Source organism: Periplaneta americana, chromosome 12 (genome assembly GCF_040183065.1).
Source record: "Periplaneta americana isolate PAMFEO1 chromosome 12, P.americana_PAMFEO1_priV1, whole genome shotgun sequence".
Taxonomy (NCBI): Eukaryota; Metazoa; Arthropoda; class Insecta; order Blattodea; family Blattidae; genus Periplaneta; species Periplaneta americana.
The window spans coordinates 147,677,290-147,821,468 of NC_091128.1; the positions used below are offsets into that span (position 1 = coordinate 147,677,290).

Consider the following 144,179-nt stretch of genomic DNA (forward strand, 5'->3'; position numbering starts at 1 on the left):
ATGAACAGGAGGCATGAATCTGCTCAAGATAACGGTAATATATCTTGTTATGTTCTCTTGAAAGATTTTTTTTAATGTGTACTGATCAAATTACTGAAAATATTGGGGATCATCAGTGTGGTTTTAGGCGTAATAGATAAACTATTGACCAGATATTTTGTATTCGACAGATAATGGAGAAAAAATGGGAGTATAGGGGTACAGTACATCAGTTATTCATAGATTTCAAAAAGGCATATGACTCGGTTAAGAGAGAAGTTTTATATGATATTCTTATTGAATTTGGTATTCCCGAGAAACTTGTTCGATTAATTAAAATGTGTCTCAGTGAAACGTACAGCAGAGTTCGTATAGGTCAGTTTCTGTCAGATGCGTTTCCAATTCACTGTGGGCTAAAGCAAGGAGATGCGCTATCACCTTTAATTTTTAACTTTGCTCTAGGAAAGTCCAGGATAACAGAGAGGGTTTGGAATTGAACGGGTTACATCAGCTGCTTGTCTATGCGGATGACGTGAATATGTTAGGAGAAAATCCACAAACGATTAGGGAAAACACGGGAATTTTACTGGAAGCAAGTAAAGAGATAGGTTTGGAAGTAAATCCCGAAAAGACAAAGTATATGATTATGTCTCGTGACCAGAATATTGTACGAAATGGAAATATAAAAATTGGAAATTTATCTTTTGAAGAGGTGGAGAAGTTCAAATATCTTGGAGCAACAGTAACAAATATAAATAATACTCGGAAGGAAATTAAACACAGAATAAATATGGGAAATGCCTGTTATTATTCGGTTGAGAAGCTTTTATCATCTAGTCTGCTGTCAAAAAATTTTTAAGTTAGAATTTATAAAACAGTTATTTTACCGGATGTTCTTTATGGTTGTGAAACTTGGACTCTCACTTTGAGAGAGGAAAATAGGTTAAGGGTGTTTGAGAATAAGGTGCTTAGGAAAATATTTGGGGCTAAGAGGGATGAAGTTACAGGAAAATGGAGAAAGTTACACAAAACAGAACTGCACGCATTGTAGTCTTCACCTGACATAAATAGGAACATTAAATCCAGACGTTTGAGATGAGCAGGGCATGTAGCACGTATGGGCGAATCCAGAAATGCATATAGAGTGTTAGTTGGGAGGCCGGAGGGAAAAAGATCTTTAGGGAGGCCGAGACGTAGATGGGAAGATAATATTAAAATGGATTTGAGGGAGGTGGGATATGATGATAGAGAATGGATTAATCTTGATCAGGATAGGAACCAATGGCGGGCTTATGTGAGGGCGGCAATGAACCTCCGGGTTTCTTAAAAGCCAGTAAGTAAGTAAGTAAGTACTGATCAATTATTTGTTATTTTAGGAGAGAGTGATGGATATGTGCTACCAACATTACACACTTATGGCTACGAAGATACAGAAAGTATGGCGAGGATATTATATTCGATCTAGAGTCTTCAGCTACAGGGAATACAATTACTGGTTGAAAGAAGTTGTCAGGAGGAATGATATTGTTATAAGCGACATGAAAGTAATTTATTATTTTATTAATATGCTGATAATGTAATTGTATTGTTAGTTACTTTCCAAAATAGACGTTCAGACAGTTTCACAATCTGCAAGATCAACCCTGTTATATAGTTTTGCTGTTGTTTTGTCGAATGCTATAGTAACAAATATCACATAGTGATACAAATTAGCAATTGATCTAAATGAGGGAGAAAGCAATGGTGAATTGCTCAGAAGAGATAGGCTGTAGACTGGATTTTTTCCGTTGCTGGTAATAAAAAGAAAATCACGACGTTTAGAAGATTGACAGATAAGCAAGCAAATTTAGCCCATTATAAAGAACACAACGAATATGAACCTTTTCTTACACAAATTTTTGTCCACCTTTAAATGAAGATAGAGGCTGTCTTCGGAACTCTGTGATTTTCTTTTTCATTGCCAACAATGGAAGAAGTCCAATCTACATCTCTTCTAAATTAATAATTGTCTGTAAGGTTTTTCTCATGGTTGTCAACTTTTACGTTAACATTTTCTAAGTGATAGTCTATTTTTTTTCTTCCAATGATGCGTACTTGAATCTGTGCCAGTCATCCAACATTCCCCATATAGGATTGACGCGCCGAAACTGTAGTTCTTTTTGCTTGTGGTTAAACATTGTTCTCGGCGCACCAGATGCACCATTGAAGGTGAACTACAGACTGTAGTGATGGGATGTGATTTGAAAACCTGTGATTTTGTCGCTGTGATGGATTTGTCACTGGTTTCGACTGTGACTATAGTTCCAAAATCACAGTTCCGAGAAATCGCCATCTCAGACCGATACGTGATTCATAGATATGGAGACTGATTATAAAAAATGTCTATTGTTAGAGTTTTTATTTTTTTTTCTCGAAATCAGTTATTGCCCTCACCATCATTAATAATTATTGAAGAGTGTGATCCCAAAACGCATTAAGTCCATTTTTATGAAAGGTTTGGGCTAGTTTTTGTATCCACCTGTATACCGACTGAACTAGTTTTCAAGTGACATGCACAATAACACAACCATTTAGACACGAATTGGCATTGTTTTGGAAGAAAATATGCTTAAAATATAATGATAGAGGGCTCAAATATAATTATATATATTGTATATATATAGTGTGTGTGTCTGTGTAAATCATAAAAATAGCCAAATAAACTGAGCGAGTTTTGGGATCACATTTTTCGTTCTTAAAAGGAATTTAAAAATGTTACATTTGTTCGGATCAAATTTCTGCATATTTAAGGGACAAAACTAAAATCCTTTCAATCAATCAATTATTATTATTATTATTATTATTATTATTATTATTATTATTATTATTATTATTATTATTATTATTCGCTGCTCTCTTAAATTGACTGAGCATATTAAAATTAATCACTGGATTTCCGAAAACATGCTATGAAATGTTTCATGTAAAACAATTTTTATCTTGGAAAGGAAGCAAATACGGACAAAATTGTATGAAATATTTTTGTTTAAAATATCTCAATGAATAACCCTATGAAATTATAATGACATTGCTTACAGTTCAGCCTTTATAGTAAATTATCCGTATTTAGAGCTACTTCATAATACGAAAACTATGATTAGGTATTGTAGTCAAAGTGTAGTATTGCATACCTTCCAGCTGGTATTTCAAATTAAATAATTATCTTTAATGCGAAAATGAGGCTTCACACTTATATTTTAATAAAATATTTCAGTACTAGACTTCACTTTGTAGATTTTCATAGTACACATTATTTGTCTAGCCCACAGACATGGAGGTAATTCGTTTCACTTAAAGTAAATAGTAATTTTAATAAACATATATATGACTATTTTGTTAGCAATTTAGAAACTAATTTAGACTATATTAACAATGATAATGTAATTAAAATTGATCTTTGAAAATATATGATGCCCTGCATTTAATATTCTACTCAATTTCAGGCATTTAATGCGCGACAAAAAGCAATAGAGATGGAGAGACTTGAAAAGATGGCAGAAGAAAAAGCGACATATATTTTATTCAAGAATCATCACCTTACCGGAACATATGCGATTCGAGGAATTTACAGTTTCCTAACATCTAAGTAAGGATATTATAACATAACCTTTTATTTTAGTTTATTTAATGCTTCATGAAAATATGCGAAAATCTCGTATGTACGCTAAACGCACAGGCTGAAAGACAGACATAATTACTTTACGTTTATGAACATGATAATAATTGAGATACATTTGACGTATTTGTACAGACACAATTCTATAGGTCTACCGGTATTTATCTTTTGTGCAAAACGTTGCAACCAATAGACTACGCCTGACATCTATGTACAGAGGCCATTATTCGCCCCAGTTATCCATACTCATTCTGAAAATTGTTTTTTAATACACGTTTCAAACTCAGTTTGAAAATTGTACCTAATGGTACAATAAAATATAGTACATAATTTTTAATATAAATTTTCTTCTCTCCTTCGACCTCCTTTCCCTTCTGAGCGTCAAGAACGGAATCCTCCAGACTCGTTCTGTCCTCGTAACTTCTTGATCCTTCCATCTTCTTCTGAGATTTTTTACATTTCCTTTTTGTCATTTTGGTTTGTTCTGGAGCAACCTTAGTTAGGGTACCGGTATTTTACAGGTAGGTAAAGACGAGTAAATTGATACTGTTTCTTATGACTGAGCACGAGTAAATTGACACTGTTTCTTATGATTGAGCACGAGTAAATTGACACTGTTTCTTATGACTGAGCACGAGTAAATTGACACTGTTCTTATGACTGAGCACGAGTAAATTGACACTATTTCTTATGATTGAGCACGAGTAAATTGACAATGTTTCTTATGACTGAGCACGAGTAAATTGACACTGTTTCTTATGATTGACCACGAGTAAATTGACACTGTTTCTTATGACTGAGCACGAGTAAATTGACACTGTTTCTTATGATTGAGCACGAGTAAATTGACACTGTTTCTTATGACTGAGCACGAGTAAATTGACACTGTTTCTTATGACTGAGCACGAGTAAATTGACACTGTTTCTTATGATTGAGCACGAGTAAATTGACACTGTTTCGTATGACTGAGCACGAGTAAATTGACACTGTTTCTTATGATTGAGCACGAGTAAATTGACACTATTTCTTATGAATGAGCACGAGTAAATTGACACTGTTTCTTATGACTGAGCACGAATAAATTGACACTGTTTCTTATGATTGAGCACGAGTAAATTGACACTGTTCCTTATGACTGAGCACGAGTAAATTGACACTGTTTCTTATGATTGAGCACGAGTAAATTGACACTGTTTCTCATGATTGAGCACGAGTAAATTGACATTATTTCTTATGATTGAGCATGAGTAAATTGACACTGTTTCTCATGATTGAGCACGTGTAAATTGATATTGTTTCTCATGATTGAGCACGAGTAAATTGACACTGTTTCTTATGATTGAGCACGAGTAAATTGACATTATTTCTTATGATTGAGCATGAGTAAATTGACACTGCTTCTTATGATTGAGCACGAGTAAATTGACACTGTTTCTTATGATTGAGCACGAGTAAATTGACATTATTTCTTATGATTGAGCACAAGTAAATTGACACTGTTTCTTATGATTGAGCACGAGTAAATTGACATTATTTCTTATGATTGAGCACGAGTAAATTGACACTGTTTTTTTATTATTGAGCACGAGTAAATTGACATTATTTCTTATGATTGAGCATGAGTAAATTGACACTGTTTCTCATGATTGAGCACGAGTAAATTGATATTGTTTCTCATCATTGAGCACGAGTAAATTGACACTGTTTCATATGATTGAGCACGAGTAAATTGACATTATTTCTTATGATTGAGCATGAGTAAATTGACACTGCTTCTTATGATTGAGCACGAGTAAATTGACACTGTTTCTTATGATTGAGCACGAGTAAATTGACATTATTTCTTATGATTGAGCACGAGTAAATTGACATTATTTCTTATGATTGAGCACGAGTAAATTGACACTGTTTCTTATGATTGAGCACGAGTAAATTGACATTATTTCTTATGATTGAGCACGAGTAAATTGACACTGTTTTTTATTATTGAGCACGAGTAAATTGACATTATTTCTTATGATTGAGCACGAGTAAATTGATATTATTTCTTATGATTGAGCACGAGTAAATTGACACTATTTCTTATGATTGAACACGAGTAAATTGACACTATTTCTTATGATTGAGCACTAGTAAATTGACACTGTTTCTTATGATTGACACGAGTAAATTGACACTATTTCTTATGATTGAGCACGAGTAAATTGACACTATTTCTTATGAATGAGCACGAGTAAATTGACACTATTTTTTATGATTGAGCACGAGTAAATTGACACTATTTCTTATGATTGAACACGAGTAAATTGACACTATTTCTTATGATTGAGCACGAGTAAATTGACACTATTTCTTATGATTGAGCACGAGTAAATTGACACTATTTCTTATGATTGAGCACGAGTAAATTGACACTATTTCTTATGATTGAGCACGAGTAAATTGACACTATTTCTTATGATTGAGTACGAGTAAATTGACACTATTTCTTATGATTGAGCACGAGTAAATTGACACTATTTCTTATGATTGAGCACGAGTAAATTGACACTGTTTCTTATGATTGAGCACGAGTAAATTGACACTGTTTCTTATGACTGAGCACGTGTAAATTGATATTGTTTCTTATGATTGAGCACGAGTAAATTGACACTGTTTCTTATGATTGAGCACGAGTAAATTGACATTATTTCTTATGATTGAGCATGAGTAAATTGACACTGTTTCTTATGATTGAGCACGAGTAAATTGACACTGTTTCTTATGATTGAGCACGAGTAAATTGACATTATTTCTTATGATTGAGCACGAGTAAATTGACATTATTTCTTATGACTGAGCACGAGTAAATTGACACTGTTTCTTATGATTGAGCACGAGTAAATTGACATTATTTCTTATGATTGAGCACGAGTAAATTGACACTGTTTCTTATGATTGAGCACGAGTAAATTGACATTATTTCTTATGATTGAGCACGAGTAAATTGACATTATTTCTTATGATTGAGCACGAGTATATTGACACTATTTCTTATGATTGAGCACGAGTAAATTGACACTATTTCTTATGATTGAGCACTAATAAATTGACACTGTTTGTTATGATTGACACGAGTAAATTGACACTATTTCTTATGATTGAGCACGAGTAAATTGACACTATTTCTTATGACTGAATACGAGTAAATTGACACTATTTCTTATGATTGAACACGAGTAAATTGACACTATTTCTTATGATTGAGCACGAGTAAATTTACACTATTTCTTATGACTGGGTACGAGTAAATTGACACTATTTCTTATGATTGAGTACGAGTAAATTGACACTATTTCTTATGATTGAGTACGAGTAAATTGACACTAATTCTTATGATTGAGCACGAGTAAATTGACACTATTTCTTATGATTGAGCACGAGTAAATTGACACTATTTCTTATGATTGAGCACGAGTAAATTGACACTATTTCTTATGATTGAGCACGAGTAAATTGACACTATGTCTTATGATTAAGCACGAGTAAATTGACACTATTTCTTATGATTGAGCACGAGTAAATTGACGGGATGATTTCTTCTGTATAAAAACATACTATCATTAATTTATTTTCAAGAATGTTAATCTCCTTAACTAATTCTCATTAAATATGCTTATAATTTTCAGAGAATTGTCACCGCTCAAACAATATCTGCCATCATTCAATTTTAAGGACTATATGAATTGGCGCCGTAAATTTCTTGAAAATCAAAAGAAAAATATCCTGGAAAATTCCATTCGAAAAGTAATATCATATTAATTAAGGTAAGTAAGTATCCAGTATTGAATACCTAAATGTTCGTATTTCGAGCAATGGTATGTAATCAAATAAATAATGACACGATTATCTTAATGCACAACGAATAATATGACATTTGAGGATAAAAGTACTTAAAATAGATTCAAAGAGAGAATAGGCCTAATAGGTAGGAGTTTCGTCACATTTGTCTTCATATCAGTAACAGAAACAAGTTAGTCGGAATAAAGCAGAAGCTGTGAGTAGAGTATAGTGAAAAAGATAGTATAAAAATAATATATCAGTTAAGAAGTAGGAAAATACACAGGTGAGTCAGTAAGTTACAAATTGAAGTGCCGACTTACAATTTTACTGAGCCAGAGGAAGATCGGTTTTTTGCGTCAACGTTTTAAGGGAATGTTAGTGGACAAGTTGCTGCACAAAATCGGTCCTTCTATCGCTCAGTATAATTATAATGAATTCTCAGAAAGAACTATCACAATATTACTCGTATCACAATAGTAGCAACCTTTACCCTATAGCCGTATTTCTGATAGACCCCGTATAATTTGTTGATGACTCTCGGCGCAGAATGGAAGAAAATAATGTGACTTCTGTTAGGCTTTCATTCCATAAATAAAAATAGCAGATAATTATAAAAAAAAAAAAAACAAATAATATTTTCTCAGTATTTTAAAGTTGTGTTTAATTTTAATATGTAGAATAAATTGATGTATGAAACCTTTTTACCGTTATTTTGAGACCTAATACGTAATGTTGTTGTTGTTGTTTTCTAATGCCAGGCATTTGACAATAAAGTCATTTGACCTCTTGCACTCCAATATGTTTCAAAGATATTATCATGACTAGCCACTGAAGCACAGATTTTGAGGGTTAAATGGCAAGTTGTAGCCGATTTAAGTGAACACCATATTTTAACGTTTTGGTGGCTACTTCATTCACACACAACCTCCAGAATGTCTGGAGGACCACACCTGCTGTTGGTCGACGGGTCCATTGGACCTAGCTGGGAGATCTTGTTGATCACCAGCTTTCCCTCCTTAAGCCACTGGAGGACGATTTTAGTGCCATAGCAGGTCAGCATTAGGAACAGAAAAGTAGAAAGAGGAGGAAGGAAAGGGAAATGAACCCCTAGGCCTCGAATGCTCTAATGCCGTTGGGGTTGAAGAAAGTAAGAGTTCAGTCAGAGGACTGGATAGGAAAGGGTAAAGAGGGAATTAGGTATTGGATAGAGGAAAATTATACCAAATTCAGTCATTAACTCATCAAGCTGACCAGTTCTAATGGATGAGTAGCCCCACCCTTTAGTTCAGCTTGTAAAATTATGCTTACTAACAGCTGCACCACGGGAAGGTAGGGATGGGACATTGGGTATTTGTCCAGGTTGGTTCCTTAAAGCCTTCAATGGGAAGGATTAATGGCTCTCCCCCCTGTATCCGACAGATACCCTTTTGCAGCCTTTTGCTCATAATACGTAATATAGAGTTATTTTTTCACATAAAAATCTCCTTCCACTTTATACGAAATTATTGCGACAATCTTACAACTATTAGCGATGGAACGCAAAATATAATATTTTTATCACTATTCTTTTCGAAATTAATACGAAATTCTGTGGTCCTAACCGTGATCATCAATCCCTAGTTGCAAACATGTAAAATATAATTAATAGGTAAATTTTCGTCATTTTTTGTAATTTTTACATTTTTTTTTGTCTTTATTTCCAGTTCTTCATTGATTAATTTGTCTTTCTGTTATAATTTAATCTTGAATTTTTATCCTGTTACAATTTTCAGCGTGAGTTTATCAGAAAGCAGTAATAGTGCCAAACTGCATACTACTTCAGCTGCTCTTCATTAGGCCACTGTAGGTTTATGCAACAATAGGCCTACGGTGCTTCCAATAGGTACATACAGAAGAGTGAAACATAGCTACAGATGACTGAAGTATTACAAGCTACTACTACGTCACATGTGCTCATATATAGATGTTAACAAGTACAACAAATGTGAGATCGATATGAAAATAAATTGAATGATAAAATACTATACATTTTTAATACTTTACGTAATTGTATGTTGTTGGTATTCTAATTATTTTACCGTCATTTTGTGGATTAATTTTTTTACGCTTTCTGAGTGTCAAAATTCGGGCCCTGATTATGATCAGAGTTCACCAGACTGTACTTAATTGCAAATGATGGAAAAGGAGCATGCGTGCAAGTACGCGTGATTAGCATTGGCCATCTCTCAGACAAAAATTTGCTTTATGTACACTGTTTTGGATAAGAAGCTCATGCCATTTTACGAAAAAGGTTAACAGACTTGATGTATCTACAAGATCAGTGCCCAAAAGCGATTGCAGAAAGAATATTTCAATTACGTACTTTCATTTTTAGTTCCGGTATTGAGTGGTGCAATTTGATGATTCATACACTGTCATTTCAGGCTAGTTCTCACACAGTAGCCTACCTACTGTATATGAGTAGCCTATGTCAATTGATTGGCTTTTATTTCCTTGCGTGATGCCATATTATCGCCGCGGCATCATACAATAACGTGCGGTGTGCTTTTAAAACATAATTTTGCCGACCGATTGTTGCTCTGTAGGTTTCAGTCTAAGCGTCACGTTGTCACGTCTACTTCCTCGATAAGAATAAGCCCTATAGTCCCGTTGCAGATCGGCTACATTTAAATGTGTACGTCTTGTGATTCGCTGATGAAGATGTAAAACATTTCCTAAGGCTGAATAAATACTTAATATATAATCGCCCCCATTTTGGCTCTTTCGTTGGCGTTCGCAGAAAGCATACGAGGACGTTATTTTCCGCTCAATTATTTACTGAATTACAGTGCGTTTGATTTATTATCATAGGAGCTACGACATGATAATGTTTAACGGTGTGGCAAATAGATTCATCATCTGGTAGCTCGGTAACGAAAGAACAAAAATGGCGAACGATACTACCTACCTAGACTTTATAGAGCCTTGACTTCCTAAGACGTAAGCAAAGAGGAGGAGTCACGACGGGAATAACAGCGTCGCGACTACAGTTTGCTATATTGTTAAATTACTATTATTGTTATTATGATTATAATTATTATTATTTCATATACGAGTACGTTGACATTCTTAACTCTTAATAATAACTCTTTAATAATAATAATTTTAATCACATACCTTAATGTTCGTCCTCAGCACAACCTCGGTTTTAGTCCACGTGGATTAGACAAGTAGGTGTCATTTAATAATGGAAACAGCTTATTGGTTGCAATATTGAAATTGAGGCGAATGATTGGAGCGGCGACATAAGGAATTGAAAATAATAATACAATTAAATTTCAAAGACCTGCCGAATGTTATGCACGAGGCCGCTCGAAGACCTGCCGAATGTTAACCATGAGAGCGCGGCGATAATACCAGAATATTCATATGTTGTTGCAAACTCCAAAAAATCCCATGGTTACTGGCTCCTTAGGATATTTTTATTGATTATTTAACTATTCCCGTCCATTTTACCAAATCCGCATTTCCGAATGTTCAGTTTTCCGAAAAATCGTTCTCCTGAGAGCACGTTTCCGGATGTAAGCTCCCGAATTTCATTTCGTTATCACTTTCCCGAATATGCCTAAAAAAATTCCAGAAAAAGGCAATGACATTCGTTGACAATGTAATTTTTTTTTAAATTCAGCATGACTGATATATCTGTTATTATATCAGCTCGAGGTGGAAAGAAACTTCTGTTCGGTGATTATGTTTATTTGAAGAGTAGGAATGGTGCAGTAGATACATTCAGTGGGATTTAAATCTAATAGGCTAAAGAAACGTTCCAAACAAAATTGTGCACAGCTATAACGTCTGGAGCAACGAGTTTGAAGAGTAATCTCTCTTTTAACTCGTTGGTCTGGACCCCCTATAACAGTTGTCGGCAAATCGTGCGGCTTGCGGCAATTACGTCATATCTCTGTAGTAGCAGTCTTTATGTATTACGGGTTGCATTGCCTGTGCCGCAATCTTATACGACGTACTGCCGACCCCTGCCTTATAATGTGATAGTGTTGGAAGGGCCTTCTGAATCTCTCATAAACACGCGCCTAATGTAAAGAAAATCCGGGCGGAGTTTGTGACACTGAGATCCAAATGTTTCTGGTACTAGCATTTACGCCCATTTATTCCCTACATTTGATCATTTCGATGTTACGTCTTGACTACTCGAGGTTTGGTCACAATTTCACTATATAAAATCGGAATACATCATTACTTATCATACTCGCCACTTCCACAGATTGAAATAGCCTATCTTGCAATCAGTGACGTCGCCAGGATCAGAGCAAGGGGGGTGCGGATGGGGTGCGAGATTTAAAAATGGGGTGTGAGCTGTAAAAATGTGGTACATAAAAAATCCAAAATGTTCTTTCATGCACTTGCGCGCATACTATACATCTGTTTATTATTATTATTATTATTATTATTATTATTATTATTATTATTATTATTATTGCTCATCACATCCATTACGATACACTATGGGACGTAGTTTTTTTTTTTCTTTTCACATCCAAGAAACTGTTTGTTTGTTTTTGTTCTTCAAAATAATTTATGCCTAGTATTTTGTTAATAAATTGCCCTTTGGAGTGCGGAAAGGGGTGCTCCGATTTTTTATGGGGTGCTTGCGCACCCTTTCGCACCCTCCTAGCGACGTCCCTGCTTGCAATACATTTCTACTCATCACTTCATTTCTACATTACTTTCAGTACAATTCGAGAAATTGTCCTTCGGGAAAATATAAATGAAACATATCGGGAAAATGTCAGGTGAGAATTCCGACTCAGGATCTGATTTCAGGAAAACTACTTTCCGGGAAACTGGATATTCGGGAATGCGGATTCGGGAGAACATTGTTTAATGACACTGTATCAACTGCATTGTTATCTAGCATCAGTGGAATCGGTGATAGCGAGATGAGTCCAAGAATTCGCCATGGAATAACCTGACATTCGCCTCATAGTTGGGGAAAACCTCAGGAAAAGCCGTAATAGGAATCTCAGCCCAAGCGCGATTCGAATCCATATTCGACTACATTCTCTCGAAGCTTAGTCTTAATCCACAGGATGCTAATCATATTTTTCCCATACACCTAATATCCAAGAAAAGATGGTACAGTGTAGTGCATGGCTGGAGGTAAGCCTCAGGGAAACCAGCTGCGAACAAGTGGATAGAAACGATAAACAACGCAGAGGTTCAGCGACGTGCTATTCACAATGAGTGCAAGACGTGCTTCGCCTACATGTGTACATAAATACTACATTTAATTTTCTGTTTACAACAAATATAAATGTAGCTTATACACTGCCCGCCACTGATCGATTCTTATGTCCACGATGAACACAATTATGGAAGTACAAGGAGACTGCTATCTGAAGATCGCTCAACGTATAAATCCCCCAGGCCTGGTGTAATGGATCTTTGATTATAGTCATTATTTCTGTTCACTGTTTTTTGCTACGCAATAGATCTACAATGAAATTTCATTATCTTCTGAAATGCCATTAAAGTTGCGTTTTACCCACTGTTATCAGTGCATAAAGTGAGTCTTTGAAACACTAGTGTATAAAAAAAGTAAGTAATCACTTTACACACTGCTATTCATTTTACGCACTGCCAAAGGAAATGCAATATTCATTGTACAAATTTCATTCAATAAGAAATTAATGGATTACCTCGATCTTTCAAGACGCAAATATTAGACGTAACAGAAATAAGTAACAAATTTAACATTAATATTTACATTTTAGCCCGAATAATTCTGAAACTACAAACATACTAGCACTGAAGCTGGGAAAGTTACGAGAACGTGAATTCATTGCGATGTCGAAACAGAAATTCAATTGGAATAAATTTTTAAATGTACGTTATTAACTTTATTCGATGAAAAAATAACCCTTTTACGAGTATAATAATAATAATAATAATAATAATAATAATAATAATAATAATAATAATAATAATAATAATAATAATAATAATAATTTTAAGAGACAAAATGCATCACAATTCCTGGCAAAAAGAAGTCTTAATTATTGATACGTAAAGAACAACAATAGGGACTGTCATGTACAGAAATTGCAAACTGAATTTAAGCAAATAAACAGCTGCAATACCGACCAAGAGTTGAAAAGATATTTTCCAAATAATTTTATTGCTTTCTCATGCTTCTTTTGGGCTTGTTGTCTTCAATAATGATAGATGTCTTATTACTGATACTTAAACCAATGTAACAGGGAATGTAATATATAGAAATTACTAATTGAATTTAAGCAAATGCACAGCTGCAATAATGACCAAAGTGTTGGAAAAATATTTTCCAAAACTACACTAAACTTTATTAATTTCCCATGTTTCTTCTGTTCTTGCTGTTTTGAATGATCATAGGTGACTTCATACTGATATTTAAACAACTGAAATAGGGACTGTAATAAATAGAAATTGCTAACTGTAATAAAGTTAAAACACAGCTGCAATACCGACCAAAGTGTTGGAAAAATATTTTTCAAATCCACACTGAAATTTATTATTTTCCCATGCTTCTTATTGTCTGGTTGTCTTCATTAATGATAGGTGACATCGTACTGATACTTAAAAGAACTGTAATGTATAGAAATTGCTAACTGAATGTGAGGAAATACACAGCTACAATACCGACCAAAGTGTTGGAAAAATATTTTTCAAATCTACACTAAAAAGTATTACTTTCCCATCCTACTTGTGGTCATGCAGTCTTCAATAATGATAGCTGATTTAATATTGATACTTAAAGAAGTGCAATAGGTGCTGTAATATATAGAAATTGCTAAAAGAATTTAAGCTCCACAACTGCAATACCGACCGAAGTGTTGGAAAAATATTTTTAAACTTACACTATAAGTTATTACTTTCCCATGCTCCTTGTGTCTTATTGTCTTCAATAATAATAGGTGACTGCATACTGATACCTAAACAACTGCAATAGGGACTATAACATACAGAACTGCTAAATGAAATTAAGCAAATACACACCTGCAATACCAACAAAAGTGATGAAAAATATTTTTCAAATCTACACAAAAGTTTATTACATTTCCATGGTTCTTGTTGTCTTAATGTGTTCAATAATGCTAGGTTACTTCATCCTGATAAATAAGGAACTGCAATGGGGAGAGTAATGTATAGGAATTGCTACTGTAATAGAATTGTAACAGGTGCACAGCTGCAATACCGACCAAAGTGTTGGCGAAACATTTTTTAAATTTACGCTAAAATTTATTACTCACCCATGCTTCTTGTGGTCTTGTTGTCTTAATTAAAGGTAGATGACTCATACTGGCACAGAAATAACTAAAATAGGGACTGTAATGTATAGAAATTGCTAACTGAAATTAAGGCAATACAAGCTGTATTACCGACCAAAGTGTTGGAAAAATATTTTTCAAATTTACACTGTAATGTATTATTTTCCCATGCTTCTTGTGGTCTTGTTATCTTAATTAAAGGTAGATGACTTCATACTGGTACAGAAACAACTGAAATAGGGACTGTAATGTATAGAAATTGCTAACTGAAATTAAGGCAATACAAGCTGTATTACCGACCAAAGTGTTGGAAAAATATTTTTCAAATTTACACTGTAATTTATTATTTTCCCATGCTTCTTGTGGTCTTGTTGTCTTCATTAATGATAGATGACTTCATACTGATACTTAAACAACTGCAACAGGAACTGTAATGTGTAGAAATTGCTAACTGAAATTAAGGCAATACAAGCTGTAACATCGTCCAAAGGGTTGGAAAAATATTTTTCAAATTTACACTGTAATGTATTATTTTCCCATGCTTCTTGTGGTCTTGTTGTCTTAATTAAAGGTAGATGACTTCATACTGGTACAGAAACAACTGAAATAGGGACTGTAATGTATAGAAATTGCTAACTGAAATTGAGGCAATACAAGCTGTATTACCGACCGAAGTGTTGGAAAAATATTTTTCAAATTTACACTGTAATGTATTATTTTCCCATGCTTCTTGTGGTCTTGTTGTCTTAATTAAAGGTAGATGACTTCATACTGGTACAGAAACAACTGAAATAGGGACTGTAATGTATAGAAATTGCTAACTGAAATTAAGCCAATACAAGCTGTATTACCGACCAAAGTGTTGGAAAAATATTTTTCAAATTTACACTGTAATGTATTATTTTCCCATGCTTCTTGTGGTCTTGTTGTCTTCATTAATGATAGATGACTTCATACTGGTACTTAAACAACTGCAACAGGAACTGTAATGTGTAGAAATTGCTAACTGAAATTAAGGCAATACAAGCTGTAACATCGTCCAAAGGGTTGGAAAAATATTTTTCAAATTTACACTGTAATGTATTATTTTCCCATGCTTCTTGTGGTCTTGTTGTCTTAATTAAAGGTAGATGACTTCATACTGGTACAGAAACAACTGAAATAGGGACTGTAATGTATAGAAATTGCTAACTGAAATTGAGGCAATACAAGCTGTATTACCGACCGAAGTGTTGGAAAAATATTTTTCAAATTTACACTGTAATGTATTATTTTCCCATGCTTCTTGTGGTCTTGTTGTCTTAATTAAAGGTAGATGACTTCATACTGGTACAGAAACAACTGAAATAGGGACTGTAATGTATAGAAATTGCTAACTGAAATTAAGGCAATACAAGCTGTATTACCGACCAAAGTGTTGGAAAAATATTTTTCAAATTTACACTGTAATTTATTATTTTCCCATGCTTCTTGTGGTCTTGTTGTCTTCATTAATGATAGATGACTTCATACTGGTACTTAAACAACTGCAACAGGAACTGTAATGTGTAGAAATTGCTAACTGAAATTAAGGCAATACAAGCTGTAACATCGTCCAAAGAGTTGGAAAAATATTTTTCAAATTTACACTGTAATGTATTATTTTCCTATGCTTCTTGTGGTCTTGTTGTCTTAATTAAAGGTAGATGACTTCATACTGGTATAGAAACAACTGAAATAGGGACTGTAATGTATAGAAATTGCTAACTGAAATTGAGGCAATACAAGCTGTATTACCGACCGAAGTGTTGGAAAAATATTTTTCAAATTTACACTGTAATTTATTATTTTCCCATGCTTCTTGTGGTCTTGTTGTCTTCATGGTAGATGACTTCATACTGGCACAGAAACAACTGAAATAGGGACTGTAATGTATAGAAATTGATAACTGAAATTAAGGCAATACAAGCTGTATTACCGACCAAAGTGTTGGAAAAATATTTTTCAAATTTACACTGTAATGTATTATTTTCCCATGCTTCTTGTGGTCTTGTTGTCTTAATTAAAGGTAGATGACTTCATACTGGTACAGAAACAACTGAAATAGGGACTGTAATGTATAGAAATTGCTAACTGAAATTAAGGCAATACAAGCTGTATTACCGACCAAAGTGTTGGAAAAATATTTTTAAAATTTACACTGTAATGTATTATTTTCCCATGCTTCTTGTGGTCTTGTTGTCTTCATGGTAGATGACTTCATACTGGCACAGAAACAACTGAAATAGGGACTGTAATGTATAGAAATTGCTAACTGAAATTAAGGCAATACAAGCTGTATTACCGACCAAAGTGTTGGAAAAATATTTTTCAAATTTACACTGTAATTTATTATTTCCCCGTGCTTCTTGTGGTCTTGTTGTCTTCATTAAAGATAGATGACTTCATACTGGCACAGAAACAACTGAAATAGGGACTGTAATGTATAGAATTTGCTGACTGAAATTATGGCAATGCAAGCTATAATACCGACCGAAGTGTTGGAAAAATATTTTTCAAATTTACACTGTAAATTATTATTTTCTCATGCTTCTTGTGGTCTTGTTGTCTTCATTAAAAATAGATGACTTCATACTGGTACAGAAACAACTGAAATAGGGACTGTAATGTATGGAATTTGCTGACTGAAATTAAGGCAATACAAGCTGTAATACCGACCAAAGTATTGGAAAAATATTTTTCAAATTTACACTGTAAATTATTATTTTCTCATGCTTCTTGTGGTCTTGTTGTCTTCATTAAAGATAGATGACTTCATACTGGTACAGAAACAACTGAAATAGGGACTGTAATATATAGAATTTTCTGACTGAAATTAAGACAATACAAGCTGTAATACCGACCAAAGTGTTGGAAAAATATTTTTCAAATCTACACTGAAATTTATTATTTCTCCATGCTTTTTGTGGTCTTGTTGTCTTCAAAAATGTTGGGTGATTTCATACCGATACTTAAACAGTAGCAATAGAGACTGTAATGTATGGAAATTGCTGATTGAATTTAAGCATATTCACAGCTCCAATACCGACCAAAGTGTTGGAAAAATATTTTTTTAATTTTACACTAAAATTTATTAGTATCCCAAGCTTCTAGTGGTCTTGAGGTCTTCAATAATGATAGGTTACTTCATATTGATACTTAAACAACTGCAATAAGGACTGTAATGTATAGAAATTTCTTAATGAATTTATGCAAATACACAGCTGCAAGACTGGCCAAAGTTTTGGAAATATATTTTTCAAATTTGCACTAAAATTGATTACATTCCCATGTTCCTTGTGGTTTTGTTACCTTCAATAATGATAGATGACTTCAAAGTGATACTTAAACAACTGCTATAGGTATAGAAATTGCTAATTGAATTTAAGTAAATGCACAGGTGCAATACCGACCAAAATGTTGGGAAATTACTTGTAAAATTTAGAATGACAATTGTTACTTTCCCATATTATTGTGGTCTTGTTGTCTTCAATAATCATAAGCGACTTCGTACTGAGACCTAAACAACTGGAATAGAGACTGTCATGTATGGAAACTGGTAACTGAAATTAAGCAAATACACAGCTGCAATACTGACCAAAGTGTTGGAAAAATATTTTTCAAATTTGCAATAAAATGTTTTACTTACCCATGCTTCTTGTGATCTTGTTGTCTTCAATAATGGTAGGTGACTTCATACTGATATTTATACAACTACAATGAGGACTGTAATGTATAGAAATTGCTAATTGAATTTAAGCAAATACACGGCTGCATAGCTAACTTCATACTGATAGCTGAACAACTGCAATAGGGACTTTGATGTCTAGAAATTGTTAACTGGATATAGGCAAATACACAGCTGCAATACCAACCAAAGTGTTGGAAAATTATTTTTAAAATTTACATGAAAATTTAATACTTTCCCATTCTTCTTGTGGTCTTGTTGTCTTCAATAATGATAGGTGACTTTATACTGATACCTACAGAACTGCAATGGGGACTGTCATGTCCAGAAATTGGTAACTGAGATTAAGCAAATACACAGCTGTAATATCGAGCAAAGTGTTGGAAAATATTTTTTATTTATTTACAATAAAATTTGTTACTTTCCCGTGCTTCTTGCAGTCTTGTTGTCTGCAATAATGATAGGTGACTTCATACTGATACTTAAACAACTGCAATGGGGACTGTAACGTATAGAAATTGCTAATTGAATTTAACCAGATACACAGCTGCAATGGCGACCAAAGTGTTGGAAAATTATTTTTAAATTTACACTATAAGTTATTAGTTTCCCATGCTGCTTGTTGTCTTCACTAATGATAGATGGCCTCATACTCACACTTAAACAACACTACAATAAGGTCTTTAATGTATGAAAACTGCTAACCATAATCAATCAAATACGCAGCTGCAATACCGACCAAACTGTTGGAAAATTTTTTTCAAATCTACACTAAAATTTATTACTTTTCCATGGTTCTTGTTGTCTTGATGTTTTCAATAATGCTTGGTTACTTCATAGTGATAAATAAGGAACTGCAATGGGGACAGTAATGTATAGGAATTGCTGAATTTAAGCAAATACACAGCTGCATTACCGACCAAAGTATTGGAGAAATATTTTTCAAATTTACGCTAAAATTTATTACTCTCCCATGTTTCTTGTGGTCTTGTTGTGTTGAATAATGATAGGTGACCTCATACTCACACTTAAACAACTGCAATAGGAGCCGTTATATGTAGAAATTTCTAATTGAATTTAAGCAAGTATACAGCTGCAATACCGACCTAAATCTTGGAAAAATATTTTTCAAATTTACACTAAAATTTATTACTTTCCCATGCTTCTTGTGTTCCAGTTGTCTTCAATAATGCTCGGTGACTTCGTACTGATATGTAAACAGCTGCAATAGGGACTGTAATATATAGGAATTGCTAACTGAATTTAAGCCAATACACAGCTGCAATACCGACCAAAGTGTTGGAGAAATATTACCATTATACTTATTACTTTCCCATGCTTCTTGTAGTCTTCTTGTCTTCAATAAGATAGGTGACTTCATACTGATACCTATACAACTGCAATAGGGACTACAATTTCCAAAAATTTCTAACTGAAATTAAGGAAATACACAGCTGCAATACTGACCAAAGTGTTAGAAAAATATTTAAAATATTTACACTGAAATTTATTACTTTCCCATGCTTCTTGTGGTCTTTCTGGCTTCAATAATGATAGGTGACTTCATAATGATACTTAAACAACTGCAATAGGGACTGTAATATATAGCCTAGAAATTGGTAATTGAATTGAAGCAGATACACAGCTGCAATGGCGACTAAAGTGTTGGAAAAATATTTTTCAAATTTACACTAGAATTTACTACTTTTCCATGCTTCTTGTGTTCTTATTTTCTTCGATAATGATGAGTGCCTTTATAGTGATACTTGAACAACTGTATTGGGGACTGTAATTTATAGAAATTGCTAGCTGAAATTACGCAAATACACAGCAGCAATACCGACCAAAGTATTGGAAAAATATTTTTCAATTTACAATGAAATTCATTACTTTCCCATGCTTCTTGTAGTGTTGTAGTCTTCAATACCGGTACTAAAAATTACTACAGTCCCCTGAATCTTAAGGTCTTGTTGTGATTAATAATATTTGACGACTTGATACTGACACTTAGACAACTGCAATAGGGACTGTGTTCTTGCATAGGAATTGTTAACTTCATTCCAGGACTTAAACAAAACCTGTACTGCTTTTGTTTTGTGCTTTTACATAATAATGGGCATTATAGTAAGTAAAACCTATACCACTGTAATACAGGCTGAGCTGTAGGGTATTTCTTTTCAAATTTATGCAAAGATTTATTACTTCTCATGATTCTTGTGGTCTTGTTTTTTTTTTAATAAGAGATGGCGACTTCATATGGATAATCCGTCACTGATTTGACCTTATGAAAACTCGCCTTTTCACTGTGAATCAGTAAGGAAATGCACGGAAATGAGATGCATGTTCTTTCCCTCCATGCCGCCTACCTTTTCTACCTCGTTTGAGCGACTCCAACTGCCAGCACTTTCACAGCAACTTTCGGCCCTTATTTTCGGTGTGAAACTGAAGTCGGCACTCAATTTTTTTTTTCGTATTCAATATATTGTATGGCTACAAATGATGTACCGGTAAATACATTATTAGTCTCTACGAGATGTATTTTAATTAGATGCCGTGTGGGGAGATATTGATGAATGGAGCACCACTCTTTCTAGAACTGACCTGAGATAAGATAAAGTTGTTGTGAGTTAGAGTCTTATGACATTATTTTAAAAGTTGATCGAATGTTTCACGTTGGGTAGTTACTGTAATGTAATTAGTAGTGTGTCATTATGTCGTTTTCTGTGAGCAAGAGTGGCGTTACACTGGCTGTTGCCTGCGTGTAGAATTGACATTAGATACTCCACATTCCTACCAGAGCTCATCTCGTGAGCTTCCCACCAATGTTGCCAACACATAAATTGTATCCTGTCAGTTTGATACCTGGAAATCCGTCAGAATTAAAAACAAATAAATAAAATAAGACCCACTCAATATATCTACATACAAATAAAAGCAAAAATTCCTTACCAATCTTGATTGAAATAATAATGATAATAATAATAATAATAATAATAATAATAATAATAATAATAATAATAATAATAATAATAATAATAATAATAATAATAATAATAATAATACATTCACATCATCTGCCTCTAGTTCTACAGTTGATGTGTTTTGTTGGTCTACGCTCCCCCGAAAATTAAATAATTAAAAATGGCAGCATATAAAAAGTCAAAAGACGATATAAATCGTAATTCCCGCCAAAAAATACGTCACCCATCAAAGCCAATCTTTTCTTTTCCCGTTCGCTAGACGGAATTTTCGTTAAATTGGCGACACTGCTCTCCACTACAAGGTTTACCCTGAGAGGCTAAAAACACCCTAGATCAGGGTCCCCAAATCAGCAGTTTTCCTCGCTAGATTTGGCGTTTTTCTGTGTTACTTTACCTGATAAAATTTATGAATTTTATATGGCTGATATAGATTTTTAAAGGGTATTCTTAGCACTTACAGCGGCAAAATAATTTCGTTTTACATGACAATATAGCGATTTCTGCACTCTGTCATAGCGAGTTTTTAAAAATCTAGTTGGCGACACTGCTCAAGACTGTTTCAAACGTGTTACATCCATAAGCAAAGACAGAAAATTTAATTAATTTTTTGAAACCTAGTTTTCCTGTGGTTTGTATTGAGAAATTATCATCTAGGTATCGCACACTATTCGTTATTCAAGGCTGATTTGTATGCAGAACATCTGGAAGCAGCTGTGGTCTAAGAACGCCTAGGTAAGGCATTTTTTCCATCCACCTATTCGACAAGAAATCTCAAGAATGTCAGTGTAACAGGTAATATTTTTAATACCTTAAGTTCAAATGGTCAGTCGCTATGTAATAAACTTAATGAACTGTAGGTAATTCTTCATGACAGAAACTAGGATTCCGTATAACATTGATTAACTGATATCGTTCCATAATGTTTGACAGGCGACGTAAATATATCCGGCAGAGAAGAGAAGTATAATTGCTATTCAATCAATGACAATTTCCTTCTCTCTCTCGGCAATGTTTACCTCGCCTGCCAGACATTTTGGAATGAAGTATAGTGGAATTGGATGGTTAAGTGCCCTTCCATTTATTGTTGAAGAATTAGTGTTCGTGGTGGTGTTGCCATATTTATCAAGAAGTGTGTGAGTCTTCAAACTATAATATTGATCTCTTTTGCCTAGAACAACATACTGAGGCCACTACTAGTAGCTTTGTATCATACTTCCAAAGATAAAAATATGTTTTTAATTCAATTTGAACGGCTGCTTATTGACTTAAGTCTCTTATTTACTTACAAATGGCTTTTAAGGAACCCGCAGGTTCATTGGCGCCCTCACATAAGCCCGCCATCGGTCCGTATCCTGTGCAAGATTAATCCAGTCACTATCATCATATCCCACTTCCCTCACATCCATTTTAATATTATTCTCCCATCTACGTCTTGGCATCCCCAAAGGTCTTTTTCCCTCCGGTCTCCCAACTAACACTCTGTATGCATTTCTGGATTCGCCCATACGTACTACATGCCCTGCCTATCTCAAACATATGGATTTAATGTTCCTAATTATGTTAGGTGAAGAAAACGGTGCATGCAATTCTGCATTGTGTAACTTTCTCCATTCTCCTGTAACTTCATTCCTCTTAGCCCCAAATATTTTCCTAATTACCTTATTCTCAAACACTCTTAATCTCTCAAAGTCAAAGTCCAAGTTTCACAGCCATACAGAACAACTGGTATTTGAACTGTTGTATAAATTCTAATTTTCATATTTTTTGACAGCAGACTAGATGATAAAAGCTTCTCAACCGAATAATAACAGGCATTTCCCATATTTATTCTGCGTTTAGACTTAAGTCTCTATAATTTAAAATAGTATTATTCTCTTTGGTGATTTTAAACTGAATGTGAACGTAAATTCTGGTTTTACTACTGATTTTTTAAATGTATTTCTTTCTGTAAATTGTTTTTATCTAAACAAAAGTCCCACTTGGGAACTACATATTTTACTGAAGAAAACAATTCGAATTCTTACATCTTCTAGTTATAACACTCATTGTAAGCCGTTATTTATTGCTGAAGGCATAATTACAGTTAAAAATCCATATCTCATTGTTTGTTAAAAACTACAAACAACTTACCGGTAAACTATTTTAAATGCAAGTCCAGTAGACACTATTATTCTGCAATAATTAGGCCTAGTCATCATCATCTTGTTGTGTTGTTTGTTAAAAACTACAAACAACGTACCGGTAAACCATTTTAAATGCAAGTCCAGTAGACACTGTTATTCTACAATAACTAGGCCTAATGATCATCATCTTGTTGTGGCGTATATTTACTCCATGGCGCTACAACCCATGAAGAGTCTTGGCCTCCTTAACTTTGGTCCAAGCTGGTCTGTCTCCAGTCTTTCTTCTCGAACATCGTATCCCCAGTTCTCTAAAATCATTCTCCACATCATCAAGCTATCTTGTACGAGGTCGCCCCATCAGTCTTCTCCCTCCTGGATTCCCAGTAAATATTTTCCTCACACGTCCGTTCTTTGCACATGTCCTAGCTATTGTAGTCTTCTTGCTTTAATTACTGATACTAATCCCAGTTTATGGTACAGTACTTCTAACTCCTGGTTTGTTCTTGCTCTCCAAATACCTTGGTCGTTAACAGCTCTGTATCCTTCTCAATATTTTCCTCTCCCACACACTTAAAACTTTTACATCCTCCTTCATCCAAGTTTCCGACCCGTACAAGTCAACTGGTCGTATCATTGTTTCATAAATTATTATTTTGGATTTTCTTGATAGCAATGACTATTTCAGTAGATGAAGCAGCGAGAAATAACATCTGTTACCAGCAGTGACTCTGTGTTTGATCTCCATGTGCGTATCATTCTTCTCTGTTACTACGGATCCCAAATACAGGGTCTCCGATATAAACTAAGACCGAACGCATGGTGTTTGTACTCTGTGCTACAGCAGTTGCCTCAGCCAAACTTACATCGTGTGCGGCCGCCCTGCTTTAAGTGTGTATACAATCTTATATGAAATCTTTCCTTATAAAAAATGCTGGAAGTGTCGTCTTTCCTGGGTTATGCAGGCATTGTATCTGGTAACCACATTCTGGCTGACGCGAGTGAGTTCTGCCACTGTAATGTTTCTGATTTTATTCGTAATTTTTTCTTTCAGTTCCTCCAATGTGTGAGGATTTGTTCGATACACGTTTTGTTTCCATTTACCCCACAAGTAAAAATCACACACTATAAGCTAGGCATGATTTACTTGGGTTACGGTACATTCACTACTGACCTCGGAGACATACTGCTCTGACTGCTGGTACGTGCGCTAATGGCCGCTGTGTTATGTGTCTCTGTCCTTCAGGTCAAGCGCCTCTGTCCGCCAGTATATGCGCCACTTACCATGTGCTTATGAGCCACTGACAATGTGACTATGGGCTAGGCATGATTTACTTGAGTTACGGTACATTCACTACTGACCTCGGAGACGTGCTGCTGTGACTGCTGGTACATGCACCAATGGCCACTGTGATATGTGTCTCTGCCCTTCGGGTCAAGCACCTCTGTCCGCCAGTGTATGCGCCACTTACCATGCGCTTATGAGCCACTGACAATGCGACTATGGGCGAGGCATGATTTACTTGGGTTACACTACATTTACTACTGACCTCTTACTGCTGGTACGTGCGCCAATGGCTGCTGTGTCGTGCGCCTTTCCTTCGGTATTGCGCCAATGTCCGTTGTGATATGCGCTTCTCCTTAAGAGTCAAGCACCTCTGACCGCCGGTGTATGCGCCACTTACTACACGGTTATGAGCCACTGACTGCAGGTACATACGCCGCTGTCTGCTGACATAGGCAACTGCCCGTCAGTGTATGTCCCACTGACCAGACGGTATGAGCCAATTATTTGTGGCAGAAATGCCTTTGACTTTCGGAGACATGCTCCTCTGTCCGCAGGGTCCTTACTCCATATCGCAGACAAGGGCCTTGAGTCAGAGTCGTGCAGATTGGTCCAAGCCCATGGGCTTGCGCACCGCTGACCACAACGGGCTAAGCAGTGTTGCATGGAACTAGCCCGTGCCATCACCCTGCACCACCGCACGGGTCGCGGCGGACTGCTTGTGGAACGGTTTAGTGCGGTGAACTTGTTTGTATCAAAGCATGAGCCCAAGCTTCCGCTTCTATCAGTTACTTATGAATTGAGTTGGTGCGGGTTTGTGCTTGTGTGTACGGTTCGATCAACGATCAGCTACTTTTTCAAACATTTGATTTCTATTTTTCAAGATGAGTCCAAATAATAATGCATCACAAAGAAAATACAGTCTCTGTGAGGCTGCTATTACACTATCAAAGTTCTTTGACAAAGAATACTTACTTACTTACTTACAAATGGCTTTTAAGGAACCCGAAGGTTCATTGCCGCCCTCACATAAGCCCGCCATCGGTCCCTATCCTGTGCAAGATTAATCCAGTCCCTATCATCATACCCCACCTCCCTCAAATCCATTTTAATATTCTCCCATCTACGTCTCGTCCTCCCTAAAGGTTTTTTCCCTCCGGTCTCCCAACTAACACTATATGCATTTCTGGATTCGCCCATACATGCTACATGCCCTGCCCATCTCAAACGTCTGGATTTCTAATTAATTAATTATGTTAGGTGAAGAATACAATGCATGCAGTTCTGTGTTTTGTAACTTTCTCCATTCTCCTGTAACTTCATCCCGCTTAGCCCCAAATATTTTCCTAAGCACCTTATTCTCAAACACCCTTAACCTATGTTCCTCTCTCAGAGTGAGAGTCCAAGTTTCACAACCATACAGAAGAACCGGTAATATAACTATTTTATAAATTCTAACTTTCAGATTTTTGGACAGCAGACTGGATGATAAGAGCTTCTCAACCGAATAATAACATGCATTTTCCATATTTATTCTGCGTTCAATTTCCTTCCGAGTGTCATTTATATTTGTTACTGTTGCTCCAAGATATTTTCCACCTCTTCAAAGGATAAATCTCCAATTTTTTATTTCCATTTCGTACAATATTCTGGTCACGAGACATAATCATATACTTTGTCTTTTCGGGATTTACTTCCAAACCGATCGCTTTACTTGCTTCAAGTAAAATTTCCGTGTTTTCCCTAATCGTTTGTGTATTTTCTCCTAACATATTCACGTCATCTGCATAGACAAGAAGCTGATGTAACCCGTTCAATTCCAAACCCTGCCTGTTATCTATCATAATATTCTTTGACAAAGAATATTATGATAAAATATTACTTCAAAGATGTTTGATAAAAGATAGGATTTGGGGTATATTACACTACATAAAATCTTTTCTAAAGATTTGTTGATACTAATATTTACGAGTTAAGTTTACGATTTGTTTATACTGTTATTTACGCGTTAAGTTTATAACACCATGAATAAATATCTGGTCAGGGGTTAAACCATGGACTGCTAGACGTGATAAGAGAGGTATACATCAAAACTTATTGAAAGAGCTACAATGAGAGGACTTGAAAAGTAATACAAATTATTATAAAATATTATTTACTTACAAACGGCTTTTAACGAACCCGCAGGTTCATTGCCGCCCTACATAACCCTGCCATCGGTACCTATCCTGTGCAAGATTGATCCAGTGTCTATCATCATATCCCACTTTCCTCAAATCCATTTTAATATTATCCTCCCATCTACGTCTCGGCCTCCCCAAAGACCTTTTTTCCTCTGGCTTCCCAACTAACACTCTATATGCATTTCTGGATTTGCCCATATAATATTAATATTATATTATGAAAATTATTTATTTACATTTCATTTGCTTCATACTCCGATGTCAGAATTTTTGTGGTAGCAACAGTCCAGTTATATTTGCGTGCCGCCATATTTGTTTCACGGTATAGAAATATTTTATCAAAGATAAGCTGCACTCACATTTAATAAAAGATCTTTTATCAAAGGAACTTTTATAAAAGAAAACCCATTACACTGTCATATATTGTATAATATATATTTTATAAAAAGATCTTTGCCAAAAAATTTTGATAGTGTAATAGCAGCCCGGAAAAAAATTTATCACAGACACCGGCTGTTAAAATATACATTCTAAAATACAATCTCTTTAGAGAAAAAGTAGTGAAGGAGAAAATCGCTGCTAGAAAGTTAAAAAATACAGAGTCGGATGAAAATTTAAAAAAGTAACATAGGGACAGTTTTTAAATCTGTGTTCGACAGCAGTGGAAAATATTTTAATTTTGTACTGTGTCCGGTGTGCTCATACCACACATCAAGCGAAAGCACAACTACCGCGCAAGCAGGAAAACAGTAGAATGCAATCAACTGGTGGGATGACGTCACTGCAGTGCTGAGGAGTGCGGTGGGCTAAGCTGGGTTGCGAAGCCCACTGCAATGGGCTAGGAAGCGGCCACGCCAAGCAGTGTTGGTCTTGGGTGGTCTGGGCTGCTTATGCATTAGGACTGACCGTGCTGAGCAGAGGGCCAGTCTGCACGACTCTGCTTTGAGTCACTGTCAGCAGTGTGTTTGGGCCACTCATGATGTGGTTAAGAGCCACTGATCCTGTCTTCCCTGTCCTTGAGAGATGTCGAGGTTAGGCACTGCTGACCATCCGGACATGCACCACTGACCACTGTCCCCCGGTACGTACGGCACTGACCTCGCGGCAGTAATCCACTTATCCCTGGACAAGACATGACACATTTTCACTATGCCCTCGCTGTGTGACAGTGGTGGGTTGGTGACAAGTAGAAAGCCTTTCACTTCTCTGCAATTCTCTCGTTTTTGTTGCTGTATTTTTTTGGAATCATAAGCGGATTTTTACTAGTTACAGCTAGAAAGTAAAGGTCCAGTTGTGTATCTCCATGAAAATACAGGTACTGAAACGTAGGAGTTGCAGAGCCGTTGCGTGTGAGGGAAAAGTAGGTTTTACATGACGAATCAAAAACTTTTGTCTCTAGTTGTCACGTGCAAAGACACGGTTAATTTTTAGGTGATGTTGCTGAGCTGACTGGAATTTTGAGGGTGAAGAGGGGGGGGGGCAGCAGGAAGAGGACTGGGCCACAAGCAACATCTCTACAATTGCTGTATTTTTGTGCGGGAGAACGCTTTGTAGTCAGCTATTAACGTGAAAGAAGTTTTGGATTCGTTCATGTAGAACAGGCATGTCAGAAATCAGACTCTGAATGTGCAGTTATGTGTGCGGATCGCCAGTCTGTGCGGACTGCATCAATCAAGGGTTGCTCTTACCAGTTCTTAGCTGGAGGGGTGTACAATAATCTATTCTGCGCTTCTAGGGTTGGATTAAATAGGCATTTGGACTTGATAAACGCACTTAGCAGAAGGAAAAAAACACGGTTGTTATCAGTGTCTATATTTGACAATTGCAATACAAAAAAACTTCAGGCTTACTCAGTTATACTTGACAAAGTGGTTTGTAAAGCATAATTTATGAAAATAATTTTTATATAGTATTTGAAGGAAAAGAATTTTGCAGTAATTTCGAAACAACAAAAAACGAACACAGTATTTCATTTTACGTAGTAGGTACTAATTATTTTATGCTCGACCATGCCGAAATGTAGTAATTATACACCTGGTAGCAGTCCTTTAATGCATGTCATTAAAGTACACCTATTCATTAAAGTTCAGGTTTTCGATTATTCTCGGATATGCAATCGAAATACGAGGGAAACGTCAAGGAGGCTGGAAATCCAATACTGTCGCAGAAGGTTATGTTCTGTTTCTATAATAATAATTAGCGTTAATTGTAAATAATATTCAAATAAATTCAATTTGTCATCTAGTTTTTCAATTCTAAATCAACTTCCAGGTTATACATTCTCTGCATTACATCAAGGTCAATGACATTATTGTTCCTCGGAAAAAGTCAATACTTTCACGTCTGCGCACATCTCACAATTTCGAGCTATGAACAAGGTCACTTCCGATCTTCTGTCAGATACAAATAAAATGGATATTTTTTAATAATTTCAAATTAGAAATATGGTCGAGCATAAAAAGTCGTATGAAACTTGCCTATAATGGTAATTAAGACGCTTGCGCTCGTTTCATAAACAAACATACTTGCGTCTTAATTACTGTCATTATAGGCTCGTTGCATAATGTACTATTAAATAATATACCCTATTCTTTCATTGTTCGTCAAGCATTATTATGTATTGGGACCATTGGTACAAAAATGTTAAAGAAAATATACTCCCAATTAATTACATGCAGTAGGACATTGTGAAGTTTTTACACTGAAATAATTTCCTTGCTGTATGTCAATATAAATTAACATTAATACTGTATTAATAAATGATATAAATTAAGCTTAGAATTCAAATTCACATATAGTTTATTTAGAAAACGTTGAGAGCAAGTATCGACAAGTTGGAAGCGTTACTGAAAGAAATTAAAAGCGTAGTTCAGAAGCTGTGAAGCGATGATATTCTATTTATGTCAGGTTTAAAGATTTATTAATGTAAGTATATTAGCGTAATATAGCTAGTGACGTGAGACGGAAAATTTGCCATTATATATTTTTCCAGAAAATTTTTCCCCCTTGCAAATAGTTGCTTACAACCTCAAGAGCCTTAATGTATTCCTCACAGTGATCTCATCACTTACCAGCTTATGAAATTAAAATTTTAAGTCTTCTAATCTTTGATGGCTGTGTTAGTACAGACTCTAAAACAATGTCAAGTTCGTTTTGCCGTGAGAGTACTGATTAACTTTAGGCCTACTAATCTGATCTAAACTGTCACAATACTATTACCTCGACATGGGCTGATCAAAACCTTTCATTTTAAAATGATTATTGTTGGCTGAGGAAAACATTATAACAATTGAAGAGTCCACTGCAAGAATGGTGGATGTCATTTGGAATATATTTTGCAGAAGAAGCAATTAAAAGTTTGAAATGCTTAGCGCTCAAAGCTTAACTGTGATTTTCCGATCATTACTGGACAATGACTATCAGTGTTAATGCCATATAACTCTGTATGTACATTCTATATGTCTTAAGCTATGCATTGACAGTCTTGGTTCATTTTCGACAAGAAAGTGACATCCATCATTCTTGCAGTGGACTCTTCAATTATGTTATATGATTCATAATTTCCCTTCTTCGTTATCTGTGAACTCCTCACTTTACTTATCATAACTCATTCACAGACAGCCAAATCAGTACCCGTACTGAAACTGAGTTACTGAAAGAAAAGCTGATATTTTGCTGTTGCAGGTCTGTATAGCCCTGTCGCGTTCCCCTCCAAGGCGATTCACTCCCTCCAGGTAGGGGAATAGAAAGTGCACATCGCACAGAGACTGCTGCACAATGCGCAGGGTTTTGACATGCCTGATGTAGAATCTGTTTGTTCTGAAACACACGCAACATCCTTCCTGCGGTCTTGTGCCGCCATTTTCATGGGGGCATATGTGGATTGGGTAATGTTATGGATTACGTAGCTCAATATTGGCAACTTGTGGCCAGTGATGTAGGGGATTAAATTACATTAAATTTTTAAGGGTATGGCTAAGATTGGGTAAGATTAGTTTTTGTGTATGCCAAGTAAAGGGGAACCAAGCTGTGAAGGAATGGTCAGTAGATAAGGTGAGCTATGTAATCCATATAATTTCCTGATTTTTACCTTCGTTTGATTCTGTTTTTATAGGTAAGTTCCTTTACTTTTCGTTTTGAGTAGTAGGCTATTACTACATGTAATATGTGATATACATATATGTGACTGTGTATGTTGTATTGTACAGTGAAATTTCTTGTGTGCAGAATGAATATTTCAAGGACGTAAAAGATTTTTTTGTTTTTGGCTATAACTGGAGTGCAGTGTTTTATTATAACAATTTTGGACGACCTCTGCACATTTCATCATTTTTAGCTGTAGAGTAAATTTTTGTTTCTGAAATTGTTGTGTTTATCCAGGCCCAGAATGTCGTTTGAGGCAGTTGTAGGATTAGTTAGGGTCAGTTTGTGGATTTGAAGTTGAGATTATGGTTAAAAGGTATGTTATATTATGAGTGTTATCATTGGAAAATGAAATTTACTCGTAAACGTAGGGTCTAGGTTACAGTGAAAGACGGCGATAAAGCAGCAGCAGCATTATTATTATTATTTCATAGGTTACCGAAGATTTAAAGGACTTTTGTCATGTTTCAGGACATTTTGGGGCAGTTTGAGAGCAGCAGCAGCAGCGTTTCATAGGTCACTGAATATTTAAAGGACTTTTGTCATGTTTCAGGACATTTTGGGGCAGTTTGAGAGCAGCAGCAGCAGCGTTTCATAGGTTACCGAAGATTTAAAGGACTTTTGTCATGTTTCAGGACATTTTGGGGCAGTTTGAGAGCAGCAGCAGCAGCGTTTCATAGGTCACTGAATATTTAAAGGACTTTTGTCATGTTTCAGGACATTTTGGGGCAGTTTGAGAGCAGCAGCAGCAGCGTTTCATAGGTTACCGAAGATTTAAAGGACTTTTGTCATGTTTCAGGACATTTTGGGGCAGTTTGAGAGTAGGTGTTTGATTCTGTGGAGTGACACAGAAGATGAGAAGATGGTAGTGAAGCTGCAATGTGAGAGGAGATGGGATGCAACTGTGGAGCAAATTGCAGTGACGATGCATGCATAAACTGGTAAATATGGATTACAAACTAATGTCGTTATTTAAACAAAGTAAATTTGGAGTAAGAAGGTGTGCATGTTCTATTATCAGTGCATATCTTGCTGTTTCACAGGTTGCGAAAAATGTAAGGCACTTGTAAAGAAATGTGATTGTCATGTGTTGTATTTTGGGGCAGTTGCAGACTGGAGACAGCTCTGGGACAGGAGATGAGAGACAACTGTGGATGAAATACAGTCACGAAGCATGAATAAATTGGTCTTCCTCTTAGTCTTCAGATACGATCAGTATGTTGTTGTTGTTGTTTAGTCAACTGTCCGAATACAGGTCTGAACCTACAAGTGATACCAATAAGGTATCACTTATGAAGCAACTAGGCTAGGAGATAATGCGATAGGGTGACCAAATCCTTTCCCTTCTATTACATACATCGCCAGTTAGCTACATAACGATCGATATAAGTATCTTAATATTATCTATCATTTGATATTTTCTGCCCAGAAGTTTTCTCCTGTACACCATTCCTTCCAGTGCATCCTTCAGTAGGCATTCTGCAGTTTCTTCTTAGTGACCCAGCCAATTTCTTTTCCTCTTCCTGATCAGTTTCTAACCCACTCTTTGTAGCACAGCTTCATTTCTTATTCTGCCTGTCAGTGGCGGCTCCTGCATATTTCTCAAGCGGAGGAAAGAAGTTAACAGCGCAAAATGACACCTTCTTGAGAGAAACATGCTACAAATTAGCCTACATGCATACATGTAACACCAGGTAGTGTTAGGGTTGGCCTTCTCTTTCGTATAGCAATAATCTGTTCTTGTAAACTGAGTTTCCTAAATTGTCCAAATATATTTTCACTTCCATTCATTGGTGGATAATTGCACAAATTAACAATTACAAGGAAATTCACAAACTCGCAGCATTTTTAGCGCACACTACAACATCACACGTGTTGTTAGAGACTAGCTACTAACATATAACCAGAACCGTTTTACGGAAGTGGGAATGAGAAATAATCTGTTAGGAAAGCGAGAACACTGCACCCACTCACATGGTCTGTGTTGTCACATGTACATTTTACAAGTTCAGTATCACATGCTTTTGAAGAATGTCAGTTCTTGTAGTCATATTACCATTATTGCTCAAAGCCGCAGGTGGCCGATTATTTTGTTGTGTTAAAAATATTGTAGTTTGGAGTACTTTCAATTTCAAATATATTTGTACAAAACTGACAACTTGGCTGTTGTGCTATCTAGTAGATAATGAATGGAAGTGAATTTCAGGGGCCAAAAAGATCTGCGATACTAACATAGAACTACTTCCTCTTTGTTTTATATAAATCTAACTTCAACTTTCAGATATCCTCAAAAGTTTCAAACCATGAGTAGTAGCTTATATAAAATGCAATGAATAATATATTTTGATTTATGATTTAAAAAAAGTTTATATGGTGTGTTTCATAGCTTTGCGTTAAAACTGTTTTTATTGTGCCTCCTCCTAGATGTGTTATAGTCTGGTTGAATGCAGCATGGTTAGATGGCAGCAGGAGCGAGTTTGTTGCAAGACCAGTTGGTTTCTATTTCCCGCCCATGCACTGATTCAGAGGAGGATCTCCTCCCTTACTGTTCATTCACTTGCTTTAAAACTCTACTTCTTTTTCTGGCCGCTAGTGCGTTGTTGTCTATGTGTGTGAACTGCAGTAAAGGAGGAAAGGATTTGCTTTCCTCCACACAAACAATCTCGCATCTTTCTCACAGTTTTCTAGCGGCACATGAGCGCGTGTCGTTTAAAACTCGATTAACCGAGGTTTTCTTATAGCTGTGAAGTTAAAAATTATCGAATTTTCCTCGAATTTCAAGGCATATATTTCATTTGGTATTTACTTTCAAAAGAAGAAAAATGTGAGGAGGACGTTCCTCCCTTCCCTCCCCCGAGAAACCGCCACTGCTGCCTGTCCATTTGACAAGCTTCATTCTTCTCCATATACACATTTCAAATGCTTCTAGTAATTTTTTTTTTAATTCTTCGTAATGTCCATGTTTCTGCCCCCATACAATGCGACACTCCACACAAAACGCTTCAATAATGTCTTAGTTATATTTACAGAAGTACGCACTTACGCAGATGATGCTGCTCCTTTTTTTTTTTTTTTTTTTTTCACAAGCTTCCTTTGACTTGTTGGCAGCAGATCATGTTATTAATAATAATAATAATAATTTATTTATTTAATCTGGCAGAGCTAAGGCCAGTAGGCCTTCTCTTCCGCCCAGCCAGACTCTAATTCTAATTAAATACATTTGCTTACATAGTTATTACATTAATATCTAGATCATAAAACAACATGAAAATAAATAATGAAAATTGGATAACTAATGTTAGTGTGACAATAATAAACATTGGTAAGAAATAGTACAGTATTACAGTACACTCCAAGCATTTAAAGCTGTCCACTTGTTCTACTGCCTCATTTCGAATTCGTACGTTTGCCTTCTTTATTTTTCTTTAGATAATAAATATAGAAAATATGAAAATGATTATGGCTTGTAAATTCTATCATGTACCCTACTAATTGAAATGACAGATTTACTGAATGAGTGCATGCTAAGTTTCATGCTCGTTATACTGTCAAATGAAACCCCATCAAAATATTTTTAAAATTATTATAAAATGGTTCGATACTATTTCAGGTTCCACCATAAGGACAACATTTCCTGAAAGATCAGATGTCTTCTGCTGATACTTCTCTCTCCTGCACATCGGATAACTCTACTTCGACAAGCTTCAACGTCCAGTCTGACGTGGTTGGGACGCAGAGGATTTCAACAATAGTAAGATTGCACATTTTATTTCCTTTATTTTCATAAACCACTACAGGCAAGGTGGTTGTAGTTTCGTTGTAGTTATGTTATGTTTTTTTATTTAACGACACTTGCAACTGCAGAGGTTATATCAGCGTCGCTGGATGTGCCGGAATTTTATTCCGCAGGAGTTCTTTTACATGCCAGTAAATCTACTGACATGAGCCTGTCGCATTTAAGCACACTTAAATGCCATCGACCTGACCCGGGATTGAACCCGCAACCTTGGGCATAGAAGACCACCGCTATACCAACTCGCCAACCAGTTGTAGTGCTTTAGTATGTAAGCGTCAAGCTGTGTGGCCTGATTAGAGATGTCAGGATGTAGTGCATTGTTATGCTTTTCTTCCCCATTCTCGTCGTTGGTCAGGATTGTTAGGGCTCAGGATTTCAGGATGTTAGATATAAGACCCTAGGAATGTGCTGAATTGCATCGGCAACCATGTGGTTCAGCTAGAAGCAAAGTTAAAGCAAGGGTAGAAGGAGGTCATGGATTAATTTTTCCAACTTTTAATAATTTTCGGTAAATATTTCTGAAAACATCTTTTCTAGGCCCTTTTTTAAACTTACCAATTTCGACGTATTCTGTTAAAAGTGATGGATACATTAATTTCTGGCTCAAATGACCGTAGAAAAGAGTAAGCACTCATGCCACTCTTGCTGTAAGCACCTTCTCGAAAAAAAATAATTTAGTAAAAATTGTGTGGTATCCACTGCTGCATGCTAAAAATGTGTTCTTAGAACTTTATTTCTATGTTTTTAGACTTTTCGTGAAGATGATAAGATTAAGAGTGGCATAAGTTCTACTTTAAATACGGCCAGTTGTGCTAAAAATAAACATTTCCTTGAAAATACGTCGGATTTTATAAAAAAAATAACAGTGACATAAGGAATAACAAAAGCCTGAACAAACCCAACCTAACATATCATTGATCCTCGACCAAGGGGGCTCTATAATAATAGGAGAGAGGGTCTCATAAACTGGATTAAGTGTAATCTGTCAAGAAGCTTCTCGCGGAGTGCCACATGCATAAAAAATGGCGGGAATTTCAAACGACTTCTCTGCATCTTGTTATATTCATATTTACACCAATGTTTGAAATGTAACCATCTCTATTACAAATGTTTACTTTTTTCTCCCTTTCTTGTCAAAAACCCTTGAGCCAATACCATCAGCGTTTTCAGAACGTGATATCCCAGAAAGTAGAGGTAGGAAATTGGCTGTAAAATTTGAAATGATTTAGACATGACCAACCAATTCTGTTGTTCTAAATGCTTCAGATTTATTTAGTAAGAATATTTTATTTTGTGCATAAACCTAAAAGATCTCTATTGCAATTAATTGTTTGCTGATTTGTAATGATGCACATGGCTAGGAAAATCTACCATTATATCAAATTAGTTTTTATGTGTTAGCATTGCTATGTATTATAAATGAACTCACCTCTCACTATCTCTCGATAGTTTGAAGAAACATTGCATTTAATATGTGCAACCATTGCAATGTGACAGACATAAACAAGAATTGTATAACTAAAATTCAAAATGTCTTCCTTAAAATGTATTATCAGGACTAACAACTTAAACCAAGAACACAGATGTTGATTTCACATTCCCAGGAGTCTAAATTTAGTGGCAGAATGTAGGTAAGAAATGATGTTAGCACTCTCAGTGGAGGCTGCTTAGAGTTAAAAGCAATTAATAGGAAGAAGATTGCATTGAACCCCTCTCTCCTATATAACTCTCGTCTCGACCATACGAAAACTCGCTTACTTAATTTTCTAGACATGGTAAGGTTATATCATCGCTGTTTCATTTAATCATGAAATAACGCAACACAAATCAATGTCAGTCCCTTGGTACTATGTAGCGAGATCGAAGTTTCAAACATTATCTGAAATTACGTTTAATTTTACAGTGGCGGATACAACACGCTAGAAGAAGAAGATAGCAGCGGGTCAATATAAACTCTGCTAAATAAACATGTCGATGCACAGTCTACAAAATTCTACGACCAAAGTCGAACATCCTCTCCAAGTTCCAAAAACATCCGAAAAATTTCCTGCCACAGCCTCTACAGATAGTCTATTCCATGGATAAAAAAAAAATTACACCATTGACATCAGTTCGAATACAGCACCTTCAATCGAAATTATTTACGTACATTAACGTAAAAATGATATATTGCGACACTTTCTCTTCAGTAATTAACGATTAATTTAAATTGTGTTCCGATCATTTGCGCCAAATTAAATGTACATCTTGGATTCAGCCCTCTCAAAATAATCTAAATACACACTGTCAGCTCTGAATGAAAAAAGGTATTTTTCCAAATAGTTACCTAACGAACAGATTTCGGAAGACAATGCTAATGTCCATTCCAATGGGAATGCACAACAAACCTTTTAGGCTGGAGTGCAGGAGGTCTTTAAAGCTCTTTAAAAACCCCTTGTAACCTAATTAACCTAAACAGTTAGCCTAATTTTGTTCAGAGAGAAGGATTTGATTATATCATCAGCCCTCCAGTGAGTGTGACGACAAGTATTCTTAATACAGAGCAGTTACTTTTTAAGTCGTTAATTAAGTTAAAAAAAAAAACTACTAAATCTTGAATTTGGGATTCGTTTGATGCCAAAATGTCATATTGACAGAATTATATTTTTTGAAAATATAAATGTTATTGTATGATATATAAAGTGTTCCTAAGAATTTGTAATAGGATGTTTTGTATTTGAAAGATTTTTAAATTTTAATTCTACTAATAGTTTGTAGGTAGACTGTGGAAGGGAACCTCTCTCTCCAAATAACACACATTTGACGACCCACTGATTAATAGGTATGTTGTATTTAGAAGAGAGGAAAGGTAGGCATGGTTCATATATTTTTCGTTTTTCTTTTTTGGCCTCGTCCTCTTGTGAGGGGTTTCTCTGAAAGAGAATGTTTGAATATAATACCATGGCCTTATCCTTAATCCTATCGATGGCTACGATGTCCGTGCAGCTGTTGGAATCTGTGGCCGAAATGCAATGAATCTCTTCATGAACCTCTCAACCAAGGTGTTTTAGGGGCCGCAACACTTGTCCTCACTGTATGGTGTCTACCATAGTTACTTCTCTAAGTCGATAATGTTGCCAAACAGGCAACATATTTGCAACCAAGCCCTCTTCAAGTGATATCTCTATCCAGTGCGTTGGCTTCAGTAAAGTCTCATTTTGTAAACCTATGGATCAACAATTAGCTCTCTTCTGGCAAAGGAAAAATTTTACAGTCTGTACAAAAGAAACCAAATGACCTGGAAATGTACAAAAACTTGTCCAGACATGTTCAAACATTTTTAACAAGAGCCAGAACAGGTCAAATTGTCAAACAATTGTACAGTTGGAACCACCGATTCTGGCGAATGACCTTGCTGACAGTGCCAGTTGATGAGCTACTTGTTGTCCTTCATGAATGAGTTGGCGATAACATTTTCTCTGCTAGTATCATTGTTATGGAAGATACAAATGGACCACAGTATAGTCCGACTGGATAATTTGTAGTGTGACGCAAGCAACTTTCGTTTGCAATGATTTTACAGTACGTCTCCCAGTACGTGTAATATTTGTTTAGTTTTTGGAATGTTGGCGGAATAGATGTTTAAAGCCTTGGTATTTTTATTCTCGACAATCAGCTTCTGTTCGGGGTTCCTATTTTGATGCTATCGTGGGCGAAGTAAGTCAAGGGGGAATACAACACCGCATCCCGTTCCTCGATATGGCCATTATTTCCGGAGATTAGAAATGTTTTAGGCAGGGACAGAAATAAGTCTACAAAAAATTGCAACGGATTTGCTCCATTTTATTGGTGGTTATTCGTAAACATACGGGGATGCTACAGTGCAAAAGGGCGAGTCTCTGAGCGCCTTCGTTCTCCTTGTGTAGAGAAAAGTCTGTTTTAGAAAGTCAAAAGTCTGTTTTGGAAAGTCAAAATGACCATTTTTTTTAAACTTTGCTGGTTTCTACCGTGCATATGCCTGGGGGTAGGGGATTGTCCTTTGCACTACAGATAGAGTTTGAAGAGGTCTATTCACCGCACTTATCAGCTTTGTGCTCACTGCACATACGGCGGAGTTATGGTGGCGAGAATGTTGGCGGAATAGAGGTTTAAAGATATTTTTATCTCGAAAATCAGCTTGTGTTCGGGATTCCCATTTTGATGCTATCGTGTCCCAAGTAAGTGAAGGGTGAATACAACACTGTATTCTGTTCCTCGATATGGCCAATATTTCCGGAGATTGGAAACTGAAATATTTTAGGTAGGGAAGAAAAAAGTCTACAAAAAAGTGCAACGGATTTGCTCGATTTTATTTGTGAATATTAGTGTTATACCCCAGGGCTTAAGAACGTCCTATAGCATGATTTCCTGTGGGTTGTTAAATTTGAAACAGTCCAGGAACAGTGTCAGCGGAATACATGACCTTAAGCAGACACCCAGTGCAATCCCAGCTTGTGAAGTAGATAGATGCTTAGCCAGCGTTATAGAGTTATGTGACGCGTGTGGTAAATCACTGCCTATGAATCACTACTGGACTAATCGCATTGGTCCAGTGGAATAAAGCATGCATTTTAATTGATTAAATTAAATCACACATTGTTCGAACTCTTTTCTTACGCGTAGTCTCATTAAAGCGACTTATCACTATATTGCACTGAATCGAATTAATTGTAACATGTTTGATTAAGACGACATCTATAAGCACGTATAATCGAAAGGGGTTTGAAGCCCATCTGATCTGGTGGATAGCGTGGGTGGTATCCTGGTTGGGAAACCAATAAGAGAACATGAAAATGATGAGAAGAAGATTGGTGGCAGACAGTGATACAGTCAGTGATAGAGTCTTAGGAAGAAGTAAGTTGAAGGTGGGATCGTAATGGCGTCAGCTCTGACAAGAGATATACCATGTAAGTAACTCGCTATGTATATATTTTGCATATATTTAATAAATAAAGTATAGTTCCATCCACAACTAATTCAGTCTAAAACCTAAGTTAAGTAACCATGTAGTTTTCCTATAATATCCTGAGAGCACCAGCTCTTTCAGTAAAATCGTTTGTTTTCCAATATAAGTGTAATGGTGGTGTCAGAAATCCTGATAAGTGTGAGCAGGAGTCGAACGCAGTAGTCATCTGTTCAGCAAGTCATCCGACCTAAGTTGTCGCGCACAACAAAATGGTGTTCAGAAACGGGATACGACGTGAACTGCTCATAGACGCTTTCTTGATTCAGTATGTAGCTGTCTATCAGGATACAAGGGAAATTACTAAATAATGTCTATTGATTTCAGACTGATAATAATGTGTCTAGTAGTTAAGTTATTTTATTTGAATTAGAATTTACAAATGCGGTAAGGATCCCGTAGTATGTCCAATAAATGCAGGCCCGGAAATAGGGGGATTGCTAGGTCTAGATTTTGTAAGAAATATAAATTGTATCCTCGATGTAGGAATCCGAAGGTTGAAGACAAAGGAAGGCTGGGTTATAAATTTGACAAAGGAATCCACATGTCGCGAAAAGGTAGGCGTAATTGACGTTGGGACGGCCGCCCAAAATAGGTCAATGACTCGAGTGCAGCAGACGCAGAATTTGAGTCCGTCGCATCAAGTAGGACACAGTGAGAGGGAAAAGTCAAAATGTCTTAGGACAGACCTAAATCCTGAGACATGGTTGTTCAAAATAGCAAGGAAGCTATTATACCGCCAAGATGCGAAGTAGTGCTGTTAGGACAAGTCAATGGAAATACCACCAGGGAACGGGTAGGTTTTAAGAGAAATGCAAAGACGTTTCAAGACAAAATTCCGATTATTCTCTTGCCGGCGAATTTGGAAATAAATGATGTATATGTTGCTAGAATCCTTAATGAAATCGAGCCAAGTAAGAATCAGTTAGTCCCTGTGAAAATCATAAATTGTACTGGAGAAGAAATATGGGTACAAAAGAGACGAATATTAGGAGAAATTGAGTACCCATGTAGTGATGCCTCATCACGAAAACAGACGAAAACTCCCCATCATAATACTACAAGTGCAGTAAGTGAAGGTTCAAAGAGTATTGTAGAATCTATCAGCTTAGATCATTTTAGCGAAACAGATCAAGTCATATTATGGATATATTAATTTGTCCTACAGAATTTATCTGCAATATTGACACTTAATATTTTAGGAGAAAAATTCGCTCCAGTGCTGGAGATCAAACCGGGGTCCTTGGCTCTACATATCAAGCACTCTGACCACTGAGCTACACCGAATTCAATCCACAGCACTGCACCAAACTCTCCTCCTCCGATGTTTCCCTTTGTGGCCTGACTCCAAGTTAGGCATATATATGTTGACGTGTATCCAATATCAACAGCCATTATACTAGGAGCGCACTCAGCTGAGTGACTTGTTGGCCGGAAATCCGCAGTTATTATGCACTGCTAGCTGAGTTTGCAAATTACTACACATTAAGAAATTACAGACAAGTCCGTATCATCCTATGGCAAATGGACTAGTTGAACGTAATCATTAAACGTTCATGGCAATGATGTCTCACTTTGTGCGTAAAGACCAAAGAGATTGGGATAAGTGAATAGCTATAGTACAAATGGCGTACAGAAGTACACCCCACTCAGTGACTGGCTACTCCCCATTCTTTCTCTTGTATGGCAAGGAAATGCCTCTGTCATTTCCAGTCGATGTCAGTCCGAAATTTCCAAGAGAAAATATAGAATCCGATCCTGTAGTTGGCCTAGCCAGGAAGCTGGAGACGGCCTACAAAGTGGTTAGAGATCGATTAAAGCAGAGTAAGACAACATAAGCGAGACAGTACAACAAGAGGCGAAATGTGAAACTTGAAACATTTGAGTTAGGAGACAAAGTATTCATACACAGCACAATGTTGAAAAAGGGGGTAACAAAGAAACTAGCTAAACCATGACAGGTCCAGTTGAGATAGTAGAAAGACTAAATGAAGTAAATTACCGCATTCGATACAGAGAAGGTAGAACACAAGTAGTCTACATAAATAGGTTAAAGTTGTGCCCCGGTAGAGACGATGGTCAGGATGACGACATTCACCCTACCGAAAATAATACGAAAGTATGTACACGCACTATTGGGAGAATGATGAAGGACCCCTGGGAATGGAATCGAACAGAGAACCCCAAGGTGAAGGGATAATCAGTTAAACGTCAGGATTGGCGACAGAAAAAGCGTGGGCATCGGAAGATGAGATACTACTAAGCGAATTAAGAGATAGAGTAGAAAGAGATGAAGACTTTGAGTCCGAGGATGAAACCTCTCTTGGGTCGTGGAAAGCAAGATCACATGAACCTCCCCAGGCACACAGTTGTGCTGAACCAGACCACGAGTTCGACCCTCTTCATAATTCGGTTAATGCTCCCAGTGAGAATAAGCCAACCAACTTCACCTCGCTGAGGATTGAGAATTAGAATTATTTACTAACCTATTTGATTACAGATTGTCTAATTGTTATTGCAAGAAAGTGATATAACAAAATATGGGGACGAAATTTACATTCTCTTCCCCACATGTAACAATATTTTCAACTACTGAACCACACTGTCTAGCCAGAGGAAACTGAGGAAGCCTGTGTCATCGGATTGGACCGACCTTTGACGTGATATCGTCCATTCCAGGAAAAACTCTAAGTATATTGAATAATATTAAGTAGAGCATGAAGCTCGCCTGGAAATGCCAAAGCTCAAAATGGCACTTGTAAAATTTACTTTTACTTTTGTAACTGAAAATAACTGTATCATAAATAATTCTGTTGATCCGAGTTAACTGCTATGTAATATGTATATAGATTTCGAAACATTTTGAACAATGAAATAAGGTATGTTTCTAAGCTTAGGATAAATTTAACACAAGGATATAATAGCATTTAATATAGTCTTGAAGGTTATTCTGCCTAATATCCTTACAGTATGTGTAAATATTCAAATTCAAACGCATCTGAAGTGATGATTTAAAGAAAGCATATTTGATGTGAAAATTGAAGTTAGACATGTCATATTTGAATCTCGTAAGTTTCTAAAAAATTATCTTAATTTAATCATTGTAATACTGGAACTTACTGTATGTATGTGTTCTAGGCTTTGAGAATGCAAGATGTACTGCCAGTGGAGTAACATGAAACACTACGTAAGCAGTGGGAGCCACGAAGGACAGGTGACATCATTCACCAGCTGGAACGTTATCAGCATTCAGTATGGAACTCAACCGCATGTGTCAGGAGAAGGAGAGTGCTGTATGTACGAAAAGGCGTCCAACACAGAAGACAGAGTTAAGACTTTACTGCTTTCAGGATAAACATTTAGCTTAAGAATGGAGTGAATTACATTGGAAAATGTGTGTGTGAGTTATGCATGAGGAGAAAAGAATGTATATTGGAGCCCCGACAAAAACAAAAGAGAATGAGTGAGAGAGAGAAATATTGGGTTATCTTAATAATATCCTATATTGTGAAATTTTATTGTAACGAAGAGAAAAGACTATCCAAAATCTATTATTGTACGTAGAGTTGATAAGTGTTATAGCTGACGCCATGCAATGAACCAAACTGAACTAACACAAAATTATAGGAAATCCAAAACCAATTACAATGCATGAACCAAGTTTTAAAATCATTATTAGTGATTCCACTCTGATTTATAATTCAGCGACCACCAAATTCATAGTATACATGGTGTGCATTTGAAAGCCAATGGCGAGGGAATAAATGCCCCGTAAGTCTACCTGAGCAGAAAGAGTCCCTGACATGAGATTAACTCTGTAAACTCTCACTGTTGCTTGTGTGTATGATTGTATTCCAGAATCTAATCCACCATCACTAGACCAGATAACAAGTTCAATGAAAAAGCACATGCCATTGAGGCATCGTCTTTTTGAAAAGAAGGGAGCCTTGTTATGCCCCAGGGCTTCAGAATGCCTTGTAGCATGATTTCCTGTGGGGTGTTAAATTTGAAACAGTCCAGGAACAGTGTCAGTGGAATACATGACCTTAAGCAGACACCCAATACAATCCCAGCTTGTGAAGTAGATAGATGCTTAGCCAGCATTATAGAGTTATGTGGCGCATGCGATAAATCACTGCCTATGATAAAAGTATTCTTACGCCACGAATCACTGCTGGAATAATCGCATTGGTCCATTGAAATAAAGCATGCATTTTAATTAAATTAAATCACGCATTGTCCGAAATCTTTTCTTATGGGTAGTCTCAGTAAAACAACTTATCGCTGTATTGCACTGAATCGAATTAATTGTAACAGCTGTTTAAGACGACATCTTTAAGCACGTCTAATCAAAAGGAGTTTAAAGCCCATCTCACCTGGTGGATAGCATGGGTGGTATCCCGGCCGGGAACCGGATAAGAGAATATAAAAAGTGATGGTGAGAAGATTGGTGGCAGACATTGATACAGTCAGTGATAATCAGAATCTAAGGAAGAAATAAATCGAAGAAAGGATCGTAATGGCGTCAGCTCCGATACGAGATATACCATGCAAGTAACTCACTATGTATATATTTTGTATATATTTAATAAATAAAGTATAGTTCCATTCACAACTAATTCAGTCTAGAACCTGAGTTCAGTAACCATGTAGTTTTCCTATAATATCCTGAGCCCCAGCTCTTTCAGTAGAATCCTTTCTTTTCCATTATAAGTGTAATGGTGGTGTCAGATATCCTGGTAAGTGTGAGCAGGAGTCGAATGCAGTAGTCATCTGTTCAGCAAGTCATCCGACCTAAGTTGTCATGCACAACAGTAGTAAACAGTGCACAAGGGTGAGTCTCTGAGCTCCTTCGTTCAGAAAAGTCTGTTTTGGAAAGTGAAAATGACCACTTTTGAAATTTTGCCGGCCTCTACCGTTGATATGCCTTGGGCCAGAGGGTTGTCCTTTACACTACAGATAGAATTCGACGAGCTCTATTCACCGCACTTAACAGTTTTGTTGTCACTCAACATACGGCGGAGTTATGGTGGCGAGAATGTTGGTGGAATAGAGGTTGGTATTTTTTCTCGAAAATCAGCTTGTGTTCGGGATTCCCAATTTGATACTATCGTGTCCGAAGTAACTCAAGGGGGAATATCACACCACATCCCATTCCTCGATATGGCCATTATTTCTGCAGATTAGAGACAAATATTTTAGGTAGGGAAAAAAAAAGTCTACAAAAAAAAGTGCAAGAGATTTGCTCGATTTTATTAGTGATTATTAGTAAACATGCGGGGATGCTACAGTGAAAAGGGCGGGTCTCTGAGCCCCTTCTTTCTCCTTGTGTAGAGAAAAGTCTGTTTTGGGAAGTCAAAATTACCATTTTTTGAAACTTTGCCAGTCTCTACTCCTTTACACTACAGATTGAATTCGAGGCGTTCTATTCGCCGCAGTTATCAGCTTTGTTCTCACTGCACATATGGGAATGTTGGTGGAATAGCCTTGGTATTTTTTTCTCGAATATCAGCTTGTGTTCGGGATTCTCATTTTGATGCTACCAAGTGCGAAGTATGTCAAGGGGGAATACAACACTGCATCCTGTTCCTCGATATGGCCATTATTTCCGGAGATTAGAGACCGAAACATTTTAGGTAGGCAAATAATAAGTGTAGAAAGAAGTGCAACGGATTTGCTCGATTTTATTGGCGGTTAATAGTAAATATGCGGGGATGCTACAGTTAAAAGGGCAGGTGTCTGAGCCCCTTCGTTCTCTTTGACCATTTTTTGAAACTTTGCCGGCCTCAACTGTCCATATGCCTGGGGGCAGAGGATTCCCATTTACACTACAGATAGAGTTCGAGGCGTCCTGTTCGCTGCACTTATCAGCTTTGTTCTCACTGCACAGACAGCAGAGTTATGAATTTTAGTATAATCGTAAAATAAAATTAAAATGGAAAAATAGAATTGAGGATAATGTTAAGAGATGAAATTAACATTTTAAATGGAGTCAAAATTAAAAAAATTGTATTAGAATGGAAATTGAAGTATAAAATGAAATTAAAATAAAAAAATGTAATTGAAATTAGAGTTAAATTAAAGTACTGAATTAAAATTGTAATTATAAAATGAAATTGAAATAGAAATTGAAATTAAAAGTAAAGTTAAAATTATAATATAAAAATGGAACAAAAGTGAAAACCTACAGTATATGAAATTTAAATTTGTAATAAAAGGGAATAAAATAAAGTTGAAATTAAAATAAAAGATTGGGATCAGAATCAAAATTAAGCAGTATAATTGAAGTTTATGAATTAGTTTATTCTCAAGAACTTCAGACGCCTGAAGCTTTGAAAGAAGGTTTAATAGACAAAATTTACATTAGAATTTATAAACTGATTAATATTGTGAAACAGGTTACCCAAGGCCACATTTTAAGAACAGATTTAAAATCACAATTGAAATAAAAAAATGGAATTAAATTAAAAAAAAAAAAGATAGTTAAAATTGAAATAAAAAATAGAATTGAAATTGAAATGAAAATTGAAAAACTGAATGTGAATTAAAATTAAAAAAAAAAATGAAAGAAATTTTAAGATATTATAAAATGATATAAAATTAAAATAATAGTAGAAAAATGAAATTAAAATAAAAAATAGTACAAACATTAAATTAAAACATAAAATTGAAATTAAAATTGACAAACAAAATTTAAATTGAGAATTAATATAAAAATTGAAGTTGAATAATGGAATTGGAATTATAAATTAAAATAAAAAAAATGAAATTAAGGATTAAAATGAGAATAAAAATTGTAATTAGAATAGAAATTAAAATTTAAGAATTTAAATTAAAAATAAATGGAGTTAAAATTAATATTATAAAGATAAATTAAATTTACAATTAAAAATTAAGAAAATAAGTGTGAATTTAAAATTAAAAAATGAAATTAGATTTAAAAAAAAATTAAGTGAAATTGAAAAAAAAAATGAAATTAAAATTAACAAATAAAATTAAGGATAAGAATTAAATTGAAACTAAAAGTATAAATCAAAATTAAAACAAAAAATTAAAATAATAAAATGAAAGTAAATTTAAAATGGAAATTAAAAATTAAAAATACAATTAAGAAATAAAATTAAATAATATATAAATGAAATAAAAGAAATAAATAAAATTAATTTGAAGTAGTTAATTAATTTGAAGTAGTATATCGACATGATAGCCATTCAAATCTTGGATTTAAAATATCAACATCCTAATCAATTGAAATGAAGAAAAACGAAAATGTAAATTAATGTTAAAAAATACATAAAACAATTAAAAATAATTATATTCTGCGACAAGATGTGATAGCTATGAAAATGATAAAAATATATTGAAAATAAATAATATACATGGAATATTATAAAGATGAATAGAGATGGTGATTGATGATGTTCAATGAAGATTTTAAAATGGTTGATGCAATTGTCTGAAGAGTCTTTTCAGGAACCTTTAATTTTCTGAGGATCTCCAGTGTAAATTTGGGAATTGTTCCTCGCGCACCAAACTTAAGTCCAATGACATTCCAATCTTGAATATTATACTTGTGACTGAGATCATCAGAGCATGGAAGGTAAATAGCACGCTTTTCTTCATATAGGTCCTACTTGCTTTGGTTGATCTTCATTAATTTCAAACTTTATTGTTGGGTCAAGAATGAGACCAGTTTTTTTATTTCGGTCAAATTGGTATGATGTCAGCATGCCTTGTAGATTCGTGTGCAGTAAAAAAATTAAAGAAAAAAATAAATTTGAACAAGAAATTAAACTAAAGATTGGACTGCATGCTTAAAAAATCACCTCAGATAAGACTTTGCACTGCAATTTCTTTTCCTCTTTCTTGCTTTTGTTTTATATTCATAACAAATTATTGTTTTTGTAAATGATATACTTTGTCTTCTAGGTAATCCCTGTTTAGGGAAAGTGTTTGATAATAATAATAATAATAATAATAATAATAATAATAATAATAATAATAATAATAATAATAAATGTAATTGAATTGAATAAATTAATTAAATTTAATTAATCGATTAATTAAATTAAAATAAATAAAATATATATGAAATAAATAAATAAAATGGAATGACGTAAATGAATTCATTATAATAAAATAAAGCAATAAAATAAATGAGTTAAATTAAATTTATTAATTAAGTTTTATTAAATGAATAAGTGAATTATATTAAATTCAATTATTAAATGGGATAAATGAATAAAATGCAATAAATGAATTAAATTAATTTAATAATTAATTAAATAACATAACATTATTAGCTAACATTGTTTAAATAAATGAATGAATAAAAAAATAAATAACTAAAATGAAGTAAATTAATTTAATTGGATTAAATTAAATAAAGTGATTTAATTACATTGAATTACATAAATGAATAAAATTAAATTGAATAAATAAATACTGTTAAGACGAAGATTGACATAAGTAACTATCATCATCATCATCATCATCATCATCATCATCATCATCATCATCATCATCATAAAGATCATAATCACAGTGGAGGCTAGAATGTTTTCTGCATTATGTTTAGTGAGATCTAAAATATTCCTTCCAGATTGGTTGGGTGTATAAAGCTGATGATTCCATAGAAAAACAGAAGATACATTAGAAGAAGCTAGAAGCAGTGAGGAGAGGCGTCTCATGGTGGAAACCTGGGGATACAGAAACACACATTAGTTCATGTATGTATCTGATGGTAAAAGGTTAGTTTTCTGTGTAGATACAGTACTTGCGCAATTTATACTTTTGAATTATGTATTTTGCTATTATACAGATGGTTAATTTCAAGCACTAAGTCACTGGTACTTGTCTGATTTCGGCTTAATTGTATGAAATTTTCAATTTAGAAACCTCATACTTGTAGTGTAGAAGGCTAGTAAACGAATAAGATTTTGAATTGACATGTGAATTAAGACACAGTATTTATTACTTTATTTAATTTAATATAATATAATTCAATATAATGAACTTGTGGGAGCACCATAATTATTTTCGTTAAATTGACATTGATTAGATTTGTATGCAAGTTATGGATTTTATTGGTTCGAGTATTCATTCTTAACAAACATCTGTGCTTTACAAAATATGTAGCTAGTACACTAAATGCATGTAGCTGTTGTAGGGAGAGTCAAAAAGTAACTTTAATAACTGTTTCATTGTTAGAATATGTACAACAAGGCTACAAACACTTGCTCACTTTTGAACATAGTAGGCTATAACAGGAAGACTTGCATTGAACGTAGTGAGGACTATGTTAAAATGTGATGAAGTGTTTGTAGTCTTATGTACATATTCAATTAATAAAACAAATATTAAGGTTACTTTTTGACTCTCCGTTGTATATATTTATTATTATTATTATTATTATTATTATTATTATTATTATCATTTTACATAAAGTCTTTAGCCCCTGAAATAGTGTAATAGACCTTTGAGTTAAAAAAAAATATTTATCATAAAAATGTTTGCTAATGAGCCAATTACAATCAATGTGGCAGTAATTTTCTTTAGTGCTTTGGTATAATAACTAATTTTACGCTAATAGTTATACAACAGTTATAAAGACTAATGTGTATCTTAATCCTTTGCAAATGCATACCAAGATTTATTACATTCCATTGGTTGTTTGGTGTTGTAGTGTTGAATACTGACACTTGGCAAGCTGCAGTGATGGTCACAGAGAGTGGAAAGAGAGCACAGAGAAAACAGAGTGAGCACAAAGAAGGAGAGTGAGCACAGTGAGTACAGAAAGAGAAGAGAGAGGACAAAAAGAGCACACATAAGATAGAACACACAGAGGACAGAGAGAGCACAGTGAGGACAGGGAGAGAATAGAGAGGACAGTTGGAGAAGAGGGACGACAGAAAGGGAAGATAGAGGACAGGGTGGAAATAGAACAGAGAGGCCAAAGTGAGTACAGAGAGACTACAAAGGACGTAAATAGAATACAGGGAATGCAGATAGAGTTCACAAGGGCAACCAGAGTACAGAAATGACACAGAGAACAGAGAGAAAGTAGATAGGACAAAGAGACAAAAGAGAGGGCAGCTACAGCACAGAGAGAAGGTAGAGAGGATAGAGAGATCACGGAGAGGGCAGAGAGAAAGTAGAGAGGAAAAAGAGACAAAAGAGAGGGCAGATAGAGCAAAGAGAGATAAAGTAGAGAGGATAGAGAGAGTAGAGAGAGGGCAGAGAGAAAGAAAGAGCATAGAGAGAAAGTAGTGAGTATTGAGAGACAACGGAGAGGACAGAAAGAGCACAGAGAGGAGAGGGATAGCAGAGAGGGGACAGAGAAAGTAGAAGGAAAGCAGAGAGGGTGACAGGGTGAGCACAGAAGGAAAAGGGAGAGCTCAGACGAAGCAAAGAGAGGACAGGGAGAGCACAGTGGGTACAGAGAGAAGACAGGAAGAGCACAGACGGATCATTGAGAGAAGAGAGGGGACAGGGAGACAACAGAGAGGACAGGAAGAGCACAGAGGGATCAGGGAGAGAAGAGAGGGGGCAGGGAGACAACAGAGAGGACAGGAAGAGCACAGAGGGATAAGGGAGAGAGGAGAGGGGACAGGGAGACAACAGAGAGGACAGAAAGAGCACAGAGGGATAAGGGAGAGAAGAGAGGGGGCAGGGAGACAACAGAGAGGACAGAAAGAGCACAGAGGGATAAGGGAGAGAAGAGAGGGGACAGGGAGACAACAGAGAGGACAGGAAGAGCACAGAGGGATCAGGAAGAGAAGCGAGGGGACAGGGAGACAGAGAGGACAGGAAGAGCACAGCGGAATCAGAGAGAGAACAGAGGGGACAGAGCGACAACAGAGAGGACAGGAAGAGGACTGAGAGATCAGGGAGAGAAGAGAGGGGAGAGGGAGACAACAGAGAGGACAGGAAGAGCACAGAGGGTTCAGGGAGACAAGAGAGGGGACAGGGAGACAAAAGAGAGGACAGGATGAGCACAGAGGGATCAGGGAGAGAAGAGAAAGGACAGGCAGACAACAGAGAGGAGTGGGAGAGCACAGAGGGATCAGGGAGAGAAGAGATGGGAAAGGGAGACAACAGAGAGGACAGCAAGAGCACAGAGGGATCATCCAGAGAAGAGAGCGGACAGGGAGACAACAGAGAGGACAGGAAGAGCACAGAGGGATCATTGAGAGAACAGAGGGGACAGGAAGACAACAGAGGGTATAGGGAGACAACAGAGAGGACAGGAAGAGAACAGAGGGATCGTTGAGAGAATAGAGGGGACAGGGAGACAACATAGAGGACAGGAGGAGCAGAGAGGAATCAGGGAGACAACAGAGAGGACTGTAAGAGCACAGTGGGATCAGGGAGAGAAGAGAAAGGACAGGGACAGGAAGAGCACAGAGGGATCATTGAGAGAAGAGAGGGGACAGGAAGACAACAGAGAAAACAGGAAGAGCACAGAGGGATCAGGGAGAGAAGTGAGGGGACGGGGAGACAATAGGCAGGACAGGAAGAGCACAGAGGGATCAGGGAGAGAAGAGAAGATCAGGGAGACAACAGAGAGGATAGGAAGATCACAGAGGGATCAGGGAGAGAAGAAAGGGGACAGAGAGAGCACAGAGCGATCAGGGATACAAGAGAGAGGATAGGGAGACAACAGAGGGGACAGGAAGAGCACATAGGGATCATTGAGAGAAGCGAGGGACATGGAGACAACAGAGAGAATAGGGAGACAACAGAGAGGACAGGAAGAGCACAGAGGGATCATTGAGAGAGGAGAGGGGACGGGGAGACAAGAGAGAGGACAGGAACAGCACAGAGGGTTCAGGAAGAGAAGTGAGGGGACAGGGAGACAACAGAGAGGACAGAGGGATCATGGAGACAAGACAGGGGACAGGGAGACAACAGAGAGGATAACGAGACAACATAGAGGTCAGGAAGACCACTGAGGGATCAGGGAGAGAAGAGAGGATAGGCAGACAACACAAAGAACAGGAAGAGCACACACAGAGGGATCAGGGAGAGAAGAGAGGGACAGGGAGATAACAGAGAGGACGGGATGAGCACAGAGGGATGAGAGAGAGAAGAGAGAGAACAGGGAGACAACAGAGGGAATAGGCAGACAACACAGAGGAGAGGAACAGCGGAGAGGGATCAGGGAGAGAAGAGAGGGGACAGGGAGACAACAGAGAGGACAGGAAGAGCACAGAGGGATCAGGGAGAGAAGTGAGAGGCCAGGGAGACAACAGAGAGGACAGGAAGAGCACAGAGGGATATGGGAGGGACGATATTGGACAGGGAGATGACAGAGAGAACAGAAAGAGCACAGAGGGATCATTGAGAGAAGCGAGGGATAGAGAGACAACAGACAGGACAGGACAGGACAGGACGAGCACAGAGGGATCATTGAGAGAAGAGAGGGGACGGGGAGAAAACAGAGAGGATAGGGAGACAACATAGTGGACAGGAACAGCGCAGAGGGGACAGGGAGACAACGGAGAGGATAGGGAGACAACAAAGAGGACAGGAAGAGAACAGGGCGATCAGGGAGAGAAGAGAGGGAACAGGGAGACAACGGAGAGGACACGAAGAGCAGAGAGGGATCAGAGAGAGAAGAGAGGGGCCAGGGAGACAACAGACAGTATAGGCACATAACACAGAGGACAGGAAGAGCACAGAGGGAATCACGGAGAGAAAAGAGGGGACAGTGAGACAACAGATAGGATAGGAAGAGCACAGGGGGATCAGGGAGAGAAGAGTAATGACAGGCAGACAACAGAGGGGACAGGAAGAGCACAGAGGGATCATTGAGAGATGATAGGGGAGAGGGAGACAACAGAGAGGACAGGAGGAGCACAGAGGGATCAGGGAGAGAAGAGAGGGAACAGGGAGACAACAGAGAGGACAGGAAGGGCACAGAGGGATAAGGGAGGGAAGAGATGGGACAGGGAGACAACTGAGAGAACAGGAAGAGCACAGAGGAATCATTGAGAGAAGCGAGGGGATAGGGAGACAACAGACAGAACAGGAAGGGCACAGAGGGATCATTGAGAGAAGAAAGGGGACAGGGAGGCAACAGAGAGGATAGCGAGAGCACAGAGGGATCATGGAGAGAAGAGTGGAGACAAGGAGACAACAGAGAGGATAGGGAGTCAACAGAGAGGACAGAAAGAGAACAGAGGGATCATTGAGAGATGAGAGGTGACAGGGAGACAACAGAGACGACAGGACCAGCACAGTGGGATCAGGGAGAGACGAGAGGGGACAGGGAGACTAGAGAGAGAACAGAGAGTTCAGGGAGAGAATAGAGGGAACAGGGAGGACAGGAAGAGCACACAGGGATCAGGGAGAGAAGAGAGCGGACAGAGAGACATCAGAGAGGATAGGGAGGCAACAGAGAGGACAGCAAGAGACCAGAGGGATCATTGAGAGATGAGAGGGGGCAATGAGACAACAGAGAGGATAGCGAGACAACAGAGAGGACAGGAACAGCACAGTGGGATCAGGGAGAGAAGAGAGGGGACAGGGAGACAAGAGAGAGAACAGAGAGAGTACAAAGGGATCAGGGAGTGAAGAGAGGGGACAGGGAGAGAACAGAGAGGACAAGAAGACCACAGAGGGATCATTGAGAGAAGAGAGGGGACAGGAAGAGCACAGAGGGATCAGGGAGAGAAGAGAGTGTACAGGGAGACAACAGATGGGATAGAGAGACAACAGAGAGGACAGGAAGAGCCTTGAGGGATCAGGGAGAGATAAGGGGGGACAGGGAGACAACACAGAGGATAGGGAGACAACAGAGAGGACGGAAAGGGCACAGAGGGATCAGGGAGAGAAGATAGAGGACAGGGAGACAACAGAGAGGGAACAGGGAGACAACAGAGTGTACAGAAAGAGCACAGAGGGATCAGGGAGAAACGAGTGAGGACAGGCAGACAACAGAGAGGAAGGAAGAGAACAGAGAGGTCAGGAAGCGCACAGAGGGATCAGGGAGGGAAGAAAGGGAACAGGGAGAGCAGAGCTGGATCAGGGATGGAAGAGAGTGGACAGGGAGGCAACAGAGAGGACAGGAAGAGTACATAGGGTTCTGGGAGAGAAGAGAGGTTATAGGGAGACAACTGAGAGGATAGGCGGACAACACAGAGAACAGGAGGAGCACATACAGAGGGATCAGGGAGAGAAGAGTGGGACAGAGAGACAACAGAGGACAGGAAGAGCAGAGAGGGATCTGTGAGAGAAGAAAGGGGACAGGGAGACAACAGAGGACAGGACGAGCACAGAGAGAGTCAGGGACAGAAGAGAGGGGACAGGGAGACAATTGTGAGGAATGGATGAGCACAGTGGGATCAGGGAGAGAAAAGTAAGGACAGGCAGACAACAGAGAGGACAGGAAGAGCACAGAGGGATCATTGAGAGAAGAGAGGGGACAGGGTGACAACAGAGAGGACAGGAAGAGCACAAAGAGAGTCAGGGACAGCGAGACAATAGTAAGGACAGGCAGACAACAGAGAGGACAGGAAGAGCACAGCGGGATCGTTGAGAGAAGAGAGGGGACAGGGTGACAACAGAGAGGACAGGAAGAGCACAGAGGGGTCAGGGAGAGAAGAAAGGGGACAGAGAGAGCACAGAGGGATCAGGGAGAGAAGTGAGAGGCCAGGGAGACAACAGAGAGGACAGGAAGAGCACAGAGGGATATGGGAGGGAAGATATTGGACAGGGAGATGACAGAGAGAACAGAAAGAGCACAGAGGGATCATTGAGAGAAGCGAGGGATAGAGAGAGAACGGACAGGACAGGACAGGACAGGACAGGACGAGCACAGAGTTATCATTGAGAGAAGAGAGGGTACGGGGAGAAAACAGAGAGGATAGGGAGACAACATAGTGGACAGGAACAGCGCAGAGGGGTCAGGGAGACAACAAAGAGGACAGGAAGAGAACAGAGGGATCAGGGAGAGAAGAGAGGGAACAGGGAGACAACGGAGAGGACACGAAGAGCAGAGAGGGATCAGAGAGAGAAGAGAGGGGCCAGTGAGACAACAGACAGTATAGGCACATAACACAGAGGACAGGAAGAGCACAGAGAGAATCACGGAGAGAAAAGAGGGGACAGTGAGACAACAGATAGGATAGGAAGAGCACAGGGGGATCAGGGAGAGAAGAGTAATGACAGGCAGACAACAGAAGGGACAGGAAGAGCACAGTGGGATCATTGAGAGATGCTAGGGGAGAGGGAGACAACAGAGAGGACAGGAGGAGCACAGAGGGATCAGGGAGAGAAGAGAGTGAACAGGGAGACAACAGAGAGGACAGGAAGGGCACAGGGGGATCATTGAGAGAAGGGAAGGGACAGGGAGAGAACAGAGAGGACAGGAGGAGCACAGAGGAGTCATTGAGAGAAGAAAGGGGACAGGGAGGCAACAGAGAGGATAGCGAGAGCACAGAGGGATCATGGAGAGAAGAGTGGGGACAAGGAGACAACAGAGAGGATAGGGAGTCAACAGAGAGGACAGAAAGAGAACAGAGGGATCATTGAGAGATGAGAGGTGACAGGGAGACAACGGAGACGACAGGACCAGCACAGTGGGATCAGGGAGGGAAGAGAGGGGACAGGGAGACTAGAGAGAGAACAGAGAGTTCAGGGAGAGAATAGAGGTAACAGGGAGGACAGGAAGAACACACAGGGATCTGGGAGAGAAGAGAGCGAACAGAGAGACATCAGAGAGGATAGGGAGGCAACAGAGAGGACAGCAAGAGACCAGAGGGAGCATTGAGAGATGAGAGGGGGCAATGAGACAACAGAGAGGATAGCGAGACAACGGAGAGGACAGGAACAGCACAGTGGGATCAGGGAGAGAAGAGAGGGAACAGGGAGACAAGAGAGAGAACAGAGAGAGTACAAAGGGATCATTGAGAGAAGAGAGGGGACAGGAAGAGCACAGAGGGATCAGGGAGAGAAGAGAGTGTACAGGGAGACAACAGATGGGATAGGGAGACAACAGAGAGGACAGGAAGAGCCTTGAGGGATCAGGGAAAGATAAGGGGGGAAAGGGAGACAACACAGAGGATAGGGAGACAACAGAGAGGACGGAAAGGGCACAGAGGGATCAGGGAGAGAAGATAGAGGACAGGGAGTCAACAGAGTGTACAGAAAGAGCACAGAGGGGTCAGGGAGAAAAGAGAGAGGACAGGCAGACAACAGAGAGCACAGGAAGAGAACAGAGAGGTCAGGAAGCGCACAGAGGGATCAGGGAGGGAAGAAAGGGAACAGGGAGAGCAGAGCTGGATCAGGGATGGAAGAGAGTGGACAGGGAGGCAACAGAGAGGACAGGAAGAGTACAGAGGGTTCTGGGATAGAAGAGAGGTTATAGGGAGACAACTGAGAGGATAGGCAGACAACACAGAGAACAGGAGGAGCACATACAGAGGGATCAGGGAGAGAAGAGTGGGACAGGGAGACAACAGAGGACAGGAAGAGCAGAGAGGGATCTGAGGGAGAAGAGAGGGGACAGGGAGACAACAGAGAGTGTAGGCAGACAACACAGAGGACAGGACGAGCACAGAGAGAGTCAGGGACAGAAGAGAGGGGACAGGGAGACAATAGTGAGGAATGGATGAGCACAGAGGGATCAGGGAGTGAAAAGTAAGGACAGGCAGACAACAGAGAGGACAGGAAGAGCACAGAGGGATCATTGAGAGAAGAGAGGGGACAGGGTGACAACAGAGAGGACAGGAAGTGCACAGAGGTGTCAGGGAGAGAAAAGAGGGGACAGGGAGACAACAAAGAGGAGAAGAAGGGCACAGAGGGATAAGGGAGACAAGAGATGGGTGTGGGAAACAACAGAGAGAACAGGAAGAGCACAGTGGGATCATTGAGAGAAGCGAGGGGACAGGGAGACAACAGGCAAAACAGGAAGAGCACAGGGGGATCATTGAGAGAAGAGATGGGACAGGGAGACAACAGAGAGGATAGGGAGACAACAGAGATGACAGGAACAGCACAGTGGTATAGGGGGGATAACAGAGGTTCAGGTAGAGAACAGAGAGGACAGGAAGAGCAAAGAGGAATCATTGAGAGAAGAAAGGTGACGGGGAGGCAACAGAGAGGATATGGGCAGCACAGTGGGATCAGGGAGAGAAGAGAGGGTACAGGGAGACTACAGAGAGGAGTGGAAGACCACACAGGGTCAGGGAGAGAAGACAGCGGACAGAGAGACAACAGAGATGATAGGGAGAAAACAGAGAGGACAGGAAGAGAACAGAGGGATCATTGAGAGATGAGAGGGGACAGGGACACAACAGATGGATAGCGAGACAACAGAGAGGACAGGAACAGCACAGTGGGATCAGGGAGTGAAGAGAGGTGACAGGGAAACAAGAAAGAGGATAGGGAGTGCAGAGAGGGATCAGGGAGAGAAGAGAGGGGACAGGGAGAAAACAGATTGGACAGGAAGAGCACAGAGGGATCAGGGACAGAAGAGATGGTACAGGGAGACAAAAGTGAGGCTTAGGAGACAACAGAGAGGAGAGGAAGAGCACTGAGGGATCAGGGAGAGAAAAGAGGGGACAGGGAGACAACACAGAGGATAGGGAAAGAACAGAGGGGACAGGAAGAGCACACAAGTGTCAGGGAGAGAAGAGAGGAGACACGGAGGCAGCAGAGAGGGCAAGAAGAGCTCAGAGGGATCAGGGAGTGAAGAGAGGTGACAGAGAGGGAACAGAGAGGATAGGAAGAGCACAGAGGAATTACTGATAGAAGAGAGGGGACTGGAAGATAACAAGGGGGATAGGGAGACAACAGAGAGGACAGGAAGGGCACAGAGGGATCAGGGAGAGAAGAGAGATGACAGAGAACAACAGGTAGTACAGAGAGAGCACAGAGAGATCAGGGAGAGAAGAGAAATGAAAGGCAAGTAACAGAGTGGGCAGGAGAAGCACAGGGGGATCAGGGAGAGAAGAGATGGGACAGGGAGACAACAGAGAGGACAGGACGACCACAGAGGTCGCAGGGTGAGAAGAGAGGGAACAGGGAGACAACAGAGAGGACAGGAAGAGCACAGAGGGATCATTGGGAGAAGAGAGGGGACAGGGAGTCGAGAGAGAGGATTGGGATACAACAGAGAGGACAGGAAGAACACAGAGGTAACAGGGGAAGAAGAGAGGGGAGAGGGAGATAACGGAGAGGACAGGAAGAGCACAGAGGGATCCGGGAGCGAAGAGACGGGACAGGAAGACAACAGATAGGATAGGGAGACAACAGATAGGACAGAAAGATTACAGAGGGATCAGGGAGATAACACAGAGAATAGGGAGACTGCAGTGATGACAGGAAGGGCAAACAGGGATCAGGGAGAGAATAGAGGGGAGAGGGAGACTACAGTTAGGATAGGGAGACAACAGAGAAGACAGGAAGAGCACAGAGGGATCAGGGAGAAAACAGAGGGGACAGGAAGAACACAGAGGGATCAGGGAGACAAGAGAGGGGACAGGGAGACAACATAGAGGACAGGAAGAGCACAGAGTGATCAAGGAGAGTAGAGAGGGGACATGGAGACAACAGAGAGTATAGGAAGAGCACAGAGGAATAATTGTGAGAAGAGAGGGGACAGGGAGACAACAGAGAGGATATGGTGACAAAAGTGAGGACAGGAAGAGCACATAGGTATCAGGGAGAGAAGAGATGCGACAGGAAGACAACAGAGAGGATAGAGAGACAACAGAGAGGCAGGAAGAACACAGATAGATCAGGGAGAGAAGGGAGGGGACATGGAGACAACAGAGAGGACAGGAAGACCACAGAGGGTTCCGGGTGAGAAGACAGGGAACATGGAGGCAACAGAGAGGATAGGGAGACAACAGAAAGGACAGGAAAGGCACAGAGGCATCAGGAAAAGAAGAGAAGGGAGAGGGAGATAACACAGGGAATAGGGAGACAACAGAGAGTACAGGAAGTGCGCAGTGGCATCAGGGAGAGAATAGAGGGGACAGGGAGACAACACAGAGAATAATGAGACAACAGAGAGGACAGTAATAGCAGAGTGGTATCAGGAAGAGAAGAGAGGGGACAGGAAGAGCACAGAGGGTTCAGGGAGAGAAGAGATAGGACAGGCAGGCAACAGAGAAGACAGGAAGAGCACAGAGGGATCAAGGAGAGAAGAGATGGGACAGGAAAGCAACAGAGAGGAGAGGAAGAGCACAAAGGGATCAGGGAGAGAAGAGATTGGACAAGGAGACAACAGAGAAGATAGGAAGAGCTCAGTGGAATCAATGAGAGAAGAGAGGGGACATGGAGGCAGCAGAGAGGATAGGCACCAATAAAATGGTCACGAAGAGCACAGAGTGATCAGAGGAAAAGGGATGGGACAGGAAGACCACAGAGAGGATAGGGAAACAACAGAGAAGACAGGAAGAGCACAGAGGGATCAGGGAGAGAGGAGAGGTGACAGGGACACAACAGAGAGGACGGGAAGAGCACACAGGAATCAGGGAGAGAAGAGAGGGGACAGGGAGACAACAGAGATGATAGGGAGACAACAGAGAGGATAGAGAGACAACAGAGAGAGCAGAGAGGGGACAGGGAGACAACAGAGAGGGCTGTAAGAGCACAGAGTGATGATTGAGAGAAGACATGGGCCAGGGAGACAACACTTAGGACAGGAAGAGCAGAGAGTCATCAGGGAGAGAAAAGAGGGGACTGGGAGACATCAGAGAGTACAGGAAGAGCACAGAGGAATCAGGAGAGATGAGAAAGGACAGGGAGACAACAGAGAGGATATGAACAGCACAGAGGTATCAGTGAGAGAAGAGAGGGGACAGGCTGACAACAGAGAGGACAGGAAGAGCACAGAGGGATCAGAGATAGAAGAGAGGGGACAGAGAGACAATAGGGACGACAGGAAGAACACAGGGGTATCAGGGAGACAACTGAGAGGACAGGAAGAGCACAGAGGGATAGGGGCGAGAAGAGAGGGGACAGGGAAACAACACATAGGTTAGGGAGACAACTCAGAAGACAGGAAGAGAAGAGAGGGTTTAGGGAGAGAAGAGAGGGGACAGGGAGACAACAGAGAGGACAGGAAGAGCACAGAGGGTTTTTTGGAAGAAGAGGAGGGACAGGGAGACAACAGAGAGGATAGGGAGACAACAGAGAGGACAGGAACAGCACATGGGGATCAGAGAGAGAAGAGTGAGGACAGGGAGACAACAGAGAGGATAAAGAGACAACACAGAGGACGGGAACAGCAGTTAGGTATCGGGGAGAGAAAAGATGGGACAGGAGACATCGGAGAGTACAGGAAGAGTACAGAGGTATCAAGAGAGATGAGAAAGGTCAGGGAGACAACAGAGAGGACAGGAAGAGCACAGAGGTATCAGGGAGAGAAAAGAGGGGACAGGGAGACAACAGAGAGGACAGGAAGACCACATAGGGTCAGGGAGAGAAGAAAGGGGGCAGGGAGAGCACAGAGGGATCAGAGATAGATGAGAGGGGACAGGGAGATAACAGAGAGGACAGGAAGAGCACATAGAGATCTAGGAGAGAAGAGAGGTGACAGGGAGGCAACAGAGAGGACAGGAAGAGCACGGAGGGATCAGTGAGAAAACAGAGGGGACAGGGTGACAACAGAGAGGTTATTCAGACAACACAGAGGACAGGAAGAGCGGAAAGGGTTCAGGGAGAGAAGAGATGGGACAGGGAGACAACAGAGAGGACAGGAAGAGCACAGGAGGATGAACGAGAGAAGAGGAGGGGACAGGGAGACATCAGAGACCATAGAGATACAACACAGACGACAGGAAGAGAAGAGAGGGATTAGGGAGAGAAGAGAGGGAATAGGGAGACATCAGAGAGAAGAGGAAGAGCACAGAGGGATTAGGATAGATGAGAAACGACAGCGAGACAACAGAGAGGAGAGGAAGTGCACAGTGGGATCATTGAGAGAAGATAGGGGATTGGAGACAACAAAGAGGACAGGAAGAGCACAGAGGGATCAGGGAGGAAAGAGATGGACAGGGAGATAGCAGAGAGGACAGGAAGACCACTGTGGGATCAGGGAGAGAAGAAAGGCGACATTGAGAGCACAGAGGGATCAGGGATAGAAGAGAGGGGACAGGGAGATAACGGAGAGGACAGGAAGAGCACATAGGGATTTGGGTGAGAAGAGAGGGGAGAGGGAGACAACAGAAGGGACAGGATGAGCACAGAGGGATCGGGGAGAGAAGAGAGGGGACAGGCAGACAACAGAGAGGACAGGAACAGCACACAGGCATCATAGAGAGAAGAGAGGGGACAGGGAGACAACAGATAGGATATTGAGACAACACAGGACAGGAAGAGAAGAGAGGGATTAGGGAGAGAAGAGAGAGGATAGGGAGACAACAGAGAGGACAGGATGAGCACAGAGGGATTTTTGAGAGAAAAGGAGAGACAGGCAGACCACAGAGAGGATAGGGAGACAACAGAGAGGACAGGAACAGCACATGGGGATCAGGGAGAGAAGAGATGCAACAGGGGGACAACAGAGAGGATAGAAAGTCAACACAGAGGACAGGAATAGCAGAGAGGTATCAGGGAGAGAAAAGAGTGGCAGGGAGACATCAGAGACTGCAGGAAGAGCACAGAGGGATCAGGAGAGATGGGAAAGGACAGGGAGACAACAGAGAGGACAAGAAGAGAACAGAGGTATCAGGGAGAGATGAGAGGCGACAGGGGGACAACAGAGAGGACAGGAAGAGCACAGAGTGATCAGGGAGAGAAGAGAGAGGACAGGGAGACATTAGGGACGACAGGAAGAGCGCAGAGGGATCAGAGATAGAAGAGAGGGGACAGGGAGATAACAGAGAGGACAGGAAGACCACATAGGGATCTGGGAGAGAAGAGAGAGGACAGGGAGACAATAGAGATGATAGGCAGACAACTCAGACAATAGGAAGAGCACAGAGGAATCAGGGTGAGAAGAGATGCCACAGGAAGATAACAGATAGGATAGGGAGACAACAGAGAGGACAGGAAAAGCACAGATAGATCAGGGAGAGAAGAGAGGAGACACGGAGACAACACAGAGGATAGGGAGACAACAGAGAGGACAGGAAGAGCACAAAGGTGTCAGGGAGAGAAGAGAGGGTACATGGAGACAACAGAGATAATAGGGAGACAACAGAGAGGACAAGAAAAGAAGAGCGGGGAGAGGTAGATACCACAGAGTGTAGGGAGACAACAGAGAGGACAGGAAGAGCACAGAGGGATCAGGGAGAGAAGAGGGGGGCAGGGAGACAACAGAGAGGATAGGAAGAGCACAGAGGAATCATTGAGTGAAGAGAGGGAACAGGGAGACAAGAGAAAGGACAGGGAGAGCAGAGAGGAATCAGGGAGAGAATAGGGGGGACAGGAAGGTCACAGAGCGATAAGGGAGAGATGAGCTGGGACAGGCAGACAACAGAGAGGACAGTAGGACCACAAAGGGATCAGGGAGAGAAGAGATGGAGCATGGAGACAACAGAGAGGACAGGAAGTGCACAGAGGGATCAGGGATTGAAGAGAGGGGACAGGGAGACAACAGAGAGGACAGGAAGAGCACAGAGGGATCAAGGATAGAAGAGAGGGGACAGGGAGATAACAGAGAGGGCAGGAAGAGCAGAGAGTGTTCATTGAGAGAAGACAGGTGACAGGGAGACAACAGAGAGGATAGGGATACAAGAGAGAGGACAGGAAAAGCACACAGAAGTCAGGGAGAGAAGAGAGGGGACAGGGAGATAACAGAGAGGGCAGGAAGAGCACAGAGTGATCTTTGAGAGATGACAGGGGACAGGGAGACAACAGAGATGGCATGAAGAGCACAGAGGGATCAGGGAGAGAAGAGAGGGTACAGGGAGACAACCGAGAGGGCAGGAAGAGCACAGAGTGATCATTGAGAGAAGATGGGGGACAGTGAGACAACGGAGAGTATAGGGATACAACATATTGGTCAGGAACAGCACACAGCGATCAGGGAGAAAAGAGAGGTTATGGGGAGATAACACAGAGGATAGGGAGAAAACAGAGAGGTCAGGAAGAGCACAGAGGTATCAGGGTGAGAGTAAATGGGACAGGGAGACAACAGAGAGGATAGAGAGACAACACAGAGGACAAGAAGAGCATAAAGGAATCAAGGAGAGAAGAGTGGTGACAAGGAGACAACAGAGAGGACAGGAAGAGCACAGAGGGATCAAGGAGAGAAGAGAGGGTACAGGCAGACAATAGGGAGGACAGGAAGAGCACAGAGGGATCAGGGACAGAAGATATGGACAGGGAGACAACTGATGGGACAGGAAGAGCACAGATGGATCAGGGAGAGATGAAGGGGGTCAGGGAGAGCACAGTGGGATCAGGGTTAGACGAGGGGGGACAGGGAGATAACAGACAGGATGGCAAGAGCACATAGGGATCTGGGAGAGGAGAGAGGGGAGAGGGAGACAAAAGAGATGATAGGCGGACAACTCAGATAACACGAAGAGCACAGAGGGATCAGGGAGAGAATATAGGGACATTGGACAACAGAGAGGAAAGGAAGAGCACGGAGGGATCAGGGAGAGAAGAGAGCGGACAGAGAGACAACAGAGAGGATAGAAAGGGAACGGAGAGGACAGGAAGAGGACAGAGGTATCATTGAGATAAGAGGGGACAGGGAGACAATAGAGAGAATTGCGAGACAAAAGGGAGGAAAGGAACAGCACAGAGGGATCAGGGAGAGAGGAGAGGGGACAGGGAGACAATAGAGAGGATAGGGAGACAACAGAGTGGACAGGAAGGTCACTGAGGGATCAGGGAGAGAAGAGAGGGGACAGGGAGACACCACAGAGAATAGGTAGACAACTTAGAGGACAGGAAGGCCACAGAGGTTTCAGGGAGAGAAGAGAGTTGGCTTTGAGACATCAGAGTGGATAGGGAGACAAGAGAGGGTACAGGAAGAGCAGAGAGGGATCAGGGAGAGAAGAGATGGGACAAGGAGACAACAGATAGGACAGGAAGAGCACTGAGGGTTCATGGAGACAAGAGAGGGAACACGGTGACAACAGAGAGGAGAGGAAGATCACATAGGTATCATTGAGAGAAGAGAGGGTTCAGGGAGACAACAGAGAGGATAGGGATACAACAGAGAGTTCAGGAAGAGCTCAGAGGTATCAGGGAGAGAAGAGAGGGGACAGGGAGACAACAGAGAGGACAGGAAGAGCACAAAGGAATCCTGGAGAGAAGAGAGGGGACAGGGAGACAACAGAGAGAAGAGGGAGACAACAGAGAGAAGAGGGAGACCACAGAGGGATCAGGGAGAGAAGAGAGGGGACAGGGAGATAACACGGAGGATAGGGAGACAACAGAGAGGACAGGAAGGGCACAGAGGGATCAGGGAGAGAATAGAGGGGACAGGGACACATCAGAGAGGATAGGGAGACAACAGAGAGGACAGGAAGAGCACAGCGGGATCAGGGAGAGAAGAGAGGGGACAGGGAGGCAACAGAGGGGACAGGTTGAGCACAGAGGGATCAGGGAGAGAAGAGAGGGAACAGGGAGACAACAGAGAGGACAGGAAGAGCACAGAGGGATCAGGGAGAGAAGAGAGGGGACAGGGATAGAACAGAGAGGATAGGAAGAGCAGAGAGGGATCAGGGAGAGAAGAAAGTGGACAGGGAGAGCACATAGGGATGAGGGATAGGAGAGAGGGGTCAGGGAGATAACAGAGAGGACAGGAAGAGCCCAAAGGGATCTGGGAGAGAAGAGAGGGGACAGGGAGACAAAATATATGATAGGTAGACAACTCAGAGAACAGGAAGAGCACAGATGGATCAGGGAGAGAAGAGAGGGGACAGGGTGACAACAGAGAGGACAGGAAGAGCACTGATGGGTTCAGGGAGAGAAGAGAGGTGAAAGGAGGAGCACATAGGGATCAGGGAGAGAAGAGAGGGGACAGAGAGACAATAGAGAGGAAAGGATGAGCACGAGCACAGTGGGATCAGGGAGAGAAAAGTAAGGACAGGCAGACAACAGAGAGGACAGGAAGAGCACAGAGGGATCATTGAGAGAAGAGAGGGGACAGGGAGACAACAGAGAGGACAGGAAGAGCACAGAGAGGTCAGGGAGAGAAGAAAGGGGACAGGGACACAACAAAGAGGAGAAGAAGGGCACAGAGGGATAAGGGAGCAAGAGATGGGTCAGGGAGACAACAGAGAGAACAGGGAAACAACAGAGATGACAGGGAGACAACAGAGAGGTCAGGAAGAGCACAGAGGTATGATTGAGAGAAGGGAGTGGACAGGGAGAGCACAGAGGGATCAGGGAGAGAAGAGAGGGGACAGGAAGGCAACAGAGAGAATAGGAAGAGCACAGCAGTATCGGGGAGAGAAGAGAGGGGACAGGAAGACAACAGAAGGGATAGGGAGACAATTGAGAGAACAGGAACTGCACAGAGGGGTCAGAGAGAGACCACAGTGGAGGCAGGGAGAGAAGGGACGACAGAGAGTGCATGCAGAAGACAGGGAGATCACATAGGAGACAGATAGAGCACAGAGTGCACAGAGAGAGCACATAGGAGACTAGGAGAGGAGAGAGGGGACAGAGAGAGAACCGAGGGTACAGGGAGAATAAGAAGGGACATGGAGATAACAGAGAGGACAAAAGATCACAGAGGGAGCAGAAGGAGAACATATGGGACAGGGAGACTATTTGAGAATAAGGTGGAAAATGTTTGGGTCTTAGAGGGATTAAGTTACAGGAGAATGGAGAAAGTTACAGAATGCAGAACTGGATACATTTTATTCTTCTCCTGACATAATTAGGAACATTAAATGGAAACATTTGCGATGAGCAGGGCATGTAACAAGTATGGGCGAATGCAGAAATGCATATAGAATGTTATTTGGAAGGCCAGAGGGAATAAGACCTTTGGGAAGTCCGAGACGTAGTTGGGAGGATAATATTAAAATGGATTTGAGGGAGGCAGGACATGATGGTAGAGACTGGATTAATGTTGGTGATAGGGACCAATGGTGGGTTTATGTGAGGGCGGCAATGAACTCGTGGTTCCTTACAAGCCATAAGTGTAAAAGGATTGTAATTGGGAGTTAAATTCTCTCCAAATTTCTGGAAGGTATTTCGAAAATTGTACTTTGAGATTTTACAAATGTCATTTAATGATTTACAAACAGGCAGGTGAAATAGCACCATTTTTTTAATGGAATGACAATATTATTATTATAACGAGCAGAGCTGCAAGATATTGCGTAAATGACGGTAGAATTCGGAAATAATAAGCATTTATTTAGGTAGAGAATATGGCGCTAAAAATTACACGATCTTAACGTCCAGGTCTCCTGAGGGTAACCCTGACTCTGATCATTCAGTGTTTATCATGAAATACTGAGTGTTCAGTTCAAAATGTGTCATGGCTCGCTGTACTCCGTGATGTGGCTAGCTGATGAGCCTAGAGAATTCAATCTTCCTGCACTTCCGCAGAGGTGTATAACCTAAGAGGCAGAGAAGTTGCCTAGCAAGTACGGCGTTCATTCTAAAGAGTACGTACCGATACGTACGGTATAACGCCGGTAGTGGCAGGAATGTGAACTATTTGGAAATATGTACTGTCGGGATATGGGGAGAGGGTTAAGACGATTACTTACGTATTTGTTGACATTAACTTCGATGGTCAACATGGACACGGAGCATTTGATTTGTGTTGTGGAATGTTACCGTACGCAACCGATGATAACAAATACCCTGCGTACGACTTGCCGGCGCAAAACACAGTTCGAAAGAGGTTATGGTAGCACACAGACCGTACAGATCGCACAGACCGCCATCTGTTGCTACGACGTTCAAGTTATACCGTACACGTTCTCAAGTTCAGATTGAAGAACGCCTTAAATAATAGGCAACTTCTCTAACATATAAGCTGAAACTCGCTTCAAATCGGTGACCCAACAGTGATGTCATAACACACTTTGAAATGAACTCCCAGTAGTATGTATAGCTTTACTAAAATTTAATGTACCACTTCGTTTGTGTTAGTGTACCTGAAGGATATTCTATAGTCTTGGTTGAATATCACTGGTATATAGCATTCCATTAGAAGCATCTGACTAAACAACGATGTGAAATGAAGAGCATCTTGAGACATAAACCTAAACTGTTGATGATGTTAGTCCTGTTTTATGCTGATGTGTGACATCACTGTCGCTGATGTGAGAAGGTAATTGTGAAGTTTTGGGGACAGTGTTTGTATTGAAAAGAAACATCACCTTCTACACATTGGAAACGTTTTGTTTGCACTACAGTGCCAGCGCAGTTCAAATCCAGAGCTGTGCACCAAAGCAGCGTGGCGGGAGAAGGACTGGTGTTGGTCTGTGAGGCACAGTGTGATTTACCACTGCACGTGGCATGATCGGCGTCTCACCGATTCCTCAATCACAGCCACATGCAGATCATGGAGAGACAGACAGACAGACAGACAGACAGACAGACAGACAGACAGACATCGCACAGGGTCAGAGCAGAACAGCACCTTGAGTCGTTAACACGTAGGGACACTGGACCCTACCGCTGTTCAGCATCCAATGACTTCAGGCAGGACGTGATGATCGTGTACCTCACAGCGAAGGGTGAGTTTCATGCATGATTTACCATTGTCGAAAATAACTGCTGTCCTTGATGTTGCTCTATCGTTTTTATGAGATGAGTGGAAGGAAGTAGTTCCACTAACAGCTGCATTGTTTGAGTTTTAAAGTTTAATAATTGTTAAGTAAATGTTGTTGTTGTTGTTTTCTAATGCCAGGCGTTTGACAATAAAGTCATTTGACCTCTTGCACTCCAATATTTTTCAAAGATATTATCATGACCAGTCAATGAAGCACAGATTTTGAGGTGTTCCGAATCCATTTCTTGGTTTGAGTTGCACAATGGGCAGTTAGGGGACTGATATATTCCAATTCTATGCAGGTGTTTAGCCATGGCCTGTTGCCAATCTAAATGCAGCTACAGACGATTTTCGTGGTAAATCGGGAATTAACTGTGGATTTTGTATGTATGTATGTATGTATTTATTCACACTGCAATGGGTATATACTCTGTGGCAGTGGTAACTAATTACACTCAATAATGACAATAATAAACTTGTTAATTAAAAATACACTTAATAATAATACCAATAATTAATACAAATAATTAATATTAACAATAATTTATAATAATAATGATGATGATGATGATGATGATGATGATGATGATGATGATGATGATGATGATGATGATGATGATGATGATGATGATGATATCCTGCAGAGAGTTCCATTTTTTCCCTTGGGATTGTGTTATCAAATTTTGTTTGTTGAAGTCTAAGTATGTAGATTTAATAAATCTCTTCACAGAGTAATACGTAGATTTAGTAACAGGTCTGTAAGTAGCAGTGCTGCCCTTCTTTGCTAAAGCATCCGCATTCTCATAAATGTAATAAATAAATAAAAATTGAAACCCTCTACATTGTAATGGCGTATTTCCTGCGACAGAAATATATCAGTGTCTGAAATAATAATTATCTTTATAAATGATATTTGTGTTATTATTATGTGCAAAAGAACTAATGACTTTGAAACTTACTGCATGAGTATGTGGTTTAAAACAAATAAACTGTTGTTCAATATACACTGGCAGTCAGAAGTTTTCGGAATTATTAAAAATTAATTTAAATTGAAATAGGGAGAAAACGAATTGGAAAGAAATGTAAAATGCTCCTGGTGATTATAGAGACGAACCCTGTTGTAATTGAAAGCTTTCAATGTTGTAAGGTATCATCTCTTCTCGAGTGTAGTTCGTGTCAGTGCATGTCAGTGGTTGAAAGCTAACCTTTCAAGAATGAACTACAGGCATCCATAGGACGTCCAAATAGCTACAATTCTAACTCATATTATTGACAGATTGTGTACTATGTTGGAATGGTAAATGTTGCAGAAATGTTACAAATTAATGTATACAGTATTTTGCTTTATAAAATGACACAATTTATATTTTTCTCTTGGAAACGAAAATTTTAAAATGACTTTCTCATATAATCAAATTTGAGTCAATAGGTTTCGTTTCTTACATTTTCTTGTAGCTTGGTATTTTTGACGGTACTCTTAGACTAGACACTAAAGTAAAAAGAAAAAAAGAAAATCCACTTTGTACGATGGTTGAAACTTACCAGAGCAGACAGACACAGTAGTCATGGACCTAGGTGAACTTAAAGAGCAGAGGGTGTGACCATAGTTATGAGAAGCAAGAAGAACTTGCAGTTTAATGTAAGTCATAAGAAGAATATCTCTATCACTGAAGTGAAGTGATTATCAATATAAATAACGCTGTATTGCCAAGTGTACTTTTTTTTTAGTATATACTGACAGATCCTTGATCTCCAGAGAACAAGGTGCCGGTGCAGGTGTTAGCGTGCTGTCTCTTCTCATTTTATAGATCTCTTGGGTATGGAACAACAGGTTTTGATGGAGAAATCATTGCAATAAGTGAAAGTCTCAGGAATCTTCTATGCCACATCAATAAATTTAAAAATGCAGTTATATTGTCAGACTCCAAAGCAGCTATTCTATCAATAGTCTCTAAACACACACTTTCATCTCAAACAGCAGAAATAACTAAAATGCTCTCTCAATTAATATCACTCAATAAAAGAATTGTATTCCAATGGATACCATCCCATTGTGGAATCCTGGGAAATGAGAATGCGGATGCTTTAGCAAAGAAGGACAGCACTGCTACTTACAGATCTGTTACTAAATCTATGTTTTACTCTGTGGAAAGATTTATTAAATCTACATACTTAAACTTCAACAAACAAAATTTGATAACACAATCTGAAGGGAAGAAATGGAACTCTCTGCATCAAAATCCACAGTTAATTCCCGATTTACCACGAAAATCATCTGTAGCTGCATTTAGATTGGCAACAGGCCATGATTGTTTGGCCAAACACCTGCATAGAATTGGAATATATCAGTCTCCTAACTGCCCATTGTGCAACTCAAACCAAGAAATGGATTCGGAACACCTCAAAATCTGTGCTTCAGTGGCTGGCCATGATAATATCTTTGAAAAATATTGGAGTGCAAGAGGTCAAATGAATTTATTGTCAAACGCCTGGCATTAGAAAACAACAACAACGACAACTTTGTTTTTAGAAACAGATCTCATAATTTTTTACATTTCTACTTTTGGCTAATAGCTAGTATACAAATATACTAAATTTTCTTCGTTCTTCCCTCCCCCCCTTTTTTTTTTCAAGTAAAAATTTTTTCGATTGAGTCTATATAAATGGCAATTTCAGGCATTGTTACGTTGAGAGTAATGAAGTAAGAATTCGTAAATTCATCTTATTGTGTATGTATATGAGTTCAGTAAAGGGTAGGTTACTGCAGTTAATAGATAAATACAAAATGCTATTGAATGGGTAATAGGGAACAGAAGGTTCCCAAGTCAGTTTTTTCTACCTGATTATAAACATGTGAGAATTGTTGGAAAAGGAAATATGTAGATATATTTTGTCTTGTAAAGCATTAATTATTCTGCAATTTGAAAAGTGCAAAAGGGGCCAGTTATTCCTTCCACTTCCTGTACACTCCGGACTGCTGGGGCTTCATTGCTCCTAGTGTCTTTGGACTGCTGGTACTCTATTGTTCCTGTTGTCCTTTCATTACGTACAGGGTTAGAAGGACATGCTTCCAATATCTGTATTTCACGAGGAGTGAGTGTTCTACAGAAGATGCAGTAAAAATAACAGCTTTTTAGCATGAAATTTGTGGGAGCATATAGAATTTGAATGTGAGTAAATGCAGAAAAATAAAAGTGTGGAAATATGACTTTAAAATGTCGATTTTCTGTGACGAAAACCTATTTGTGATTGTGAAATATAAGTGAAACATGAGTTGTGAGAGCGATTATGTTGATAAAATGTGGTCAATGTATAAATGAAAGATGTCTGTTTATTTTTCGACCCTCACAAGTATTAACATTGTAACTCACTTTCTTCCATTTTTTAGGAGAACCAAATGAAGTTTTAAAATGATCATATAAATCAGTGTATACAGATAGTAACAATAAGATTTTACATACAATTGGGAAGATTTAGAGCTACAATGATAGTACTGGAAGACAAATACACAATTTAAGACCATATTAACTAGCATAACTCAAAACCATAAAAAATAGAGTTACAATGTTAGTATTTGGGAGGTTCGATTTGTTTCCAAAAAAGGGAAATTGTTTTTATAATGGACATAATTTCACCCATCTGTTCCTTAAAGGGGAGGATGTGGGCAATATTATATAAAAAATAGCATCTTAAAAGTTTAGTTCACCTAGAAGTTGTGTTTAGTATTTAAATGGCAAAAGACACAAATAAGGCTTTGTACATACATATGTGGTAGAGTTGAATGTTATTTTACCGAAATGTTAAATTTTCTAAAATCATATTGTGATTACAGTGATGCACACAAGTTAATGTAACCGAGATATATCAATTTATGCTAGGACATTTTAATAGCGTAGAAGTAATTTTGTATTTGTCACTAATATAGTTGGTTATTTTACGATGCTTTATCAACAGCTTAGGTTATTTAGCGTCTGAATGAGATGAAGGTGATAATGCCAGTGAAATGAATCCGGGGTCCAACACGGAAAGTTACCCAGCATTTGCTCATATTGGGTTGAGGGAAAACTCCGGAAAAAAACCTCAACCATGTAACTTGCCCCGATCGGGAATTGAACCCAGGCCACCTGGTTTTGCGACTCTCACTGACCGTTACTCCACAGGTGTTGAGTCATTAGTATATTTTGTCATATATTTTGCCGACTATTTTCCCGTTATTTTATTGTCTAGTTTCTTTTCCATTTTCTCTCTATCTCTCGTGTATTTTTTTCATCGATTTTGTGTGATATGTCCCAGAGTATTTTGCCTCTTTTGTGTTCTGGTTTCCCGTCTATTTTGTCCTCTATTTTGCAGTATATTGTTTTGCATTTTGTGTCTATTTGTCCTCTATTTGCTCTTTATATTGAATTATATTTTCCTTTGTTATCTCCTCTATTTTCCATTTATTTCTGCTGTAATACCTCCTTCGTGTCCCCTCTATTTTCTCTTGTATTATGTGCTCTATTTTCCAGTGTCTCCTTTATTATCGCCTCCAGTTTCCCCATCTATTTCCTCCTCTATTTATGCTCTTTCCCCAGTATTTTGTCCTCTGTTTTCCCTGTAATTTTCAATTGTTTTGTCTGTAATTTCTAATTGTTCCTCTCTATTTACTCCTGTATTTTCGCACGTATTTTCTCTTCTATTTTCTCCTTTATTTTCTAATGTTTTTATGTCTATTTTTTCTTCATTTTCTTCTCTATTTTTGCACCTATTTTCCACTCTGTTTTCTTCTCTATTTTGTTTTGTAATATCGTGTGTATTCTCTGCTTTACTTTGTTACCTCTTTTACCTGTAGTTTCCTTTCTTTTTCACCTCTATTTTCTGTCTATTAACCCTTTAGTTTCTTCTGTATTTACTCGTTTATTTTCTTCTCCATTTTGTCCTCTATTTTACCCTGTATATTCTCCTCTATTACTGCATCTTTTCTCTCCATTATCGCTCTGTTTTCTGCTTTATTATCCGGTCTATTTTATGCTCAAATTTGAATTTACTTTGTATTCTTCTTCTATTTTTCCTCTATTTTGTCAACTATTATTATCTTCGCTCTTATCTCTCGCTAGAGGAAATAGATGGAAAATAGATGACAAGGTACAGAGGAAAACAGAGGGTGTAATAGAGGAGAAAATGGAGAGGAAATTAGAGGGTAAATAGAGGCATAAATAGAAAGAAAATAAAGGCAAAATATACTGGAACATAGAGGATGTAGAGGGAAAATACAGAGAGAACGTAGAGGAGCAAATGAAGAGAAAATAGAGAGAAAGTATAAAGGAGAAATAGAGAGGAGATTAGAGAAAAGAATTGAAAAATAGAGGGAATAATAGAGGAGAGAAGTGAATAGGTATAATAGAGGGAAAATAGGGGGATAGTAAAGGAGAAAGTGGAGGGGATAATATAAGAAAAGTTGATAAAATAATTAGGTGACAAATAGGGAGAAACGTAGAGGAGAAAATAGAGGGGAAAATGGAGTAGAAAAAGAGAGTGTAGAGAGAATATAAAGGGGATAATAGAGGAGAAAATACAGGGGATAATAGAGTGAATAAAACAGAGGAGGAAATACAAGGGAAATTAGAGGGAGTAATAGAGTAGAAAATAGAGGATGAAATAAAGGAGAATATAGAGATGGAAAAGAGAGGAGAAAATAGTTGGATATTAAGAGAAAAAAAATGGAACATAGAGGGGAAAATACAAGGAACTATAGAGGAGAAAATGGATAGGAAAATAGAAGGGATAATGGGAGGAATATAAAAATATACATGAGAAAATAGAGGGTATAGTAGAGGGAATATGCAGGAGAAAATAGAAGGGAATATAGAAGAGGAAATGGAAAGGAAATTATAGAGGGATAATAGAGGAGGAAAAAAGAAGAAAATTGAGGATAATATAGAGGGGAATAGACAGAAGAAAATAGATCCAAATAGAGAGAAAAGAGAGGAACAGTAGACGAGAAAAGACAGGGGGAAAAGGTAGGAGGAAAATATATGGGATAATAGAAGTAGAGAGAGAGAGAGAGAGAGAGAGAGAGAGAGAGAGAGAGAAAGTAGGGAAAAATAGAGGAGAAAATGGCGGGATAACAGATGAGGAAATAAAGTAGAAAATAGATTGGATAATAAAGGAGAATGTAGATGGGCAAATTGAGAGAACAGAGAGGACACGCAGAGGAGAGAATAGATGGGGACAAATAGATCGATATAGAGAGAAAATGTATGAGTGAGAAAATAGAGGGATAATACAGTAGATGGAAAAGAGAGAAGGAAATGGAGGGAAAATAAAGGAGGAAGTGAAGTAGATAATAGAGGGAAAGTAGAGGTAGAGGATAAAATTGGGAGAAAACTGAGGAAAAAAATATATAGGGGGTAAATAGAATGGAAAAGAGTTAAGAGGGGAGATATAGAGGACAAAGTAGAGGGATAATAGAGGACAATTTAGAGAGGATAATGAAGAGGAAAACAGGGGAGAAAATAGAGAGGATAATAGAGCAGGTAATAGAGGAGAAAATAGGGGGATAATGAAGTATAAAGTAGAGGGAATTGTATTGGAGGAGAAAATAGGAGGGATATACAGAAGAAACAACGGAGGAGAATATAGAGGTATAATAGAGTAGAAAATAGAGAGTGTAATAGAGTTGAATATGTAGGGAAAATAGAGGAGAAAATGGAGAGGATAATAGAATTGAAAATAAAGGCGAAAATACATGGAAAGTAGAGGCCATAATAGAATAGAAAATAGAGGGAATAATTAATACCGAGAATGTGTTTTTTTTTTTATTTTAAATTTTATTAGTTTTATATTGTGCGCCATGGAATGAAATATGGACTCTTGATGGTTCGTTTGTTCGCGAGACGGCGTCTCGAAGAGTCCGAGATGAAGGTTAGCCAATGTTGCCAATTGAGCTATTTTGTTAAATATTATTGAAAATTGTTTTTTTTTTTTTTTTGCCAACAACTTGTTTTCTCTTTTATATTGCTGAAATAGAAATTTAGAAACTTTTGACGCGAGAAAATAATGGTTTCTATATTGATAATAAGGAATGAGACGAATTTTGAAGTACTGTTTAGGAATTTTTGGTGTTACGTGGGTTGGCAATACTGAAATGCAGTACATTGAGTGCAACATGAAAATGGCGGATTTTTATGAGGTGCGTAAATTTATTTTGCTGTGTTTTTTTGAATACAAAATGGATATAAGTATGCCAGGTAAGAATATTTGGGAAAATTTTGGAATGTGAGAGTTATAAATCAGTTAGAGATACTTGAGAAACCGTTGAATAAAGTTGAGCGAATGAATGTAGATGCGTAGTAGCTGTAGGCATACATAGGTAGCCTAATTTGTATCGAGGTTTCTGGAGCAATGGGTTGTATTGTAATATAGATGAATGTATCGTAATTTCGCGACGATAACGTATATGGATATCTCCAGAACATGGATTGCACCCTTCCCCTCTATCCCCACCGCACCTACCTTGCAACTATCTACTTTCCTTGCAGGCCAACATCTCCTTGACTTGATTGATGCAAAGTCATGAGTTATATTATCAAAATTGAAAGACTTGGCAAGATCGCTCTCCAGACTAAGGAGGGCAAGGTTACTCCGTCTTTCTTGATACATTGTTAATCTGAATATATTTTTATTTCCTTCATTTTGTTTGATTTACGAAAAGGCACTTTTCAGTGCCAATAATTTATTTTGTGTGCACAAGGTTGGAATTTTGAAGTAAGAGGGAAAGGGTGCAATTCATGTTCTGGAGTTTATCCCAATGATGTGTTAATACGTGCTAGTGAAACAAATTTACATACGCGAGTTTCTAACTCTTGAGTCGTGGCAAGTAACATGCAACTGTGGAAAACTAAAAAGTGGCAGACAAATTGTGTCATTGAATGTGTTGTTGGAAAAAGTACCCACAATCTGCCTAATAACCTTGTAAGTGACGGAACAAGAGCCTTTCCAGTATTATTTTGAAAATTCATGAATGAAGAAAGTGTTCCCAGAGACTGGCTAGTGTGGAGTGAAACAAATCAGTCACTATACTATTTTCCCTGATTTGGTTCACTCGACACCAGCCAGTCTCTGGGAACACATTCTCCATTCTTGAGTTTTGAAAATACTGTTATACTGTTTTTGGAAAGGCTCTTGTTTTCGAACAACACATTGAATGACACAGTTTGTCTGCTGCTTTTTAGTTTTCCAACGTCGCTCAATATCATACCAACTTGGAACAAAGTTGTACTCCCTTTCTTAATATCTTGCAATTTTTCTGTCTCTCCTTGCACTTCTGAGCTGCTGACTTATGCTTCTACTTGTCCATTGTCCAGTGGTAAGACTAATGAACAGAATTTACTAGAAAAACGAAAAGAAAAAGACGAAAGTTTCGTCACGAAATATACTGTATAGGCTCTCCTGAAAAGGAAACGTGATCCTGCTGCTTGGATTTGGGAGAGTCTTCTAGCATATTGTGGTGGGCCGGCAGGGATTGGTAGTTAAGAGGACAAGCCAATTGAACGTGTTCGGTACAAGTGACGGGAACATATTTCAGGCAAATCCCAGAGCCCTCAAGTGTTGTGTCGATGATTGTTAATGTGGAAAGCCAATATTCTTTTATGTAAAAGTTAAACATTTACATAATGAACTGGTGATTTGTATTAATTGTACTATTGTTGGTTAATATGTCTGATTCATGTAACAAATGTTCTTACAAAATTTTATAGTACCGGTATGTATCTGTGAATAATTATTCGTGATAATGAAATGTAATGAGACTCACTTAATCTGACGGGCCCTTGCAGCTCATGGGCCCATATGCACTCGCCCCCTTTGCCCCCCCCCTCTCCCCTCTCGGCGGCCCCGTGATCATGTTGAGTGTTTCCATGAAACGAAACAGGCAACATGGAATCCACAGACCTTTGGAGATAGACGAGACTTTTGTATCTGGTCGAAAATATGGCCAAGACCGAGTTGTAACACAAAATGAATGGGTGTTGAACCGAGGATCAACCGCCTGCAACTTAGTTAAGGTTGAATGATGCGATGCTGACACTTTGTGGAACCTAACACTGGTGCACACACACTGAAACTATTGAGTCAATGTGGTGGAAATTTGAACATAATATGAAGAAGTGATATGGACTCGGTTGTGTCACTGGCCCACGTTGTACCATCTGCAAGAATTCATGTGGCGGAAAACATTTGTAGATGGAACTTTGTTTATTTATTTTGGAATTGAGTATAGGGTTTGTGCCCTTGTCAAAATGGAAATATTGTAAGCCACCGGCGTGGCTCATTCGGTTAAGGTGCCTGCTTGCTTGCTTGCTTGCTTGCTTGCTTGGTGGTCTGAAGTTGCGCTCAGGGGCGGGTTCGATCCCCGCTTTGGTTGATTACCTGGTTGGATTTTTTCCGAGGTTTTCGCGAACCGTAAGGTGAATGCCAGGTAATCTGTGACATCCTTGGCCTCATGTCACCAAATACCATATCGCTATCACCAATGTCATTGACGCTAAATAATGCAGTAGTTGATACAGAATCGTTAAATAACCAACATAAAAAAAGAAAATATTGTAATATCAGCATTACTAGTTGGAATAGTTGTAACAAGATGGAGCGGGGATATTCCAGTATTACGAGTATTGACAGTTGTGACAAGTTGGGGGGGGGGGAGATATTCCGAAACAGTACCAATATAGAATGTAGATTGCACTTAAGATTGAGGTGATGATATGTTACAATTTGTTTAGAGATTGTACATGGACTTGTGGAGGATGATTGCTTCTGCTTTTTGCGAGACCAATGAGGACTGTATGAAAATTTGAAAAACTTTGACAGGAAGGTTGTATGTTTAAGTTAGGATTATAAACTATTGGAATGAAATAGATGTATATAAATGATTATGTCTAGGCATATATTTAGAATTGGTTATGAAGAAAATGAGTATGGACAGTTTTGCTCGGTTTTGTTTCCACTTTTCTAGATTATGGAATTTGTTATGAAGGAAATGAGTGTGAGGAGTTTTGCTTTCGACTTTGGTAGATGATTACTATGTAATAATTTAGGAATAGGTACGAAATAATTGCGGTAGCTAAACATAGATTACAGATTACAATGTATTAAAAATTGCAATGACAATATTAAAGAAATAAAGATTAAAGCATTGCGGATTAATATTCTTGAAGATATAATGTATTTAGTAGTAGTAGTAAATGCAGTTTCTATATCTTGGCGTTTCATAGGTTACCGAAGATTTAAAGGACATTCGTAATGTTTCAGGACATTTTGGGGCAGTTTGAGAGTAGGTGTTTGATTCTGTGGAGTGACACAGAAGATGAGAAGATGGTAGTGAAGCTGCACTGTGAGAGGAGATGGGATGCAACTGTGGAGCAAATTGCAGTGACGATACATGCATAAACTGGTAAATATGGATTACAAACTAATGTCGATATTTAAACAGGGTAAATTTGGAGTAAGAAGGTGTGAATGTTCTATTATCAGTGCATATCTTGCTGTTTTATAGGTTGCGAAAAATCTAAGGCACTTTTAAAGAAATGTGATTGTCATGTGTTGTATTTTGGGGCAGTTGCGGACTGGAGACAGCTCTGGGACAGGAGATGAGAGACAACTGTGGATGAAATGCAGTCACGAAACATGAATAAACTGGTAAATATGAATTTGTAACTGGTGTCGATGTTTAGACACAGTAAATTAGCAGTAATAATAATAATATAGTGACAGAAAATAGTTGAAAAATAAAATTGTGTGGATTTAGGTTTCTGAAGATGTGCATGTGTTGTTATCAGTACATATGTTGCTGTTTCATAGGCTGCGGAAAATGTAAGGCACTTGTAAAGAAATGTGATTGTCATGTGTTGTATTGCAGGGCAGTTGCGGACTGGAGACAGCTCTGGGACAGGAGATGAGAGGCAACTGTGGATGAAATGCAGTCACGAAACATAAATAAACTGGTAAATATGAATTTGTAACTGGTGTCGATATTTAGACACAGTAAATTAGCAGTAATAATAATATAGTCACAGAAAATAGTTGAAAATTGAAATTGTGTGGATTTAGGTTTCTGAAGATGTGCATGTTCTGTTATCTAGATAGATAGATAGATAGGTAGGTAGGTAGGTAGGTAGGTAGGTAGGTAGATAGGTAGATAGATAGATGGGTGGGTGGGTGGATGGATGGATGGGTGGATGGATGGATGGACGGACGGACGGACGGACAGACAGACAGACAGACAGATAGATACTTTATTGCTTGGACATAAATACATTATGCATTATCAACGTCAATATAAATAAAATCATACAAAATTGTTTGCCAAGTTAAAATATTCGTTAATGCTATACAAACTGTGTTCATATAATTTTTATGCTCGACCATGCTGAAATGTACTAATTATACATCTGGTAGCAGTCCTTTAATGCATGTCATTAAAGTACAGGTCTTCAGCCAATGATAACTCAGCTTACATGTGTTCAGCCAATGACAAGTCAGCTTTGTACCGTTATAAAACCGCAAGTATCGATTATTGTCAGATATGCAATCAAAAGAGAATTAGCGAAAAGTCACGGAGGCTGGAAATCCAATACTGTTGCAGAAGGTTATGTTCTGTTACTATAATAATTAGCGTTAATTGTAAATAATATTCAAATGAATTCAATTTGTCATCTCGTTTTTCAATGTCGAATTCAATAATCAAGGTTATAATATTATCAAGTTTAACGGGACTACATCAAGGTCAATGACATTGTTCCTCGGAAAAAATCAATACTTTCGCGTCTGCGCACATCTTACAATTCACGGCCTAGAACAAGGTCACTTCCGATCTTGTCAGATACAAATAAAATGTATACATCTGAATACCGGTAATTTCAAGTTAGAAATATGGTCGAGCATAAAAAGTCGTATGAAACTCGTCTATAATGGTAATTAAGAAGCTCGTATGAAAATTATGAAACTTGCTTGCGCTCGTTTCATAAATATCCATACTCGATTCTTAATTACTATCATTATAGGCTCGTTGCCTAATGTACTATCTTTTAATTAACGATTTGAATGAATCGTAATTTAAATTTTTAGTTGAGTTAGGTAAGCTATTGTAAAACTTAAGAGAAACTTAAGAGACATATAATAAAAACTGTTTTGTGTAGTCTTGTATCTGCATAAATCAAGTCTTATCGTTACAACTTCTCATATGGTGTTCGTGAAAATGCAAGTTCAAAGGGAAATTATCAATATTCACTTCGGTATATAACAAACACTGCAATACATATAGCGATGGAAGAGTGAGAATTTTACAGGACTGAAATAATGGTTTACAATGTTCTTTTGGTCCAACACCATAGTTTGCGGAAAATGTAAGCCTCTTGTAAAGAGATATGATTGTTATGTGTCCTGTTGCAGGGTATTTTGGGGATGGTTGTGGTCTGGAGGTGGCTCTGGGATGGGAGACAGCTGTGGATCAAATAGCAGTGAGGAAATATGCATAAACTGGTAAACATGGATTAAGTTACTAGCTAGTGTCGATATTGAAACAAAGTAAGTTAGCAGTAGTGATAATAATACAGGCACAGACAGTGGATGTAGGTTTCTGAGGATTTGTATGTTGTATTAACAGTGTAGTTTGCATATCTTGCTGTTTCATAGGTTGAGGAAAATGTAAGGCACTTGTAAAGAAATGTGATGGTGATGTGTCGTGTTGCAGGGTATTTTGGGGCAGTTGTGAACTGGAGGTGGCTCTGGGACAGGAGATGGGAGACAGCTGTGGTTGAGATACCAGTCGGAAAATGTGCATAAACTGGTAAATATGAATTACTAATTAGTGTCTATATTGAAATATAGTGAATTAGCAGTAGTAACGACACGGCTTGCCTCTTTTTATGAATTCTTTTGTTGTTAATAGTAATTATTAGCACTAAATAATTTAGTTACTTTTAATTAATAATGTTACCCTGCCGTCAAACGTACGATAGGGTCGATGGTCTCATGGGTGAGGTGTGGTACAAATGAAACACTCAGCATAAATGATAAACTAACTGTTTACATTTATTAGTTAACACTTCCGGTGATAAGAAAATAAACAAAATGGATGCAGGGGGAATAAAGTCAACTATAACTCTACTAATCCTTTGGGACTGGCTTGCCAATTACTCGTCACTCAACTGTCATTCCCCATTACACACAATAGTGGCACAATCTGTAATAACAGATTATAAGTATAAGTTAATTTGTCGACAATACTATACTTCTTGAATGCTGCAGGAAGTACCAATATGAAGGTAAACACAACTACTATAAAATATACAATTGATGAAATGCCAGCGGATACTTAAAACCAAAGTGAATTATACAATCCCCGATATGAGAGCAAATATATTTATATTACTTAAAAGAAACATACAATTACTGATGATGAAAAACCTGTTACGATCATAGGCAGACCAGCCTCGAAACCAAACAACAATGGTCTCTCTCCAACTCTCATGCCACCATCATCATCATCATCATCACACAACTCAAACACTCCACAGCCCGGACACACTTCCACACGTAGTTAGGGACTATCCCAGATCGAGTCCCGACTACTGCAGATACTTCATCACAGATCACCGCCAAACAAAAACCCCAGCTCTCAATGGTTGTCCCACAACCATTCTCTCCGAGCGTCGACCCAAGACACTCCGCATCCACCGTTCACCATGCTTCACTGGCGAACTGACGCTAATTAATAATTAATAAGAACAGAGCCAATGAAATTCAAAAGCCCATACCACGTGATAACTTACATTCGCTCCTTATATGTGAGAAGTATCAGACCATGAATGGCGGAAAGAAAAACAAAGCCATCTATGAAAAGGAAGAATGAAAGAATGAGACCTAAAATGGCGGATAGGATGCCATGTATGAGAAGTAAGGGTAAGTAACAACAGAAAAATGACATGAATAAGGAAGAAAAAAGGAAAAGAAAGAAAGAAAGAAAGAAAAACAGGGTGCCGAAACTAAAACGGCACAGTAATAATACAAAGACAGAATATGATTAAGAATAAAATTTTGTGTATTTAGATTTGTGAAGATTTGCATGTTGTATTAACAGTGCAGTTTGCATATCTTGCTGTTGATATGTAGTGGAAAATGTAAGCACTTGTAAAGAAATGTGATTGTCATGTGTCTTGTTGCAGGGTATTTTGGGGCAGTTGCGGACTGGAAAAGGCTCTGGGACAGGAGGTGGGAGACAGGTGTGGATGAAATACCAGTCAGGAAACATGCATAAACTGGTAAATATGAATTACTAAGTAGTATTAAAGTGTCGTAGAACTTGTATTTGGATTATTGTTTTGCAGATTATAGACTCTGTGTACAGCGTGAAAGGGATACGACTACATTAATTTGGAGAATAGAATGTCATTTTGGTATTTGAATAGGCGTAATGGGTGTGTAAAGTTTAAATGCCATGTATGGTAAAACTATTGAGTATTAAGGCAAGATAGGAATACAAAGGAGCCGAAAAATTATTGCTTTGTCATTTGTTGGAAAGATACTTGATTAGTGTAGAAATGTACAAAATAAACTTATTAAAAACGCATTTACAGTGTTATGAAAGTTTGAGGGATATTTTGCATTGCTGCACTTTAGGATTGTTTGGCAAGTGTATGCTGAAAGTGGTTAAATGGCACTTTCAGCATACACTTGCCAAACAATCATCTCAAACAGCAGAAATAACTAAAATGCTCTCTCAATTAATATCACTCAATAAAAGAATTGTATTCCAATGGATACCATCCCATTGTGGAATCCTGGGAAACGAGAATGCGGATGCTTTAGCAAAGAAGGACAGCAGTGCTACTTACAGACCTGTTACTAAATCTACGTATTACTCTGTGAAAAGATTTATTAAATCTACATACTTAGACTTCAACAAACAGAATTTGATAACACAATCTCAAGGGAAAAAATGGAACTCTCTGCATCAAAATCCACAGTTAATTCCCGATTTACCACGAAAATCGTCTGTAGCTGCATTTAGATTGGCAACAGGCCATGATTGTTTGGCCAAACACCTGCATAGAATTGGAATATATCAGTCCCCTAACTGCCCATTGTGCAACTGAAACCAAGAAATGGATTCGGAATGCCTCAAAATCTGTGCTTCAGTGGCTGGCCATGATAATATCTTTGAAAAATATTGGAGTGCAAGAAGTCAAATGACTTTATTGTCAAATGCCTGGCATTAGAAAACGACAACGACGTGTATGCTGAAAGTATGGTTATGTTGATAAATAAGTATTCCCTTGTGTCAGTTACACATGTCATAGCTGTGGATCGGATTTAAGAAATGTTGATTTAAAATCGTAAAAGAAAAGTTGACAGCTGACTAGTGCTGCTTACGATTAGGTTTTTCTCTGGAGCGGTTGTTTGTGCGCTTTCAATCGGAGACCTCCGGTTACCTCCAATTGATGCTACGCAGGTTGTATATGTGCTGCGGCGCAGACATACATTTTCCTTTAATCGGATCAGGTAGTGATTGGAGTCTGCTGACGTCCCGCGTATCTTTTAAAACAAGTGTGCAATTTTTTTGTTGTTTATTTTCTCTTTTTTATCTCTCTCTGTGGAAAGGTGTATTAGTTTTATGTCATTGATCAAATTAACTGAAAACGCAGAAGTAAAGCTTTTCATTAGCTAATGTAAACATTTATAATTTTCCTGGAAACACTCGTTTATTGACAAACAGTTTTTGTCAATTATTATTCTAATCGGTTTAGTTTAACGTAAAATATATTAAGGGAGTTTCAGAATGGAACAAAAGAAACATGTGGTATCAATGGGTTAAAGTTTACTGTCCAAAGTAATTTATTAAGATTCTTCACCAGGTAGGATTGTGATCATTGTGTTAAAGGGTGTCAGTATTTGAACTGCCTCTTCTAAAACGCGTCACTCTTCCTCTGTAATACAAAATATAAGCGGATATCAACTTAAGGATAATTGTAATTATATTATTACTACACGTTTCCTTAGTTTCAGAATGAAACTCAGTATTTTAATCTAATAACTCCAGTTGCCTTTGAAATATTCCATATAAGTTACGTATGATTTTTATTGCCTCGAAAGTAACGTTTTATAGAAATTTCAAGACTTTTTATCTAGACTGTGGACCTTTGGAATAACAGCACTAAACCAGCTTTAAAAAATCGTATCAAATGTTTTGCGTAATTTTAAAACTACGAAAACGATGATGTCACTAATTAACCGTCAATGTGTATCTGAATGGTAATAATTTATTTTTGACAGCAAGTACGAGTACCACAACCGTGGCTCTTAATGTTAGCCTAAACACTTACATACCTACATTTTAAAATTTAGACCTGCTCAGAGAATCTATCTAACCTGGTCCATGCCATAGAGATTTCCAAATACGGACCTGTTAGCATCCTAGGAGCGTTTGGCTTTTCTGGCAACACAATCACCAACTCATATTTCCTTTCAAGTAAGCGGCTCATCACTAAAGTTTGGAGTTTCATCTCGTAACAATCGATCTAAGAAATTATTCTGCTTTTCAGTTTTTCATTTGCAATGTTACTCTGTCTACACACAAAACCACGAAATTATTTGTTAGAACTTTTATATATAAATCAAAGTAAACATGTTTTTTAAAAGAGCTGAAGTGTGTTTTGAACAGTTAAATTTACTTACTTACTTTCTTTCTTCAAGTTCGCGATTGTGCGATCGCTTCAAATGGTCCAACAAATTCCAAGTCCCACCACCCTTAGAGTAAATTCGCCCACAAAGTTCACAGGGTGCGACTTTATTATTATCTTCAACTAAATTAAAGAATTTCCATGCGACGGATATACGATTTGGTGCCATTTTATTCCACTCACAACTATCCTCAGTCCGTACGCGCCGGTCATCCTTGAGCTCCACGTTCTCCAACTTTGCTCTGAACCACCGCATCCCTCCGTATGTTCCCTGTTCTACCTACGATAGTGCCGGAGATCACCGGTGGATAGCTTTATTCGTAATCTCCGACTCCTCCGCGGTAGTAGTCACTCCGATGAGCAGCACTGCAGCTGACTAGTCATGGATACTGTTGATTTTAGAATTTGGCTGCTGACTTGAATATGTTTAGTTAATGTGGAACAGTGTTATGGTACAGTTGAAATGCATGTGCCTGCATACAATTGTAAAGGAGGACTGTTTTGAAGTTTACTTATGCCTATTGGTATTGTGGAAATTGTTTCCACCTGAGTACAGTCCTGTTAGGTGAAATAACAATAAGGAATGGTGTGGTCATATAGGTAGAAAATTGATTTTAATCTCATTGTACTGCTGTTTAGTGAAATAACTCTTTTGATACATTATTGCCTTGTGAACATATATATTTTTGTAATGATGTTGAATTCTTGTGCCGCTGGTTAGAGTTGGGCAGACTGCCTCTTATTATCGGCGATTCTTGGTTGTGCTATCTCCTCAGTCTTGCTCAGTGCGCACGTACGTAACGTGGCCAAATGACTCATTGATAGAGAACACGAGATTTTTCTTAGTTCCGATATTACCGATACTACTCACTCTTGACAGTATCGGAAGACTAGACAATGCCGCTCGAGCTGTGCAGTTGTATAGGAAGCATTGGCTTATACATTTTCCGGTTGTTTAAATATATATACTTGGCATAAACGTAATACGGCGAACGCCAGTAGGGGAAGTTATCCCCACCTGCGCCGCTTGGCACCTCGCTTGCATGCTCTTTCTCTCTCTCTCTCTCTCTCTCTCTCTCTCTCTCTCTCTCTCTCTACTGTCTCTCTCTCTACTATCTGTCCCGCTTCGATGGATCACTGCCTCGTCTCGCACATATTTCATAACACGTACTAACAAAATCGCACGTATTTCATAACACGTACTAACAAAATTGGGGCATTAGACAACAGCACAACACAACAACACAGCCCACGACATGTACTAACACAACACAACACAATACAATACAATGTAATGTGTTTTTTTTTTTTATTAAACAACACTCACCTGTTAACTTTGCATTGCCCCACTGTCCAATGCACACCATCAGTAGCATCGCTTTTCGGTGCTAACTTCATATTTTTCCCACAGGTTGGACACTCGTAATGACTAGAAATAGTCAATGCTCCTCACAGTATCTTACCGTATTCGCCTTCAAATCCTCCCTGAACAATTTGAGGAAGAAGTACGGCTCATCACTACACATGGTTACATCTGTACACGAAGCTGGACACGGACACAATGAAGCTCCACCAGCGTGCATTAACACTTATGCCACCCTCGCAGTCAACCCCTACCGAGCTACATTCACAAGCCCGCCACTTTCTACCCTCGGTCATTGTCCCCTGTGCCATTCTTCTGCATTACGTTATGGCAGTTCCCTTAAACATAAATAGATTCATTTTCCCTTCTACCCCCAACTCGCCTCGGTAGCCGAGAGGTCTAAAGTGTGCATTTAGCGTTTAGTTACGAACTTACTCGGATCGAATCTTACCCACTGCGAAGTCATAAGGAAAAAAAAAAGCGAGAGACATGAAGCAAGGAACAGAGAAGGAGAGGCTGGAGAGAGAGAGAGAGAGAAAGAGGCAGACAGGATGAAGTTCCTCTTTTGGTTCATAGATGTCGCATTTATTCTTTTTGTTCCACTTTCCTACACTAGATGTCACCCCACCCTAAACCCCTATTCCCACTCTTTCCCGCTAGAGTGTGTGGTGAGCTTGTAGGGGAAAAGTGGAAAGGGGTCGTGGGCGGAGCGTAGCGTTCGCCGTATTACGTTTTTCCCATATACTTAATCAATCGCACTGTAATTTCTTGAATTGATAGCTCAATGTCTAAGGGAAGTGTAGAAAAAAATATAACTGAAAATCTTTTTTGGAAAGTGAGAAAAAAAAAAATATCAACTCTGATGGAGATTGATCTGTTCAGAATAGATATTTATACCTTCAAGTTTGGTAAGCCACAAACGTTTTTGTTTTTCACGTTAGAGGGGGGGGGGGGGGGGTCAAAGCGAGGGAAATGTTGAGAAAGAATGGAAATTACTTTTAAAAGTGATGGGCACTCAAAATGTTTACTGATCTTCGAATAACACTGAGTAAACCAAAGGAGCTGTTGGTGAAAAACTCATGACTCAAACGTTATTGTATGACGGTATTAAATGGTATTTTAATATACAGTAGAACCTCTATTATCCATGGTAATGAAGGGGATGGACTGAACGGTTGATCGAAAAAATCGGGTAATCCGTACCATGAAAGATTCTGTTATTTCCTGCATGGTTTTTGTATTTAACTCGCTAGGTAGTGGATCAGAAGTTCACTAATTTAAGTCTGGTTGTCAACAACGGGTTTTTAAGGAGCAAGGAAGCCCTTTGTAATACGATGAAAGAGTAATGGAATGGAGAAAAATTCTCTCCGGCGCCGGGATTTGAACCCGGGTTTTCAGCTCTACGTGCTGATGCTTTATCCACTAAGCCACACCAGATACAACCCCGATGTCGGACAGAATTGTCTCTGATTGAGTTCCAACTCTTGGGTTGTAATGATTGTCTCAGGAAAGATAAAGATAGGAATAGGAATAGTCTAAAGGAGATCTCATGTTGTAGATTTACATAATTTTTTTATACTTTATCCTTGTCTTTTTATTAAATCGCGCAGTTATAGCTCCAATCTCGTATTCTGATGCGAGATGAGCCACAGTTTCTCTTTCTCAAACCATTGAAATTATTTTAATTTTTTTCGATACTTAGCACAACATGTTTTCTGTTAACATCCGTGGAAGACTTTTATATAAAAGTTATATTATAGAAAGGCACTTTGAACAGTAGACAATGTTTCGTAACGATAAAGGCTTGTAATAACACTCTCTAGCAAAAACATATGTAGAATGTACTTGCACAAAAGAGTACTTAATATAAATTATTTATTTCTGGGAAAAAAAAAAAAAAAAAAAAAGAGCGAGAAATAGACAGTCGGATAATCCGTCAATCGGTTAATAGAGTGGCGGATAATCAGGGTTCTACTGTAGGTAGTTGAAAATGAGGCTATATATTGCAAGGTGGTTAATACTTTACAGTAATTAGGCTATCTTTTATAGCGACTAAATAGAAAAATAGTTCATAAGACAATGATATGTAACATGAAAAAATAACAAACTGGTTCACAATCTACACTTTCTATTGGTCTGCAAGTTATAAATTATTGTTACAGAAGAATCTTTATTGTATTGTAGGCATGTTGCAATATAAAATTATGTAGGCTTATATGGTTTACAATGATTATCCTATATCTTATAGGAATGAGAATAACAAATTAAGAATTAATAATGTTTCTAATACGTTGTACCTAATGATACTTAGAAAACAATCACGATAATGAATGGTTAGCGCCCGTGACAGTGAAATGATTGGTCCCAGTTTGAATTGTGGTTGGGACAAGTTAAGCTGGTCCATAATAAACTGGGAACGGAAATGACCATAAAGGAAATATTGTTAAAAGAAATGCATTTAAATGTGAGCATTCACAATTAACTAAAGGCTGGTTCACAATAAACCGGAAACGAGAATCGGAACGAAAATGGTAAAATTGTTAAAATGTATACATTTAAATGTGAGCATTCACAATTAACGAAAAGCTTGCCGGAGCCCGAGATTGGGAACAGAGAGTTGGCCAAGTTTCAACTTTGGCATTCACGTTTCCATTCAAAGCCTACTAAATTCATTCTATTACCATCTAAAAGCTATTTTGTCGTCATATATTTTGTAGTAAGGAGACCGTGACATAACCTATGCATTATTTTGTTCTGTGCTGTGCATCATGGAACAAGTTTTATTTTATGAGATTCAAGCTGCATCTTTGAACACTAATCGGAAGCAAATGATATTTTATTACTGTATTGGTTGTATTACACATTACATATTCACGCTTCAATTGAATAACTACTGTTGTGTTCATTTTTGTTCTATTATAAATGTTTCTTCTCTAATTATTTTACGTTATGGTAGACTTAAAATAGGTTGTGATAATAAAGATGCATGGGCATATTTATAGGACCGTACCTAATGAAATGTTTCAGTTGAAATTTCGAAGTTGGTTAACCTGTGGTTATGTTGGCTGCCTTGTACTCATGAGAGAATGCCATTGGTCAATTATACACAAATAACATCAGAATGCGTAATATCGACTTTACATATCATTATTGACATACATATCAATATGCATAGTCGTCTACGTTCTCGGTTTATTGTGAATCAAAAATTTTCATATTCACGTCCTCTGCTTCTCGTTTTCATTCTGGTTCTCGTTTCCTGTTTATTGTGAATCAGCCTTTAGACGTTCCTGTTCCCGGGCTCTGGCAAGCTTCTCGTTGATTGTGAGTGCTCACATTTAAATACATTTATTTTAACATTATTTCTCATTGTCGTTTCCGTTCCTGGTTTGTTGTGAACAAGCCTTTATCTGGCTGAGGTTTCTCGCCTCAACCCATTGAGAGCAAATGCTGGGTAAGTTTCGATGCTGGATCCTGGACTCATTTTGCTGGCATTATCATTATCTCATTCAGATGCTAGATAAGTATAGCAGTTGGTAAAGCGTTGTAAAGTAACTAATTAAATAATAATAATTTTTTATCCTGTGTTATTATGAAAAAGCAAATATAAATGACATTCGGGAGGAAATGAAATGCAGAATAAATATGAGAAATGCCTGTTATTATTTGGTTGAGAAGCATTTGTCATCCAGCCTGCTATCAAAAAAAGGTGAAAGCATTTATAAAACTGTTATATTATTGGTTGTTCTGTATGGTTGTGAAATTTGGACTGTGACTTTGAGAGGGGAACAGAGGTTAAGGGTGTAGGAAGATATTTGGGGCCAAGAGGAATGAAGTTGCACAATGTAGAACTGCACGCATTGTATTCCTCATCTGACATAATTAGGAATATTAAATCCAGAGGTTTGAGATGGGCAGAGTATCTAGCACATATGCATATAGAGTGTTAGTTAGATGGCCGGAGGAAAAAGACGTTTGGAGAGGGAGAGACATAGATGGGAAGAAAATACAGTATAAAAATGGATATGATGGTAGAGATTAGATTAATCTTGCTCAGGATAGGGACCGATGGCAGGCTTATGTGAGAGCGGCAATGAACCTGCGGGTTCCTTAAAAGGCATTTGTAAGTAATTATGATGAGTTTGTGAAAGGATCTACTCTATTTCGCAATTCTGTTGTTCCTCGTGCAAAAGTGTTGCCATTTTGCATTCAGTATTTTATGAGTTGGGAATCAAAAATATCTTTTATCAGAGCCTTTGGTCCTTTACAATAATATAAATTAGTATTAATTATTTTATTTCGTCCTTACATAGCGCAATAATTACCCATGCTGATGAAGATGGTGTTGCATAACAATGAAACATTCAGATGTGAACGAGCAATATAATAATACAGTTGTGTGATATCCATTCCTATAGTGGTATATAAAACACTATTGAATGATTAAATATGGAATGTGAATGAAATGCTGATAGCGAGAAAGAATATTATAGCTCCAACCATAACTTGTTATTGTTTTAGATGAGCTTAGAATTAGGTAACGATTGAAAGTGCTGCATGATTTTGCTTCTCCAGAAGGCAATAAATAGTTGATTTAATGTGCGTACCACACTGCTGTGCCTTCTTAAATTCCTTTATGAATATTAATATTTCAGAAAGAGTCACGAATTGCAGTGATGATCAGTGTACGCATTTCATAATGATAACAGTTGGCTGTTTGATAACAGGCCGAGTCCTGGTATTCCTTGTTCCTGAGACTGTGCCATTCTCGAGAAAATGATTCTTGTAACTGGCGTTGTCGGCCAGGTAGTATCACCTATGACAATGATTGGAACTAAAGAGGCTGTACTGATGGTAGTGATAAAATTAAATAATCGAGGAAATATGTTGTTGTTGTTTTCTAATGCCAGGCGTTTGACAATAAAGTCATTTGACCTCTTGCACTCCAGTATTTTTTAAAGATATCAGTTAAATGGCAAGTTGTAGCCGATTTAAGTGAACACCATATTTTAACGTTTTGGTGGCTACTTCATTCACACACAACCCCCAGAATGTCTGGAGGACCACACCTGCTGTTGGTCGACGGGTCCACTGGACCTAGCTGGGAGATATTGTTGATCACCAGCTTTCTCTCCTTAAGCCACTGGAGGACGATTTTAGTGCCATAGCAGGTCAGCACTAGGAACAGAAAAGTAGAAAGAGGAGGAAGGAAAGGGAAATGAACCCCTAGGCCTCGAATGCTCTAATGCCGTCGGGTCGAAGAAAGTAAGAGTTCAGTCAGAGGACTGGATAGGAAAGGGTAAAGAGGGAATTAGGTATTGAATAGAGGAAAATTATACCAAATTCGGTCATTAACTCGTCAAGCAGACCAGTGCTAGTTGATGAGTAGCCCCTCCCTTTAGTTCAGCTTGTAAAATTATGCTTACTAACAGCTGCACCAGGGGAAGGTAGGGATGGGACATTGGGTATTTGTCCAGGTTGGTTCCTTAAAGCCTTCAATGGGAAGGATTAATGGCTCTCCCCCATCTATCCGACAGATAGCCTTTTGCAGCCAAATTGAGGAAATATTGTATTTTGCATCTTTACTGAAATGTGGGAAATGCAAGTGTCATGAAGTCTTTGTTGGGACAATTGTGTGAAAACAGGGAATGTCCTGATGTCTGTTTAGACTAAGTTAATAGTACAAGTAATGACGAAATAGAAAAAGGAATTGTAAAGTAAGATATGACATTTTGGATAACACTGAGCTGACATTGTGAATTTCTCTTCCAGGTGTTTTGTCTGCTGGCCAGGGGATGACCACAGGTTTTCCTGAGACCGATGAACAAGATTGTTAAGAAGTGAAGTATTTCAAGAGGACATCAGAAGGAGTGAATGATTGGAAGAAAACATCAGGAGTGGAGGATTTGAAGAGGACATCAGAAGGAGTGAATGATTGGAAGAGAAGATCAGGAGTGAAGGATTTGAAGAGGACATCAGAAGGAGTGAAGGATTTGGAGAGGTATGTCATCAGCTTAAAGTTGGAAAGAATTATAATGCACAGTACATTAGAACAGATTATATACAGGGTGAACCGTAAGTAATGTAAATAATTGTGGTGAATGATTCCTTGTGTAAAGAGCAAGAAAAAAAAGTCAGATAGCATTTTGCTATATTTTGAGTAGTTTTCAAGAGAAACGTGCATTTTAAGATAATTGAATTATGACAAGTTGGTACGCGGTGCACTAGAACACATTGAGTTGTGTTACTTTGAACAAATCCCTCTATCCGAGTTGTTGAAGGTCACTGCCATCGTGGCATATAAAGTCGTAAGAACAAATACAGATGATATACAGTAAAATTTTTGTGTTAGAGTGTGTTAGATAGTGGAGAACGAACAGTGCTTTTTTCAAGTGAAACAAAATGTTGAACAATTAAAAATAAACTCTACAACCTTACTTTAATGGATAAGATGATGTAGAGATGGCAAACAATAATGTTGCGTATTTGACATTATGAAAACAAAATTTTAAAGCTTTTAGGAAAAAATTAAAATACAAAAAATAAAGGAAACAAAATTGAAATAATAATAATAATAATAATAATAATATTATTATGAAACAAGTGTATAATAAATGAGTTTTATTTGCTTGTTTTTGTTCGACAGTGTTCTAAAAGAATATTAATAAAGAAATAACATCTCATTTGCAAGATACAGTAGAATTCCTTGTATTTGGCACCTGTGGGACAAAGGCAGTGCGGGATAACTGATTTTGCGAGATAATGTGAAATTAGGTTAATGGGTTACATATGTAAAGACATAATGTACTGCACAAACATTTTTGTCCATGTTGAAATTTAGTAATTTTAATATAGATATTTAAAAAGAAAGTTTAGAAATTTGTGCAGTGTTTATTTTTAATACTGAATACGGTAAAGTACATTCATGAGTTTATAATTATGTTTTCTTCACTCATGACAGTTTAAAATAGCGGCCTTGTGATGTAAAGAGCAGTGTAGCCAATGTTGCAGTTATGAAGATGAAGTAGCGCTTGATGATTTTTACTATAATGTTTGCTTTGTATTTAGACTTGTCCAACACCCTTTTGAAATGGATGAAGTGGTAAATTTAAAGATATCTCTGTGCATTGGGCATTGTTTGCAAGGCCGAAGTGACAGTTTTCAGATAGCTTCATGATCTACTTGAGGGATATAATGGGGTTTTCTATCTATATTTTGATGTGTGAACAATGTAGAAAGTAAAGAATGTGGGGCATGTGTGATCCACGAAAAGCACTTACATATTTGTCCGAGTTTTCCCTTTTGCACGAATGACTTTGTGTTTTGGCCTGGGCAAAAGTGTCATTGTTTTGGTATTGCTGGTTATTTGGGTGCTGGATACAAGGGATTTTACTGTATGTAGTTTATTGTCTATGAGAGAAATTAAATATTACAGCATTGGCAAATCTTTTTTATAATGATAACTTTATGAATTAATGGTGATATTTTATGGCACTATATTAAGCACGATTTTCACAAATGATAAAGACCGATGTAGACAGAATTTTATTTTCAAACTGATTACATGTTCCGTGAAGACAGCGTATAATGTAATTAGGTAGTGATATAAAAAAAATTCCTTTCATTGTACTACGAGTGTTATCTTGAGCGAGTTAGAAATAGTTACCTCTGATTTTAATTTTGAAAGTAGTATTTGGTAAATTGACATGGAAGAAATGAAATTTTCCGAGTCATATTTCAAAGTAATTGTGTTACGTTTCTCGAAAAGGAAACAGAATGGAGCAAAATTGTATTAAAGTTTTTTTTTTTTTTTGTTTGTTTATACAAGTGGAAAAATAGTCTCTTGAAATTAATGATATTACTTATGGTTTATCCTGTAGATGTAAGAGCACCTATAGTCGACAGGACACGTATAGTTGACACCAATTTTTGAAATGAATGTCTGTTTACTCTAAGGTTGACAGCTATGTCAAGTTGAGGTTCTCAACTTAATATTACATTTTATAACTAGTTTAAACATGCTTGCCACAGAGTGCATGAATATCCATATTTTTTTTATTCATCTGTAACTGTCAGAAGGTATAGTTGACGACAGGAGCTGTCAACCTTAAATACCCAATGTTTCAGCTTTAGGAGACAATATTGAAGAAGATGAACCATTTTTTTAGACAAAGGGATTCAACAATCTTCCCAGGAATCAACAGGTAAAGGACGGAGATACATGTAGTCTGATTTGATGGAAAAATTGAAAACTTGCCAGATGATTCTCTGAAAGAAAGTAAAAATCCTACAGCTAGAATAGAAAATAGCAATAGATATGAATATATTAGAGCTACAACGTGAAACAGAACCACATATGCCCATAACACCACAGCTAGTTGAACTATTAGAAACTCCTTCACTGTCAGAAGAGAAAGGTTTAGCACCTTCACCGTTCAAAAAGACTTTATTTTGACCTTGCCCCAAAATAGAAAGAGAGAAAGAATTGCTGCTGTAATTACCTTACCATAAGCATTAGAATATCTTAATAAAAGGAGATAATAAGAAGAAGAATGGAAGAGAGCAAGAGAAGAAAACAAAGTAGTAAGGGAAGAAAGAGAGAGAAATGTCAGAATCAGCATGTTAGGTGTAGATGCACAGTAGGGAGAAAGATAGTGGGTAGGGAATATAGGAGAAAATGCTTGTGATGCATGTTAAGAAAAACATGCTGATGAGGCATATTATTAAAATAAATGACAGGAATCTGAGATTAATAAAACATTGTATGGAAATTGTCGTGGTGAAGAATGTTAGGATTCCAGCGTATTTGCAAACGAGGGCCTCTGAGTCACTGGTTAGCAGGTGGTTGAGCCACTTATCTGTTGACTAGACTTGACGAATGTCGTGGTTAAAGGCCAATGACAGCATGGACGTGTGCCTGTCCTTTGGGAAGTGTGCACTTATTATTACAACTGTGGACAAAGGATGTACACTTTGCAGTACTTCCTGACTAGACTTGACGAACATTGTCGTTAAGTATCAATGACAGCACCGGACATGTGCCTGTCCTCTATCCTCTGGTACATGTGCCACTGACCTCGACACTCATCCCTGTACTATTATAGCTGTGGACAAATGATGTAAACTTACCAGTACTTTGTGACTTGACTTGGCCCGGACATGTGTGTCTGTCCGTTCCCTGGTAGATGTGCCATTGGTGGTCCTGGTGAAACATGTTAGGGAAAAGAGAAATACATCGAGATTTACTTACCTCTGTATTGTTGAAGTAAAAATAATGGGTTTGAAAAGTGTTAATGCAAGTAAAACAGAATTTGAAGTACATGCATATATTTGAATAAAATAATTGGGTATGTGACGACTCCAGAGCAGAATATAAGGGGGGAACAGATAAGATATCTTTAGAAAAAGCATCTGAATGTCAAGGAGAAATAATTGGATGTTTGTATTTGTATTAAATTAAAGTTGTTGTAAAGTAATAATAGTAAAACAATAAAAGCTTAATTAAGTTATATAAGGTGTTTTATTGTGTATTGCATTTACATCATTTTTTGAGGGTATAAAAATATGTGTCAACTACAGGTGCGTGTCAAGAGATTATTGTAAAATGCATTTTTGAATATAAATATATTAACAAATATGTAGATTAAAGTAGGGATTTGGAGGTGTCAGTTTTTTAAATTGTTTCTTACAGTAAAGTACAGTTGGAGGATTGAAAGAAAAAAAAACAGTACATGTTTCCTTAACATGTCGACTATTGGTGCTCTTACCGTATAGGTTTAATAGGAAAGACAAAGTAGATACATATTGAGATATGTGGATTTTCTACTTACTATATGCCAGTTGATTGCGGTGAGATTTAACACCATGAGTATCCATCATGGTTTTATTGCTATTGTACTATTTGTTTCTAATACTCTTTGTACATTCCTTTCATTACTCGCTATTTATGCAATGATGTTAATATTTGGTGTTTCTAAATGCCATCTACAGTAGTGTCTACCTCTTTCTATTGTTTAATTATTGATTGTATCCTACTTTTTTTCCATGGCCCTGTTTACTCCATAAGCATGCATCATTTACAACTTGATGTAAAATTTGTAGTTATCACTATTGATTACTTTGTAGGTGCCTTTTATTTTCCCTGTCACTCTTGACTGCATGCTGCTTTATCTATCGGAAGTATTTGACCTATTACGTAATATTTATGATTTACTACTTGAAGTTGTACAATTTTCACATTTTCTTCCACTTTGTGATCTTTCTTCCACTTTTACTTATATTTATCAGTATTCTTTGGTATAGTGTTGCTATATAATATTAGTCCTGATATATATTTATAGTAGTCTTGTGCCCATTTCTGACACCATAATTTATTGTTAAGCTCTATCATATCTGACACCAGTAATTTGTTGTGGCGCTTGCCGCGACAAAGGCAAGGGCGGATGGCTTATCTTAGAGATAATTGTGAGTTATAATCTGTATCAAGATAACACAAACTAATCAGACACTGTGTTATACTTTATAAACTGTTCTTTCTTATGGATAGGAGGGATTCCTACTATGAATGTGATCTCAGGTTTTCGAAATAATTACAAGTGTAGAAATTCACTATTACTAAGTTTATTAATAAAAATATCAATTTACTACAAATGAAATATTGAGTATTGAATGATTTGGAAAGTATGAAAAATTCTGTTTATTCTGAAGTACCAAGATAACTAGTTAAATGAAAAGTTTAAAGAATGATCTGATGATTTTACTTACAATAAATAGTAGGGCGAACCCTAATGCTGGTCCCAGTTGATCCCATTTTCGATGCCATATTCGTGAGTTTCTTCCTGGACGTTGGGAGTGCTACTCCATGACTGCTGTCTTGACCAATAACTAATGACTGCGTTTTCGATGTTTCATGTCCTTTTATAAACTTGAACCGTATCCTTTGTGATGTAACAGAGTGACGCTATTTTACCCGCGAATCTTCTAAAAAAAACTGTATTGCATTCACTAAACACCACGCTTCTGATTCTTAACCATCCTTTCAAATCGGAGTTTGCGGTTGTTACTTAGAACAATATGGATTCAAGGAACTTTCACGACTGAATCTGTTTTTAACTTGACCAATGGAAATTCAGAATTTTGGAATCATCGCCAATTAAAATGTCTCGCGAGAGGCGCTGTATCTTCGCTATAAGTCAGCTGTTGCTAAGTTGAGTTCGCGATAAAGATGCAAAATGCAAGCGAACGCATTTCTGCATGTTCAAGGACTGGACTGTGCTGAGTTGCTGACGTTAACTAAACTGTGCTCTGTAATCTGTCGAAACAGGAAGTGAGCTCTTTCGCATGTAAAGCATGTATGCATAATACGATTTCATTACTTTAAATTAAAGTGAAAATATATTGCTTATCATAATCCCTGAGCACAACAGTAGCATTTAATTTTCTATTGCTGTTATGCCTTGTGTAAGTACATTGGCTCGCCTTGTTCTTTTGTATCGTGTACATCTTTTTGGTCAATTAACTCTTGACTCTCTCCTGGTAGTGATCTTCCTTGTATCTGTGTTACTTATTTGATGCATATTTGAATCCCTCGTTCCTATTGTGCCTCTCTCTTGTGTGTTGGCTATCCTCTGTTTGCCCCAGGTGATTTGTAGCTTTGTTCTGAAAAAATTTTTTGGTCAAAATGAGTGTAGAACTGATTCTGAAAGTAGAGTCAAACTTGGTGACTTATTCTGTATGATATACTAATTGGCTGGTTGGAGCATAATGGTATGTCACAGGTTTTCCTTCTTTGTAAAAAATATTGGAAATTGAAATTGCTGCTGTTTTTAATATAGCAACTTTGCGAATATTGTTTGTATTTGGGAAATTTGTAATAGTTTTTGTGTTGTTTGGTGATAATACAATGGGAGTAGGAGTAGGAAACTTGTATCAGAGCTGGTTTCCAAGAGATTTTTTCGTGAACGTATATCAGCTGGCATAGTGTAGTGGAAAATGAAATGGTTTGTGAAACACATGAAATGAATTGTATTGTGTACATGAGATATGTGAGGAGTTATTTTGTTTAGTGTGCAATCTTGGTGTGTCTTTGTGATTGTAAATGATTATTAGCAGTGTGATTTATTGGCATTAATGAACGATATGTAAGAAATGTGTTGGAAATGTCTTAGTGAAAGTTGGAAAATTTAGTGAAAAATATAGTGGAATTTTTGCTTAATTGATAATTACGATATTTTGAATGAAGCACGGGTTTTGTAGAGAATTAAAGTTAAATGACCATTTCAACATATTTCATTGTTGAGCATAACACAGTACAGTCTGATGTTTAAGTCGCTCCACAGTAGTGGAATATGTGAGCACCCACTAGATGTGAGGAATGTAGTGGTAACCCTTTTTATATGTAGGTGTGTTAACATTCAGTGGAATGAACCCTTCAGTAATGAGTAGAAAAGTCTTGATATTGGGACAGTGGTGGAGTGGTGGGAATGAATGAATGAATGAATGAATTAATGTATATCGAGGAAACTGTAAAGAGAGAGAAAAGCAAATATGGTATGAATAAATAATGAGAAGCAAGCAAATAATAATAATAATAATAATAATAATAATAGTAATAATAATAAATGAAGTTACTCATTTAAATAAGATGCTAAAAATGTTGTACGTTCTGCTGAAAGCATACATCGACACATTTTATTTTATTATGAAACACATTGATTGAAATTTCTTTTGTGACTGAATTTGTATAATTTCTTAGTGTCAATTTTAGGTCAATTGTTTTAGGGTTGTCTTGATATACTGTCGACTTTGCAACACACACTAAAAGAAATAATTGGGTGGAGTTCAATGAGGGGATTTTGGAGACCATAGTTGTTGAAAAATTATCGTCTCTGCGAAAGTGTCTTAAGAAATTTATTGATGCATGAGATGTGTGAGCTGTAGCATTAACCTGTTGTTTAATTGTCGAATAAAAGGGAACGATATTGGAACAGTAAACTTGAGAATTGATGGTGTTGTTAAAAAATTGGGCGAATAGTTATTGATGGGAATATGCCACACATCTATTTTCTCTGGATGCAGTTTGGTCGAAATTGTGGTATTTTGGGAATTAATGTAACCCGACAGGTGAAACCAGGCTTCATCCATAAAAAAATGTCCTATCCAACAATTGAACATCATTGTGTGGAACTTTTTCTCGTGGTCGACAGGTTTTAATTCTTGCACCATTGTGACTTTGTAAGGACACAAATGAAGTTGTTGTTTTCTCAATGATTTTGTTGGACTGAAAAGCTTCCTATAAGAGATATATAAAAGCAGGGGGCCTGCCACTCCTCGCAGCATCTTGTACAGAACTGGTGACACAAAACTTATTTATGAAATTGTAGATAGGATCCTGATATGGTAATTTGGAATTTGGAAACTGCTTTAAAAATTGTTGTTCAACTTTTGCTGTGTATTGCCTTCTTACACTCTGCTTTTTGGGTGCTTGACTGCTATTCTACCTGCTGTACTGTGGAGGGACTAAAAGATCACACTGTATGTGTGGTGTGTAACAATGATGTATGCATAATTTTGGGGAATAATGCAAGCAGAGAATGATAATTTGTCTTTTCTGCTGATGTAGAAGGCAATGTAGTCTCCTCGTTTGTGTAAAATGAGATTGAATTATGAGTTTATTTACTTAATGGTGGGAAGAAATAAATGTTAGTGTGAATAATTATTTGTTAATTTGGGTGAGGATGCGAAGTATGCTCGAAATTACTTGTGTTGTAGGAAATATTAACTGAAATGAAAGTATTTTCATGAATTAAGTGATTGTAAAGAAATGACACTGCTAATGATTATTTTTCATATTGTTGTATTACATTGTATTTGAGTTGATACTTTACTGTATATACTCACATTATAGACGCGAGTGGATAATGTATGGATTACATTTTGAGTTGGTACACATTGTATTATTGGATGTACTTGTCATGTGAAGTTTATTTATTTATTAAATTTTTTTTATTGTTGCAAGGAAAAATAATAATTACATAAATTGATAAAGATTGAACAATAGTATTGTAATACTTGTATGTGAATATTCTTGAAAATTGAAAATAGCTTACCAATTTCACATTGAAATATAACTGGGTCACATCCGAAAAAGTGATAAGTGTAATTGCACTTATAATGAAAAAGAAGCAAAAAAAAAAAACAGTTTCTTTATAATGAAACCTGGTAAGTGTAAATATACAAGTTGAATGGCAGATTGCAAAGTGAAGTGAGTTACAGTTGGAGAAGTTGCAGAATATTACTGGAATGTGTGATGTGGAAATGAGCTGTGATTATTGAATGGGATATGTTTTTTGATGCAAAGATTATGGGGAAAAGTGCGTCTATAATGTGAGTAAATGTGATAATTTGTTATTGTGTTAAGCTAGATACACACACAACAATGAATTGTAACACTTAGGTACATACAATTATATGTAATGTGCGCTTAATGTCTGTATGGCATATGTATTTTTGTTGGTCATTTCTCATGATTGACATTGATGGAGATAGGAGTTTTAGGTATAGTTGGTTGTTCTTGTCGGATGTACATCTTCTTGGGTTGTCATGTTCATTCTAGAAATGTAGTAGATAAAAGTGTCACAACATGGGTTGTTAGGTATTGTTGTCTGCTGCTGCTGCTGGTTTTTGTGATTAATTCGTTGTTGTGAGTAGGTTTCTGTTGTGATTGGAGTTCAAATCTTGTGTTTGGTGCCCCCCCCCCCTTTTTGGGATGAATTTGTTTTCTTCAATAGCTTTTGTCGAGTTTCCTTTTTCAATGAATGTCTTATCCGTTGTGATTGGGGTGTATATATTGTCTTTCTTTCCCAACTTTTTGAGATTAATTTGTTTTGTTCAGTTTTCTGACATTGGCCTTTGTAGAGTCAAGGTGTATGTCTAGTGTATTTGTGTCTGTACTTTGTTAGATGAATTGGTTTTAGTCAGTTTTGTCGGTGGGTTTATATTTTTCAATGGACATTGTTTGAGTTGTGATCTGGGCATATATCTAGTGTATTTGTTAGATGAATTGGTTTTAGTCAGTTTTGTCGGTGGGTTTATATTTTTCAATGGACATTGTTTGAGTTGTGTTCTGGGCATATATCTAGTGTATTTGTTAGATGAATTGGTTTTAGTCATTTTTGTTGGTGGGTTTATATTTTTCAATGGACATTGTTTGAGTTGTGTTCTGGGCTTATATCTAGTGTATTTGTTAGATGAATTGGTTTTAGTCAGTTTTGTCGGTGGGTTTATATTTTTCAATGGACATTGTTTGAGTTGTGTTCTGAGCATATATCAAGTGTATTTGTTAGATGAATTGGTTTTAGTCAGTTTTGTCGGTGGGTTTATATTTTTCAATGGACATTGTTTGAGTTGTGATCTGGGTGTATATCTAATGTATTTGTTAGATGAATTGGTTTTAGTCAGTTTTGTCGGTGGGTTAATATTTTTCAATGGACATTGTTTGAGTTGTGTTCTGGGCGTATATCAAGTGTATTTGTTAGATGAATTGGTTTTAGTCAGTTTTGTTGGTGGGTTTATATTTTTCAATGGACATTGTTTGAGTTGTGATCTGGGTGTATATCTAATGTATTTGTTAGATGAATTGGTTTTAGTCAGTTTTGTCGGTGGGTTAATATTTTTCAATGGACATTGTTTGAGTTGTGTTCTGGGCGTATATCAAGTGTATTTGTTAGATGAATTGGTTTTAGTCAGTTTTGTTGGTGGGTTTATATTTTTCAATGGACATTGTTTGAGTTGTGATCAGGGTGTATATCAAGTGTATTTGTTAGATGAATTGGTTTTAGTCAGTTTTGTTGGTGGGTTTATATTTTTCAATGGACATTGTTTGAGTTGTGATCAGGGTGTATATCAAGTGTATTTGTTAGATGAATTGGTTTTAGTCAGTTTTGTCGGTGGGTTTATATTTTTGAATGGACATTGTTTGAGTTGTGATCTGGGTGTATATCTAGTGTATTTGTTAGATGAATTGGTTTTAGTAAGTTTTGTCGGTGGGTTTATATTTTTCAATGGACATTGTTTGAGTTGTGATCTGGGTGTATATCTAGTGTATTTGTTAGATGAATTGGTTTTAGTCAGTTTTGTCGGTGGGTTTATATTTTTCAATGGACATTGTTTGAGTTGTGATCTGGGTGTATATCAAGTGTATTTGTTAGATGAATTGGTTTTAGTCAGTTTTGTTGGTGGGTTTATATTTTTCAATGGACATTGTTTGAGTTGTGATCAGGGTGTATATCAAGTGTATTTGTTAGATGAATTGGTTTTAGTCAGTTTTGTTGGTGGGTTTATATTTTTCAATGGACATTATTTGAGTTGTGATCTGGGTGTATATCTAGTGTATTTGTTAGATGAATTGGTTTTAGTCAGTTTTGTCGGTGGGTTTATATTTTTCAATGGACATTGTTTGAGTTGTGATCTGGGTGTATATCAAGTGTATTTGTTAGATGAATTGGTTTTAGTCAGTTTTGTCGGTGGGTTTATATTTTTCAATGGACATTGTTTGAGTTGTGATCAGGGTGTATATCAAGTGTATTTGTTAGATGAATTGGTTTTAGTCAGTTTTGTCGGTGGGTTTATATTTTTGAATGGACATTGTTTGAGTTGTGATCTGGGTGTATATCTAGTGTATTTGTTAGATGAATTGGTTTTAGTAAGTTTTGTCGGTGGGTTTATATTTTTCAATGGACATTGTTTGAGTTGTGATCTGGGTGTATATCTAGTGTATTTGTTAGATGAATTGGTTTTAGTCAGTTTTGTCGGTGGGTTTATATTTTTCAATGGACATTGTTTGAGTTGTGATCTGGGTGTATATCAAGTGTATTTGTTAGATGAATTGGTTTTAGTCAGTTTTGTTGGTGGGTTTATATTTTTCAATGGACATTGTTTGAGTTGTGATCAGGGTGTATATCAAGTGTATTTGTTAGATGAATTGGTTTTAGTCAGTTTTGTTGGTGGGTTTATATTTTTCAATGGACATTATTTGAGTTGTGATCTGGGTGTATATCTAGTGTATTTGTTAGATGAATTGGTTTTAGTCAGTTTTGTCGGTGGGTTTATATTTTTCAATGGACATTGTTTGAGTTGTGATCTGGGTGTATATCAAGTGTATTTGTTAGATGAATTGGTTTTAGTCAGTTTTGTCGGTGGGTTTATATTTTTCAATGGACATTGTTTGAGTTGTGATCAGGGTGTATATCTAGAGTGAGGACTCAACATTGTATTACCCCTATTATAAAGAAACAAAATGAATGGCAATTCTTTATAGTAGTCTGCCACTTGTTTTCTTGTCCTTTACATCACCTGTGGAGAAGAGATTGTGTTCCCATCTGAAAATTGTTTGTTTTGGACGAGGATCGTGTTAAAATGGTGCGGAAAGTGAGTGTGCAACTCTATCCTCTTTGATTTCTTGCATGGACTCAACAACTTGCAGTAACACAATGCTGAATGGTGTAATTAGATGTATCAGCCATTGTTTAGTTCATATGATGTGAAACAGAAAGAAAGTAACTGAAATTTACGTATGGGGTAATGGGACTTTGTGGCCTCACTGTAGTATATTTGTGTTAGATTAATTTGTTTTAGTTGGTTTTCCGTTTGTTTTTGTCGGTGAGTTTATATTTTTTAATCAATGTTGTGTCAGTTGTGATCAGAGTATTTGAGTGCCTGCATGGTTAGATTAATCAGTTTTCCTCAGTTGTCTGTCGGCTTTGTTTGGATGGGTTGATATTTTAGAATGAAATGTTTTTTAGATGTGGTCAGGGTGAATAGTTTAGTGTATTTCTGCTCCTACATTTGAAAATAAATTCGTTGTACTCAGTCTTCTGTTTGCCATGGGTTTATACCTTTCAATCGATGTTGTTTCTGTCGTGGTCAGTGTGTATTTCTGAATCAACGTCTTTTGTGTTGTGATTGAGATGTATATCTTGTGTATTTCAGACTATTTTTTTTTATTTTTAATTTTTAAGATTACTTTGTTTTATTTAGCTTTGTGTTGGCTTTTGTGGAGAGGTGATATTTTTGTATTCGTGTTCCTACATTTAGAGATAAATTCGTTTTACCCAGTTTTCTGTTTGCCATGGGTTTATATTTTACAATTGGCGTTGTTTGTATTGTGTATTTGTGGGTCTACTTTTTTGAGATTAATTCGTTTTCGTGAGTTTTCTCCCCCCCCCCCCTTTTTGTTGATGGGTTAATATTTTTGAATCGGCATCATGTCTGTTGTGATCAGGGTGTATATCTAGAGTACTTGTGTGCCTACTTTATTAGATTAATTAGTTTTGTATTGACTTTTTTTTGATGGGTTTATATTTTTGAATTAATTTCTTAGGTGTTGTCAGCGTGTATATGTAATGTATTTGTGTCCCAACTTTGTTAGATGAATTCGTTTTAATCAGTTTTGTCTTTGCTTTTGTCGTTGAGTTAATATTTTTCAATCATTGTCGTTTGTGTTGTGGTTAGTCCTTTTTGGGATTACTTGGTTTATTGAAATTTCCGTTGGCTTTCCTTGATGAGTTTATATTTTTAATTCAGCGTCTTTTCTGTTGATGGCAGGGTGTATATCTTGTGTATTTTTGGCCCTACTTTTTGAGATTAATTTGTTTTACTCAGTTTTCTTTTTGATTTTGTCCAGGGGTTTATATTTCTGAATGAGCGTCTTTTGTGTTGTGATTGGGTTATATATGTGTTCGTAGTTTTTAACATTATTTCGTTTTACCTTTGTTTTGTTTTTTATTTTTCGATTGGTTTGTATTTCTGTTCTTACTTTGTTAGATAAATTCGTTTTAGTTGGTCTTCTCTTTGCTTTTGTTGATGGGTTTATGTTTTTCAGTTCATATCGTTTTGTGTTCTGCCCCTACTTTATGCAATTTTGGTTTTACTCAGTTTACAGTTTGTTTTTGTTACGTATATATTTTTCAATGAATGTCGTTTTAGTTATGATTGGGGTGTATGTCTTTTTGTTTCCCCCCCCCCCCCCTTGTTTGTTGGCATTTGTAGATGAGGTTGTATTTTTCGATCAATGTGTTTGCTGTTGTCAGGGTGTGTTAATGTCCCTACTTGTTAGATTAATTAGTTTTGCGCTGTTTTCTGTGGGTTTATATTTTTTAATTAACGTCTTTACTGCTGTGATTGGGATGGATATTTTGAATATTTGTGACTACTTTGTGAGATTAATTCGTTTTACTCAGTTTTCCCTTTGGTTTTGTTGTTGGGTGTTTTTGTAGTGCGTTTATGGTGCTACGTTTTGAGATGATTTGGTTTTGCTTTTGTCCATGGGCTTGTATTTCTGAATCAACGTCTTTTCTTTTGTGATTGGGGTGTATATATATCTTGTCTATTTCTTGCTGTACTTTGTGACATTAATTCGTTTTTCTGAGTTTACTGTTTGTTTTTGTTGATGGGTTGATTTTTTTAGTCAAAGTCTTGTTTGTTGTGATTGGTGTGTGTATATTGTGTATTTATGCCCCTACTTTGTGAGATTAATTTTAGTCTGGTTTTTTGTTAGCTTTTGTCGATGAGGTTATATTTTTCATTCATTGTCTTTCCTGTTGTGGTCAGGGTGTATTTCGGGCACTTGTTTTTAAGATTAATTTGTTCTACTCAGTTTTGTTTTTGATTTTCCCCTTGGGTTTATATTTCCGAATCAACATGTTTTCTGTTGTGGGTATCTTGTGTATTTCTGTCACTACTTTGTTAGATATAATCGTTTTAGTCAGTCAGTTTTGTCTTTACTATTCTCGATGGGTTTTTTTTTCCATTTGGCATCGCTTGTGTTGTGATGGGGGTGTACTTCTGCGTCTACTTCGTTTTATTGAGCTTTTGTCGATGAGTTTGTACTTTTGATTGGTCTTTTCTTTTGTGAGGTTGTATATCTTGTGTATTTGTGGCCCTACTTTTTGAGATTAATTGGTTTTATTCAGTTTACCGTTCATTTTTATTGATATGTATATATTTTTGAATGAACGTCGTTTCTGTTATGATTGGGGTGTATTTCTCGTGTTCTGCTTTCAGAGAATAATTTGAGGTTATGTTTTTAAATCAACGTCGTTCCTGTTGTGGTCTCGTGTATTTGTGGCCCTACTTTTAGGAATTAATTGGTTTTATTCAGGTTTTTGTTGATTAATCTTGATGAGTTGATATTTTTGATTCAGCGTCTTTTCTGTTGATGTGAGGGTGTGTTTAATTCGTTGTACTCAAGTTTTCTTTTTGCTTTTGTCCATATATTTCGGAATGAACGTGTCTTGTGTTGTGATTAAGGAGTATTTAATTTGTTTTCTTGAGTTTTGTCGATCGGTTTATATTTTTCGACTTGGTTTGCTAGAGACAGGGTTAATTTCTGTAGCTTTGGATGATTGCTTTCAAGTGTTAGTCATATTTGCTTACATTGGTTGTTGAGTGCCGTTTTCTTTGAGATTGTAGAAACATTTTATTGTTTAGGAGGAAAGATTCATGATTTATTGTTGTGTGTGTAACTATGTTTTGTGAAATGACAGCTGCAATAGCAGTTATTACGAGAATTGTATGTATTGTTTTGTGATACCATATTTACTCACGTAATAGACGCTGTCGGCGCGTAATGTTAGCAGTACCGGTTAATCTATTGATTAATGTCGATTGTCGTGTTGTTTGCTGTCTGTAATTGTTTTGCTTCATAATGAACCGTAATAAGTGTATAACTATGCAAATTTTGAGGTTCAAAATTGTTAAATTTGCAGAAATTGACGGAAATAGGGTGGCAGGTCTTGAATTTGTACTAGAAACAGGCAATTTAGTCATTTTCAATAGTGTTGGCGTTTGCGACGTCAAAACTAGCTGTGATTATGTGAGATAATTGTGTAATTAGCATTGTAGACGTTTAATCGAGAGATGATGACGTAAATTGCGTCTATTACACGAGTGAATATGGTATTGTGTATTACCCGGCAGAGTAGAGCGCGTGTTTGCGCAAGTTACAATAAAATCACGTTTAGATTGCATTAGAACTTTGTTTTTCCGGGTAATATACACGAAAATGACACGCAAAATAAAGATATAAGTTGTCTTTTCTTTTCAGGTTTATTTCATGTATAGAATAGTGTATTTTGTTGTATAAATTGTTGGTATAATATTGTTTTTTCTGCGTTTGGATGTGTATATCTTTATTTTGCGTGTTGGGTCATGTATAATGTGTGTATATTTTTTTTTTTCTAAGTTGTTTGATGTATTATTTGTTGTAATAAATTTTTTTGTTTGTGGTTTCTGTGTTTGTATATTTTTTCTAGTTATTTTTTGTGTATATATTGTTTGTATATATTTTTTTGTGTTTATTTTTGTATATATATTATTAGTATATGTTTTCTTGTGTATATCTTTGTATACAAAGTTCTTTGGTTTTTTCTTGAATAAATGATTTATGTTGCACCCTCTATGTCTTGTTTTTTCTACTAAAAATTTGAATTTGCCCACTTCCTGTTACCTGGTTTCAAAAAAAGTTTTTTTCCCGCCAAAAAACTTAATTTATATACGGGTTATATATAAATATAAAAGGAGGTATAAAAGCTGGATAAGTCCTAGCGCTTGCACTGTACTGATGACGTCAGATATCTAGGCCCCGTTTATATAGGCAGAAGTGGCTCGCTCAAATGGAGAGAAAAGGAACTAGAAAAGTTCCTTTTCTCTCCACTTGAGCGAGCCACTTCTGCCCATACAAACGGGACCTAGATATCTGACGTCATCAGCACAGCACAAGCGCCAGAAACTTATGAAAAAAAAATTTCCCTCGCCAAATTATTAGACGCACGTTTATTTTGCAACATAACGCATATATTATTGAAATAACACAAGTTCAAACATTTTGAAAGCAAGATAAACATTTTAAAAGTAATAGTTGTTAAAAATATTTTAAAAATAATTATTTTGAACGGTTATTTTGAAAACAACATAAATATTTTCGAAATAACATGTTTAAAAAGTTGCTTTTAAAATAATAGTTATGAAAAAATCGTTTTCAAACTTGAAAAATATTTTTAAAATAATTGATCAGAATTCATAGCTTTTGAAAAAAACATAAGTATTTTTGAAATTATATAAAAAAATATTTTTTCAAATAATTTTTATCAAATAAATTTTTTAAGTGTAGAAAAATAATTTGTATGAAAAAAAAAATACTTTTAAACTTTGAAAAATATTTAAAAAAAAATATGTTTACAAAATAATGTTTTAATAATTTATTTCAAATAATACTTTAAAAAATATTATTTGAAAATAAATTATTTAACAAATATTTTGTAAAAATACTATTTTAAAAATATTTTTCAAAGTTTAAAAATATTATTTCATACAAATTATTTTTCTACACTTTAAAAATATTATTTGACAAAAAATTATTTAAAAAATATTTTTTTTTTATATCATTTCAAAAATACTTATGTTTTTTCAAAAGCTATCAATTCTAAACAATTATTTTAAAAATATTTTCAAGCTTCAAAACGATTTTTTCATAACTATTATTTTAAAAACAACTTTTAAACATGTTATTTCGAAAATATTTATGTTGTTTTCAAAATAACCGTTCAAAATAATTATTTTTAAAATATTTTTAACAACTATTACTTTTAAAATGTTTATCTTGCTTTCAAAATGTTTGAACTTGTGTTATTTCAATAATATATGTGTTATGTTGCAAAATAAACGTGCGCCTAATAATTTGGCGAGGGAAATTTTCTGTATATACAGAATATTTGAGAAGAAACAGTAAATATTTTAGAAGGTGATAGTATGGACTGCTCTGAGCAAAAAAGTTGATATAAACATGTGTTCAATTTTGATTGGATACAGAGATACAGCTGTTAAAATGTAACCCAAGAAGATGTTAAGCAAAGGAAAATGATCATGTTCAATGCACTTTCCTTTCGTGTGTTGCTACTCCAGCTGCTATGGACTTATTTATCAATTATCATTTTTGTTTCAAAGGCCAAATTATGAAGTAATGCTTTCATTTACATAATTGAACATTTTCAACTGTTGTTATTACTTGAACAATTCTAAAGTATCGTTTAAGCATGCCACACGTATTTACAAATGATGAGTATGCCGATATGGAACATATTTTGTAAATGGAAACCCATACACAAAATATACCATACCAGCATAATCAGCATTTGTAAATACATGCAGTATGCCTAAACGATACAGTAGAATTGACCAACAAATCACAATCACAGTTGAAAAATTCAATTATGTCAACCAAAGCACAACTTCATAACTTGATCTTCAAAACAAAAATGACAATAGATAAACAAGCCCATAGCAGCTGGAGTAGTAACACACAAAAAGAAAGTGTATTGAACGTGATCATTTTTCTTTGCTTAACACCTTCTTGGGTTACATTTTAACAGCTGTACCTCTGTACCCAATCAAAATTGCACACATGTTTATATCAACATTTTTACTCAGAACAGTCCATACTATCACCCCCTAAAATATTTACTATTCCTCCTCAAACACTCTGTATATACATGCACAGATATAGACAACAGCAGAGAACACTGATGGACTGTACACAAACCTCCGGATAGTCCGCATACAACCCACCATAGCTCTCCACTGTTGCCTACATCCTGCAAACATGGGAAGGAAGATGTAGACAACAGCAGAAAACCCTGGTGGACTGTACATGGACTTCCGGATAGTCCACATACAGCCCACCAAGGTTCTCCACTGTTGCCTACACCAGGAAAACGGAAAAAAAAAATTTTTAAGTCCAACAGGTATAGACAAGAGCTGAGAAACCCGATGGATTGCACAGGGACTGTCGCATAATCCAAGTACAATCCACCAAAGCTCTCCGCTGCCACCTATACCTGCAGGACTTTAAAAATTTTTTTAAGGGCACAGGTACAGCTTACAGCAGTAAAATTTTCGAAATATTCAACACTATTTCCTCCATTCCTGCATCCTGCACAATAATGAAAATTATTAACTGTAAAACACTGTAATTCTGCTTCATGAAAAAAAAGTCCTTCTTTAAATCGTAATATTTATTTCAAACCTTGAGAAATTATTTCAAACCTTGAGAAATTGTTTACAAACTAGAGAAATTGTTTAAAAACTTCTTTCAAATTTGAGAAATTATTTAAAAACTTTGAGAAATTATTTCAAAACTTGAGAAATTATTTACAAACATGAGAAATTATTTAAAACCTTGAGAATTGATTTTGTAAGTTGAGAAAATTATTTAAAAGCTTGACAAAATATTTAAAACCTTGAGAAATTATTTAAAAGCGTGAGAAATTATTTAAAACTTTGAGGAATTATTTCAAACCGTGAGAAATTATTTCAAAATCTGATGAATTATTTAAAAGCTTGACAAATTATTTAAAACACTTTCAAATTATTTAAAAGCTTGAGAAATTATTTAAAAGCTTGACAAATTATTTAAATACCTGAGAAATTATTTAAAAGCTTCACTAATTATTTGGAAGCTTGAGAAATTATTTAAAACTCTGAGAAATTATTTAAAAGCTTGAGAAATTATTTTAAACCCTGAGAAATTATTTTAAAACTTGAGAAATTATTTTAAACCCTGAGAAATTATTTCAAAGCTTGAGAAATTATTTAAAACCATGAGAAATTATTTAAAAGCTTGAGAAATTATTTTTAACCCTGAGAAATTATTTTAAAGCTTGAGAAATTATTTTAAACCATGAGAAATTATTTCAAAGCTTGAGAAATTATTTAAAACTCTGAGAAATTATTAAAAACTCTGAGAAATTATTTAAAAGCTTGACAAATTATTTTTAACCCTGAGTAATTATTTGAAAACTTCAGAAATTATTTAAAACCATGAGAAATTATTTATAAGCTTGAGAAATTATTAAAAACTCTGAGAAATTATTTCAAAGCTTCAGAAATTATTTAAAACCATGAGAAATTATTTTTAAGCTTCAGAAATTATTAAAAACTCTGAGAAATTATTTCAAAGCTTCAAAAATTATTTTAAACCCTGAGAAATTATTTTAACGCTTGAGAAATTATTAAAAACTCTGAGAAATTATTCAAAAGCTTGAAAAATTATTTTTAACCCTGAGAAATTATTTCAAAGCTTCAGAAATTATTTCAAACCATGAGAAATTATTTAAAAGCTTGATAAATTATTAAAAACTCTGAGAAATTATTTAAAAGCTTGAGAAACTATTTTAAACCCTGAGAAATTATTTAAAACCATGAGAAATTATTTAAAAGCTTAAAAAATTATTTTAAACCCTGAGAAATTATTTAAAACCATGAGAAGTTATTTAAAAGCTTAAAAATTTATTTTAAACCCTGAGAAATTATTTCAAAGCTTGAGAAATTATTTAAAACCATGAGAAATTATTTAAAACCTTGAGAAATTATTAAAAACTCTGAGAAGTTATTTAAAAGCTTGAAAAATTATTTTAAACCCTGAGAAATTATTTCAAAGCTTGAGAAATTATTTAAAAGTCTGAAAAATTATTTCAAAGCTTGAAAAATTATTTAAAACCTTCAGAAATTATTTAAAAACTTCGGAAATTATTTAAAACCATGATAAATTATTTAAAAACTTCAGAAATGATTTCAAAGCTTGACACATTATTTAAAATCCTGAGAAATTATTTAAAAGCTTGACAAATTATTTAAATCCTGAGAAATTATTTTCAAACTTGAGAAATTGTTCACAAACTTTACAAACTATTTAATAAATTGACAAATTATTCAAAAACTTGAGAAATTATTTACAAACTTCAGAAATTATTTAAAACCTTGAGAATTTATTTTATAAGTTGAGAAATTTATTTCAAAGCTTGACAAATTATTTTTAAAGTTGAGAAAATTATTTCAAAGCTTCAGAAATTATTTAAAACTGTGAGAAATTATTTAAAAGCTTCTGAAATTTTTAAACCTTGAGAAATTGTTTCAAAGGTTGAGAAGTTATTTAGAAGCTTGATAAATTATTTCAAAGCTTGACAAATCATTTGAAAGCTTCAGAATTATTGCAAACCTACAGAAATTATTTCCAACACAGAAATTATTTAAAACCCTGACAAATTATTTAAATGCTTGAGAAATTATTTTTAAACTTGAGAAATGATTTAAAAGCTTCACAAATCATTTAAAACCCTGAGAAATTATTTAAAAGCTTGAGAAATTATTTAAAACCATGAGAAATTATTTAAAACCTTGAGAAATTATTAAAAACTCTGAGAAGTTATTTAAAAGCTTGAAAAATTATTTTAAACCCTGAGAAATTATTTCAAAGCTTGAGAAATTATTTAAAAGTCTGAAAAATTATTTCAAAGCTTGAAAAATTATTTAAAACCTTCAGAAATTATTTAAAAACTTCGGAAATTATTTAAAACCATGATAAATTATTTAAAAACTTCAGAAATGATTTCAAAGCTTGACACATTATTTAAAATCCTGAGAAATTATTTAAAAGCTTGACAAATTATTTAAATCCTGAGAAATTATTTTCAAACTTGAGAAATTGTTCACAAACTTTACAAACTATTTAATAAATTGACAAATTATTCAAAAACTTGAGAAATTATTTACAAACTTCAGAAATTATTTAAAACCTTGAGAATTTATTTTATAAGTTGAGAAATTTATTTCAAAGCTTGACAAATTATTTTTAAAGTTGAGAAAATTATTTCAAAGCTTCAGAAATTATTTAAAACTGTGAGAAATTATTTAAAAGCTTCTGAAATTTTTAAACCTTGAGAAATTGTTTCAAAGGTTGAGAAGTTATTTAGAAGCTTGATAAATTATTTCAAAGCTTGACAAATCATTTGAAAGCTTCAGAATTATTGCAAACCTACAGAAATTATTTCCAACACAGAAATTATTTAAAACCCTGACAAATTATTTAAATGCTTGAGAAATTATTTTTAAACTTGAGAAATGATTTAAAAGCTTCACAAATCATTTAAAACCCTGAGAAATTATTTAAAAGCTTGAGAAATTATTTAAAACTCTGAGAAATTATTTTAAAAATTGGGATATTATTTCAGATATTATTTCTAACCTTCAGAAATTATTTAAAATCTTGATAAATTATTTTTTAAGTTGAGAAAATTATTTTTAAGCTTCAGAAATTATTCCAAACCGTGATAAATTATTTAAAACTCCTCAACGTTTTTAAACCTTGAGAAATTGTTTCAAAGCTTGAGAAATTATTTAAACATTGAGAAATTATTTAGAAGCTTGAGAAATTATTTAAAACACTGAGAAATTATTTAAAAGCTTGAGGAATTATTTTAAACCCTGAGAAATTATTTAAAAGCTTGATAAATTATTTTGAAACCCTGAGAAATTATTTAAAAGATTGAGGAATTATTTTAAACCCTGAGAAATTATTTAAAAGCTTGATAAATTATTTTAAAACACTGAGAAATTATTTAAAAGCTTCAGGAATTATTTCAAACCCTGAGAAATTATTTAAAAACTTGATCAATTATTTTAAAACTTGAGAAATTATTTAAAACCCTGAGTAATTATTTAAAAGCTTCAGAAATTATTTAAAACCCTGAGTAGTTATTTAAAAGCTTCAGGAATTATTTTAAACCCTGAGTAATTATTTAAAAGCTTCACAAATTATTTTAAACCCTGAATAATTATTTAAAAGCTTCAGAAATTATTTAAAACCCTGAGTAATTATTTAAAAGGTTGATAAATTATTTAAAACCCTGATAAATTATTTAAAATCTTCAGAAATTATTTTAAACCCTGAGTAATTATTTAAAAGGTTGATAAATTATTTAAAACCCTGATAAATTATTTAAAATCTTCAGAAATTATTTTAAACCCTGAGTAATTATTTTAAAGCTTGAGAAATTATTTAAAACCTTGAGTAATTATTTCAAAGCTTCAGAAATTATTTAAAACTCTGAGTAATTATTTAAAAACTTGAGAAATTATTTAAAACCCTGAGTAATTATTTAAAAGGTTGATAAATTATTTAAAACCCTGAGTAACTATTTAAAAGCTTCAGAAATTATTTTCAACCCTGAGTAATTATTTAAAAGCTTGAGAAATTATTTTAAACCCTGAGTAATTATTTAAAAGCTTCAGAAATTATTTTTAACCCTGAGTAATTATTTCAAAGCTTCAGAAATTATTTTCAACCCTGAGTAATTATTTCAAAGCTTCAGAAATTATTTTCAACCCTGAGTAATTATTTAAAAGCTTCACAAATTATTTTAAACCCTGAGTAATTATTTCAAAGCTTCAGAAATTATTTTAAACCCTGAGTAATTATTTAAAAGCTTCAGAAATTATTTTAAACCCTGAGTAATTATTTCAAAGCTTCAGAAATTATTTTAAACCCTGAGTAATTATTTCAAAGCTTCAGAAATTATTTTAAACCCTGAGTAATTATTTCAAAGCTTCAGAAATTATTTTAAACCCTGAGTAATTATTTCAAAGCTTCAGAAATTATTTTAAACCCTGAGTAATTATTTCAAAGCTTCAGAAATTATTTTAAACCCTGAGTAATTATTTCAAAGCTTCAGAAATTATATAAAACACTGAGTAATTATTTTAAAGCTTGAGAAATTATATGAAACACTGAGAAATTATTTAGTAGCTTGATGAAATATTTTAAACCCTGAAAAATTATTTAAAAGCTTTCTAAATTATTTTAAATTTCGACAAATTTTTTAAAAGCTTGAGAAATTAATTAAAACATTCACATATTGTTTTAAAACTTGAAAAAAAATTTACAAACTTGACTAATTATTTAAACCTTGCGAAATTATTTTAAAACTTGAGAAAATTATTTAAAACTTGAGAAATTATTTCAAAACTTGAGAAAAAATTTAAAATCTTTACAAGTTATTCAGAAGCGTCAGAAATTATTTAAAACCTTGAGAAATTATTTAAAAGCTTCACAATTCATTTGAAACCTTCAGAAATTATATCTAACTTTGAGAAATTATTTCAAAGCTTGAGAAATTATTTCAAACCGTGACAAATTATTTGAAAGGTTGAGAAATTATTTAAAAGCTTGAGAAACTATTTCACACCTTGAGAAATTATTTTAAAACTTTAAAAATTATTTACAAACTTGACAAATCATTTAAAACCTTGAGAAATTATTTTAAAACCTGAGAAAATTATTTAAAAGCTTGAACTTATTTAAAGCCTTGAGAAATTATTTCACAACTTGAGAAGTTATTTTCAACCCTGATAAGTTATTTAAAAGCTTGATAAATCATTTTAAACCTTGAGAAATTATTTTCAAACCTGAGAAAATTATTTAAAAGCTTCAGAAATTATTTCAAAGCTTGAGAAATTATTTAAAACCTTGATAAATTATTTAAAAGCTTGAGAAATTATTTAAAAGCTTCCGAAATTATTTAACAGCTTCAGAAATTATTTCAAAGCCTGAGAAATTATTTTAAACCTTGGGATATTATTTAAAAGCTTTACGAATTATTTTAATGCTTCAGAAATTATTTAAAAGCTTCACAAATTATTTAAAACCTTGAGAAACTATTTTAAAGCTTTACAAATTATTTTAACGCTTCAGAAATTATTTAAAACTTTGAGAAATTATTTAAAAGCGTGAGAAATTATTTAAAATTCTGATAAATTATTTAAGAGATTCAGAAATTATTTAAAACCTTCAAAAATTATTTCAAACGCTGATAAATTATTTAAAAACTTGAGAAATTATTTTAAACCCTTATAAATTATGTAAAACTTTCAGAAATTATTTAAAAACTTCACAAATTATTTTAACATTTCTGAAAATTATTTAAAAGCTTCAGAAATTATTTTAAACCTTGAGAAATTATTTATAACCTTGAGAAATTATTTAAAATCTTGAGAAGGTATTTAAAAGCTTGACCAATTATTTAAAAGCCTGAGAAATTATTTACAATTTTGACAAATTATTTTAAAACACTGAGAAATTGTTTAAAAGCTTGAGAAATTATTTCAAACCTTGATAAATTATTTAAAAGCTTCAGAAATTATTTTAAACCCTCATACATTATTTTAAAGCTTGAGAAATTTTTTTAAACCTTGACAAATTATTTAAAATCTTCATAAATTATTTAAAACCTTTGAGAAATGATTTAAAACCCTCAGATATTATACAAAAGCTTGAGAAATCATTTAAAAACCTGAAACATTATTTCAAAGCTTGAGAAATTCTTTTTAAACTTCAGAAATCATTTTAAAACCTCACAGATTATTTTAAAACTTTAGAAACTATTTAAAAACTTTAGAAATTATTTTAAAACTTTACAAGTTATTTAAAAGCTTGAGAATTTATTTAAATGCTTGAGAAATTAATTAAAAACTTAGTTCAAAACTTTTGAAATTATTTTAAAACTTGACAAATTATTTAACAACTTTAGACATTATTTTAAAATTTAAGAAATTATTTACAAATTCAAGAAATTATTTAAAAATTGAAGAAATTATTTTCAATTTCTAGAAATTATTTCAAAATGTAGGAAATTCTTTCAAAACTTCTTTCATTATTTAAAAACTTCTGCAGTTATTTAAATATTTCTCCAATAATTTAACTACTTGTGCAATTGTGTTAATATTTCTGCAGTTCTTTAAATATTTGTCCAATTATATTAATATTTATTCAATTATTTCAATATTTCTTCAATTATTGTAATATTTCATCAACTATTTAAATATTTCTCCAATTATTTAAATATTTCTCCAATTATTTTAATATTTACCAACTTATTACAATATTTCTGCAATTATTTTAATGTTTCTCAAATTATTTCAATGTTCCTCAAATTATTTCAATATTTATGCAATTATTTTAACATTTGTTCTATTATTTCAGTTTTTCTTCAATTATTTAACTTTTTTTCTGCAATTATTTAAGTATTTCTGCAATTATTTAAGTATTTCTACAATTATTTAAGTATTTCTCAAATTGTTTCAACTGTTTCTTCAAGTACTTCAATATTTCTTTCATTATTCAATTATTTCTTACAGTATTTCAATATTTCTTTCATTATTTTTATATTTCTACAATAATTTTAATATTTCTGCAATTATTCAAATATTTCTTCAATTATTCAAGTATTTCTTCAATTACGTAAGTATTTCTCCAAATTATTTAAGTATTTCTCCAATTTTTTTTATATTCCTCAAATTATTTCAATATTTCTGCAATTACTTTAACATTTCTTCAATTTTTCCTATATCTCTTCAATTAATTAAATACTCCCTCAATTACTTCAGTATTTCTACAATTATTTCAGTATTTCTGCAATTATTTAAGTATTTCTTCAATTATTTACATATTTCTTCAATTATTTCATTATTTCTTACATTATTTCAATATTTCTTCAGTTATTTATATATTTCTGCAATTATTTAAACATGTCTTCAATTATCTCAATATTTTTTCCAATTACTTTAATATACCTTCATTTAATTATTTATTTTTTTATTTATTCATTCATTTCTTCATTCTTTAATTTTTTTATGTTCTTTATTTCATTTGTGATAAATAAGTTTTATCAAATTGTCTAAATATTTCTTTCACATAGCAGAACAACAGTGTTTACACATACTAATTTTCATTAGTGTACAAGATACAGTAAACAAGGAAACACATGTTCAAAATTTCAAACATTTTTATCCTATAAGCTGTACCTAACCCCTTCAATTCCACAGATGTACACCACAATAGAGAACTCTGATGGATCCCACATGGACTTCCGGATAGTCCATGCAGAATCCACCACAGCTCTCCACTGCAGCCTACATCGGTAGAACACAAGGAATAGAATCAAAGTCCCACTGATATAGAAAACAGTGGAGAACCCTGATCAATTCCACACGGACTTCCGCTTAGTCCATGTAGAGTCCACCAAAGCTCTCCCCTGCCGCCTATACCTGCAGGACTTAGACTCTGGACAAAGCAGGTAAGGTGGGAAAGAGCAGGCCAACACTACTCTACAAACACATGCAACTACAATATCATGCTGTTATTTTCTTCAAAAATTACATACATCATGCAAATTCAAAGTCACTAAACTTCAACGAAGCACAATCCTAACACTATTCAAACCTAAAAAAACCCTATAACAAAGCTGCTGAATGGGATTGGAAAACTGCAACAATAGAAAGCAATACCCTAGCATCGTTACTGCTTTTCTATGCCACCCGTATGCATCCTACAACTGCCATATCACAGATCACATGAAATGGCGTTCTATTTCACAATACAACTATACCAATCAACGCAGAAATATGGTCAAAACCAGCAATACCAAAGGAATTAAATGGAAGAGTGAAAAATATCTAATTCACACCAAAGAGCAAACCTATAGACTCAATAATCACCAATTATAACCTAAATCAGCCTCTACAAACCATACTAAGTCAAAATTAGACGTATAATCTGCATAACAGACAACCGTCGAGAAGACAATTACACATTTATACCATTTGCAACAACTAAATGATAAATGAATTTAAATGCTATTATAGTCACAATCATGCCATGGTATGAAAGAAAAATTTCACAACTTCGAGCGGGAATCGAACCTGCGACTTCCTGTACTCTGGTCAGGCACTCACCAAACCTCGTAACATCGTAAGATGAAGATTATAAATAATAAATATTACATCAATGAACCATCCTATTCCACCAAACAATTGAAATCAACAGAAGACCACAAAGTCAATTGTTCAACCTGTACTCCTAATAGCAATAATGCAACTAAAATCCATTCATCAAATAATGAATACTGATAACATCAATAAAATAACTAAATTCAAAGATAAAGTGCAACTAACAAAAGAATGACAAGTAATACACAAAATGTATCACTTTAAGCAATTAATTTTTCAAATTAAAGAAATGAAGACTAACTTTCATCGATTCAAAACCATTACAGGAATAATTATCCGTCAACACCACAAAACCATTATCAATTCATATGCACAAGCCAGCTATCAATGTAAGAAATTACAATCCTGACACCAAAAACCAATATTTCAGGTTCACCATTGCATTCAAAAGGTATTAAAATCATCAGTCACCTTCTAAGAAATGCTTATGAAGAAATAAATACCACAGACGACAACAACAATAGGAACCATAGGAATACAACACATTACCCTCAATAGAAGACTCAAATAGACAAACACACTTGGTATTCAAGTGAAAAATATCTAATTCACACCAAAGACCAAACCTACAGATTCAATAATCACGAATCATGACCCAAATAATAGTAATGTTTTTAAAGGTTCATTTGAGATACATTGCTAAGTCAAAATAGACGTACAAACAGCAATAAACTGCCTAACAGAGGAACATTGACAAGACAATTCCAAATTTATACCATTTACAACAAGTAAATGATAAATATTATGTCAATAAACGATCCTATGCCACCAAACAATTTATATCAATAGAAGACAACAAACACTATTGTGCAACCTGTACTCCTAACAGCAATAATGCAACTAAAATCCATCCATCAAGTAACGAATACTGCAACTTCAATAAAAGACCAAAATTCAAAGATAAAGTGCAACTAGCAAAACAATGACAAGTAATACACAAAATGTTACCTATCACTTTAAGCAATAAATTCTTCTAATTAGATAAAACAACATTACTTTCATGTACAAGCCAACTATCAATGTAACAAATTACAATCCTGGCACCAAAAACAATCGCTTTCTAACAAATGCTTATGAACAAACAAATACCACATAAGACAACAACAATACCAATAAATTTAGAAATATGGTCAAAACCATTAATACCCGAGGAATAAAACAGATTATTGTCAATACAAGACTCAAAAAGACAAATACACTTCATATTCAAGTCAAAAATATCTTATTCACACCAAAGAGCTAACCTACAAATTCAATTATCACGAATCACGACCTATCTCAAATCAACCTTTACAAACAATACTACACTGAAAATACACGTACAAACAGCAATACAGTGAAACCTCTGCTTACGGACACCCCCAAGATACGGACACTCCTCATATACGGACAGATTTTTTATGTCCCAACTGAAATAATATAGAAATAATGATAAATTTAACTCTCGTTTACAGACACTCTCAGACACGGACACGGACACGGATAGCTATTTCACACTCCTAAAGCTTGCTATACCTCCTGACTGCAGACAGAACTTGGGTTTCAAGACCTAATGTGTAATAAAATGGAAAATTTAGTTCTTACAACTGTACAAATATTCCTTAACATGAAAGAATGCAATAAGAGTATCGTAGGCTACCACTAGCCTAGCTGGCTACCCCTTGTTAGCTGGAAGCGGGTGGATAAACAAACTCACAAAATTTAACCTGTCTCATGGGTCCAAGGTTTCCACAATCTTGAAAGTGTATTCAACACATTATAGGGTTAATAGGATTATTCTCTTCATGTCAATCAGTTACTGTATATTGTTTCGAGAGACATGGCACCTGAACGTAAAGGTTTATTTGAAAACTGTAAATTACAGTACTGCATAACGGTCAACCTAGAATAAAATTGCATGGCACAGTACTGTATTTTCCTTTTTCGGTCTTACCTACTACAGTTCAAAGTTGCAAAGTATTTACTGTAGTACAGTAGACTGTATTTAGAATTAAACTACAGTAATAGTCCTACATTTCATTTAAAGGGATACATATTACATATCTTATAAATTTACTGTTACATTGGGGAGCCTCCCTCCCAATAAAGGACACCTCCCACATGCGGACAGATTGTTACGTCCCTTCGATGTCCGTAAATGAGAGGTTTCACTGTACACTGCATAACAGAGAGCACCGTTTCCATTACAAAACCCCTACACAAAATATACCATATCAGCATTATCACCATTTCTAAATACGTGCACCATGCCTAAACAATACAGTACACTTGCCCAACAAATCACAATCACAGTTGAAAATTTCAATTATGTCAACTAAAGCATCACCACCTTCAAAACAAACATTACAACCGATAAATAAAGCTCTATCCCTGTACCCAGTCAAAATTGGACACGCCTTTATATCAACTTTTTTACTCGCAACATTCCATACTATCACCCCTAAAATATTTACTACTTCTCCTCAAACACTCTCTATATACATCCACCGACATACATGACAGGTGAAAACCCTGATGGAGGTTGCATGGATTCCGGATAGTCCATGCAACCTCCACCAGGGTTCTCCCCTGTCGCCTTTGCCAGCAGAACACAAGGAAAGATGTAGACAACAGCAGAGAACTCTGATGGATTGTATATGAACTTCCAGATAGTTCGTATACAACCCACCAGAGCTCTCCACTGTTGCCTACATCAGGAAAAAAACATGGGAAGATGTACACAACAGCAAGAACTCTACCAGATTGCATATGAACTCCCGGATAGTCCATATACAACCCACCAGAGGTCTCCACTGCCGCCTACATCAGGAAAAAAACATGGGAAGATGTACACAACAGCAAGAACTCTACCAGATTGCATATGAACTCCCGGATAGTCCATATACAACGCACCAGAGGTCTCCACTGCCACCTACACCACAGGAAGGCATGATAAATTTTCAAATTTCCACAAGTATAAACAACAGTGGAGAACTCTAGTGGATTGCACAGGGACTATCACATAGTCCAAATACAACCCACCAGAGCTCTCCGCTACTGCCTATACCTGCACAACTTTCAACATTTTTAGGTCTCACAGATGTAGACCACAGTAGAGAACTGTGATGGAACCCACATGAACTTCCGGATAGTCCATGCAGATTCCACCACAACTCTCCACTGCAGCCTACATTCGCAAAACACAAGGAATAGAATCAAAGTCCCACTGATATATGATTTACCATTTCTTGCACATTAATATTTCCTACTATATCTTACTAATGAAAATATATCAACGTTTCCGCCTATACAGCATCATCTGATATTAAAATGTTACAAGTCCAATATAGTTCATAATAAATTACAATAATTCAAATCACAAGTTATACGTAATGACTACACAGAAGAGCCAGAACAAAAACACATCATCACACACACACACACACACACACACACATTATATAATGCTTTCACACTTTTCATACCTTCACATAAGTTCACCGCATGTACACACTCGTGGTAAGCAAAGGAAAATGTACAATCCGATATAACCATCAATTATACACATTATACAACGATATAACTTTGTCAACTTTCATACACATCTGGAGACTGCAACGGGCAAGACATATAGTAAGGATGAAGAAGGCAAGAATACCAAGGAGAACTTTAGAGGAGCAATATGCAGGAAAAAGACCTGTTGGAACACCATCCAATAGAGATACTACCAGTTTCCTGCGATTGCAGAACTGGAAGGTGGCAGTAAGGGATAGACAAGAATGAATTGAGAGGAACAATTGAGGAGGCCATGCCACGAAAATGGACAGAAGATCCACCATACATAGATGTACACACTCATTACGAATCCAAAACAACCAACATACTTTAAAACGTATCAATATGAATCAACACTGCACTCATCCCACACGTACATAATACAAATCAACAATCATCTGACAAATAATCATACATACATACATACATACATACATACATACATACATACATACATACATACATTCCAACAAAAGAAATTCTATTACATTATTACAACATTTCAACTATTCATTACAACATCAGCAATACTTCCATAAAATTCTCGTCAACTGTATCACATACACATAAGTACACACTTCTTTTATTTCATCTATTTTATATATTCATTATACAAATCACTCTTACAACAATATTCCACTCTGTTAATTATTCTAATTTATTCTTATGTTTATCACACTCAACTATATTGGACTTACATTTTACATATTGTTATAACAGTTCAATATCTGATGATGCCTTATACACAAAAACGTTCATATCTATTAGCAAATATTCATTTCCAACAATTGATAAGTCATATGACTGACAATTTTTTTATTATTTTTTTTTTTTTATAAACAGCGCACTACTTTGATGAGTTCCACACAGACTTCCACTTAGTCCATATAGAATCCACCTAAGCTCTCTGCTGCAACCTATACCAGCAGGACTTAGACTCTGGACAAAGTAGGTAACATAGGACAGAGCAATAAACATTATGGAATAACTACAATGTCATACTCAATATTTCACTAATCTACAAACACATGCAACAACTACAATCAAACTCTGTTAGTAGATACATCATCCAAATGCAAAGTCACTACACGTCAACAAAGTCTAAATGTCCAATGTCCACTGTCCATTCATATAAAATAAAATCCTGTAAGGAACCTGCTCAATGTGTTTGGCAAACTGCAAAATGTCGTTACTGCTTTTCTATGCCACCCATACACATCCTACAACTCTCACATGACATACCCCATGCAATCCCGTTCGTCCTATTCCTGTTTCACGATACAACAATCAATATGCATCATCAATCTATTTCAACCATCAATTGTCGTCTAAGAAATGCTTATCAACAAACAAATACCGCAGAACAACAGCAATACCAATAAATGCAGAAACATCGTCAAAACCAGCAACACCAAATGAATGAAACACATTCCTGTCAAGAAAAGACTCAAATACACAAAACCACTTGGTATTCACGCCAAAGAGCAAACCTACAAACTCGATAATACATAACAATAATGTACTATCTCAAATGAACCTCTACAAACAACACCAAGTCTACACAATAAACTGCTTAACAGAGGAACATCAACAAGAGAATTAAACAATTTTTACCATTTTCAACAAACAACAACATTTCTCCACAAAAATTAACCCTATAATACCATATCAATCACTTTGCCACATATGTACACACTTCACTGCAACATTTATAAGCTCAGTCGGTAATGCAGCTCTCTGAATATTACCTCACTTACTATCGAAACCCACGAAATTTCTATAACTCCTACAAAGGATCTAACAACTTTTCAGCACCGGTATGATGCTATGGCACTCCCTCAAGTTCCACTATAGCATAGTTAACTATCATTCCACACCACAAAAAGCACCACAATCTACTAAATCTTATCAACCAACTCCTGCCATAAATTTCATTATCATTATTCAACACTAAACACCCTATCACACCTGTCCAACTATCACAATAAAGTCATCAATTACTATTTCAATCAAACATTACTCAAAACTACTACATCTAAACAACCATGGGAATGCACTAAATCTTCTTATAAAACTCCAAATTAATTTACCTACACATCACTCCCTATATTTACTCCATAATTATAACTGCAAAGTCAATTAATCTTCAAAAACACAAAACGAGTATTACCAACTTCTGCCATCTATTTAGTAACCGTTATGGAACACCACAGTCCATATTGTACCTGTATTTCAAACAACAAACTTGCAAAATATTTATACAACACTTCGGTCATTATAACTGTCCTACAAATATCCATATAGTACTGCCCCACAGTTCTGTCACTCCTACCACGACTTTATCAATCATTATGCAACACTACAGTTCCTATTGCACATGTCCAAGAACCTCAGTAAATTCTTCAGCTATTATTCAAAACAACAAGGTGCTCAAATTCTATTTCTTTCCCAACTTCTACACATTAATTAGCCCAAGACCTCACTCGGTAATAAAATTAAAAAAAGCAATTCCACAACAATTACCCAACAGTACAATCCCTATTTCACTTGTCCAACCATTAATCAACACTAAAAAAAAAAAAAAAAAAAAAAAAAAAAAAAAAAAAAAAAAAAAAAAAAAAAAACATAGCAATGTCATACACCTTGCTATCAATTTCCAAAATATTTATCCAACAGATCACTCCACCCTAAACCCATTCAAACTATCAAACCATTTAACAAAGTACTCGCAGTATTCTATAATCCACATTATGCAACACCACACTTCCTATTTCAACAGTCCAACCATCAGTATCAAGTCCTCAAACATTATTTCATCCTACTCAAGCATGGAAATATCGTTAATCCTCCTATAAACTTGCAAATGACACATAATCAAATAATTACAAACTGCCTACTCCAACCAGTATCAACATAATACATTAGAATCCAAACACCAAAAACGAATATGTCAGGTCCACCATTTCATCCAAAATGTTTCAATAACCTTGTAAGGAATGCTTATGAACAAAAAATTCTACACAGGACAACAATACCAATTAACGCACAAATATGATCAAAAACCAGTAATATCAAACAACTAAAACACATTATGGTCAATGCAAGACTCAAATAGACAAACACGCTTCGTATTCAATTGAAAAAAATTGCCTATTCATACTGAATACCAAACACACACAAAGAAAACTAATTCAATAATCAGCAATTATATCCTAAATAACAACAGTGTACCTGAAGTCAACTTCTACAAGCAATACTCAGTCAAAACTACAAAAATAAGCGTACAAACAACAATCACCTCCATAACACAGTAACATCAACAAGACAATTCCAAATTTATATCTATGCCACCAAACAATTCAAATCAATACAAGACAACAAATAACAACAATAACGAAACTAAAACCCATCTATCAAGTAATCAAGACAGATATAAAGTGCAACTACCACAGAATAACAATACACAAAATATATCACTTAAACCAATAAATTACTCAAATTACAGATATAAAGATTAGGTGTTTTCGTCCATTGGAAAACAATCATGCGAATAATAATTCCACAACAAAAGAAAACCATTCTAAGAATTGCACATCACAGGTACAAGGGGCTAATACTAGCATTGCATAGCAAGCAAACACATGTACAATGACAATAAAAATCAAACAATACACACCAGATACCTGCACCGGATCAAATAATTATAACCTGCTTACTCCAACCAACTATCAACTTCATAAATTACAATCCTCACACCTGAGATCCAACATTGCATCCAGAAAAATTTCTCCACCAAAATAAACCCTATAATATCGTATCACGTATCTACAAACTTCACTCCAAATTTCTAAGCTCAGTCGGTAATGCAGCTCTCTGAATATTACATAAACTCACTTACTATCGAAACCCACGAAACAAAACCACTCTGGCATTTTTACAACTCCTACAACGAATATAACAACTTTTCAGCAGCAGTATGACCCTACTGCAGTTGCCCAAGTGTCACTGTAGCACAGTCGACTATTATTCAACACTACAACACCACAAACACCATGACAATGTACTAAATCTCACTAAGAAACCTCCAAAATATTTTCAAAGTCCTGCCATCAATTTCATAATCATTATTCAACATCAAACACCCTATTACACCTGTCCAAGTAATAGTGTAGCCAAACATTTCGATCCTACATAACATTGCAACATCATATGCTGTAAATATGCAGCTTAATACAGGAAAAGAAAAGTCAATAGCAGAAAACAATCACAGTTTCAAAGTCGTGTTACACCTTACAAACTCACTCGCATCACAACTGGCAATTTTTTTTACCAGTGTTTCCTTGCTTCAACAGCTTTTGAAACTTTTTTCTGCTTCAAGAGCTTCTGAAACGTGGAAAACTCAACGGAATTGTCAAACACCAGTCTCCTTGGTCGTTCCTCTCCTGAGACGCATAGTCGAGGTGAAGAGAGGGCAAACAGGAGAGGCAGAACAAGGTGGCTGTAGCATGTGGGCGGGTGAGCTATCGATGTTATGTGACGTTTAAAGCAAAGATTGCTTTTAAAGTAACATTACTTTATTTCAGAGATAACAAAGTATAATTCTCTCTCACTTATAGTTCTGAGGTAGGGGAAACGGGTGAGGTGTCATCACCACTGATGAAATTGATAATTTAGAAATTCGTCCTGACACTTCAATGTGGGAACACTTATGATGAATGATAACAGAGTACGATTTGTGTCAGAGCTAACGGAAGTGCCTCGAAAAAAAAATCGGCTTGCGTTCATGTGCGTTGTGGGAGGGGGCAGAATAACGAAAGAGATGGAATCAGGTAGAAGGTTACTTCTCTACTTCGAAGGATCAACACAGTACAGTGTGTGATTTACTGACTTCGATAACAAGATCCTGGCAACGGAGGATCAACACAGCGTAATATGCGACTTACCGACTTCAAGAGCAAGGAAAATGATTACCTCTAACATTGGCGGATCAAACAGAGCGAACTCGCGAAATATCGATTGTAGAGGAGGGGGGGTGAGCAGATGGAGGAGATGGTGGGTTTCTTTCTTTTCTTTTTTTTTTTTTCTTCCTTTTTTTTTTTTTTTTTTTTTTTTTTAGCATTCATTTACATCATGTTCCATTACAATTAAAACAATACTACATGACTAGTTGATTAGTACAAAAATTTATGCATACAATTATTTTATATAACATAGCTTCCTCTATATCCATAAGAGATTTGATATATTATAATTTTTTTTTCCCCCTCTAAAACATTTATTTACATCATGTTCCATTACAATTAAAGTAATACTACATGACTGATTGATTAGTACAAAAATTTATGCGTACAATTATTTTATATAACATAGCTTCCTCTATATCCATAAGAGATTTGATATATTATAATTTTTTTTTTTCCTCTAAAGCATTTATTTACATCATGTTCCATTGCAATTAAAGTAATACTACATGACTGATTGATTAGTACAAAAATTTATGCGTACAATTATTTTATATAACATAGCTTCCTCTATATCCATAAGAGATTTGATATATTATAATTTTTTTTTTTTCCTCTAAAGCATTTATTTACATCATGTTCCATTGCAATTAAAGTAATACTACATGACTGATTGATTAGTACAAAAATTTATGCGTACAATTATTTTATATAACATAGCTTCCTCTATATCCATAAGAGATTTGATATATTATAATTCTTTTTTTTTCCTCTAAAGCATTTATTTACATCATGTTCCATTACAATTTAAGTAATACTACATGACTGATTGATTAGTACAAAAATTTATGCGTACAATTATTTTATATAACATAGCTTCCTCTATATCCATAAGAGATTTGATATATTATAATTTTTTTTTTCCCTCTAAAGCATATATTTACATCATGTTCCATTATAATTCAAGTAATACTACATGACTGGTTGATTAGTACAAACATTTATGCGTACAATTATTTTATATAACATAGCTTCCTCTACATCCATAAGAGATTTGATATATTATAATCTCCCCCCCCCCCTTTAAAGCATTTATTTACATCATGTTCCATTACAATTAAAATAATACTACATGACTGGTTTATTAGTACAAAAATTTTTGTGTACAATTATTTTATATAACATAGCTTCCTCTATATCCATAAGAGATTTGATATATTATAATAAATATGCCAACTTATCCCATTCTACATTACTTCTTACTTTATACCAGTTCTATTCTTAATATTGTTCTAGTTGTAGTTATATTTACATTACTCATATAGTATAGGCTACCTTCTAATTACTACATACATATTTGTTACAATTTTTACAATGATTCAAAATCTACTGAATTTAAAAATTGCATGAATTCTTTACAGTAAAATTATATTATGTAAATTCTATTTCCCTTTCTTGCTTGAAATTTTGTTCCTGAATATTGCTCGTTGCGAACTCAGTTTAGGGCGGTCATATATTACATGTTCTATTGTCTGTTCATTTAGGTTGCGTGAACACATTGTTGATTCCATAATTTTGAAACTGTGAAAATAGGATCTTAGTTTACCATGTCCTGTTACAAATGTGGTGAAATTGGGTGTTAACATGAAGAGATGGTTGTGTTTTATCAAACATGCCGGGATAAGTGGAGAGAGTCCAAGTCATGAAGGTGAGAGATAAGGATCATCAGAGGAAAGAAATGGATGATTTGGAGGTCGTGATGAGGCCTGTAGCAAGACTAGAATAAAATAATTTTGAGCATGTAAGAAGTGAGGAAGGAGCAGGGAAAAAGATCACCTCTATCATCGACAGATCAAACAGACGAACTGGCGAAATATCGATTGTAGAGGGGAGAGTGGGATGAGGAGATGGTGTTTTTGTTCTTTTCTCTTCTTTTTTTTTTTTTTTTTTTCTCCATCATGTTCCATTACAATTAAAGTAATACTACATAACTGGTTGATTAGTGCAAAAATTTATACATACAATTATTTTATATAACATATATATATCCATAAGAGATTTGATATATAATATTTTTTTTCTCTAAAGCATTCATTTACATCATGTTCCATTACAATTAAAGTAATACTATATGACTGGTTGATTAGTACAAAAATTTATGTGTACAATTATTTCATATAACATAACTTCCTCTATATCTGTAAGAGATTTGATATATTATAATAAATATGCTAATTTATCCTATTCTACATCACTTCTTACTTTATACCAGTTCTATTCTGTTCTAGTTGTAGTTATATTTATATTACCTATATAGTCTACCTTCTAATTACTACATTCATATTTGTTACAATTTTTACAATGATTCAAAATCTACTGAATTTACGAATTGCATGAATTCTTTACAGTATAATTTTATTATGTCTATTTTAATAACTGCCCATTTCCCTTTCTTTCCTTAAACTTTGTTACTGAATATTGCTCATTGCAAGTTCAGTTTAGGGCAGTCATATATTACATGTTCTATTGTCTGTTCATTTAGGTTGCAGGAACACATTGGTGATTACATATTTTTGAAGCAGTAAAAATAGGATCTTAGTTTAGCGTGTCCTGTTACAAATGTGGTGAAATTGTGTGTTACATGTACATGTACATATGTACATGAGGACATGGTTGTGTTTTATCAAACATGCCGGGATAAGTGCAGAGAGTCCAAGTCATGAAGGTCAGAGATAAGGGTCACCAGGGGAGAGAAATGGGTGCTTTGCAGGTCGTGATGAGGCCTGTAGCAATACGAGAATAAAATAAGTTTAGGATACATAAGAAGTGAGGAAGGAGCAGGGAAAATGATCATGTCTAGCATCGACAGATCAAACAGAGTGAAATTCCGACCTAGAGGGGGTGGAGGCTGAGGAGAAGGTTGAGATTTATCAAACAAGACAGATTAACAGCAGGGAGTCCAAATCATGAAAGTGAGAGATAAGGGTGATGAGGCGAGAGAAGTGGGTGAGTTGTAAGTGGTGATGAGGCCTGTAGCGAGATGAGAATAAAATAATTTTGGATATGTAGGAAGTGAGGAAGGAGCGGGAAAAATGATCACCTCTATCATCGACAGATCAAACAGAGCGAACTCGCGAAATATCGATTGTAGAGGGAGGGGCTGAGGAGTTTTTTTTTTTTTTTTTTTTAAGCATTCATTTACATCATATTCCATTACAATTAAAGTACATGACTGGTTTATTAGTACAAAAATTTATGTGTACAATTATTTTATATAACATAGCTTCCTCTGTATCCATAAGAAATTTGATATATTATAATAAATATGCTAACTTATCCTATTCTACATTACTTCTTACTTTATACCAGTTCTATTCTTAATATTGTTCTAGTTATAGTTATATTTATATTACTCATATAGTATAGGCTACCTTCTAATTACAACATACATATTTGTTACAATTTTTACAATGATTCAAAATCTACTGAATTTACAAATTGCATGAATACTGTACAGTACAATTTTATTATGTCTACTTTTTTAAGTGCCCATTACCCTCTCTTTCTTGAAATTTTGTTCCTCAATATTGCTCATTGCGAGTTCAGTTTAGGGCAGTCATATATTACATGTTCTATTGTCTGTTCATTTAGGTTGCAGGAACACATTGGTGATTACATATTTTTGAAGCAGTGAAAATAGGATCTTAGTTTATCATGTCCTGTTACAAATGTGGTGAAATTGTGTGTCACATGTACTGTATATGTGTACATGAGGAGATGGTTCTGTTTCATCAAACATGTCGGGATAATTGCAGAGAGTCCAAGTCATGAAGGTGAGAGATAAGGGTCATCAGGGGAGAGAAATGGGTGGTTTGGAGGTCGTGATGAGGCCTGTAGCAAGACGAAATAAAATAAGTTTAGGATACATAAGAAGTGAGAAAGGAGCGAGGAAAATGATCACGTCTAGCATGACAGATCAAAGAGAGCGAACTCGCGAAAATCGACTGTATGGGGGGGAGGGCTGAGGAGATGTTTTTTTTTTTTATTTTATTTTTTGTTTTGTTTTTTTTTTTTTTTTTAAGCATTTATTTACATCATGTTCCATTACAAATAAAGTAATACTACTTGACTGGTTGATTAGTACAAATATTAATGCGTACAATTATTTTATATAACATAGTTTCCTCTATATCCATAACAGATTTGATATATTACAATAATTTTTTTTTTTAAGCATTCATTTACATCATGTTCCATTACAATTAAAGTAATACTACATGACTGGTTGATTAGTACAAAAATTTATGCATACAATTATTTCATATAACATAACTTCCTCTATATCCATAAGAGATTTGATATATTATAATAAATATGCTAATTTATCCTATTCTACATTAGTTCTTACTTTATACCAGTTCTATTCTTAATATTGTTCTAGTTGTAGTTACTTATATAGTCTACCTTCCAATTACTACATACATATTTGTTACAATTTTTACAATGATTCAAAATCTACTGAATTTACAAATTGCATGAATTCCTTTCAGTACAATTTTATTATGTCTATTTTATTAACTGCCCATTTCCCTTTCTTTCTTGAAATTATGTTCCTGAATATTGCTCGTTGCGAGTTCAGTTTAGGGCAGTCATATATTACATGTTCTATTGCCTGTTCATTTAGGTTGCAGGAACACATTGGTGACTACATAATTCTAAAGCGGGGAAAATAGGATCTTAGTTTACCGTGTCCTGTTACAAATGTGGTGAAATTGGGTGTTACATGTACATGTACATGTGTACATGAGGAGATGGTTGTGTTTTATCAAACATGCCAGGATAAATGCAGAGAGTCCAAGTCATGAAGATGGGAGATAAGGGTCGTCATCAGGAGAGAGAAATGGGTGGTTTGAAGGTCGTGATGAGGCCTGTAGCAAGATGAGAATAAAATAAGTTTAGGATACATAAGAAGTGAGGAAGGAGCGGGGAAAATGATCACGTCTAGCATGACAGATCAAGCAGAGCAAACTCCCGACCTACCAACTCTAAAGGGGGTGGAGGCTGAGGAGAAGGTTGAGATTTATCAAGCAAGACAGTATAACAGCAGGGAGTTCAAATCATGAAAGTGAGAGATAAGGTTGATCAGGGGAGAGAAGTGGGTGGGTTGTAAGTGGTGTTGAGGCCTGTACCAACATGAGAATAAAATAATTTCGGATATGTAAGAAGTGAGGAAGGAGCAGGAAAAATGATCACCTCTATCATCGACAGATCAAACAGAGCGAACTCGCGAAATATCGATTGTAGAGGGAGGGGCTGAGGAGTATTTTTTTTTTTTTTTTAAGCATTCATTTACATCATGTTCCATTACAATTAAAGTACATGACTGGTTGATTAGTACAAAAATTTATGCGTACAATTATTTTATATAACATATCTTCCTCTGTATCCATAAGAGATTTGATATATTATAATAAATATGCTAACTTATCCTATTTTACATTACTTCTTACTTTATACCAGTTCTATTCTTAATATTGTTCTAATTTTAGTTATATTTATATTGCTCATATAGTATAGGTTACCTTCTAATTACAACATACATATTTCTTACAATTTTTACAATGATTCAAAATCTACTGCATTTACATATTGAATTAATTATTTACAGTACAATTTTATTATGTCTGTTTTATTAACTGCCCATTTCCCTTTCTTTCCTGAAATTTTGTTCCTGAATATTACTCGTTGCGAGTTCAGTTTAGGGCAGCCATATATTACATGTTCTATTGTCTGTTCATTTAGGTTGCAGGAACACATTGGTGAATACATATTTTTTAAGTGGTAAAAATAGGATCTTAGTTTACCGTGTCTTGTTACAAATGTGGTGAAATTGGGTGTTACATGTACATGTGTACATGAGGAGATGGTTGTGTTTCATCAAACATGCTGGGATAAGTGCAGAGAGTCCAAGTCATGAAGGTGAGAGATAAGGGTCATCAGGGGAGAGAAATGGGTGGTTTGGAGGTCGTAATGAGGCCTGTAGCAAGACGAGAATAAAATAAGTTTAGGATACGTAACAAGTGAGGAAGATTCCGTGGATGTAGAAAGCAATACAGGACACAGGGGCACAGCAGGGCTCCCTGTTCCCACAGTGGTGGCTGTGTGTAGACAGCTCCGAGCAAAAGTACTTCTCTGCGTCATAGCAAGAAGGTGAGCACTGGATGAGGAGAGAGCGGCTGCATCTCCTCATCGAACGCACTGACTCACTCTATGTCGAAAATTTGTCGCCTTATATAGACTCTCTCGCAGATTTCGCGTCACGTCATAACCAAGCTTGTGTAATTCCCACTCCCGGCGTGGCACACGACACTTGCTTTCTCCCTCACAAGAGACAAAAGCCAGTCAACCTCCTTTCTGAGAGAGAGAGAGAGAGAGAGAGAGAGAGAGAGAGAGAGAGAGAGAGAGAGAGAGAGAGAGAACAAACAGCGATTGATGTCTGCGCAGATTTCAAATGTTTGCTAAGTAGCACACACGGACACAAAAAGATATATACACAATAAAATCAGGTCATCAAATCACAACCAACAATATTTTACCAGTGTTTCTATAACCATCATTGTAAAACCTTGTAAAATTTTAAACCATTAAACAAAAGTTCCGTCAGAGACCAATAAAGCCCAACAAGAATCTGTAATGACTCCTCAATTATTATTAATCTAAACAATATCACGCCAAGCACTATGGCAGTCCCACAATTCCAATTTTTTCAATTTCTTAATATTTTTATGCAAGAAGACAGTCGGTAATGCACCTCTATGTATATTTAAGTCAATCATTATGTAAAATCCCAATACAAAAGTCCTGCCATGAATTTGACAGTAATTCTTCAACAGTACAGTCCCCACTCCAACTGTACAGGTGTCAGTATAAAGTATGGGTCAAACTATATCTTATCTTACCTTACAAGTATCTTATCTTATATGTAACGAGTACGTTATCCTATCTATTCAACAATGCAACAAGCATTTCAATTTAATTATACTTCCTATTAATTTTTAGAATATTTAGCAACACTTCACATGTCATTATTACACTTTCACACTCACATTAAACCCAATTATTAGGTATGTAAAATAATTGAAACAATAATTACTGTCACACTTGCACTGGCCTCATGATCAATTTAACAATCAGTATCCAACACCAGAGTCTGTATCAGTATTGCAGCAGTCCAAGTGTTTGAGTAAAGCCATCAGATACTGTTAAAAACAAAAAGACCTCAACGCGTATGGTAATATAATTAATCTTGTTATCAATCTGCAAATTATTAATGTAAAATTTTCAGTCCTCATTACTTCCTTATAACTATCACACTAAAGTCACTTCTTATGTAAAACAAATCATTGTCACACTTGTATAACACATACCATCACTTCAGCAAATCATTAAGAAAGACTGCACTCCATATTACATCTGTCCAAAAACCTGTATCAAGTTTTCAAGCATTATTCAAAACAACATCACCACCACAAAAAGCATGGCCGTCCTACAATTCCAAATTTTCCAATTTGTAAACAATTCTGTTACAGCTCTGTCGGTAATTCACATATACGTCTCTTCATTTTTGTTCATTCTCAGTCAGTAATGCAGCTCCTCCTGTGCTACATTAAGTCAATTATGGTGTAAAAGCAAAAGACTAAATTACTTTGGGACTTCCACAACTCCTGCCATAATTATTCAACAGTACAGTATCTATTCCAGTTGTCCAAGTGCAGTATCATGTACTCAAAAATTATTCAAACAACAACACTCTAAGTAATATAACAGTGCTATGATTCAAAACTTCCCAATTTCTAAACATTTATGCAAAACCTCAGTCGGTAATGCAGCTCTATATCTACAATTTTCAATCAATTATTATGTAAAATCACAATACAAAGGTCCTCTAAGCCTTGCATAACTCCTGCCATTAATTTCGGAATAATTATTCAACACTACAATCCCAACTGCAGCTGTCCAACTCTCCGTAACAAGTCATCAACAATAATTCAAAATAACAACACCCCAAAAATCATTCCATTCCTACAATTCTAATTTCTCCGAATTGTAAAGTTTTCTCTTACAGTTCTGTGAGTAATGAAATTCCACCTTTTATAACTTTCCTTCATTTTCCTGTAAGCCACAAGGAAAACGTACTCTCACACTGCAATAACTCCTGGTATTATATCAACAGAACACACCCTATTCCAGCTGTCCAATTGCCAGTACAAATTACTCAAATATTATTACAACTTATAAATAAGCATGGCAAAATAATAAACCTTGCTATGAATATTAGAAGCATTTATCCAACAGTTAGACGGCATTACTGCCCTATAACCATCAGGGTAAACTAAATTATAATATAAATTCTTTAACAAATAATGCACTGTCACAGTTGTACAAGCTCCAGCATCACTTTAGCAAAGATTATACAACACCTGCCTCAATATTGCAGCCGTCCAGCTCACACAATCAAGCCATCAATTACTATTAAAATCAACAACTCAAGAACCATGAGAATCTAACAATTTTCCCTATGATTTTGGAAAATATTTATCCAATACTTACTGCCCTCTAATTACAAAATTTAAGTTATTATGTAAAACTACTATGAAAACCACTGTAACATTACAGGTATAATCCTGACATCAATTTAGAAAATCATTCTACAAGCCTAGAGTCCCTATCGCAGCTGCCCAAGCCTCTCTATCAAATCTTAACCATTTATTCAAAACAACAAAATTCCAAAAATCATCACAGTAATACAATTCTAATGTTTCCTATTTCTCTTACAGATCGGTTGGTAAATTTCTTGCCAACTTTCATGTAAAGTGCAAGACAAAGGTACTCCGAGACTACCAGGAAATACCAATAATTATACATCCTGATTACACAACTTTTAATACTATATCATTTCGGAAAACCTATATGTGTCTTTCACGTGTTAAATTTTTACATTATGCAGAACACATCACAAATGCTAACCAAACCTACACAGACATCAACACAGACATGGAAATTCTACACACCAACCAAAAAGCCAGAAACTAAATACACTAGAACAATACGAAATATACAGACACACAGAAACACATCCAAAAAAAATCTCAACACACAACTTAATTTCAGAACACACACACTCTTTGACTCCACATTACACTACATAAACACACCACCACAGGAAACAAAACAAAAGGCGCCAAGACCAGCAACAACCAGTTCTTAAGATGGCCAATAGTAGACCGAGACATGTTAAAAAATAATATAAAATTTAACATGTGAAAGACACTTAATATATTTACCAATAATTCTTCAACAGTACTGTCCCTATTCCATGTACCCAAGTATCAATATTCATTGCTCAAACATTATTCAAAACTAGAACTCATACGCAAGCATAGAAATGTAATACTTCTTGCTACGAATTTTGGAAAAATTTATCCAATTATTAAGACGTAATTACTGCCATATAACCATCACTGTAAAGCAAATTATAATGTACATGTTATTGTCACAGTTGTACAAATTCTAACATCAAATTAGCAATCATTCAACACCATAATTCCTATTTCAGCTCTCCACTTATCACAATCAAATCCTCAATTAGATTCTCAAGTTTCTTGTGGTCTTCTCGTTTTCAATACCAACAATTCTCCCTATGAATTTGAAAAATATTTATTCAAAACTTCAGTCGCATTACGACCCTGCAATTAGCACGTTTAAGGACTAGACAAGTCACTGTCACAATTCTATAAGATCCTGAATCAATTTACAACATCATTGTGCATTACTACACTCTCAACTCTCAATGTCAAATAGTTAACTGTAATTATTCAAAGTCACAACACCCCCCCCCCCCAAAAAAAAAAGCATTGCTACAATATTCTAAGTTTCCAATTTCTAAACTTTTCTTTTACAGCTCTGTGAGTTATGCAGTTCCACATCTTATAATTTTCCTTCATTTTCAACTAAAGCACAAGAAAATCATACTCTGACACTGCCATAACTCTAGGGATTAAATCTAAATAGATAATTATTCAACACTACAACTCACAATCAAGCAGTGCTAAGTATTAAGGAAACATTTATCCAACACTTTAGACGTTATTACTGCCTATATCCATCAACATAGTCCAAATTATACACAACAATCTTTAAATAAAAGTACTGACAGAGATGAACAAGTCCCAACTTGAATCTTCCAAAAATTGTGCAAGACAAGAACCCTACTGCAGCTGTCCAAGATTTAGGACGAACTCGACAATTACTATTCAAAACAACAACACAACAAAACACCATGGAGAATGTAGTAAACCTTACTACCAACTTTCAGCATATTCATCTAACAGTTTACTCACATTTACTGCACTATAAGTAACACAGTAAAGTCATTTACTATGTGAAAGCACTAAAAAAAAAGACCACTCTCATAGTTATGCAAGTCTCGACATATATTTTGAAAATCATTATGCAACACTACAATCCTTGTTGCACCACCCTAGTATGTGCATCATGTTGTCAACTATTATCCATAACAACAACACCCCAAAAAGGATGGTAATGCTAAATTTTCCAATGTCTAAATATTTCTGTAATACCTCAGTTGGTAATGTACCTTTATGCTTCTCATTTAAGTCAATTATTATGTAAAACTAAAAGATAAAGATACTACTGAACTTACGTAGGTCTACTGTCAAATTTGACAGTCATTATTCAACAATAGTATCTTACCTATTGCAGTGCCTAGTGCTCACTATGAAGTAATCAATTATTATTCAACGCTACAGCAGTTAAAAAATTCATGCAAATGTAATAAATCTTGTTATAAATATCGAAAATTTTTATCCAACATTTCAGTCGACATTTCTGCCCTATAATCATCATTATATAGAGTAAAACACTAAAAAAAACTGTCAATTGTACAAGTCCACCAATAATTTACTAATCATTTTGCAAGACAACAGCCCAATTACAGCTCTCCACGTATCACAATCAAGTCCACAATTACTTTTCAAAACAACGACAACAACAAGAACAACACCACCACAACGACCACGGGAATACAGAAAATCTAGCTGCGAATTTGAAAATATTTATCTCGCAGTTCTGCCCTCAGACTAAAATAATTTTTTTATGTAAAACCACTTATCAAAAGCACTTTTAGAAAATCATACCTTTACCCACAAATTCAAAAAATTCACTAAGCAAAACTAAAATCCCTGTTGTAACTGATCAAGTATCTGTATGATTTCACCAAATATTATTCAAAACAACAACACCCCAAAAAGCACGAAAGTGCTACAATTATAAATATTTCTGCAAATGCTCAGTCGGTAATGCAAAGTCTTCTAATTTACATACATCAATTATTATGTAAAACTACAAGACAAACATACTCTAAGACTTGCATAACACCCGGCATTCATTTGGCAATGTTTATTCAACAGTAGAGACTCTAATGAAGCTGTCACTATGAAGTAATCCATCATTATTCAACACTACAACATTTAGGAAATGTATGGCAGTGTAATATATCTTGTTATATATTTGCTAAATAATTCTCCAACAGTTCGTCGTCATTACTGCACTATAACCATCTCTGTAAACCTCTTTAAAATTTAAAACCATTAAACAAAACTTCTGCCACATAAAAATAAAGCCCAACAATAAAGTAACAAACATTATGCAAGATCACAATCCCATTGCAATTATCCAAGTATCAGAATCAAGTTGACGACTTTATTCAAAATAAGGCCACAACAAACTTGGCAATACAGTAATTATTGCTACGAATATGGAAAATATTTATACAACAATTCACTTGTCATTAATGCTACTAAAGTACCGATAACAGCATAAAGTAATTAATTATGTAAAAAGAAGGACTCTCACAGTGGTATAAGACCTGACATGTGTTAAAACAAATTATTTCAAATACTACAATCTCTACTGATGCTGTTCATATGTTCGAGTGAAATCATCAATGACTGTTAAAAACAAAAAGACCTCAACGCGTATGGTAATATAATTAATGATGTTATGATTCTGCAAATTATTTATGTAACATTTTCACTCCTCTCTACTGCCCTATAACTATCAGGCTCAAGTCAATTCTTATGTAAAACAACTAAACAAATCATTGTCACACTTGTATAACACATAGCATCATTTTAGCAAATCATTATGCAAGACTGCAATCCTTATTACATCTGTCCAAATATCGGTATCAAGTTTTCAAGCATTGTTCAAAACAACACTACCTCAACAAGCATGGGCGTCCTACAATTCCAAATATACCAATTTGTAAACATTTCTGTTACAGCTTTGTCGGTAATTCACATTTACATCTTTTCATTTTTGTTCATTCTCATGTAAAGCACAACACAAACATACAAAGATACTCTGAAACTGCAACAAGTCTTGTCAATGAATTTACGAAGGAAATATCCAGCAACTGAAACGTCATAACTGCCCTATAACCATCAGTGTAAACCAAACTGTAATGTAAAAAAACTGTCAAAGTTCTACAAGTTCCAGTATCAATTTACCAATCATTATGCAACACCAGAAAGAATCATGGCAATATAACTACATTTTGCTATCACATTTATCCTGTAATAATAATAATAATAATAATAATAATAATAATAATAATAATAATAATAATAATAATAATAATAATAATAATAATAACAATAACAACAACAACAACAATAATAATAATAATAATAATAATAATATATTTAGCCCGTACACATCCCGTAAGGGCAAGGGCCTCCTGTTGCCACAGGGAATTGCTCATAAGTAGACTCCTAAGGTGAGCGAGTCCTTGGGAGCTTGGTCATACTGCCCTCTAATTATTATCAAGTTAAAGTCATGCCACATGTATAGGTTTAAGACCTCACATCAATTAAGAAAATTATTATGCAATGCTACAGCCCCTATTGAAGCTCTTCAAACCTCTCCATCAACTCTTCACAGTTTCAATTAATAGAAGAATTTAATTCAGTCAATACTTAACAGTGAGAAATACATTAAAATTTATGTTATACCAAAAAGTAACATTACATATTATATTTTAACGATTTTACTTTTTGGTATAACATAAATTTTAATGTATTTCTCACTGTTAAGTATTGACTAAATTAAATTCTTCTATTAATTGATATTGTACTTAACGGACCAATATGTCATTGAAATTTCTTCACAGTTTATTCAAAACAACAAAACCCCAAAGATCATCTCAGTGCTACAATTCTAATTTTTCCCACTTGTCAACATTTCTCTTACATTTCACTCCGTAATTAAGCTCTACATCTTTTAATTCTTGTCAATTTTCATGTAAAGTGCAACACAAAGTTATTCACAAAGTCCCTATTCCAGGTCTCCAAGTGTCAGTTTCAATTACTCAAACATTATACAACACTACATCTCTTAACCATCATCAGAACTGGTCGTGGCTGGTCTTGGCGCCTTTTGTTTTGTTTCCTAATACTCTACAAAAATATCTCAACACACATACAAAAAATAAAACAAACAAACAAACAAATACAACCACGCAGGCATATACAAACTCACAGGTAACACCTGCAGAAACTTCTACATAGCACGGACAGGCAGATCATTTCAAACATGTTACAAAGAACACATCAAAGCCATAACAAAATTACAAAACACTTACACATTTGCAGAACACATCACAAATGCTAACCACACATACAGACACATCAACACAGACATGGAAATTCTACACATCCAACCAAAAAACCAGAAACTAAACACATCACAACAATCCAAAATTTACAAACACACAAAAATACATCCAAATGAAATTCTCAACACACAACTCTATTTCAGATCACACACTCTATGACTCCACATTACACTACACAAACACACACCCCCATAGGAAACAAAACATAAGGCGCCAAAACCAGCCACGACCAGTTCTGATCATGGCCGATAGCAGGCAGAAACATGTTAACAGGATAGCATAAAATTTAACACGTGAAAGATATACCGGTATAATACGTTTTCCAAAATGGATATTCTATTGCAACTGTCCAGGTATCAATATGAAGTAGTCAGTCATTATTGAACACTACAATACTTAAATGCAGGGAATGTAAACAATCTTGTTATAAATATCCAAAATGTTTATCCAACAGCTTATTCGACATATCTGCCATATAACCATCACTATAAAGACATTTTAAAAGTAAAACCGTGAAACAAAAATGGTGTCACAGTTGTGTAAGTCCGACCAAATATTTAGCAATCATTATGCAAGACCACAGTCCTATTGCAGCACTCCAAATATCAGAATGAAGTACACAATTGCTATTCAAAGCAGCAGCAGCAGCACCTACAACAACAACAACAGCAGCAGCAGCAGCAGCACCGCCAGCAATAACAACAAAACAACAAGCACGGCAATGTAGTAAATATAGCTACGAATTTGGAAAATTTTTATCCAGCATTTCAGTCGTATAAGTAACAGACTAAATTCATTTATTATGTAAAAACACTCATCAAAAGCACTCTTACAATGGTATAGGCCTAGATATGAATTCACAAAATCACTAAGCAACACTAGAGTCCATATGCCAACTGTCCAAGTACAGTATCTGTATAATTTCGCCAAATATTATTCAAAACAACAGCAACAGCCCAAAAACCACGAGAGTGCTGCAATTCTAAATTTTCCAACTGCAAATATTTCTGCAACAGTTCAGTCGGTAATGCAGCTCTGTCTTGTAATTTAAGTCAATTATTTATTGTAGAAAAGTACAAGACAAACATACTCTGAAACTTGCATAATGCCCTGCATGAATTTGGTAATGATTACTAGACATTGGAGACACTATTCAAGCTGTCCAGCTTTCAGTCACTACAACACTTAAGGAATGCATAGGAATGTAATAAATCTTGTAATGTATTATGAAATTACTATTCCAACAATTCAGTCGTCATTACTCCACTGTAACCATCACTGTTAAGCTGTTTAAAATTTAAAACAGCTATAGAAAACTACCGTCAGAATACAATAACTTCCACAAAGAATTTAGCAATCAATATGGAACACCGGACCCTATTGCAGCAGTCCAAGCATCAGAATGATGTCGATAATTTCATTCAAGACCACAACTAACATGGATATACAGCAAATATTGCTACGAATTTCCAAAATATTTTTACAAAGTTCAATCACCATACTGCTCTAAATCGGACAGATTCAATTAATTTATTATGAAAAAAAAAAACATTCTCACAGTAGTATAAAACCTCACATGTGTTTACAAAACCATTATGCAACACTAGGCTCCCTATTGCAGCTGTCCAAGTTCTGTATGAAGTCGTCAACTATTAATCTAAACAATATCGCCACAAAAACTATGGCAGTGCTACAATTTCAATTTTTCAAATTATTTAAAATTTTTACATCTTAGTCAGTAATACAGCTCAATGTCTAATTCTTTCACCCAATTATTATGTAAAATCACAACAAAAATGTCCTCTTCTAAGCCTTGCATTAGTCCTGCCATCAATTTGGCAGAAATTATGAAACAGTAGAGTCTCTACTCCAGCTGTCCAAGTGGCAGTATTAAGTAGTCAAACATTATCCATCCATTCATCCATCCATCCACCTACTGTAACTATAACAAGCACTGCAATGTTATTAATCTTCCTAAGAATTTCCAAAATATTTATCCAACAGTTCAGACGTCATCACTCCCCTATAACCCTCAGCTGAAAGCCATTTATATTGTAAAGTCATTAAAAAAAAAATACTCTCAGACATCTGTAACTCCCAGAATCACTTAGCAGTCACTATGTAAGCCCAGAGACCCCATTACAGCTACCAAAGCATCAGAAAGAAATCGTCAATTATTATTCAGAACAACAACAACACCACAAGAAGAATGGGAATCTAATAAATTTTGGTATGAATTTGCTAAATACAAATCCAAGAGTTATGTTCCTATTACTGCATTCAATTATTAGTGTCAAGTCTATTCATATGTAAAATAGGCAAACAGATAGACAGACAGACAGACAGACATACAGACAGACAGACATAATATTAACCTTTAGAAAATAATAACAACAAAAATTCTGTAGGTACTAGACTAGCACAAGTCAAAATACTGACACTGTTGCACAAGTCTTTCCATGAATTTAGCAACCATTATGCATCTCTAGAATCCCTACTGCATCTGTCCATCATCATTATCAGTATGATAAACAGTCAATTACTTTCCAAAACAATCAGGGAATAGGAAACATGGGAATTTCACAAATCTCAGTGTGAGATTGGAAAATAAACCCAAGACTTCGGTTGCTATTACTGCCTTTGGATATTACTGTAAAGTAAATTTTTATGCAAAAGAAAAAAAAAAGCAGAAACAAATTTTCTCACAATTGTGTAAACCCAGGCGAGAATTTAACAATCGTGATGAACCATCAGAAACCCTCCAGCAGCTGTACAATTGTATTGAGTCGTCAGTTTATATTCAAAACAACAAGACCAGAAGAAGCACGTGAGTGCTCAAATTCTAAATAAAAATTTGTAAACAATTATGAGAACCCTCAGTCTATAATACAGTCCTATGAGTATTGGTCTAAAATTAACTTTGAAGCTAAAAGAATAAAGTCAAATACTGACATTGTTCTTTAAGTCACCCACGAATCTAGCAATCGTTATGCAATTGTAGAAACTCTGCTCCAGCTATCCAAGTATCAGTATCAAGTCCTCAAACAATATTGAACATTACAACACTTAAACACGTGCGATAATGTGATAAACCTTCATATTAAATTCGAAATTATTTAACCTACACTTCAATCACCACAACTCCTCCATAACCATAACTGTAAAGTCAATTTTTTAACGAAAAGCAATAAACAAAACTACTGTCACAGTTTACACAACTGCACATACCACAGCACCAATTTAGCAATCATTAAGCAACACCACAGACCCTATTCCTGCTGTCCAAGCGTTACAATCAAGTCTTCAATAAATATTCAAAACATCCCAAAAGACCACGAGAACCATGGCAATGTAATAAATGTTGCTATGAATATGCAATATATTTATCAAACTGTTCACCCATCATTACTGCTGTATAAGTCAAAGTCTAAATTCATTTATTATGTAAAGCCAAAAAAAACATTGGCTCTGCAAATCTAGTCTTTCAGGCAAAGCTTCCTGTAAAGCAGATTTGAATAGTTGTGTGGATATAAAAAGGGAAAAGTTGAGACGGTATC

General features: G+C 36.1%; 1 protein-coding gene and 4 long non-coding RNA genes across 6 annotated transcripts in view; all 5 read left to right on the forward strand.

Moving 5' to 3' along the window:
* Positions 1 to 7,435, forward strand: part of LOC138710088 (uncharacterized) — an 8,856-nt gene extending 1,421 nt beyond the window's left edge. Inside the window, exons 2-4 of the long non-coding RNA XR_011335055.1 lie at positions 1,356 to 1,523; positions 3,462 to 3,604; positions 7,304 to 7,435. This is a non-coding gene — a long non-coding RNA (uncharacterized lncRNA). The remainder of the gene's footprint in view (positions 1 to 1,355; positions 1,524 to 3,461; positions 3,605 to 7,303) is intronic.
* Positions 7,436 to 22,014: 14,579 nt separating this feature from the next.
* LOC138710970 (uncharacterized) lies at positions 22,015 to 44,575 on the forward strand. The gene is made up of 4 exons (XR_011335330.1): positions 22,015 to 22,240; positions 31,979 to 32,120; positions 34,790 to 34,930; positions 43,095 to 44,575. It is a non-coding gene; the product is annotated as an uncharacterized lncRNA (long non-coding RNA).
* A 3,901-nt stretch (positions 44,576 to 48,476) lies between these two features.
* LOC138710974 (uncharacterized) lies at positions 48,477 to 67,448 on the forward strand. The gene is made up of 3 exons (XR_011335333.1): positions 48,477 to 48,685; positions 49,642 to 49,741; positions 67,259 to 67,448. It is a non-coding gene; the product is annotated as an uncharacterized lncRNA (long non-coding RNA).
* A 4-nt stretch (positions 67,449 to 67,452) lies between these two features.
* On the forward strand, positions 67,453 to 92,231 carry LOC138710972 (uncharacterized). Of its 2 annotated transcripts, none has more exons than XR_011335332.1 (7): positions 67,453 to 67,582; positions 77,908 to 78,049; positions 78,215 to 78,294; positions 80,047 to 80,136; positions 80,348 to 80,443; positions 81,822 to 81,917; positions 91,471 to 92,231. It is a non-coding gene; the product is annotated as an uncharacterized lncRNA (long non-coding RNA). The 2 variants fall into 2 exon arrangements; XR_011335331.1 differs by lacking the exon at positions 67,453 to 67,582 and adding an exon at positions 74,609 to 74,846.
* A 3,921-nt stretch (positions 92,232 to 96,152) lies between these two features.
* LOC138710971 (uncharacterized) lies at positions 96,153 to 106,855 on the forward strand. Its single transcript, XM_069842210.1, has 2 exons — positions 96,153 to 106,301; positions 106,335 to 106,855. Exon 1 carries the CDS (start codon positions 101,126 to 101,128, stop codon positions 102,953 to 102,955), a length of 1,830 nt encoding a protein of 609 aa, XP_069698311.1. The 5' UTR covers positions 96,153 to 101,125; the 3' UTR covers positions 102,956 to 106,301; positions 106,335 to 106,855.
* Positions 106,856 to 144,179: the final 37,324 nt, after the last annotated feature.

Bases quoted from the DNA above. Each gene is read 5' to 3' on its own strand.
- LOC138710971 (XM_069842210.1), top strand. From the start codon at position 101,126: ATGTATTTGTTAGATGAATTGGTTTTAGTCAGTTTTGTCGGTGGGTTA.